Raw genomic sequence first — 144,179 nt, forward strand, 5'->3', positions numbered from 1 at the left:
CAGACTTTTGGTTTCGGCTCAGGTCATGATTTTGCAGCTTTGTGGGTTCAAGCCCCTCGTCAGGCTCTGCATTGGCAGCTCAGAGCCTGCTTGGGATTCTCTCTCTCCCCTCTCTCTCTGCTCCTGCCCCACTCAAGCTGTCTCTGTCTTTCTCAAAGTAAATAAATAAACTTAAAAAAAAAGATCATTCTAGGGGTGCCTGGGTGGCTCAGTCGGTTAAGTTCCCGACTTTGGCTCAGGTCAGGATCTCATGGTTCATGGGTTTGAGCCCCTTGTCGGGCTCTGTGCTGACCGCTCAGAGCCTGGGGCCTGCTTTGAATTCTGTGTCTCCCACTCTCTCTCTGCCCCTCTCCTGCTCACATTCTGTCTCTCTGTTTCTCAAAAATGAATAAACGTTAAAAAAAAAAAAAACAAGATCATTCTGGCCACAGTATTGATTGCAAGGAGTCAAAAGTGGAAGTGGGGAGACCAAAACAAGACTTGATGGATTGAATGCTGGGTGTTGGGGAGAGGAGAGGGTGGCAAGGGTAACATCCCAGGGTCTGGTGTTAAACAGCTGAGTGATGCCATTTACTGAAATGGGGAGGAGTAGAAACCAAGAGTTCTCCTTCAGTTACATTCAGTTACGAAGCATCCACATGGAGATGTAAAATAGCCAGGTGGCTAAGCAAGTCTGGACTCAAGAGAGAGGTATGAGCTAGAGAGATAAAATGGGGATTGTACTGAAAACCATGGGATTAGGGGAGGTCACCAAGGGGGTGAGTGCAGAGTAAGAATAGGACCAAGGACGGAGCCTTGGGGCAAACCAACCTTTGGAGACAGAAGACCAGGAGGAGGAGGAAACGACAGAGCCTGAGGAACAGGCAGCAAGATGGGGGAAAAACCAGGAGACTGTGGTGTCAGAAGTCAGACTCTAAGTGACCTGGTGTGGTGGTTAGGAAGGCATGGCCAGTGAGAACGTTTGGGCTAGGGCATGAAGACCCAGGAAAGACTCCAGGAAAATATTTGGTGATGTAATGTGTATATCAAAGATGTGCGTTTCTTGTAACAAACATCAATTTGGAGGAATTACAAAATTAAGAAAAAACAATACCAAATTATAGATCAAAGGAGTAAGAAGTATCAGGAACATGTCATTTCTGCATGCTGGAAACCTAGTTATTTTTAATCACTGTTTCTTAAGCCATGAAATGCCCGGTTCACAACTAGTTTTAGAACAATGTCCTATTGATGGGCCTTTGCCAAAGTACCTTTCTTCTCACCATCCTGTTAAGAGCTCCCTAGTTAGAAAAGCCTTTGGTAAACCTCTGGATTTCAGACAACTAGCTGCCTCTTTTGAGAGCAGTATGAAGGTTCCCTTCTGCAGAAGCAACAATTCTCTGGTGCAACAAAATCTCCGTTCTCTGTTTTTTTCCTTCTGAAACAGACCGGGCTCTGTGCTCTCTGTAGAAAGTATCTGGAGCCATTCTGCCTCTCCCCCTCGCCAATTCTTAGCTGAAAAAAAAAAAAAAAAAGAGCCCATGAACTGTCCCTTTCATACTCTAGGACTGTGGTGTGGTGAGTCAGCTTCAGATTGATTCAATTAAACACCTCAAGCTGAATCTGTCAAATGTCTTTCCCCCCCCCCATGGGCCTGATTTATTTTGGTAATAGGATAAATGCATGTTATATACAAAGGTAACCATTAAATAATTATAAACAAATAATTTCATCACATACTCACAGCCCATTTTGCATCTCCTGCCAGATACAAAACATGTACTTTAATACATTTACAGTGATAATTTGCATAAAACCACTGAACGTGGGGATATTTCCAAAGCAGCTGCTTATGTGATGTGATTAGCAAAATCTCCCCCACCCCCTCATACCCACCCACACACACTATTAGTCATTCCTTTGAGTTAATACATTGAAGGCCTTTGTTAAAATTAAAACATTATCTAGTCATAGAGAGACAAACGAAGCTATTAACATTTAGCTCAAATTAGTCGATTGAAATCCTTAATCAGTAAGGTCTTTGGTGAAAGGGACCCAGAAGCTGTTTTCAGTTTTGACTAGGGAAAGGAAAGGTTCCAAATATGGGCCGCTGTCTGGGGAGGGGAGATAGGGTTCCAGCACTCTGTATAGAGCTCTGGTCAGTCAGAGGGACTAGCTTGAAAGCACTGGATACTCAGGTGGAGGGGAGACTGCTAAAAAGTGAAGGAGACAGCAGCCTCTGAAGAATGGTAAAGGTCTTTATTGAAAGCAATTGTTCTCTTGGGGTGTCTGGGTGGCTCAGTCGGTTGAATGTCTGACTTTGGCTCAGGTCATGATCCTGTGGTTCATGTGCTCGAGTCCTGAGTCAGGCTCTGTGCTGATAGCTCAGAGTCTAGAACCTAGAGCCTGCTTCAGATTCTGTGTGTCTCTCTCTCTCCTCTCTCTGCCCCTCCCCAACTCACCCTCTCTCTCAAAAATAAATTAAAGATTAAAAAAATTAAAAAAAAATAAAAGCAAATGTCCTCTTTAAAGCTATTTATTTATTTTGATAGAGACAGAACGAATGGGGGAGGAGCAGAGAGAGAGGGAGAGAGAGAATCCCAAGCAGGCTCCGTGCTGTCAGCACAGAGCCTAATGCAGGGCTTGAACTCATGAACCCTGAGATCATGACCTGAGCTAAAACCAAGAGTCAGATGCTTAACCGACTGAGCCACCCAGGCGCCCCAAAAGCAAATGTCCTCTTAATGACAGTCCTGGCAAGAGCTAGCTGGTTTGGTTCTGGGGTCTGTGACAAAGTAGTCACTTCGTGTTTTAGAAAATTCTCTAGCTCTCTGCAGAGATCATCCAGTGAGGTTAAAGAATTCTAAGGGATCGATTGACTTCTGACTCAACCTGGGGTTTTTTGTGAGACATAACCTAAAAAACATTTTCACTACACGGGCGCCTGGGTGGCTCAGTTGGTTAAACGTCCAGCTTTGGCTCAGGTCATGATCTCACAGTTTGTGAGTTCAAGCCCTGCCCCAGGCTCTGTGCTGATAGCTCAGAGCCTGGAGCATGCTTTGTATTCTGTGTCTCCCTCTCTCTCTGTCCCTCCCCCACTTGTGCTCTCTCTCTCTCTCTCAAAAATAAACATTAAAAAAATTAAAAAATTCTTTCACTATAAAAGAAATGCTCATTGTAGGATATTTAAGCAATTAAAACATACATAGAATCAAACCTGAAAAATCCTCTCAATACCCCCTATAATTCCAGGCTCATGCTATTTGTAGCATGCTTTCAAGTTCTCTTCTACGCATTTACCCAGCATGTACATAGGTTGACCCTTGGACAACATAGAAGTTAGAAGCACAGGGTCCCGTGCAGTTGTAGATCCGTGTATAACTTTTGACTCCCCCGAAATTTAACTAAGAGTCTACTGTCAACTGGAAGCCTTACTGATAACATAAACCACCGATTAATGTATATTTTGTATGTTATTAGCGTTATATACTGTATTCTTTTTTTGTTCAACATTTTTTATTAAGTTTTTCTTTTAATTCCAGTATAGTTAACATACAGTGTTATATGAGTTTTGGGTGTACAATATAGCTGTATTCTTTTTTTTTTTTTTTTGAGAGAGAGAGACAGAGAGACAGTGTGCATGTGTGGGGGAGGGGCAGAGGGAAAGAGAGAATCCTAAGCAGACTCCATGCCCAGTGCCAAGCCCAAGTCAGGGCTCCATCTCATGAACAGTGAGATCATGACCTGAATGGAAATCAAGAGTCAGACACTTAACCAACGGAGCCAACCAGGTGCCCCAGCTGTATTCTTAAAATAAAGTAAACTAAAGAAAAGAAAATATAATTAAGAAAATAGTAAGGAAAATACATTAAAGTACTATACTGTAAAGATATCTGTGTATAAGTGGACCCATGCAGTTCAAGGTCAACTGTATATTTTCTTACACAAATACAACCATCTCTACCTGTTCTATATACCTCCTTGTTCTTCTAATTCAAAAAATTGTTTACTGTGGTAACATATGTATAACATAAAAGTTGCCATTTTAGCCATTTTTGGGTGTACAGTTCAGTGGCAGTTAGTACATTCACAATGCTGTATAAGCCCTGCCACTATCTAGTTCCAGCACTTTCTCCTTATTCCAAATAGAAACTGTGTAACCATTAAACAGTAACTCCCTATTCTCCCTTTCCTTCAGTCCCTGGTAACCTCTATTCTCTATTCTGTCTCTATGCAACTTGTTCCTTTAAAGTTGTTTCTAGGGGCGCCTGGGTGGCGCAGTCGGTTGAGCGTCCGACTTCAGCCAGGTCACGATCTCGCGGTCCGTGAGTTCGAGCCCCGCGTCGGGCTCTGGGCTGATGGCTCGGAGCCTGGAGCCTGTTTCCGATTCTGTGTCTCCCTCTCTCTCTGCCCCTCCCCCGTTCATGCTCTGTCTCTCTCTGTCCCAAAAATAAATAAAAAACGTTGAAAAAAAAAAATTAAAAAAAAAAAATAAATAAAAAAAAATAAAGTTGTTTCTAAAAAGGTAATACATGGACATTATTAAAAAAAAAATTCAAACACTACAAAAGGGCATATACAATGTTAAGTACTTCCTCCTATGCTTGACCCCCAGGAAATCAGTGTAATCAATTTTTTAGGTATCTTTCTGCAGAGTCTATGCATATATAAGCATGCTTGGACATATACCCTCCCACTTTTTTTACACAGGAATAGCAAACCATACATCACTTGCTTTTTTCATTTAACAATATTTGAGAGAGATAAATATATGAGATATACATTCTTGGGCACCTGGATGGTTCAATTGGTTGAGTGTCTGTTGATTTCGGCTCAGGTCATGATCTCATGGTTCATGGGTTTGAGCCCCAGGTTGGGCTCTGCGCTGGCACCGCAGAGCCTGCTAGGGATTCTCTCTCTTCTCTCTCTGCCTCTCCACTGCTCACTTGTGCATGCTCTCTCTCTCAAAATAAATAAGCTGTAAGAATAAAAAAAAATTCTTATTTATTCACTCTTCCATTAGGCTAGGATCAGTTTACTTCTGACTCAGCTTTTGAAAAAATAAATGTTTCATTGTGGCAAAAAACACAGAACATAGAATTCACCCTCTCAACAATTTCTTAGGGTACAGTACAATATTGTCAACCACGTGCACATTGTTGTGCAACAGATTCCCCAGAACCCTCCAGAACCCCGAATCCTGCATGATTGAAACTCTACATCCATAGAACAACAACCTCCTCACCGCACCTACTGTGCTACTTTCAGTTTCTATGAGTTTATTTTAGATACCTCCTATAAGAGGAATCATGCAGTTTTTGTCCTTCTGTGACTGACTTGTTTCACTTAGCACATTATCCTCAAGATTCATCCATCTCCCAGCATGTGACGGGATTTCCTTCTTTTTTCAGGCTGACTTGTATATGCCATATTCTTTTTTTTATTTAAAAAATGTTTAAAATTTATTTATTTATTTTTGAGGGATAGAAAGACAGATAAAGAGAGAGTGTGTGTGTGTATGCATGTGGGGGAGGGGCAGAGAGAGAGAGAGGATCCCAAGCAGGCTCCACATGATCAGTGCAGAGCCAGATGCAGGGCTCAAACTCAGGAACTGTGAGATCATGACCTGAGCCGAAATCAAAGTCAGATGCTTAACCGACTAAGCCACCCAGGAGCCCTTACATACCACATTCTACTGTACATATATGCCACATTTTCTTTATCCTTTAATCTGTCCATGGACATTTAGGTTGCTTCTATCTCTTGTTTACTGTTAATAGTGCTGCAATGAATGTGAGGGTGCAAATACCTCTTTGAGATTTTGCTTTCAAGTCTTTTGGATATATTTCCAGAGGTGGGATTGCTAATGCATATGGTAGCTCTTTTTAATTTTTTGAGGAACTCCCATACTGTTTTCCATAGTGGCTGCACCATTTTACATTCCCACCAACAGTGTACAAATGTTCCAATTTCTCCAGATCCTCAGCAACACTTATTATTTTCTGTTCAGTTGCTTATTTTTAAATAACAACCATACTATCCAGTGTGAGGTGATACCTCATTACATTTGCATTTTTTCTGATGATTACTGATATTAAGTATCTTTTCATATGCTTGGTCATTTGTCTATCTTCTTTGAAGAAATGCCTATTCAAGTGCTTTGCCCATTTTAAAAATTTTTTGTGTTTATTATTTATTTTTTGAGAGAGAGACAGAGTGTGAGTGGGGGAGGAGCAGAGAGAGAGGGAGACACAGAGACCAAAGCAAGTTCCAGGCTCTGAGCTGTCAGCACAGAGCCCGACCTGGGGCTCGGGCTCACGAACTGCGAGATCAAGACCAGAGCCTGTCAGCCACTCAACTGACTGAGCTACCCAGGCACTCCTGCCCATTTTTTAGTTGGGTTATTTGTTTTGTTATTGGGTTGTGGGAGTTCTTCGTGTATTTTGGATACTAACCCCTTATCAGATGTATGGTTTGCCAAATTTGCTCTCCATTTGTGTTCTTTTGCTGTGCAGAACTTTTTAAGTCTGATGTAGTCCCACCTGTCTCTTTTTGCTTTCGTTGCTTGTGCTTTCCGTGTGACTCATTAACTTTTATTTCTCTTAGGGTCAGACTTTCATCAGGATAGCCTGGTTGTGATTTTTGCCTTTGTTTCCACCTCAGTGCTCTCTAGCACATTGTTTAACAGGGGTGTTGGCTAATTGCTATTGGTTCCCTGATGGGATACACCCAGAACTACCTTAATTTTTCTGGACTCCTTCCCGTGCGCCTTAATGGGAGGCCTATGTGAGAGGGGGGTGTTTCCTCCCATTTTCTGTCTTCTTGCCCCTTAATCTCCTCTTTTACCCCATGCTAGGTACAGAATCTTCTCTAGGGCCTCCTCCTTCTTCACTCTCCCATCCTCCTTTTGCGTGGGGTGGTGGTCTCCCAGCCAATGACAGGTCAGCCAACAGGCTGGCTCCAGACTAATGAGGCTTCCGGTTCCAGATGAACCCATTAGCTTATTAGGGACATTGTACCTGGGTAGCTGGCATCTGTCCCATTGTCCTCTTTAATGACTCTCTGGTTTTGCCTATCAAAGATTTGAATGTGCAAATGAAACTGTACTTTCTTTTGTTTTGCTTTGTTTTGTTTTTAAATTTTTGTGGCTTTAATCCATCCCCACAACTTCTGCCCAGGGCCAATAAAACCTAGCCATTCTCCCTTTGTAAAAACAAAGAGAGGTTGGGTTTCCTTCAATTGTCTGCCTTTTTCTGTCTCCTCCACTATTTTTGTTTTACTCTGTAGTTAACTTTGCATCCAGCAGCTTCATCTGAGGACCTGTGCGGTGGACCTAGGCACTCTTCTTCTTGCGGTTGCAGCAGCCTTTTCGGTGCTCTAACCCGGTGGTTTGTGGGACCAGGGGTTTGGCGGGTGGGAGAAGAGTTTGGCCATAGTCTTCCTTCTGCATTTCACACACATTCTGCGCTCGCTCGCTCTCGCCCTCTCTCTCTCTCTCTCTCTCTCTTTCTCTCTCACGCACACACACACGCCCGCCCGGGCCCGTCTCCGTGTGTCTTCCTTCAAGATGACAGGGCGCTGGAGAAAAGGCTGCTGGAATCAGCTGGTAGGTACAGTAGTAACCCGAACCCCACCCACTCGCTGTCTTTGCTTGCTCAGGTTTCTCCGGTCACTCCTGCCAGCGGAGAAAACATGTAGATGCGCCTCCACAGGAGGGGCTGGGGGAGCTGGGAGCGGCGGGGGCGGCGGAAGGTGAGCCGAGCCGGAGAAGGTGGCCGAGCATCCCTGCTGCCGGGGCCCTTCCCAGTGCTCCCTCAGGGCGTCAGCCCCAGCCCTGTAGCCCTGTTTGCCCCCCACCCCCCTTTTCGTAGGGATTGCCTTTTTTTTTTTTTTTTCCTCTGCGGCGGCGGAAATGACAGTGTGGTGCCGCCGTGGTATCATGGTGCTGCCCCTGGACTGAGGGGCGAAAACTCTTAAGTTTGGCTCGGGAGAGCCAGCCACGGTAGCGTCGCGGCCGCCGCGCTGTCCCTGGCGGGCCGCGCGGGCGGGCGGATCCAGGCTGCTGCGCGGCGGCGGCGGCGACGGCAGCGAAGGCGGGCGGCGGCCTAGAGCGGCGGCGGCGGCGGCGGCGGCGGCGGTCGGGGAGCTCGCGCCGGAGCCCGAGCCAGCTCCCAGCGGAGGCAGGCGAGCGCCCGGCGCCCTTGGGCGCGCCAAGGAGATGGCTGGCACCCGGGAACGCTATGGGTAAAACGCGCCCACTCACCGCGGCCCCGGGAGCCGAGCGCCACCGCCCGCGTAGGGCTCGGCCCGGGCTCCGGCTCCCGCTCCGGCCGCCTCTCAGGTGCCGCTGGGGCCCGACGCGGGCCGAGGACTCTGGGGCTCGGCGGGGCGGGGTGACGGGGCCCTCGGGGCTGGAGGTGGCGGCGGCCGCGACGGCGGCGGCCCCCGGCCTGGCCGGAGCGCCCGTTGCTGCCCTCTTGGGAAGGAGTTTGCACTCCGGGGTGCGGGGCCGGGGCTGCCCGAGGCCTCCAGCGCACCGGCCGGCCCGGCGCGGGCGGTCGAACGGCTGGCTCCCCGGCGCCTGGGCGCGAGTCTGGGAAAGGGCACCGCCGCCTTCCCACGCTCCCGCGGCCCGCAGCCTCCTCGGCCCGGGCGGCGCCGCTCGGCCGGCCATCCGCCCGGCGGTGGCTGCCGCAGCAGCCCGAGATGCTGCGGACACCCTGCCGGCGGGGAAGGCCCCGAGAAACTTAATCCCTTTTCTGCCAGGGCAGCGATCCTCCAGTCTCCGTCTGGGTGGTTCCTTATTTCTGGCCTAGCTGCGAAACCGGCTCAGTGGGAGAGGGAAAACTTAACATTTGTCCAGAGGACAGACTGCGACCGAACCGGGGAGAGGTGGGGTTTTTCCATTCCTGGCTCGTAAGAATTAAGTAAATAACGGGGGAGTCGATTTTCAGAAACATTTTTGGTGATGATAAGGTTTAGGTTACTTATTACTGTGTGTATAGCACATTATTTCTTGGAGGGCTCGCCCCCCCAACCCCGCAGAGAAGGACATTGGGATCCTGGGGTCTTTGGTTTCTCCACTTTCTCTCTTCCACACTCCCCTACCCGCCTTCACGTTCAATTGCCTTCTTCCTGCCTCCTCACACATCTACCTGCCCACCCAAATCTCCCACCAGAACCCACCCATTCGCCAGAGTGCCCCCCATCAACCCCGGGCGCTCTGCCTCCCAGCTCTGCATCCTCTTGCTTCTCAACCAGTTTGCCTTTTTGAGGATTTCTGAGTGTGGGGTGAGTGGATAGTGATGATTGTGTGTTTGTGAGCAGGAGCCCTTATGCAGGAATATAGTGGAGACTGTGTAAATAGACATGTAATGTGTGTGGGTTGATTCTTTGGATTCTCAAGTTGGGCCATAAGGGCTGCCTTTAACCCTATTCTGTTCCCTCCCAGTATTCTCTCTCATCACTTCTCTGGCAATGTTCCAATAGAAGGGGAATGCTGAATGGGGAGATTCCCTCCCCTCTGTCTGGCTTAACCCCAGCTGATTACCCCAACCCTCACATCCCGCTTTTCACCCCTCTCCACTCATCACTGCCCCCAGGGGGAAACAGTCTTTGCTATTTATATATATTCCTGCCCAATTAACATAATACAGATACATGATGTGAATTATATTTTTCCTGATTGTTCCTCATGACTTGATTTGTGTGGTGGAAGTACAGGTCTAGGAGTCAGGAAGATCAGAGAGTTTACCCCAAATCTGATGTTACTTTGGCTTTTTGGCCTTAGGACATTCCAATGACCTTTCTTTCATAGTTGATGCACTTGTGTAAAAGGCATAATATTGTGTGCTGGGTATTGTGAGTCTCGGCTTGGTCCTTTGAAGATGAAAGGGTTCTATAAACACTCAGCATTATACTTTTCAAATAAAGTACTTCATTTACCTTTTATTGGGATAATGGATTTGACTGGGTGTAAGTAGGAACCCCAGTTTACTGGAAACCTTCATTTGCCATTATTAGCCCCCCTGGGAGCCAAATCTATCAGCATACTTAGGTCCCACGTCTCTTTTGTTTTGTTTTGTTTTTGTTCCTAATGCATCTACGACTGAATGAAAACATGCATAACACTAGGCATACAGAGTAAGAGTGATTATTTTAAGTCAAGGCTTGAATCATATCTAATGTACTCCAACCCAACAATCTGAGTCAGACTCCCTTTGAAAACATAACCTCACCCATTTTTAGCCTGTATGGGGGCAGTTAATTTCTACTGAAAAGTGGCAGAAATCATTTCAGGCATGGCAATATAAGCATGATTAGCATCTACCAGCGGTGAGTCAACTGTATTTATTAAGCACCTACAATGTGCAGAGTCCTCTGCTGGCTGGGCTGAGGCCCCAGTCTTGGCCTGGTATTTTGTCCTGCTTATTTGAGGCCTGCCTCCATACTTGCAGCTCCAGGAGTAGGACAGGGAGCAGTGAGGCAGAGGTAGAGGCTTAGGGACATGAAGGGGGTAATTTTTCCCCTCCCTCTCTCATGACTGCTAGACTTCTCCTCGAGCATGTTGTACCTTGCAGGGCCACCCCTGGGAAGCCCTGCCACAAATCAGAGTGACTTGGTTGCTTCATGAACAGTATCATCTGAACAGTGCAAATTGATTTAGCTGAAATTGGTTTAGTTAATCCCTCCTCTAAGAGCAGGGCAACTTGCTCCAACTTGCAGATCCTAAAGCAGTGCCAGTGGAGTCTCATAATTGCATCCAAAAATTGCTCTGGGTAGTGAGCCTGTCCATTCCCTCATCCCTCCTCCCATAAAATATGCTGGCACCATGACAGTTGAGAAGGAAACAGCAGAAGGAGTATGTCTTTGCTACTCAGCAAACCCCACTGGCGTGGTGAAGAGGGGGAGAATGCCCTCTTTTCTGTCTGTCTCTTAGCACTCAGGTTCTCTCTTTCCCACCAGGGACACAGAGCCCCCCAAAAGAGGCAAAGGCAGGGCTAAGGCATGAGTGTGTCTCGAATGGGTGTTCCCAGAGGTACCTGATTGGCCTCTTGTGTGTCTGTCATTCAATCTTTAGGGATCTTGGTAACTCCCTAGCTGTGGGGCCATGTGATTTAGCTGCTAGTGGAGGCCAGGGGGTGCTCCATTTCCGTTTCGCATTTTTCATCTTCTTTTGCGTGCAAAGGGGAAGACAGGGCACTGTGTTTGAGAAACGCCTCCTCACTTGAGCTGGGGGTCTTGACTTAGGGCATGGCATTGTCAGATTATGACGTGTAACATGTTGTTGCTGGATACACAGCAGTTCAAAAGGGTCTCCCGTGGTTCACTTTTTGAGGAATGTAGTGTTGGTACCCAGATGGTATTGCGGGAATCTCTGTATTTCGGGTCTCTTGAAAAATGTTGTGTTCATCACTGAGCAGTGTAGGGAAGAGACTAGAGAAGTGTTTCTCAACCAGCATATTGGACCATGCTAATGAATGGGAAGACCAGATCAGTGGTGTTGGGACCAGAAACTCCAACTCCCAATTAGCCCCCTGTGCAGACTACTAGCCCCCTCTTTATTTCCCCTCTCTTCCAAGGATCAGTCTGTTTTCCTATTTTCCATCAATGAAAGCTCTCCTAAAAGTCTTCTACAGGCACTAGAGGTCTGTGGCTCCTCCTACTATTTCTTCTTTTCCATCTTCCCCTTCTCCATTGACCATAGATGGACATAATCTTTTCAGTAATCGATCGCCCAGTTCCTGCATTTCCCTTAGAAATCCTATGAGCTCCTAACACTGCTAGATGGTTAAAGTATGAGTGGTGGAGGGGTTTGGAGCAATGTACCAACATCCCACCACTCCCTGCTCCATGTAGGGCTCACCTGAGTGCACACAAGGGTGTGGGTTCGGTCTAAGTGGGTTAGCAAAATATCCTTCGTAAGACTTAGCCTACTTGGGTTCTTGTCTCCCTGCAGAGCTATGACTGCTTGACCGTGGGCTTTGTCTCAGACTCTTTCCTGCAGGTCAGCCTCCACTGGTTGATGAACAGCATTCCCAGGCTTTGGATCTTTTCTCTTACAGAGACCAAATGATCTGATAACAAACCCATTATACAAACGAAAATCCTCCTGAAAAGGAAAATTTTAGCATTTACAGTTTGCCCAGTTAGGAACATAATGTCCAGGCATGGTAGACAACACTAATGTAAGACAGTGACATGTCTGAATGTATACGGCCCAGAGATACCAAAATGGTTTACGGTTCGAATCCTCAATTGCTTTGTCTATAGCCCTTTGTTCAGTGTTGCTAGGATCCATGTGATTCCCCAGGGAGTAGAAGCTTGATTTCAAATAGGCTTCTGTTCTCTGTCCCTTGTTTCTGACCTGAACTTGGGGTGCTCTCAGCCTAACATTCAACAGTATGCCCTACATACATATATTGCCAATTTTATCCTGTAGAAGTAGAGAGGACTTCCCATCCAGGTGTGTCGCTGAGCATTTAAAAATTTGCAAATATTTCACTGGGTTAGATAGATTGGGAAAAGCAGTCCTAGATGGAAACCTGTACTGGTAGCAGAAGGTAGATTAAGTTTGTTCTCCAACCTTGCAACTGCCAGTGTATTTCGCATTAAGATAAAGGTGTTATGAACTATACTTAGGATTCCTGTCAATTATCATGTGTCACCTTGGCAAATCCTTTCCTTGGTTCCCTACATTAATCTCCCGCATTTGTAGTAAATTTAGGACTTTTTTGTTCTGCTATTGTGATATTCATTTTTTTATTAAAAAATTTTTTAATGTCTATTTATTTTTGAGAGAGAGAGAGAGAGACAAGGAGGTACAGAAAGCCAGGGAGAAACACAAACCAAAGCAGGCTCCAGGCTCTGAGCTGTCAGCACAGAGCCCAATGCAGGGCTCGAACCCATGAACCACGAATTCATGACCTGAGCCGAAGTCAGATGCTTAACTGACAGAGCCACCCAGGCGCCCCTTGTGATATTCATTTTAATGTTTATGATGACCATATTATATGAAATGGCCAATGGTTGGATTTAGGAGCTAATCATTGTAAAGAAAACATCATTAAATCCACATGCTATAAAATATTAATTAGGCTTTAATAATCTTTTAGACAGGAACTGACTCTGGTGCTGTCAGTCGGTAATCAGCCTCTAGTCCTGAGCATGATAAAAGCTGAAAGGAAGGAGAGAAACAGTTCTTCCCTTGGGGGGGGGGCTCCAGTCTAACAGGGGAGACATATGAACATAAGAAATATCATAATCAGACACATGGTCCTCCAGAAAACTCGCGGGGGAGTGTGACTGTTCTCCATCATGCCAACCATGTGTTTGGACGATTTTCCAAACATTTGCTGCTTTCCTCAATAACTTGTTTTGTATCTGTCATCTGTGAATGTATGATGAGAATATCTGTATTTGTAAAGCCAGTTAATAATTTTATTTTATCCACATGTGATCTTCATAAGAGCCTGTGAGCTGGGTAGGGCAGGTAGTTTTCAATCCACAGATGAGGAGGCTGTGGCCCAGATAGTTTAAATGTCTCACCTAGGATCACTCAGCTAATTCAGTTTAGAGCCAGGACTCTAAGGAGGCTCTATTATGAGGATCAAATGAGATAATGGCTTTGGAACCATTTTGAAAGTATAAAATGGTATGCAAATGTGAGATGGCTGTTATTATTAGTTATGCTTACTGACCACCTAGCCTCTTTTTTTCTGGGTTTCTGTTTGCAGTATGTGTCCCTTTAGGGTGAGAATTCTATGCCTTGGTTGCCTTTTAGGTTCCCAAATGATCTTTTCAGCTTCAAGGGGTCCTTTCCTACTAATTGCATTCCGGGATAAGGTTGTCTTCCTTTTCAGTTTCAAAAGGTGTTCTCATTGGTTTGTCCTCCCATGGGACTCCTCTCCCCTTTCCTTGTCCTCTAGGAGCACCCATTATATCTTCCTTGAGGTGTATACACCAGGCAAAACTAGCCACTGTCATTCAGCATCTTGCCTTAGCCAAAGTAATGCATTTTGTTCCTTTCATGATGATGCCCTTCACTGGTCAGCCTTTCTAGTCACACTAATAAATAAGATTTGTGTTTTGAGGAGCTAGTTTTCAATAAGCCATGGTGTCTTTCCTATGTGGGAACAGACAGCAAGAGCTCTGTAATAATAGGATGTCAGAGCTGGAAAGCATCTTTTTTTTTTTAATTTTTTTTTTCACGTTTATTTATTTTTGAGACAGAGAGAGACAGAGCATGAACGGGGGAGGGTCAGAGAGAGGGAGACACAGAATCTGAAACAGGCTCCAGGCTCTGAGCTGTCAGCACAGAGCCCGACACGGGGCTCGAACTCACGAACTGTGAGATCATGACCTGAGCCGAAGTTGGCCGCTTAACCAACTGAGCCACCCAGGCGCCCCTGGAAAGCATCTTAAAGAGATCGTCCGGTGATTCTAGTCCAACTTGAATGACACTTTATAGTTAAGGAAACATCAGACTAAAGCCGGGACTCATTCTCTCCTCCCCTAAGGCAGGGAGATGGGTTTGTAGTGTTTTAAAGGAAAAGCTCATGGGACATTCACGCTAATATCCTGGAGAATGTTTATTTTACATTAATTTCTTTTTTAAACAAGTCCTACAGCTCAGCTCAATCCTCATTCTACAGCCCAGAGGTCAGGCTTGGTTTCACACTCACAGTTTCTCTGTGAAGAAGGGGGGACCATGGCTTCTCAGGGAGGTAATGAGAGCCCAGGGCCATGCTCTGCAGACCTAGAAGATGAAAACTGGATGGAATATAACTGCTGAAATAAAGGGACATTTAATTATGTTCAAATCACATTTGAAGTAATAGAATTCTGCCAAGTGCAGATCATGCTGAAATCAATCTTTCATTTCATAAGCATAGAATGCATTATTTTTATCTTAATCACCTGTACCAAAGCTCCTCTTTTTGTATTTCTACTTACACAGCCTTATGATACCTTCTTACTTTTTTTTTTCTCATAGACTTCTGTTTTTCAGGGCTCTCAGCCTGAAGGAGGTTCAGGGTGAAGAAAGAGCAGACAGAAACAGTTTTATAATAGAGCAAGGGCAAATACGTAAATGTACCTATTTGACTACATGGCAGTAACTAAATGAACAAATCAGTGTATGTACATGTGGGCATTTGTTTCTTAACATGGCACTTGGTAGACCAGCCTTCCCAGCCATTTCATCAGTGCATTTTTGTGACAAACTCTTGTGTTTCCTGGCTAAAGCTTCATGATTACCTGTTATCAGTTCACACTCTATCAGGTTCACATCCTGTCTTTATCTTTTAGTGCACTCTCTAATTCTGCATAGATTAGTGATTCACAGACTTTTTGAAGTTGTAATACTTTGCCGTTGTTTCATTTCTGCCATACTGTTTCCCCCTGTCCTTTCTGAAAGTATTTTGTGATGTAGGAGTCAAGTATTTTTGTTAGGAGTCTTGTATTATGTAAACGAATAAAAGTTGGGAGCTGAGAGCTTTCTGACATCCACTGATCATTAGAGGTGTTCCAGGGGATTGCCAAACCCTGACCTAGAAAAACAATTGGCAGGAGTAAGCAATCCAGTAGGGTTTAGAATGACTACATAGTTACATAGATGGCAGTGTAGTACAGTGGTGAACTGTTCATACTCCAGGGTCAGACCTGGGTTTGAATCTTTTTTGTTTGTTTGTTTTAAATTCAGATGTAATTCATGTGTCATAATATCTTCACTGTTTGACAGCATACAATTTGGTGGATTTAACTATATTCACAAAGTCATGCAACCATCACCACTAATTCCTGAACGTTATCATCATCCCCCAAAGAGACTCTGTACCCATTAGCAGTCACACACACCCCCATCCTTTTCTCTCCCCAGCCCTTGGCATCCACTAATCTACCTTTGTTCTTATGGATTTGCCTATTCTGGCATCGCATATAAAAAGAATCATATGATTTTTAGCATAATGCTTTCAAAGCTCATCTATGTTGTAGTATGTGTCAGTACTTTATTACTTGTTCTTGATGAATAATATTCCATTGTATGGACATACCACATTTGTTTATCCGTTCATCAGTTGATGGACATTTGGACTATTTCTACCACTTGGCTATTATGAATGATGCTGCTATGAACATTTGTGTGCAAGTTTTTGAGTGATCACATCTTCAGTTCTTCTAGCTCATATGCTAACTCTACATTTAACCATTGGAAGAATTGCCAGACTATTTCCTAAAGCAGCTGCACCATCTTACATTTCCACCAGCAATGTATGAAGGTTGCAATATTTCCAAATCCTGGCTGACAGCTGCTATTTTTTAAAATTATAGTCATCCTGGTGGGTATGAAGTAGTAATATAGGCATCCCAATGAGTATGAAGTGGTGTTTCAGTGTGGTTTTTATTTGCATATCCCTGATGGCTTATGATGTTGAGTATCTTTTCATATGCTTACTAATCATTTATTTGTAAATCATCTTTGGAGAAATATCAATTCAGATCCTTTGCCCACTTTCTTGGTCTTTTTATTGTTGCATTTTAAGAGTTCTGTATATTTCTAGATACTAGACCTGTGTCACATCTATGACCTGCAAGTATTTTTTCCCATTCTGTGAGCTGTCTTTTCACCTTCTTGATGGTTTGCAACACAGAAGTTTTAAATTTTGATGAAGTCAGATTTATCTATTTTTTTCTTTGGTTGCTTGTACATTTGGTATCATGTAAGAAACCCTTGCTTAATTTAATTTCACAAAGATTTACACCTATGTTTCCTTCCAAGAGTTTTATAGCTTCTACACTTTAATTTAGGTTGTTGATTTGTTTTTAATTAATTTTTTTATATGGTGTGAGGTAGGGCTCTAACTTCATCATCTTGCATGTGGATATGGAGTTGCCCCAATACCATTTGTTGAAAAGATTATTATTTCCTCACTGAGTGGACTTGGAATCCTCATCAAAAGTCACTTGCCTGTAAATATAGGAATATATCAGGTTATTTCTGGATTCTCAGTTTTATTCTAGGTTTGAATCTTAGTTCTGCTACTTGCAAATAAGTGTGGTCTGGGAGAAGTTACTTTTTTTGATAATAATACTACCTACCTTTTAGAGGATTGTTGTGAAAATTAAATGAGATAAGGCATATAAAGGGTATTATTTAGTGTCCGGCACATAGTAAATGCCAGATAAATTTTATGGGGAAATGTGGTTAGATAATCAGGAAGGTAGTGAAAATGGGCATAGTTGAAAGGATGCTGAAATATTAGGAGTGACCAGAACAAGGTGGCCTCATGAATGAGAGATGAGATGAACAGATGTTTGAAGAAGTTGAGAAAAAAATTCAGTTCCACAGTCTCAGCTAAAGCAATTGTGACTTGAAGATAAAACAGAATAGAAGCAGTATAGAAAAATTACTTACCATAAGCAACAAATTGTAACCATCCTCTATTATTCTTTGTAGAGCTGAAAATCATTAAAGTGGGTTATTTTAGAGCACTAGTGTTTGACTTTCTCTGTCAATTACTCTTTTTTCTTGCTTTTTAAAAATGTTTTTTCCATTTTTTATTTGAGAGAGAGCATGAGTGGGGGAGAGGGGAAGAGGGAGAGGGAGGGAGAGAGAGAATCCCAAGCAGGCTCCACACTCAGCATGGAGCCCAATGTAGGACTTCATCCAACGACCCTGGGATCATGACCTGAGCTGAAATAAGAGTCAGATGCTCAACTGACGCCCCTTTTCTTGCTTTTTAAAAATGCTTATTTATTTATTTAGAGAGAGAGGGAGAGAGTGAGTGCAAGTGGGAGAAAGGCAGAGAGAGAGGGAGAAAGAGAATCCCAAGTAGGCTCCCCACTGTCAGCACAGAGCCTGATGCTGCTCGAACCCATGAACTGTGAGATCATGACCAGAGCCCAAATCAAGAGTTGGTCACGAAACCAACTGAACCACCCAAGCGCCCCTGTCAAGGAATCTTTTGAGAACATTTTGAATGCTGTGGACAACACTCTCCCCATGAGAATGCAGATATGACAAACACACAACATTCTTTAAACTGTTCTAGGAAGTTCAGAAATCCCTGGTTAAAAATCCTATTTTGACCTTATTCAAGGCAATGCTGACCCATAGCATACTTTCCCAAGCTTAATTTCATAGTGAGGTTCAAGTGTCACACTTACTCAGGAGCAGTATTTACGGTTTCAGGGAAATTCGAAGAGTTTTTTTGGCTTGTAGAGAAGGGTTTGTATGGCACCCTCCTAAGTAAGACTTAGAGGAGTACCACAAGTACTCTAATTGTTTTTGTATAGGTTTGAATGCATAGACATCTTTAGCAATGCTTCTGACCAACTGTCAATTTTTTAAAAAAAAATTTAATGTTTATTTATTTTTGAGAGAGAGAGAGAGAGAGAACGAGAGAGAGAGAGAGAGAGAGAGAGAGAGCATGCGCTTGAGTGGGAAAGGGACAGAGAGAGAGGGAGATACAGAATCCGAACCATGGTCCAGGCTCTGAGCTGTCAGCACAGAGCTTGACGCGGGGCTCGAACTCATGAACCGTGAGATCATGACCTAAGCCAAAGTCGGACTTAACCGACTGAGCCACCCAGATGCCCCTGACCAACTGTCATTTTGGAGGGAGGCTTACTCAATTCTCCCAGGTAGCTTTCAATGCAGATGTTAAAGAATGCAGACATCCAGTTCTGGAAGAGGTAGTAATAGAAATGCAGTGTGAAGTGGCGTTGGGCCTAGAATAAAAAGATATGATTCTGGAGGGGACTTGGAATGAGAGGAAGAATCAGAGAAACTGGGGGGGACACAGAGAGACAAAAATAGAAGTGGAAACATGCTGTTTAGAAACACTCTTGTAAATAGTCAAGATAAACTTCAGTGAGGGAGGTGGGATGATTGAAATAAAGGTGTAGGGGAAAGAGCACAGGTGCTGGCATTAGACTGACCCAATGCTGTGGGTATGTATAATTCCTGGTTGATTTACTTAACAATGCTGAGCCCCAATTTCCTAACTATAATAGGGGCATGGTAGCACCTTCCTTACAGGATTCTCTCCCTCTCTCTTTTTTTAAAGTTTTATTTATTTATTTTGAGAGAGAGAGAGCGAGCGAGCAGGGGAGGAGCAAAGGGAGGGAGGGAGAGAGAGAGAACCCCAAGCATGCACTGCATTCAGTGGGGAGCCAGATGTGGGGCTCGATCTCACAAACCATGAGATCATGACCTGAGCTGAAATACAGAGTCAGATGCTTAACCAACTGAGCCACCTAAATGCCCCTCCTCACAGGCTTCTTGATTGAATTTAATGAAATAATGTGTGTAAAGTGCTTAACAGTACTCAGAATACAAGAGGTGCTCAATAAATGCTAGGTCCTTTCTTCCAACTTGTAGTTTAAGGGATCTTTCATTTAACAATTATTGAATACCTAGCATGTATGAGGCACCATGCTATGAATAAAAATATGAAATAGTCGATGCCCTCAAGGAGCAGAGAGAGTTAGCTGGAGACAGATATGTAAATGAAATAAAACAGAATGTTCTGGAAGCCACCAGTGGTTGTGGTGATAACCATGTCATTATCATTTACATGATAACCATGTAAATGAAAAGACCCCTAGGTTTCCAGGCTTGGATAGTGATATTCATCCCATAGGGAAAATTGGAAGAAGAGCAGGTGTTTTGGGTTTTTTTTTGGGGGGGGGGGTTGGGGGAGAATAAAAAATTCACTTATGGACATGTGGAATTTGATCAGTGGGGCTATCAAAGGCAGTATTCCTGCCTGGAACAAAAGTTGGAATCCATCATCTCTAACTAAAGTCTCTTCCAATTTTAAGGTTCTGTGATATATGCACATTGTAATTGGTTTACTTTTTCATCTCTATAGGTGAAAGCTGATAGATAATATAAGCTACATATTGCCAGCCAACAATTTTGAAGCACCTGTGAATTATAAAATAAGAATATCACATGTCTCACGTTTTAAGAAAGCAGTTATCCAAACATCTGAACATTCCAGACCAACTGAGAATGGCTATTTTACAAAAAGACTCTCTACTTCTACAGCCCAGTTTCCTTTAGATTTCCCTTAAATAGTTAGTTATCTTTGTGCACTTAAAAGGTTTGATTTAGAAACAGCTTTTAGGGATGCATCTACTGTACTTATTCACAAGGTATAATTGTACTCAGTGTTTAAGTATCCTGTGAGAAGGCTAGGCAGAGGTCACTGATTGACAAAATCTGAACAAATATCAGTGGCAGAATCAAAATTTTCAAGCCCTGGTGAGGGTCTCCAGTGCTAGTAAGATGATGAACAAAAGTTATTCAAAAGCAAATGATGTTTTTCTTTTTCTATAAATAGGATTAACATTTTTTGTTAGATAGTTTTGTCCTTAGTTAAGGCTAGGTTAGAACATTTCTCTGTGTTGGTTTTATTTTTTTTTTATTTTTTTTTTATTTTTATTTTTTTTTATTTATTTTTGGACAGAGAGAGACAGAGCATGAACGGGGGAGGGGCAGAGAGAGAGGGAGACACAGAATCGGAAACAGGCTCCAGGCTCCGAGCCATCAGCCCAGAGCCTGACGCGGGGCTCGAACTCACGGACCGCGAGATCGTGACCTGGCTGAAGTCGGACGCTTAACCGACTGCGCCACCCAGGCGCCCCTGTGTTGGTTTTATTTAACAGAAGACCCGTGGCAGTATCTGTATGTTCAGCTCAGAAATATCTGTGGCAGAAGAGATAGGTTGGCCAAGAGATTAGTTTCATGTTAATTGGATGACTTCTTTTACTCTCCAAAACATGTACCAGAATGAAGACTACCAGGTCTGAAAATTTCTGGCTCCTCACCTTGCTAATTTATATCTGGATGTTGATTTGCATCTTGTTACATTTTAAGACACATGGGGAGGTGAGTTCCATAGTAGGTTTGTGCTAATTCAGTGGGTGTCTTATAATAAACTCCAGCTGAAACCACAAGGTGATATGTTGTCAGTATTGATCAGCAACTATTGCTGAGTAAGTTGAACGGTTGAAATCATTTCTCATGGAGCTTGATGAGATGAGGGGTTTTCTGGAGGTGAGGGAAGGAAGTGGATACTAGCATCATTTGTTTCTAGTAACTCAGTTTACTAGAAATGGGATAGAACAGGAATTTCCATGAGTGGTAACAGGAAGTAATTAAAGTTCACACTCTGAAGAACTTACTATTCTGCACCGAGAAGTTACATTCTTCTGCAGCTCACTCTTGTTTTTTACACAGGCTCTCAGAATAGAATCACTTCAAAAGCCAGAGAGTTAGCTTGAAATATGGCCTGATTTTCCTTCCACTAGAGGTGAAATAGGTGCAGCCCCTATATTTTACCTTGAAGTAAAATACAGACCAATATTGGAGAATGGAGATTGAGAATTTTGCACAGCCTCAGGCTCATCATAGTCCAGGACAAGAGATTTCAGTGGATAATATGTGACTGGCATGGGCCAGTATTATGAGCTGGAATAGTAATGTCGACCAGTAAACCAGGACTCCGAGGTGGTCACTTGGTTCTCCTTATTAGTGCAGGAAAATAAACTCAAGCATTTGTCAACCACAAGGTGTGAAGGGGAGAAAGGCTTTTTGATTAACGCCCAGATCGTATTGCTATTGCTCCAGCATCGCTGAGGAATCTAGCATGTAAAGCCTCCATTGGTTAGTGTATAATTATGCTGCAACCACTTTTCCTTTGGAAATGCTTAGTGACTCTTGCTTTGTGTTCCTTGCAGGTGAAAGCCCAGCCTCTGCGGTTCTTAATGCCTCAGCAGGATTATTTTCACTAAAGATGGAAACACTGGAGTCTGAATTGACCTGTCCAATCTGCCTAGAGTTGTTCGAAGACCCCCTTCTTCTCCCTTGTGCTCATAGCCTCTGCTTCAGCTGTGCACATCGAATCTTGGTCTCGAGCTGTGGCTCTGGTGAATCCATTGAACCCATTACCGCTTTTCAGTGTCCAACGTGCAGGTATGTTATCTCACTGAACCACCGGGGCCTGGACGGCCTCAAGAGGAATGTGACTCTGCAGAACATTATCGATCGCTTTCAGAAGGCTTCCGTCAGTGGGCCCAATTCCCCAAGTGAGAGCCGCCGGGAGAGGACTTACAGGCCCAGCACTGCCATGTCTAGTGAACGAATTGCTTGCCAATTCTGTGAGCAGGACCCGCCAAGGGATGCAGTGAAAACATGCATTACCTGTGAGGTCTCCTACTGTGACCGTTGCCTGCGGGCCACACACCCTAACAAGAAACCTTTCACCAGCCACCGCCTGGTGGAACCAGTGCCAGACACACATCTTCGAGGGATCACCTGCCTGGACCATGAAAATGAGAAAGTGAACATGTATTGTGTATCTGATGACCAATTGATCTGTGCCTTATGCAAACTGGTGGGACGTCACCGAGACCATCAGGTCGCGTCCCTGAATGACCGATTTGAGAAACTCAAGGTAAGGGATCTGGGACATATCCCTTACCCAACTTGGTCTCTTTACACACAGTTGTACAGTTAGCAAGCTCCCTAATAAAGCTAGGTCCACTTTTCCTATATGACAAATAAGTTCACTCCAAGTTGTTCTCATGAGGTATAGCCTCTGCTCACTTGCAAGCTCTCACTGGAACTTGTTTCGTCTGTTGCGTAAACCTCCTTGCATTTATTCACCTCTGGCCAGTTCTGGAAGGGTTAGCCCCTGGCCTGCCACGCCAGTAGTCTGTCCAGAGACACAATGCCCTCTCTCCTCTGTCAGTGACATATTGCACACTACATATCTTTGTCATGATCTTTCCACCTCTTCTTTTAAGTATGTGAGTACCTATGTAGGTGTGCTGTAATTAGCATATGTGCCGATATGCATGTGTATGGGTCTAGCAGCAGGAAGGTTGGGTGTGTGTCTGTGGAGGTGTGGGTGGAGGTGTCTGAGTGTATTTATATGAAGGCGAGAGATTTTTGTGGATTACAGCTGTGTATGTGTTTGCACGCTCAGTACAGTAAAGCAACAAATGTTTGGCATCAGCCGCTTGCAACAAATTGCGATCAAGCCCTTAACAGGGGGCTAATTCTAAGTCTGCCTTAAAAAAATCCAAAACAAAACACACAAACGGACAAAAAGGAACCTCAGTTTACCACAAAATCAGGAGGGATAATCAAGTATCGGACCTAAAAATTTAAGCCAAAGGCAATAAATATTTAATCCAGTACCAGATTTTGTGCCAATGTTCATTTTTGTGGGTTGCACACTGAAGCACTTGGTTGCATTCCCCGCCTTGGAAGTTCCTAGTCTTTCACTTGCATTCAGTGGACAGAGTTTTCCGAAGTGGTTGTGCCACATGATATTTATGTGCAGGTCTCAGTGCCTATTTTGTAAAACCTTACTACTTCACATTGATGTTAACAAATGTCAGCTCTGGCCAATTGTCTTTTTTAAAAAATTTTTAATGTTTATTTATTTTTGAGAGAGAGCAAGTGGGAGAGGGGCAGAGAGAGAGGGAGATACAGAATCTGAAGCAGGCTCCAGGCTCTGAACTGTCAGCACAGAGTCCCACATAGGGCTCAAACTCATGAACCATGAGGTCATTACCTGAGCTGAAGTCGGACACTTAACCAACTGAGCGACCCAGGTGCACCACCCCCCCAACCCCGGCCAATTGTCTTATTCCCATTACCTGCCTGCTGTGTGGTTTAACTTCTCTTAAGAAGGGAGCTATTTAGCAGAAATTCCAGAAAAGCAAAATGTTTAAATGACTGATAAAATTACTACCCCAAAATAGAGACTGGATATATAAGCCGGTTTGGAAGGAAGACCCAGATAGGATGGAAGGAGGGCAAGAAGGAAACAGACATTTTCCTCTTGTGATGCTCTGAAAAAGTCAGGGTAACTTGACTTCATAAAAACTTCATAAAAAGTTTATGAAGGGGGGCACCTGAGTGGCTCAGTTGGTTAAGAGTCCGACTCTTGATTTCACCTCAGGTCATGGTCTCTGGTTCATGAGTTCGAGCCCTGCTGTCAGCACAGAGCCCGCTTGGGATTCTCTCTCTGCCCCACCCTCTCACTCTCTTTCTCTTTCTCAAAATAAATAAATAAACTTAAAAAAATTGGTACAAATTTTATGAAGTTGGTGAAAGTAGCAATACTCAGAACAGGATATCTTTTCCCTTCTGTAATTTGTTGCAGGTAATATCGAGAGTAGTCACTTTGACAATGGTTTGTGCCTTTTTTGATTTTTATTTATATCTAATATTTATAAATTTGTACAAAGTTCAGTGTTTGTCTGTTGATTTCACTCAATGAGAATGATATTCTCATTCCTATCAAAGCTGCAGAGAGGAATAATCTCATTGACTTCAGTTCTAAGATGCTAGGCCTTGCTCTTGGTCTAGCTGAAGCCTTCCACTTTAATGTGGTGTAAACTAAGACTTTGATAGACTAAGTGATTTGGTCAAAGTCACAGAATTGGAACTGGAACTCAGCTTCTAGACTCTGACCTAAGTATCCTTTCTACTGTGGCATGCTGCCTTTGTTTTGGACCTAAGTTTTGCCCATGAAATGTGATTTGAAACTTACCTTTATGTTCTGGCAATTGCACACTTCATGGGTCACAGATAAATGATTAACAGCATTGGGGGACGGGGAAGGACATACTGTATAAACTTACAGCCTCATAATGGTAAGAGATGGGGGTGGGGTTGCAGGAAGAGTGGAGGATATGGATGGAACAGTCTCTGCCAAATATTTGCAGGTGTTGGAACTATAATAAGGCATTGGCCTTGAGAAATACTCCAAACAGAAAAATCTGTATCCATATGTACGGTTGAGATAACAAAAGACTGGAGAGAATAAGCCTGTATCTGCAGGACCCCAGCTTTTTGAAAACATCCGAAAACATGAAAACATTGGCTGACTGATTAGATACTTGGCACCATGCAGCTACGGCGCTAAGTCTCTAGGCTGGGATGGAGCACAAAAGTATTTTACCAAAAAGATACTTTAGTCTGTAACTAATCGGAAAGTTTTGGAGAAAGAATGGCCAGATTTTGAATTGTTCCCCTTTAATTTTTTTAGGAAATGTGCAGAAAATTCTGATTATAAATTAAGTGGAAACTTCTTTTGCTCATGTTTGGACCGAGAGTGGAAACATATGAATCATTCCCAACCGTGTGGTTTGTTATGTTGTCTGGAACATCTTGGACTTTGGGGAGGGAGAGGTGGTATGTGCGTGTGTGCGTGTGTGTGTGCATGCGCGCGTGCGCGCGCGCGTGTGTGTGTGTGTGTTGGATGTGTGGGGATCACTCTGGTTTGGTGTCCAAGTATAAAAGGCTATTAGTTCTCCACATTAAGCAGAGAGGAAGCCTGACTTTTAGTGTCACATATACTCACTTCATTAGGTTCATTTTAAGTTAGAAAAGCATTTAGGATTATCCCCTTAATCTGCTGGATTCTTCCCCAAGGAGAAAGGAGAAAGCTGGTTGTCAGAAGCTATGGGGGAGATGGGCTTGGGCATACTCTGCTGACCCTGAGGGGAGCACGAGAGTCCTACAGGAGAAGTGGAAGGATGATAGTATATATATCTAGGGGATTTATGTTCTGTCCAGTAAGTGAATTGCTATTTATTTGTTTTTTTCTTTAACATTTATTCATTTTTGAGAGACAAAGAAAGACAGAGCACAAGTGGGGGATGGGCAGAGAGAGAGGGAGACACAGATTCCGAAGCAGGTTCCAGGCTCTGAGATGTCAGCACAGAGCCTGACGCAGGGCTTGAGCTCAAGAACTGCCAGATCATGACCTGAGCCAAAGTCAGATGCTTAACTGACTGAGCCACCCAGGAACCCATAATTGCTCTTTATTTGTACTTTTTGGTTCTGGAGCTTCATTTTTGGCCTTTATAACCACCCTTTTTTGTACTAACCTCCCCGAGTTGGATTAGTGGTCTCTAGTATTTATTTGTTTGATAAAGAATAAACAAACTGTTATGTTATAAGATGAAAGGTCAGAATAGCCAGAGGCCAGCCTGTCTTCTTAACATGTACTCAAAATGAATTAGAGGGTTTGGGATACTTACTCTGGTTTATTATCCATATTTAGTTGTCCATTCTAACTATGTGTCCTTCAGAAGGCTACTTACTAGTGGTTCAATTAAATTCTTCAATTTCAAAGAATAATTTTGTTTGTGGCAGTTATTACAATAGTAAGGGCTATCAGAGTAATTATTTTCTCCATTACTTCTTTTCATTTACTATAAAAATGCTTCACGTATTAGAGTTTTCATTGTCACGAGTTTCTCCCCTTAGAAAAGATCAATGTTATTGCATTAGTAAGTGTTGGCTTTCTAAAAAGAGGTCAGGTTTTAGTGGCTCTGTATTGATGACAGATCTCAATTGCTTATTCGAAGTCTTATACCACTCGGTTCCCGTGCTGCCCATCTATCTTTCCCCGCTACCACTCTCAGACATGCTACCTTTTTATGCCCAGACTAGCCTCCTAACAGTCTGTTAGACATACCACTCATTCTCTTTTCTAACTCTTAACTTTGACTCACGCTCTTCTCTTGATCTGCTGAGGAATCCTATCTACTCTGTAGTTCTCAACTGAACCCCTACAAGGCCACTCCAACACACCCCAATGGTACCATACGTTCTTTGAGGCCAGACATAATGTCTTTTATTTCTTCAGTATTCTTGCTGTCTTGCACACATAGTAAGTATATGCTCAAGAAATCCAAATGAATTAAATCTTTCAAATGGATCCACAGGAAGTACACCAGCGACTCTAGCTTGCTTTAGATCTCATCTTGTAAGATGGAAATCTGTCTTGCCATTATGACTACTTTCGAAGTCTGAAAAGAATCGCCTGTGCACTACTGATAATGTTCAAAGCCAGAGTGTTAGTAAAAGTATGGCATGTCCTTAATTTTAAGTTCCTATTCATTTGAATTGCTGGATTTTCCAACTGCCTAACCCTATGGTGACATCTGTATAAATCAGATGTGATTATTCTAATTCTCTTTGAGAGTGATGTCTTCACATTTCCATGCCCACAGCCTGCCAAAAATATAGCTGATGAAAACCAGGGGGGAATAGAGGAATTTCCTGAAAGGAATAAACAAGCACATTTTCTTTTTCTCATTACATTTCCACAAATTCATTACTACAAATAATTCTTAAATGCAGTTACATTTACATATCAGGGATCTTGTTATAAAATATGACCTGGCACTAGAGTAAGCTTTTTGTTATGGGAAAGTAAAACACATACACACACACACACACACACACACACACACACACACAAACACACACACACACGAAAAGAGAGGCTGAGACAGAGAGAACTAAAGATTGCTAGACAAAGAGAAGGGAGATATGAGACTTGGAGAGTGTTCAAAGGAAACCCACAACGAGAGTTAAAAAGTTGGTAAATATGATATTCTAGAATCTTATCAGAGTTGATTACTTGCTCTTCTTCCTACTCCATCGTTCTGTCATCCACCCACCCATTCTCACTCAGCCACCGCCTTTTCCCAGTCATTTTTCTGCTCACCCACTTGACACCCACTTCTGTCTGCCAAGACAGATGCCCTCTCAACTTATCTACCAATGGACATTTGACAGTTTCAGAACCAGCATGCTGATTCATATAAGAGAAAGAAAGAAATATCTTTATGAAAGCCTGGGTTGAGAGAGGGTGTATTTGCATACATATGTATGTGTCACCATACAGGAATGTATGTATTTCTGCATGGTTGAGTGGCTGAGAATGACTGTGTTTGTATTTCTGTGTATATCTATAAATGTGTTGTCTCTGTGTGTGAGGCGGAGAGAGCGTCTGTGTTAATCTTCTGTGGGCATATCTGTGGATAAGTTGGGTATGAGGGAGCCATAAGTGTAAGGTCATGAGTATGTTCCCCCTAAGAAGGGGTATGGCCTCAATAGAACCTATCCTGAGACTAAGGATCTCCCTGATAAATAAGCCATATCATAAGTCCTCATGATTAGAAAAATCTTCAGTGAGGCCAGATTGGGTTACCATAGGTGAAGGAAAAAGTTTTTCCTCAATTTCACTCACTTAGGTACTGAGCCACTGTAGTGAAATATAATATGAGCAGAGCATTTGAGTCCAGATTCACACTCTCTTAACATATGGTGGTGGACATGTATGTATGGGGGTAAGGGTAATATCTGTCATGGGGTTTCTAAACTAGCTAAACTAGCTTTCAACTGACAATCATAAAATCATTCTTGCTTATAGATCTGGCTTCTCTGTGGTCTCTTAATTGTCCAAGACTTGCTCCCCATTACTATACTATATACAAATCTCTCTCTGTGTGTTTTGTGTGTGGCAGGGGGATAAAAATGCATTTATTCCATCTCTACTCAAACTGTGTGTTAACACACTCATCTGAATTCCTGTTCTTTTCCCTCCAATAGTTATATTGATTACCTGGCTCTGTTCTCATAGAACATTTCTGTGTTGGAAGATGTTTTCTGTTGTTTTTCTATAGGTTTGAGAGCAAGCTTAGCAAGTGGATACTCCTATTATCTGTGCTGTTATCTCTCTGTTTTTGTTGTTTCTTTTGTCCCAAGTCTTCTCCTACCCAACATCTGCAAGGAGCTAACAACAATCATTAGTCTGAGCACAATTTACAAGATGTTGACTCAGAGACCAATTCCTGGGCAGATGAAAATCCTGTCTATTCTTATTGGGCAAAGGAACATATTACAGAAATATAAAATAGGTGAGGAAAGAATTATTAAACCCAAAGAAGTGAATTTGAAAGGGGAAAATGTGATACTGACATATAAGTTCTTAAAGGTTGATATAATGAGGTAATGTCTTGTTCTTTATCTCCCCTGAAGACAGACCAGATAATAACTTAAACTGTAGCACCAGTGATCGAGGCCAGGGATTCATTCATTCATTTAACAAACAATCCATGAACACTCATTTTGTTTACTGAACACTTACACTGTTCAAGTCATTGTGGTCAGAGCTGGGGACACAGGAAATGAGGCACAGTCCCTGCCCTGGGGAGCTTTGAACTTAGTAAGAGAGACAGAGAAGTACATCAGAAATTCCAAGGCAGCCTGATAAGTGCCATGACAGAGGTTTGCACGGGATGCTCTGAAGCAAAGAGGAAGAATCAGGGAAAGGAAGTCACTGAGCTCAAAACGGGGAACCAGGAATGAGTTTGTCAGAAAAGAGGGTCAGAATGGAGAGAGACTGAAGAACGAATTGACGGGACTTGGCCAATGACTGTGTGGTTACAGACGATGGAGAGAAAGAAGTAAAAAATGATTTTGGAGTAGGAGATGTCTTGAAGAACAGTGGGTCAGGGATAGAAATGGGGAAATTAGGGAGGGGCTGGCAGTTTGGGTGGGATGATTTGGCTTCAGATTTGAGTTTGATACGATCGTGGGTCATCCAACATGCATTCACTCATCCAACATTTCCTGAACACCTATTACATGCCAAGTACCAGAAGGGATGTTGGGTTATAGTGTTAAAGAAAGAACATTCCCAGCCCTGGTGGAGCTTTCAGCTTACTGTGGTGAGACAGATAGTTAAGGACACAGTTATAAGACAGTGTGGTGAGTTCTGTGACAGTGGAAGCGCAAGGGATTGAGAGAGAGCACAGGAGGGACATCAAAAGAGACTTTGGGTAGGTTTTTGGATGCCCAGTTGGGGGACAGGGATGGAGTAAGGAGCCTCTGCTCCAGCAGAGAGAAAATAATTTGCTCAATATCTGGAGGAGAGAAAGCACGGGGTACTCTCAGAACCAAAAGGGCAAGTGTTGTAGAAGGAGTTGAAATTCAGGCCTTTGTGGTGGCGGAACAATCAGGGCTAGAGACATTAGATTGAATGCTTTTAGCATGGAGGTAGAGGCATGCAGTCGTGAGCTGAGTGAAGGCCCAGGACTGCGCCTTGCAGCACACTCAAGGTCTAGAAGGTAGACCTGAAAGAAGAGCAGGTGAAGGAGAAAGAGGAAGATGTACATGACAGGCAGGAACTGAAGAGGAACAGCTCAAGTGGAATGCAATATTGAGGATTCCAGGAAAGCAGAGTTGGCTTTGGCTCACTATTTTGTTGCCAAAGTAAACACTGGATTTAGTGTTTTCTTTTAGAAGGACCAAATAACAATATACGCTTTAACGCTAAAGATTTAACCATGCTGTGCACCTGAAAAAAGGGGGAAGAAACAAAATGCAGGATGGTCCATGTAACATTCCTGATAAGGGCCCTATGGGAGACATGGGTCTTTAATGAATGACTTCAGAACATTCTGGAAAAAAGAGGGATGGCTACCTGGTTCACCTGGCTTGAGGACCAGTCTGGTCATTCTCTAACAAACCTCAAGTAGAGTAGACCTTGTATATCCAGTATATCACCTGGATCCCATTCTGGGACATAGCACCATGCCTGTATAACAGCAAATACACGTTTGGGAATGGAAGACACTCCAGCATAAGGGTGTGGGCTTCAGTTGGTGGACCAGATGGTGTGTTCTGCTGTTGAAAGGCCATATGTAATTGATACATAAAGTGACAGACTGAAGCGAAAGCAAAGTAAGTATTTTAAGACAAGCAGTTAAAAAAAGAAAGCAGAATGTGACCCCAAAAATGTGCTAAGATTTTTGGCTACTGGCTTTTGGAATATCTGGGAACATCAGTGAGCAGACAGGATGTCAGAAAAAGAGCATGTCGATAAATAGTAATGGGGTCACTGGCTCAGATCATCTTTTTTTTTTAAATCACAGCAGGATTCTTTTATTTTTTTTAACGTTTATTTATTATTGAAAGACAGAGAGAGTCAGAGCGTGAGCAGAGGAGGGGCAGAGGGAGAGGGAGACACAGAACCTGAAGCAGGCTCCCGGCTCTGAGCTGTCAGCACAGAGCCCGACGCGGGGCTCGAACTCACTGACCGCGAGATCATGACCTGAGCCAAAGTCGGCCGCCCAACCTACTGAGCCACCCAGGCGCCCCATCAGATCATTTTTAAAGATGAAGTTGTCTTTTGCGGATTGGGGAAGGCTCCAGTTTGGGGTACATTGGCCTTTATTCCCTTCCCTCCTCCCCCTGCCTCTCCCAAAGTTCAATTCCCACATCAAAACAGTTGGGATCTTACATAGACTTAAATAATGTTCCCCTGGTACCTTTTAGAAAGCCAAAGACTCTACAGGCATTTGGTGGCAATACTATATGTTTAAATAGAACACACAGAAAGCTTCACCCCCTTTTTAAGCTTTGAGACTTGCTGTGGCAGGTAGGTGTGTGTAAGTGTGCTCATGTATGTGTGAGCATGTATGCCTTCACAGAGCATGACAGGTGGTGATCGTGGTCGAGAGTGTGTGCCACCAGGGGAATTTCTGGCTTTCATGAAGAGGCAGTGTTTTGCCTCTTGGTTTCTTGAGGGAGCCAATGGGAAAGTTAATCTGAAACAACCTGTGTCTAAAGAAATGAAAAAAAAATCCCAGCAATTATCCCATTTCTTTTTATGGGATGCTGTCTGCATGAATAGCCTGAGTCTGGTTTCTCAGAATCGGGAAACATTTTCCTCTTTGTAAAGGGTATAACAGAACACAAAGAGGTCAAGTGTATATGATACAAATGAAGTGGAAACTGGATAAAAATGGAATCGGTGTTGACCGCCAGTTTAGCTAACTCGGGCCTTTTAAAACCTCAATTATGCAAATCAGCCAAATATTCCCCTCACGTTGCGCCATTGAGATGCGTGTACAGTTTTGTGAAAGCTGTAATGATGGAGTCATCCGGAGGTGAAGAGGATCTCAGTTTCATAGTGCAAATGGCTTCTCTAACTCTCACACAGGGGAAGCATGGAAGGACCCAGAGGTAACCTCCTGCAGCAGGAAATGGGAGCTTCATCCTGCTCCCCTGCCAACCTCCCATCCCCATTTCCTCCCAGCAGATATCTCCATTCCAACCTCCCCTGCCACTTTGGCTCTCTCTTTTGTCATGGTTCAACTGTTCTAGAAAGCCACACTAAACTAGGCCTGGACACAGGGAGCCCAGCCCAGTGATTAACTGGACGACACAAGAGAAGAGCAAAACAAACCAATTTTTAAAAGCCAAACACAACACAACCACAAAGAGTCATGTTTAGTTTTACATATAGAGACTATATAATCTCACACACACACACACACACACAAACACACACACACGCACACACACGCACACACACACACAGAGGCACATGCATGCCCACACAAACACATACATACGTGTACTCCTTGGTCTGCCCCACCAGAGGATAGGCAAGATAATTACTTGGCTAAATCAATGAAATGACTCAAGCCTAAAGTGGCCCAGAATTTCTAGTTCTAAGTGATTTGTCAGTGCTAGGCATGATAAGGAAGGGTGAGGAAATAGACTGCATAATTGTATCAATTCTCTGCTTCCCTTTGCATATGTTCATTATTGAGAATCAATTTCAGTTTGAGAGGAGGCTTTAATTCCTTGTAAATGAATAGGAAGTGAGTAAATAAATGTTCAGGGTTTTCCTCAAATTATGTCTCGTAATGTAAGAAAACAGTGGCAAAAAGCCATCAACAGATGGTGTTTTCATTAGCCAGAGATTTATTTTTTCAAAGCATTTTCATATTAATGAAGTAAGGTTGAAATTAGAGTCATCTTGTCAGTTCTAGTTCTGTGTTGTTAAAATGTGCTGGTGTTCTACAAATTGCTAGGAGGCCAGAACAAAATAACCATTTCCCACAATTTTGTGACAGTAACCCAAGGTTCATAGTCTAACCAGACCCCAAATTATGCTTTCAGCCCTAATTTTTATTTTCAGTGGCTTCACAGAAACTGTGAGTCTCCACTCTGGGCCATAAATGAGGAACACACGGATCTTAGTCCTGCTCTGTACTATGAATTATTTATAGGATGTTTGTTTCATGACAAGCGTTGCAACAGGTTGCATGTACTTGTTAGAAAACATTTTCCCCATGGAATCCTAAGTTTGAATGGAAACACAATACAGTTTGAAACATGACTTTCTAATACTGTGTCTGCTCTGACTTCATCAATCTACATTACATTTACCTAATATGTCAATCTAGTCGATGGTGATACATGGGTTTTCCATTGATCTAGGAATCGGGACCACTGTGCTAGTGGAAGTCACAAACTGATCAAGCCCATTACCAATGCCCACTCTCTAACCTAAGCTGGACCCTTTCATCAGACCGTAGCTCTATCTTATTCACACTCAGCCAAATTTTTGAAGAGGAGTCCAGACTGGTAGCCTCCACATCGTCACTGCTGATGTACTCCCTAACTCTGCGTTTTGGCATTTGCTTCCAACACTCTACTGAAACTCCTTTTTCAGAGGTCACCTGTGGCTTCTAATTACCATATCCAACTGCCTTTTACTAGTCCTCATATTTCTTGCACCCTCTGCATGTTTGACAGTGACAGATCCCTTCTCGAAACATGTTTCTCTCGATTATCCTCTCAGCTTGGCCCAGACTTGCATTACCAACTGCCTTGAATATTGCAGCATCCTCTTAACCAGTGTCCCTGGCCTTAGTTTCAGTCTGCCCCACATATTGCTGATATGTTGATCTCATAAACACGGCCCAGATTATGTCATTGTCTTACTCAAAAGCCTTTGGGAAGTCCCCACTGCTAAAAAATAAAAGGAGGTACAAATTCCTTACCTAGGCATTCAAGACCTTCAAAACAGGACCTCCACCTCCATTTCCGACCTTGTCCCCCACTACTCTCTTGTACCCTCTCTTCTAGCCCAAATCAACTTCTCTTCCCTGAACATGTCCTTATACTTTATTCTCTTTTACTCATGTTATTCCTTGTGCCTGGAACACCCTGTTCCCCTCCATCTCTGTTTGTTAGAATCCTGCTTATACTTCAAGACCCGCCTTAATGTCACCTTCTCTTTCTCTTTGAATTCACTGCACCTTCAACAGAGTAGGTACTCATTACTTTTTGTTGTATTAAATCTCTGAACTACTGCCATTTCTTTTTTTTCTTGTGATATCTACTTATCTTAGAGATCATGCCCAAACCAACAATTGCTGCCCTTCTTTTTCCCTTCTCCATTCTCTTTGCCATTGCTAAGGAGAAGGCCACGGATTGAGATGGTTGTGGAGTTAAAGAGGGCCAGGGGAGAAACCATGCCCAAGCCAAGAACAATGGAATAAATGGGGAAAAATCACTTCCATGGGAATAAAGCCAAAGAAACTAATAGAAATCTGGCAAGAGGGAAGCGAAGATTAAGCTGGTTCTCATAATCTGGTTTGAGAACAACTGAGATCAGACTGCCCATCGTAGAAATACATATATCCATGGGAATACATTCTCTGGGATGGACTCCTGGGACAGTGCCAAGAATACTAAGGAGCCACAGCTACTTAGACAAGAAAGGGGCCAACTACATGAGTCCTCTTTCCCTTCTCCCACTTCCCTTTGCTTCTCCCTCCATTCCCTTGTATCGAAAACATGAACTTTGAACAATTACAAACCAAAGGAGCCATGGAGACCATGATGAAGCAATGTACACAACCAAGGGAAGGAATGTTAGCAGAGGAAGGGCCAAGAAGTTGGGGTATTTGGAACAGACTTTCTGGGGGTGTTGGGATGGTGAGTGAGAGAGGAGTGGATTTTGGGACTAGTCCTAGAGGAGAAGCAGCCACCAAAGCTGAAGACTTGGGAATGGGAAGGAATATAAAAGCCCATTATCAACCAAGAGTAAAGAACATTCTGTTTTTTTCACATAAGGAATGGGAGGGAGCAGCCTGCTCAACTGAAAATGCGCTAAGAGTTCTGAGTGCTGTTGTAATTTTGTTATATTCAACAGATTTGCACAGTGGTTCTAATGCACACCTAAGAAGATCTATATACCAGTAAGCAATGATAAGCAATGGATGTCCTATCTTGATATGGCCAGGAGTTGTCACTTTGAAGTCTACTGTCTCCATGGGCTAGTCCTTAGGGCCAAAGAAGAGGAGCTATGAGATACAATGCTTGATTTTTTTTTAATTAAAAAAATATTTAAAATGTTTATTTTTGAGAGAGTGAGAGAGAGAGAGAGAACGTGGGCAAGCGACGGGGCAGAGAGAGAGGGAGACACAGAATCCCAAGCAGGCTCCAGGCTTTGAACTGTCAGCACAGAGCCCGGCGTGGGACTCAAACTCACAAACCGTGAGATCATGACCTGAGCTGAAGTCAGATGCTTAACTGACTGAGTCACCCAGGCGCCCCTAAATTTTTTTAATGTTTATTTATTTTTGAGAGAGAGAGAGAGAATGGGGGAGTGACAGAGAGAGAGGGAGACACAAAATCTGAAGCAGGCTCCAGGCTCTGAGCTATAAGCACAGAGCCCAGTGTGAGGCTCGAACTGAGCCTAAGTCGGAAGCTTAACCGACTGAGCCACCAAGGTGCCCCATACAATGCTTGATCTTGATGAATCTCACACTTAAAGTACAGTCTTTTTTTCCCCTGAAGGAACCTACTGATAAATCTAAAATGGTTTCAATAAAAAGACAAAAAAATCACAAATACTTGGAAAAAGCTGTGGCTGAGGCAAGAGACCTGGGTTCTAGTCCCAGTTTTGTCACATACTAATTATAGAACTATGAAAAATGTAAAATGCTGACATCTGTAAAATGCTGACATATCCTACCTCATGGATTGTTATGGTTATTAAATGGTATATATGAAATTGCCTAGCATAATGTCTGGCAAGTACTGATTGTTCAATAAATTATAGTTCCCTTTGTCTACTCATCTGTAAAAGAGAGAATAATACCTATTCTTATTGCACACTGTTACTATGAAGGCAAAATACTATGAATACTTTAAAAAGTTAAAAATATTATAGAAAACATAAAGTTGCCTTAATATCATGAAATTCTACATCCATGAAGTCATGAATGTCATCTTTTTTCCAATAATGAGAGCCTGGAGCAAAAAAGGTACAGTGTGGTTAATTAGCACCTAGAACAATGCTTGGCCCATAGCAAGTGCTCAGTGAATCTTTGAATGTTTGTCAATTGACCAAATGACCTCCACATAATGTTGGTTCTCCAGCTCATTGAACATTTCTTATTTTTTCCCCTCTTCCCTGTTTCCCTCTGGCTTCATACTCTCTGTGATGACAGCAAACTCTGGAGATGAACCTCACCAACCTGGTTAAGCGCAACAGTGAACTAGAAAATCAAATGGCCAAACTAATACAGATCTGCCAGCAAGTTGAGGTACGTAGCAGAAACATTTGCATTTCCTTCAGAGGACCTGGATCAGGTGGTCAGTTGGGGGGCACTTGAGTTCTGTCAGAGTGTAGCTCAGCCATTTGGAGTGAAAGACTGAATGGCAGTTCTGGGGAAGTCTCATTCTTTTAGGATGCTTGTTCCAAGAAAAGGGGCAGATAGATATTATTTACACAAAAATAGATACATGGTGGTGATGGACTGGGGAGACAGAACTTCTTTCCAAGCGGCAGGCAATAGGAGAATCCAACATGAGGTGTGTTTCTTCTTTCATCAATTCTGGACATCTTAGCCCCCTAAAGAGATCTCTGGGGTGTCACAGGGGATCTGGGAATCCTGGGTCCTCAGTGTAGGGTGAGGTTTGTTCTGTGCAAAATCGTGTCCGCGACAGTATTATCAAGACTGCTCCTCCTCTTCCTAGCCTCTCCTCCCTTTGTCCCCACACACCTCATTTGGTCCTCACTCCATCGCCTTGCCACTTACTCTTGTCATCAACAAATAAGATCTATGTTCAAGTTTTCTGTGAATTATAAAGTGTCATACAAGTATAAGGTTTTCAAAACTTGTTACCTATGTGATACCTACATCAATAGAGCAGAGCTTACAAGAGGAGTCTTTTCATAAGTGGATGTAATAAAAGAAAGATGTTATTTCTCCCTCTTTCTCAAGAGCATGGAACTTCAGCTGTAGCATTTGGTTTTGTGTTGATTTTGTTAAAGAGGCAATGGTAGGGCTTAAAGTCTAAACAGGGTTGGGTAAAATGTTGGGTAAAATAGGACCCCTTCTGGGCAGTGACAAGATAAAAATATTTCTAATTCTATTTACAACCTGATAGTCTAGTTCTAATCTTACTCATGTGACAGATAAATGTAATGGTTCAAGTTAAATCCCACCTAGGGATTTATATTTAAGAGAGTATGAGACTCTTGTTGCAAGAAGAATCTTATATGAGTAACCACTCTTGATTGTTTGGATTTCTTAAAGTATTGCATTTCTTAAAAAAACTTTTTTTAATATTGGGGCGCCTGGGTGGCTCAGTCGGTTGAGCCTCTGACTCTTGACTTTGGCTCAGGTCATGATCTCACAGTTCATGGGTTCCAGCCCCATGTCAGGCTCTGCACTGACAGTGTGGAGCCTGCTTGGGTTTCTGTCTCCCTCTCTCTTTTCCTCTTCCCTGCTTGCTCTCTATCTCTCTCTCAAAAAAATAAATAAAAATACAAAAAAAATTAAAAACAGTTTTTTAACGTTTATTTTTGAGAGACAGAGCATGAGCAGGGGAGGGGCAGAGAGAGAGGGAGACACAGAATCCGAAGCAGATTGCAGGCTCTGAGCTGTCAGCACAGAGCCTGATGTGGGACTCAAACTCACAAACTGTGAGATCATGACCCAAGCTGAAGTCGGACACTTAACCAACTGAGCCACCCAGGCACCCCTAAAGGACTGCATTTCTTAAAGTGGGGTGTACTTGGATGATGAGCATACCATGGCAATTTAATCCCTGCTGGGCACTCCCATTTGTGGAAGAGAGTGGTGCTATGTGGAGGGTACATAGGATACCAGGTGCGAGATTGTGGAATATCGTGGGAAATTTAGGGAGAAGCCCAAGGAATGGAAAGAAAGAATCGAACGTAAATTGCAAAGCTGGCTTCTAGACTTGACTCTGCCATTAACTGATAGTATGAATTTGAGTAAATCATTTAGCTTCTCAGATTCAGTGTTCTTACCTGCAAAATAAGAGCTTGAACTGACTACATGACCTTTGATGTGTCTTCCAGACTTCACAGGTCATGATTCTGTGAATGGTTACTTTCTTTATACTCTTCTTTTGCTCTTTGATTTCATCTTTTACAAGTGGGGAGAAACAAAACAGAAGGCATTTCAGAGTGCTTTTCAGCTAGTCAGAATCCCTCTGTGTTCCACTCAATCAAAGCTCCTGATTATGCTGCTAGATTACAGTATGAGAAACCCACACTGGTGGAGAGACAAGGAATCATTGTAAGCAGGAGACAAGATAAGGAATCCCTTGGCTTAGAATTTTCAATGATTGAGGGCAGGGTAATGGCTAATAGTGAATAAAATGTGGTTAGAAATTATAATTATCACCTTCCTCATTCTCATCAAAAAGACTATTAAGTATAGTGTCTGAGTTGTAGTCAAATTAGCCAGGTAATCAGTTTATTCTCATTGCTTATTCATCCTAAGACCTCTCTAACATCTTATCATCCCGCCCCTGGGAAGTGTATCACTCTGACCAGCCTCACCCAAACATAGTCCTGTTGTGGCCTTTCCCAGCCCACTGCATCCATCAAACCTCTGTATGCAGGGCCCCACTCTTTTCAAGTAGCAAGGAGCTAGTCTCATAAAACAATGCATCATTGTGTTAATAGAGAACTACTCATTCTGGCCCCTCTAGGTAAAAGTGATGTTTTAACAGTGCCTTGTTTGAGCCTTCAGGAGATGACACGAGAGCTGCCAAATGGGAGGGAAGAGCAGCCCCATGATGAAACAGCAGAGGAGGTGATTAAGAAGCTCCCTTAGGGATGCTTGTTAAATCCATTGTATAGGCCTCTGTCTGTTCTGGCACACGAAAGGTCACCTTTTACTAATATGTATTTACGCACAGCATTGTGCTGGGTACAAAGAAAAGAGCACAGGCACAGTGTCTGCCCTCGGAAGGCTTACACGCTGCACACATCTACCCTGATACAGATATACATGTGCAGGAAATATAGATAATGGAATAAAAGGTCAACTGAGAGTTGGCAAAGAACCATGACATACTGCATTGTATGTCGAGGGTGAGAGTATATGTCGGGATTTGACTCCATTGGCTCTCCAGTTTTAGGATTCTGTCTTTGACAGGAACCGTTCAGGATGGTTTATGGAAGAGCGTGGCTGGGCTCTGACATCATCCCTTCTGAAAGGTTAAGGATGTGCCCTAAACTTGCTCCTAATAATAGGGTGAATCCAGGGTACTCATTATACTCATTCAGCACAGAGCCTGTGTGTCCAGGAGGCTTTGGAACAAGGCCTGGGATTAGAAATGCAGTTAAAGAAGGGACTTGAGACTCCATAAATGCTTGTAAATAGTTTCCAAAATGAAATAAATAGTAGGATACTGTCTGCCATGAGAACTGGACACTAAAGGGTGATTTGAGTTTTTTGTGTCTTATCTAATACAGATTTATCTATAGGGAATGACTATATTCACAGAGCAAAGCAGACCTTTCACTTAGGGTGGGGATGGATGATACCAGCTAAAGCACTTCTGAGAAAACTGGAAGAGGCTATTTTCCTGCCAAACCTGTTCCTCTTCCTTATTGTCTGCAAATATTTTTGTCACAGACTGACTTTTCATAAAGGGGCCATAAATACTGCCTCTCTCTCTCAGTTCTCTCTCCTTGTTCTCTATTCTCCTCAAAAGTAAACAAAGCTGCACTCTTCTTATTATTACAGAAACAGAGATTAGGATCACCGCAGATTTGTTCGCTGAATTCTTCAGCAATTCAGCTTGTTCCCGTCACAGCCCAGCCTTCAGAATTCAGGGGATAGGCAGTTGGAAAATATTTTTTATTTTGGTTGGGACTGGAGAGCCCCGGAAGGAGTAGAAGCAGAAAGAAGACTCCTTTAATCTGGTTAAGGGAGGGCATGCTTCGACTTTGTTCCTCTGGCCACTTGATCTCTATATATAGTTCTTTGTCCTGTCTCATCAGGCATCCTTTGTTGACATTGCCAAAGGAAATCTCTGTTTAATGCATAGCCAAGGGAAAATGTATACCAACAGATGAATATTTCCTCTTCGCTTCCAAGACTGCACTGTTTTGTGAATAACAAGCATTCCTGAAAACATCGAGGGGAAGAAAAATAGTTAAATACTTAGTAATCAATCAGTCAACAACAAAGTGTTTCTGCAGCAGATACTGTGTACTCAGTGTGGTGGGCAATTTGGGAACTATAAAAGAAACATATGCTGTTGATGGCCTTCAGGAACTTTTGAGTCCAGCTAGGGAAAACACTGTGTCTCTCAAGCAAGCGACATGTGTATGGGGAGTACAAATGAATGCAATGTAGGCTTTCCACTTTTACTTATTTAGTCTTGTCGGTAACTTCTGGGCACTGAGCATATGAAAGCACTTTCCTGGAGATTTTGTGTGCGCCCTGTTTTCCTCCCCTCTGGAACTGCTGCAGCACAACGGGTTAGTCCATCCCAGGAGCTCCATGGGCAGATTGATTTCTTTCTGGCCCTTCCCAAGCCTTTTCAAGGAGCTGGGGGGCTTTCCTTAGTTGAGGGGAATTTCAGCTTTCTGTCTTGCCCCCAGCTCTTAGCTTCAGTACCTTTCAGAAGACTTACTGTGGGTGGCTTGGGTGGCTTGGTTACTTGGGTGGCTTACTGTTTGTACTGTGCACTGGAAGGGCATTTGGTTTGGGAAGGGCAAGAATAAATGCCTGACTGCTTTTCCAAGCATAAAAACAGGTGTTTTTTTCCCCCAGGAATTGATTTTTAAGAACCCCACTTCTATGGATTTCAGTAGATGGTCCTTTAGTGTTTTAGAGTGGTCGAGCTAGAAGAGAGAATCAAATCTAAATCATTAAAGCACAAATCTGTTGTTGGAAGACTCTTCTCCAAGCCCCAAGGCCATGACAAAATTAAGCAGTGAGTAGAGTGAACTAAGTGTAATCAGGGGAAATTTCATAGAGAAAATACATTTTAGCCGAAGATTTAAGGAGGGAAAATAAAGTACTCCCTCTGCTGAGACAGTGTTTAATATGGGCAAAATGGTCTGCTACGCTCTGAGTGTATGCTGGGTAGATAGAGATAAATAGGAAATGGTCCCTGCCCTCAACTCAGGGAACTGACCTGGCAGGTCAATTGTCAAATATAGTGTCAAGTGATAATTATTGTAATGAAAGCAAAGTGCAAGATGACAAGCTAGCCTAGAGAAAGAAACACCTAAGTCTGCCTGAGGGACTTAGGAAAGAAAATAGGGTGAAATAAAAATGGAGTTCTCTTGAAATAGGAGGAGAATTTTCCCAACAAAAATGAGGTGAGGTAGTGAAGGGGACCACGGGCAAGAACACAGAAGGGTAAAGAGCACAGAGATGTGCAGGGCAACGTTACAAGTTTGCTTCAGCCAGAATGTGCGATGTGAGAACCATCACAAGAGATGAGTGTGGAGAAGTAGCTAGGGCCTAGATAATGAAGGACCTTGTAGGCCATGCATAGGTATTTGGACTTTATCCTGAAGACTCTGGGGAGCCATGGAAGGATTTAAAGCAGATGAATAACTGGATAAGGCCAGCACTTCAGGATTGCTCTGGCTGTAGTATGGTGGATAGAGCAAGGGTCAAGGGTCAAAAGTGAAGGCAAAGAGACCAACCAGTTAGGTGGCTTTTACTGATACAGGGAGAGACAAAGACCCAACCTAAGGCAGTGGTAGTAGGGTTAGGGAGGAGGGGATACATTCAAAACATTTGTGGGAGGTAGAATCAATATTACTTGGTGATCAGTTAGATGCAATGGGTGAAGGGGTGAGAAAATAGTAGGATGATCCCCACGTTTCTGGCTTGGGTCACTGAATGGGTGTGTTGCCTTTTAACTAAGTTATGGAGTACAGATGGAGTTAATTTTCTTTTTCTTTAAAAATTTTTTTTAACATTTATTTATTTTTGAGAGACACAGAGAGACAGAGCATGAGTAGGGGAGGGGCAGAGAAGAGAGGAACACATAGAATCCAAAGCAGGTTCCAGGCTCTGAGCTGTCAGCACAGAGCCCAACGTGGGGCTCGAACTCACAGACCTTGATATCATGACCTGAGCTGAAGTTGGACGCTTAACCTGAGCCACCCAGGTGCCCCTCTTTTAATTTTTTTTAAGGTTTTATTTTAAAGTAATCTCCATACCGAACGTGGGGCTCAAACTCACAACGCCAAAATCAAGAGTCTCACACTCTACCAACTGAGCCAGGCAGGCACCCCGAGATGGAGTTCTTTTTAGACATGAGAGGTTTATTGCGCTGTGGGTCAGACAGGCAGGTAAGTAAGTGGGCAGCTGGCTTGCTGGATCTGGAGGTCAGGAGAGAGGTCTGGGAAAGTGATAAAGACCTAGGACTCATGAGCACCGAAGTGGCACATAAAGCCATGCAGAATGTGTAGAACGAGAAGACCCAGGACAGATCAGCCCGATTGTCACTCAGAATACAACAACAGACTCATTTTCCCAAAATAAATGGAAAGAGCACAGACCTTTTTATGAGATTACAGAGGGATGGTATGCCTTTAAAAATTTAAATATCAGCAGTAAACAATTCATTTGTGGAAATGATCAACATTTTACAATATGTCTTCATAAAGACTATAATAAGTGAACACTTAATGAAGATTTCCTAAATTCTGAGTATTTTATATATGTTAACTCATTTCATACTTTAAAAACATTTTTTAATGTTTGTTTATTTTTGAGAGAGAGAGAGAGAGAGAGAGAGAGAGAGAGAGAGAGAGAACAGTGGAGGGGCAGAGAGAGAGGGACACAAAATCCCAGGCAGGCTCCAGGCGCTGAGCTGTCAGCACAGAGCCTGACTTGGGGCTTGAACTCAGGAGCCGTGAGATCATGACCTGAACTGCAGTCAGATGCCTAACCAACTGAGCCACCCAGGTGCCCCTGTTAACTCATTTCATCCTTACAACTCAATGAGGTAAACACTATTATTCCTCCTGCTTTACGGATAAAACATTGAGGTGTGGGGGGATTGAAGTGATTTACCAAAGTTGTGCTGCTAGTCGGTAACAGAGGCCAGGTACTTCAGCCCCAGAGCCTGTGCTCCTAACCACCCCATCATGCTTCCTATGTCAAAGCCAAGGTACACACCCTTTGGATGTCTCTTGTCCATCACCAGTGGTTCCTGTCCCATTGTGAGGATGATTTGGAGTGAGTAAGGGGTATGAGAGAGGGACATGAGTGCTGGGGGAGAGGAAAAGAGAAACAAAAAACGGGAGGGAGGAGAAACACTGGCAAAGCAGAGGATCAAAATCACAAAGGACCAGAGGCCTTCAAGGTGTGGAAGGTTTGATAGAGTCCACTAGAGTAGCCCCATCATACAGGAAGATCTCATTAGTGACCTTTGAGAGCGAAGGTTCAGTGGAAAGGTGAAGATGGAAGACAGATTCAGAGAGGTCAAGGAGAAAGTTAAGATGTAAGGAAATGCAGACTGCTAAGACATTTGATGGTGAAGGTGAATGGAGAAATAGAGTGGTAGTTATTCACCTTTTGAAGTGCAGAACGATCAGACTCACAAACACACACAAAGAAACTCTAGCTGTTTTTATTCTGTTACTGGGTGGCTAGTAATAGGAGTCAGTAGGTACATTCGTTCCCTTCCTCACATGGCTTCCAGCCACCTTTCCAACCCAGGGCCTGCTTGCCAGCTCCAAAGCCTCCGTGTCTACAATTTCATCCTCCTAGAAATGGTACGCAGGCTCTGGGATGCAGTGTGCTCTGGTAGGTTTGGAGCTGGGAAGACAGGAGTCATGCTAGCTTTTGTAACCTTGGACACAGAATAGCTCTAAGCCTCGGTTTCATCATCTGTAAAGCTCAGACTAATCATACCTTGAAAGGAAAGGTAGTATACACAAAGCACTTGCTACTGTTCCTGGGATAGTCAAGGCCCAATGAGTGGCCCAATGAGTCAAGGCCCAATGGTTGTTGTTGTAGTGATAGGAGTAGGAGTAATAGTGGAAGCAATTGTTAGTAGTAGTAGTACTTAGTAATATTTCTGGGCACCACACCTTTGTCAGAGATGCCTATCCCTGACCTCAGGACTTCTAGAGGTATTTATCTTTATTTCCCAGGGCGAGGAGGAAAGTGGTTCCCAAACGTTTACAATCAATTTCAAATGTAACATATGTGAACTAGAACGTTTGTTACAGCACTGAAAATGTTGGGAATCTCAGCCATATGACCCCATTCAATAACCCGTCAACAACTCTGCGAAGGTGGTACACTAAAAAGGGTTCTTGTGCTCAGTAAGCTGCTGGTTTTCAGTTCCTGAATTAAATTTTCTCTCGTGGGGAAAAAGTTCACTGCCCTTCTGCAAGAATATCTAAGGGAGTCTTTAAGTTGATACCTCCATAAACTTGCCTGTTATCCTGCCCAAATTCCTCTTGATTACTGCCTCTAAGCAAAGGCAAAAAAAAAAAAAAAAAAGTTTTAGGGAGGGACACATACTTTCATTTCTAGTGGTTTTAAAAAGAGAAAGTTCTTTGGGATTGTTTGAATGTGTATTAGTCAAAATGTTCTGTATTTTTGTGAGAGACGAAAGAACAAGGGGAGTAGACTTAATAGCTCCTGAGGAAGATTTGGGCTGCTAGCACCTGGTGAGAATAAAATAGCTATTTTGAAACCAATGTGGAATTATAGGTGGAGAAAATGGTTTTCATGAACAATGGGAAAGAGGTGCATAGTGATGTAATTGGTCTTTTCATTTACACCATTGAAATGATTAATTCAAAGTATTACATTCAATCCTATTAAGTATATAGCAATTGACATTTAATATAGATGAAAAACATAAATTAACTGTGGAATCTGAAGCGTGGGCAGAGCCCATTTTGATACTAGGAAAGCAAATGCTTTATCATTTTTCAGTCATCTAACATGCTCGGTTCTTTCTCAAACACACTTTTTGGCAATTCTTGCTATATTCCAGTGAAATAAGAAATTGGAAGGCATGAACTACTGCATTTGAAACATTCGAAGGGTATGGACACATGGCAGGGTTGTAAAGGATGAAATGAGTTAGGGTTAATATTGGTTTTCCTCTCCTCCCCCACATCTGTAGCACATACAAGTTTTCTGGTAGTCATGTTTTCATAGTCAAAACAGTTTGGATTGGCACCCGGCACTCCCTCTCGTTCTATGTCTGCACTTTCTTTGGCACAATGAAGCTCATATTATAGCCCTCTTTTCCCATCTGCTGCCTTCCTCCTCCAGTTCCCATTCCTCAGTGTCCAAATTCCAGGTTACTCACCAAATGACCAGAACACCTGCCTAATTTTGGACCCCCTCCTTGCTCTGCAATTTGCACAACCCACCCAGGTTCCCCATTTCCAACTTGGAAAGTTGGTGGAATCTAGTAATTCAAGCTAAAGTCCTATTAAGCCTACTCCAATGTCTCTTGCTTCAATCGAACCTAAAAACCCAAACCAAACCAAAGACCGAAAGAAAGCCCCCGGAAAACTAAAACAACTACCAGCACTCTAACAGACACACACACAGCCATTGTAATGCCCTTTCTGCCCCTGCCTGTCTAGAGAAGTCCAGCAGTGTGATATGGTGAGCAGGGATGGGGAGTGTGAAAGAATCCTATTCGAATCCCATGGTGCTGGGCACTGTGCTAGAGGCATTCTTGTTCCTAATCCCACTTAGTGTTTGTGACAACCCCATGAGACCCTTGGTGGTATTCACATTTTACAAATGACAAGCCCGAGAATGAGAGAAGTTAGATGTTTTCTTTTCCCTTCATTAAACAGCCCTGGAGGAACAGGTAGTCTGTTTGCAGGCTTGGCGCTCTCAGCTCCATGGCAAGCCTCGTGATTACCTATCTTTGAGAGCCCAGAGCAGCTCCGTCCTAACAGCCCTTCATGGGGTAGGGAGCAGAAGGAGGATTATCGCCAGGGTTGGCATAGGGAAGCCGTAGTGCCCACTATGAAGGCATTTGTACTTGCTCGATTATTTTTGTGCCATGAGACCCAAGTGAGGGGTGAAAAGAGAGTATGCAGCTCAGGTTACCGAACCCCAGTCACACAGTCGATTTACCGTGGGACCTGCACTTCCTTCCTGAGACTGCTTTGTGGGGTGCTCCTTCTAGGGCTGTTGTCAGGGAAAAGTAGTATCCATGCCACATGCATTTCTCTTGATTGTTACAAAAGAGACAGTAAAGATTTACTCTCAAAAGTGTACTTAATGTTATCACATTTAAACAGATTATCAGGGGTGCCTGTGTGGCTCAGTCCATTAAGCATCCAACTCTGGGTTTCAGCTCAGGTCATGATCTCATGGTTTGTGAGTTCGAGCCCTGTGTTGGGCTCTGAGCTGACAGCTCGGAGCTGCTTAGGATTCTGTGTCTCCCTCTCTCTCGGCCCCTCCCCTGCTCTCTCTCTCTCTCTCTCTCTCTCTCAAAATAAATAAATAAACTTAAAAAGTAACAGACTGTGAATAAATACCATGTACCAATGACTGCAAATACCTAGATTTCCTCAGGGAGAGTGGGTACATTGTTAATATTAATGGTGGACCCGTGTCCTTTGGTGGGGATTACTGAGAAGTGCGTGTACGCCCAGGGAATCAGCTCTTTACTCCATCAGGACAGAAAGAGAATTTCACACCTCAGCCCATGACCACTACTTCTCTCACCTATATTGTATCCTCAGTCCAAGCTTACCCCTTCTCAGGCAGTTCTAGAAACTCTCATTACTGCCAAGAGCTTTGTGTGCGTTAGCTCATTTAATCCTCACAACTTTAGGGGGTAAGTACTATTATTATTCTCATTTTATAGATGGGGAAATGGGGGCACAGAGCAGGTAACTAATTTGTACAAAGTCACAAATAAGTGGCAGAGTGAGACTTTGCTCTTAACCACATGCTGTATTAAAAGTGAAGGGCAGGGACACCTGGGTGGCTCAGTCGGTTAAGCGTCCGACTTTGTCTTGGGTCATGTTCTCACGGTAAGTGAGTTCGAACCCTGCGTTGGGCTCTGTGCTGACAGCTCAGAGCCTGGAGCCTGCTTGGGATTCTGTGTCTCCCTTTCTCTCTGCCCCTCCCCCGCTTGCACTCTGTTTCTCTCTTGCAAAAATAAGTAAACATAAAAAAAAGTGAAGGGCAAAGCTGACAAGATTCATCAATCAATGGCTTTATGTACTGTGTTTTGCAAGTTGCATATTATTGTTGCCTGTGGTCTGGGTGAGGACAGATGTCCATCTATGTTGTGCAAATGTGTGTCCATGTGGGAATGGCATGGTGTGTATCTAGAATGGTATTTGCACATGCCTTTCTTTGTGGTGATAAGCTTTCCATAGAGCACACACGTGCTCTTACGTGCCTTTGCACATGCTATGTATTGGTCTGTTTCATAGGTGGCTGCCTGGGTGTTCATCTCGTGTGTGTGTGTGTGTGTGTGTGTGTGTGTGTAGAGGAGATATTGTAAAGAGGGTATATGTGGAAAGAAGAATGTATGTCTAGAGAGAGAACTGGTGTTTAAAGTGGGTCGTGAGGACATCTTTGACCTCTGTATTTGCCCTCAGAGGGTTCTTTTCGAGCCTGTGGTATTTTTTCCATACAGGAGAAACTGGGACGTAACTGGAGGAGATTGCCCTGTTTCCAATCAGAAGTGTTGTCTCTTGTGTTTAGAGCAGGTTTCCCCTGTCTTCTCCTCTATTTCCCAGGCCTGTTCTGGCTTCTCCTTAGCAACATCAAAGGCACAAGCCAATCACTGGCTTTGGAATTTCTAAACTAATCAAACATTAGCTACAAAAAAATTGCATTTTATCAATGGGAGTCCATGTCGTATAAGAGCACAAAATTGCACCTTTAGCTCCTCCACTCCCCCACTGCATCCGAGTAATTGTGCTCCTGCACAAATCAGCAGGCGCCTGGAGTGCACGAAGATGTCTTCTTAGAAACATGTCAGATGGAGGGGCAATCACAGGGCATGAGGAGGATTGGAGAAGGTGAGAGGACAAGGCAGGAAAGGAGTCCAATGGTAGATGATGAGAGAGTATGTGAAAAAGAAAGGGAAAACAATCCCAATGTGCCAGTTTACTCTTGAGTGCACACACAACAGAGTTCTTGCCAAATTTGTGGGGGTGTTCTAGCATCTGAAGAGCTCTGAATTTTCTGGCCTCCTGGGGCTATTCTGGGGTTCTGATTGCCACCCAGTCATCAGCCCAGAAACCTGAACTATTTCAGGATGCCATTGGCTTTCGAATGAAATGGAATTTATGTTCTATTGGTAGTGCAGAAAGAACATTTACATTGAAGAAGTAAAACACAAAAATCTGATCTCACACATGAGTAGGCAAATTATATATTGTCTGCATGCCAGTGAGTAGAATTAAACATATTCATGCTTTCACACTCCATTTCTGTCAAAAACAGGTTATTGGCAGCAAACCATCTGAAGAAAACCACTGACCTACAGTGAGCACTGCCAAGTCCCATGCTTAATGCTAACCTACTGTACAGCTGCAAATGCAGTGACACACCATTAGTCCAGTAGGCAAAAGCAAATGGTATTCCCAGGGTTTTGCTGTTCATTATTTATGTTTTTTTTAAATGTTTATTTATATTTGAGAGAGAGACAGAGCATGAGTGGGGGAGGGGCAGAGAGATGGAGACAGAATCTGAAGCAGGCTCCAGGCTCCAAGCTGTCAGCATAAAGCCCAACTCAGGGCTTGAACCCACAGGCAGTGAAATCATGACCTGAGCCGAATTTGGATGCTTAACCCACTGAGCCACCCAGGCGCCCCCTTTTTAAATTTTTTTAATGTTTACTAATTTTTGAGAGACAGAGCATGAGCAGGGGAGGGGCAGAGAGAGAAGGAGACACAGAATCCAAAGCAGGCTCCAGGCTCCGAACTGTCAGCACGGAGCCCGACACGGGGCTCAAACTCACGAGTCATGAGATCATGACCTGAGCCAAAGTCAGATGCTTAACTGACTGAACCACTTAGGCACCCCATCCCCTTTTATTTATGGTCATTTGAACAATAGAGAGTCAGTAAAACCTATGTCCCTTTTTCCTTTGTGAACCTTTATCAGAAAGTATTTATTAAACTCCACTGCGTGCTTAGCATTGTTTGAAGTGCTCCAGAACTAGAGGAGGTATGTATGTCACTATCTTTGTCTTCAAGGACATTGTAGTCTAGGTGGAAAGCATAACTAACAGTGTGAAGCAGCAGTAAGCAATACAAAAGAAAATGGTTGAGTGCTAAATTGTGTGAGACCAACTTGAAGTGCTGTAAGAGTTCAGAGGAGCAGGAGGTTGAAGAAAGCTAACGTTGTCATCACTGTCCTCGATAGCTGACATTTACTGACACTTCATATGTGCTAGCCATTGTGCTATGCACTTCACATGCATTATCTCATTTAATCCTCTCAGCTACCTCTGAGATAGGCACTGTTGTTATCCATGTTTTTTTTCAGATGAGGAAATTCAGATAACTAAGTGACTTATCCAAGGGATGTGATAAGACCCGAGATTTAGAGAGGCAAGGAGGGACCTGATCCCTAAAGACCTTAAGAGTCACGTTAAGAAGTTTGGAATTCATCCCCAGGTCAGAGGGTAGCCAATTAAAAGCATGAAGCCATTTTTAAGTACGGGAATAGTGTGTTTTTAAAGAGATTTTGCTGTCTGGCTGCTGAATTAAGAACACACTCAGAAGATTTAAGACCAAAGAGACAGGGACCAGTTAGGTGACTATTGTAGCACAGTGGCTGGTATACAGTAGGCACTCAATGCACATTTGTTGGGTGGATGGATAGTTAGATGGGTGGATGGGTGGATTAATTTTAAGGAACAAATTCTGGTGGACAGAACTAGTGAAGTAATAATAAAGGATAGAAAGGGATAGATTTGAGTTATAGTTAGGAAGTTATAGTTATAGTTAGGAAGTAAAATGTATGGGATTTGATGATTAATTGGATATAGGGGATGAGAAAGAGAAGTTAGAATGATGCCCAGGATTTCTGAGGGGCCAGTGGTGCCATTCATTCATTCAGGGAACACCAGAGAAGAATCAGGTCTAAAGGAAAAGGATATGGGAAGGAGATGTGTTCGGTTTTGGAAACACTGAGTTCATGGTGCCTGTGGTTATGCAAATGAAGATGTCACTGAGCAGTTAGATATGTGGGTCTAAATTTCAGGATAGGGGTTTGGGATGGAAGTAAGGATAAGCAAGGCAAATGAAGATCTTTTTGGGGTGATGGAATTATTCTAAAATTGGATTGTGGTAATGATTACACAGTTTCATAATTTACCAATAATCATTGAATCATCCCCTTAAAACAGATGCACTTTATGGTATGTTAATTATATCTCAACAAGCATTTTAAAAATTAAAAAAAAAGATAAGCAAGGCACTGCCATATAGGTGGTATTGGGACCTTAGAAATGGATGAGATCACCTGAGAGAGTTCATGTGTTAGAACTCTCTGAATATACTGGCATTTAAGGCAGAAATGTTGGAGTGATCAGAAGGATAACCAGAATTTGTGTCATGGAACCCGAGGGAAGAGAGTGTAGTATTTACAGAAGATTTAAATGGATGATCTCTTTCATTTTAATGATAGGAGAGACATAAATATCTTTACTTGCCAACAGGAAGGAGCCATTTGACAGGGAGAAGTTGAATGAAGGAAAGAGAGGGGAAGATGAATCAAGTGAGGACCCCAAGAGAATGGGACACAGTGCACAGGTAGAGGGATGAACTTTCTAGAGGAAGAGAGATATTCATTTCCTTGTAACAGGAGGGAAAGATGGCTGGTTGAGGATACAGGTATGTTTGTTTACTGGTTTGTTGTGAGAATTTGAGGGAATTCTGTAGGGTGAATTCTATTTTCTTTGTGAAGAAGGAAGTAAAATCACTTGCCATGTTTTTCCTATGAGTGAGAAAGGAGGTGTTGAGGTTGGAACTTGGAGGACTGTAAGATTTGAATTCACTGCGAAGATGTGGAGAGAGTTAAGAGAAATATAGGATCGGTAGGAAACATTGGGAACCCACTTGAAGCTGGACACTACGAATTTAAAGGGGAGTCAGTCTATGCTTATGTGATCAGCATATAGGTCACACCTAAAACCATGAGAATGAAAACACACAGGGAGAGTATGTTGGCTAGGTAAGAGGAGGGATGGAGATTGTCTATCTATCTATCATCCATCTAATGTATTGTTATATTAGTGATCTAAACATTTTATCTGTCACATGTGTTGTATTTTTTTTTGTTTCAATTTGCCATTTATCTTTATTTTCTTATGGCTTTTGGTTTTTTCTGGATTGTGGAGGAAGGTCTCCACTCCTTAAACTTTCTTTTCATATTTTTAGTGACTTTCTTTTTTTGTATCTTAAGTCTTTAATAGACCTGCAATTTATTTTAGGATATGAGGCTTTACAGCTTATTTTAGGATATGAAGTTTTGTTTTCTTCCAGATGAATAGCTACAATGCCAAGACCATTTATTCTCACAAGAGTCCTTTTCCCATTGAATGGATCTGTCACCATTGACATATATTGGGTTTCCATATGCACTTGGACCTATTCCAGACTACTCTGTTCCACTGATTTAATTTTCTGTTCATATGCCAATACCTGACTATTTTTGTTCTAGTGGATTTATGGTAACTTTTAATATCTGGCAATATCTATTATTTCTTTGTCATAATTTTCTTGCTATTCTTGGATATTTTATTGTCACTCTCTACATGAACCTTAAAATAATTTTATCCCATTACAAAATATACTCAGTTTGGATTGTGATTATCATTGCATTAGAGTTATATATTAATTTTAGGGAGAAATGATGATAAATTTTCCTAGAGTTATAGTATTATCTCTGTATTTTTTAAGTTTTATTTTTGGGACCTCCTCTTTAATATTTTATTGTTTTCTTCAAATAGGTATAGTAGCTTTCTTGCTAAATTGATCCTTAGGTATTTTATGGTCTTGTCCCTGTTGTGAATGGGTTGCTTTTCTATTTCGATTTAAAACAGCATATGTAGAAAAGCTCTTGGTTTTATATATTTTCTTGTATATAATAGTCTTACCAAATTAAGTCTCTTAACTAAAAAAAAAGCTAGAGTCTCTTAGGCTTATCTGAAGTACCTCTGTTTCTTTTAAACCAATATTTATACCATTTATTTTATTTTCTCATTTTCTTTTGCCTCAGCTAAAACATTAAAAATACTGCTGAATGGGGCGCCTGGGTGGCTCAGTCAGTTAAGCATCTGACTTTGGCTCAGGTCATGATCTCACGGTTTGTGGGTTCGAGCCCCGCATTGGGCTCTGGGCTAACAGCTCAGAGCCTGGAGCCTGTTTCAGATTCTGTGTTTCCCTCTCTCTCTCTCTGCCCCTCACCAGCTTATGCTCTCTCTCTCAAAAATAAACATTAAAAAAAATTAAAAACACTGCTCAATAATGGTGGTAATACCAGACATCCTTGCCTTGTTCATGATCTGGGAAACACTTCAGCATTTTCACCACTTTGTGTGATGTTTGTTATTTGTTTTTTAGTGTATTTAAAAATTATCATTTACTTAGAGTTTATATCTGGATTGACTGCTGAGTTTTTTTTTTTAAAACCTTTTAGAGGGGCACCTGGGTGGCTCAATCTATTAAGTGTCCAACTTCGGCTCAGGTCATGATCTCACGGTTTGTGGGTTCGGGCCCCACATTGGGCTTGGTGCTGATGGCTCTGAGCCTGGAGCCTGCTTCAGATCCTGTGTCCCCCTCTCTCTCTTCCCCTTCCTCCCCCTCTCAAAAATAAACATTAAAAAATAAATAAAATAAATAAAAAATAAAAACCTTTTGGAATGTATTAATATAACCCTATATGTTGATATATTTTCTAATGTTGAATCATTCTTTTATTTCTGGAATAAACCCTGTTTGCTTATAGTATTTTATTCTTTCATTGCCCTTTTGGATTTCATTTTCTATTTTATTGAGAATTTTTCTGTATATATTCAGAAGTGAAATCAATGTGTAGTCTTACTATTTCCAGTATCTTTTTTAGGTTTCTTGTATTGTGGTTATACTAGATTGACCAAATGGATTTGGGAACTTTTTATTTTCCTCTGTGGTCTTCAGTAGCTTAAACAGCATGGGAACAATCTGTTCTCTGAAACATTTATGGAACTTAGCCTCAAAACCATTGGAACATGGGGTCTTTAAAAAAACTACACATCTTTTTTTTTTTTTTTTACAAAGCAAAACAAAACAACACAATACTAACAATGGAAAGGGGATATACTCATAGACAATGGTGTGCTGGTAAACATTTAATAATTGGCCCTCAAAAAAAGCCATTTTTAAAAATGAAATCCTCTGTTATGATTTATCTCTTTCTTTTAGTTAGTTAGTTTATTTATTTATTTAGAGGGAGGTGGCAGAAAGAGAGAGAGAATCTTAAGCAGGCTCCATGCTCTCAGCTTGGAACCTGATGTGGGGAGCAGTCACGGGAGCCTAGGATCATGGCCCTAGCCAAAAATCAAGGGTCGATGTTCAACTGAGTCACCCAGGCATCCCCCTTTTATTTTATTTTATTGTCCTTTTCAAGTTTCTCTTAAGTTGAAAAGTTAATTCATTTATTTTCAATGTTTATACATTTTCCCGAGTAGATCTTTTTTTTTTTTTTTCAACATTTTTTATTTATTTTTGGGACAGAGAGAGACAGAGCATGAACGGGGGAGGGGCAGAGAGAGAGGGAGACACAGAATCGGAAACAGGCTCCAGGCTCCGAGCCATCAGCCCAGAGCCTGACGCGGGGCTCGAACTCACGGACCGCGAGATCGTGACCTGGCTGAAGTCGGACGCTTAACCGACTGCGCCACCCAGGCGCCCCTCCCGAGTAGATCTTTAACTGTATCCTATAGTTTTTAAATTGTGTTTTTCCATTTTTTTTCTGTAAAATGAAGAATTTTAGTTTTGATTTCCTCTTTGATTCTAAAATTAGGGGTGTGTGTCTTAATTTCAGTGATTGAGGATTTAGGGGTTTATATTTTTGTTATTCTTATTTTACAGGTTTATGATAAGGGAAGGTAGACTATAAAATCTCTACTTTTTCAAATGTATCTGTATTATATTGTTCTTTGTGGCTAAGTACATGATCAATAGTCAATGTTCCATGAATAGAAGAGAATAAGGTGCATTTTCTATAGAGTACAAAGTTCTATACATAGTTCTAAAACATATTACATTGTTTTACTGATAGATTAAAGTAAATCCTCTATATCCTTGCTTATTTTTTTAGAGTGAAATCTTACTTCAGCTGTCAGTTTCACATATATCTTTTTGTCTTATCAATTTATCTATTTTTAAATGTTTATTTCTTTAGAGAGAGAGAGCGCGTGCTTGTGGGTGTGTGAGTGGGGGAGGGACAAAGACAGAGGGAGAGAGAGAATCTTAAGCAGGCTCTGAGCTGTCAGCACAGAGCCCAACTCTGGGCTTGATTCCACAAACTGTGAGATCATTACCTGAGCTGAAATCAAGAGATGGAGGCTTAATGGACTGAGCCACCCAGGCGCCCTTCTCCATCTATTTTTAAGAGTATTTGTTTCCTAGAAGTACAACTGATAGTTTAAAGCAAAGGCACATTTTTAAAGTTATTAATACATATTGTCATCAATCTCTGTTCACCAAGGCAATTTATACTCCCACCAGAAATGTACAAGAAAGCAGATGGGGCTTTCCTAAGTTTTCCTCTACCATGCTGTTTTGGAATGCTATTGAGTTCAGTCACTTACATTTGCCTTTTTTTGGTCTTTAAAAGAAAAATTCTTGGATGCCAGGCAGTAGTCAAAAACAGGAGCTCCCACTGGTTTGGGCTTAGGGTCATCAAAACGGACAGATGTCCTCTAGTAGGACTAGTATTCCCACTGCAGATAAAACCATTGAGTCTTTAGGGTTTGGGTTGCCTCAGTACAGAGAGAGGTCAGAGAGATCAAGTGATTTTGATTAAGCAATTAAATATCCCCAGGTTGGCTCTTAAATAGCTCTCTCTACAATTCCTGCTGCCCCCATGCCTGAATCCCCAAGACTCTCACTGTCTTTGTTCTGTCCAATAGTTGACTTTTTCTTCTCTCTAATATGTCTGTCAGTTTCTTGAAATTCATGAATGAAGGAAAACTGCTATACAGAGATCTGAATTTTCATAAAGGACATCCATTTCTGAAGATATAATTTTAAGGGTCAATAATTAGAGTGGAGGCAGTGCATAGTACTGATAGCATCTTCTTTTTTTTCCCCTACCATATAACAGTAGTATTTAAGGATTCATTAGAAATACACATGCCCTTTGAAAACCCAGTATTAAATTCCTCTTCACAAAGTAATCTGAGTCAAAAAAGTCAACTATAAAAGTACATTTTTAAATAGAATTCAGAAAATGAATATGAAGCGATCATTAGATGAATGTTATTAAGGAATTATTTGTTCACTGTGATTATGCAACAAAATATCCTTTTATTTCTGAGATGTGATCTGAAATATTTAGGGTGAAATGGTGCAGTCTTTTGGATTTGTTTTAAAACACTCCAGGGGCGCCTGGGTGGCTCAGTTGGTTAAGCAGCCAATTTCGGCTCACATCATGATCTCTCAGTTCATGAGTTCGAGCCCCACATCGGGCTCCGTGCTGACAGCTCGGAGCCTGGAGCCTGCTTCGGATTCTGTGTTTCCGACTCTCTCTGCCCCTCCCCTGCTCACGCATTCTCTCTCTCTCTGTCAAAAATATAAAAAAAAATTTAAAAAATTTAAAAACACCATTCCAGCAAAAGGGAGGGAAATAGATCAAACAAGTATAGCAAACTGTTGATAGCTATTAAAGCGGGGGTGGGGGGGTACAAGGCATTTCATCATATTGTCAAGTTTTAAATATGCTTAGAACATTTCGTAATAAAAATGTTTAAAATGATAACAATTACAATTGCAACCAGTAAAACCATGCTAAAATGTATAAAGAAAACATTTTAAACTTTTTCCTACCCCTCTCTCCATCGAAATCTTCTACAGCCTGGCTTATTTTTTGCCTACCAACTCCTTTTCCCTTAAAGTCACATTGTTTGAAGCTCCTCCATGAGGAAAATGTGATGACAGGGAAAGATCCAGGTGTGAGAACTAAACCACACTACTGTCCAAAGACAGTGCACAGGAAATTGGCTGCTAGTCAATGCATCCTTCCTTAGAAAATGCATTTGGAAGCTGGTGCTTGCAATGTGAGATCTGAACTCCAAGAGATCATAAACCTGAGTTCCTGCAGTATGATCATATTCAGAACAAGGTCAATGAAATCAGCCCACTATTCAAATGAGGCCAACACAGCCCTTTCTTTAGGTTCCAGATGAGATTAACAAGAATGATTTATAGAATATAAATACCTTTTGAGCAATAACTTAAGCCTTTCCATGATTTATTTAAAAAAATTTTTTAATGTTTATTTATTTTTGAGAGAGAGGCACAGACTGTGAGTGGGGGAGGGGCAGAGAGAGAGGGAGACACAGAATCCGAAGCAGGCTCCAGGCTCCGTGCTGTCAGCACAGAGTTTGACATGGGGCTCAAACTCACAAACTGTAAGATCATGACCCGAGCCAAAGTCACACACTCAATTGACTGAGACACCCAGGCACCCCAAGCCTTTACATGATTTAGAAACACATTTGTGTGTGCACACATACACACTTACAAGTCGTAAGTACCCAGACTATCTCAATTAACCAATGAAAAATTATGGAAATTTCAGCTGATAAATCATCAAGAGTTGAAATGTCAGCCAACTGATTTTATGCTAAGACAAGTAAGTGTCCACATAAATCAAAGCCTGACTTTCAGTTTTCTGGGAAAGAGGTACTGCATATTTCCAGACTAGCCTAGCAACTGGAGGTGGTGGAGGAGTGGGTAAGGGCATTTGTATTATTTAACTACTACTATGTTCCAGGTTCTGTGCTAAGACCTTTATTTCTATTTTCTCGTTTGATTCTTCCAGCAACCTGTGAGATAGGGTGATGTTGTTTCTGTTTTACTCATCAGAAAGATGGGCTCAGAGGTGTTGATTGACTTGTTTGAGGTCACTCAGCCTGTAAGTGTCAAAGCTGGAATTCAGACTCAGGCCTGCTTGACTTCAAATCCAGAGCTCTTTCCACTCTACTTTGTTGCCTCCTGGGAGGAAAAGGTGCTGAGAAGAAATGAAAACTTAGCACACAAAAGTCCTCAAAAAGAAAAAAAAAAGGAATGTGGGGTTTTTTTGCTCAAAAAGAAAAAAAGTTATAGCTACAAAGAGAGTGATCAAAGGGCAGGATAACTTTTATGGTTAAAGTGAAACAGGGAATCTGAAGGAGCCCTGGCCTTGGGATTAAAAAGCTTAGTTTGGGTTGTAACTTCATCACTTGCTAGCTTATATGACTTTGATAATTCACTTTTACCTCTCTAGAGATTGGTTTCCTCATTCATAAAATTCAATAATGCCTGTCCTATCTATTTCATGAGGTTGTTATAGAGATCAAATATAGAGACCAAATCTATCTGAAAGCTCTCTCTAGTCTACACCACAACAACTATAGAGCTATAACAGCTACACGACTGTAGTTAATGATTTCTTTGATTAACAGTAGCAGTGTGTTAAGATGATCACCCCTTTGGAATTTCCCAGAAAATTGAGATTCCTTGTCCTTTATTTTATATTTTCTCTAGAAGCTACTGTATCTCCCAAAGTGAGGAATGGAGCCCTGAGCCCTAGGCAGAAAGCAAAGACCCAAAGTAAATTGCACTCTGTGCCCCCTCATATCCTCACTGATTGTATATAGGTGAATCGTATTAAGAGGGACATCAAAGGGAGACCTGTAAGGGAAAAGAAGCTCCAAAAAGGTAGCCTTTTGTCTGAGCAAGTGTGATGATGGACACACAGGACCTACCTGCTTTGTCCTGGAGGCGGTGAAGAGAGATTATGGCTTACAGGCATTATGTACCTGGAAACATACACGAACACACACTCACATGTATGTGAACCTCGGGACTTCTCACCTTAAGGCAGCATCCATCAGGATAGGGTCCCTGGATGAACCAGTGTAACCTAGAGCAATCTCTGGTTCCAGTAATACTTTCATAATATCACACTCTCTGTTCATATTTTTGACAGCTGCCTCTCATCCTTCCTCATCAATACCACAGGCAGACTGACTGGTAGATTCCCAGCTCTGTAGCACAGGGATCGAATGTGGGAGGGTGCAGACTCATCAATGCATTAACAAGTATTTTAATGAGCCTCCAAAGTATAGAGCTCTACTCTGCTTGGAGCTGAGAGTGCAGGACAGATGGGTTCCTCTCCCTCAGGGAGCACTGTAGAGGAAGCTAAAATGGAATGTAATTACGGTACTATATTCTAATACATGAGGGAATGTGCTAGGTAGCTTTCTTGATCACATACCTGTTTCTTCAAGACTCAACCTAATATTTTGGGGGCTCTGAGTCTGGGGGATTGTGTGGATTATGGGGGAACCCAGAGCAGAAAAACAGAGAGTAACAAGCTGGGGCCAGCCGAATTTCTTCCCAGCCAAGGATGTGAAATGTAATTGGCGTTTTTAGCAGAAATCAGCAGCTGACTTCCCTCTTGGCATCAGCTTCCTGCTCTGAATGGAGGGAGTAGGTGATAGTTGGCTCCAGGTAGGAAGAGAGGCCATCTTACCTGCAGAGACAGGGCAAACCCTGTTCAGTAGTATGGAGGTAACTGCATTTGGGAATGAGGTCTAGGTACTTAAGGTGTGAGGAGAAGAAGAGTAAGAAAAAGAGACATGGCAATCTCTGAGACAAGCAAATAGTGACCCAGTATTTCCAGAAAGGGAAAGCAGATAGAGGAATGGAATAAAAATAAAGCAGATGGTGGAACAGTGCTCACTTGTTTGTTCTGCAGAAAAACCCAGAAGATATAGGGGTTACAATAGTAGTAATCATGGTCACTGTCATCACGATAGTAGTTGTAGTAAAGACAAAACAAAACAGAAACGACTATTCGACTACCTATCATGATTCAGAAAATGTATTAGGTGCTTTATTTCTGTTATTTAATTTAGTAAGCATGTGCAAAACCCTTTGAGGCCAGATGCCAGTATTATCCTCATTTACAGAAAAGGAAACTTACTTAGTCCAGTCACCCAAGACTAAACAGGTGGTTGGGAAGCAGCAGAACCAAGAAGCTAATGTGAGGCTGTCTGACTTCAAAGCCCATTATTTTAATGAGTTCCATTTTTAATTTTGGTTTTTGGTTCAGTAATGGGGAACCCCTACCCCAGGATTCCCAGGGACCCTTCCCAGAGAGCCCCTGCACACCTCCTCTCTCCTTCTCATTGTCTTTCTCTCTCTCCCCATCCCCACCAAGATAACCTGACTAAGGGCTCTCCTTGGAACCCACTAGCCCCCTTAGGCTTTTCACTGCACAAAACCCTTAGCTCTAGTCTCTGTCCTCACTCATGAGGTACTTGGGGCTGCTGGAAATATGTTCTCAAAACATCTTTGTTACTTAGTCATGGAGTTGAGTATTGTTCAGAAGCCTCCCTGCTCACTGATGTGCTCATATAGAATTCTTCAAGCCCTTGTCCTGGGGCTCTTTCCTGGAATTCTCCATCTTCTTTCCCTATCCCCCATTCTTCTACCCCACTCCACCCTTTCAGCTTGGAAGCAATATAGGCCTTTCTTAAGCTATTTTTTTTTAACATTTATTTATTTTTGAGAGAGAGAGAGAGAGAGCATGAGGGAGGGAGGAGCAGAATCCAAAAGCAGAATCCAAAGCAGGTTCCAGACTCTGAGCTGTCAGCACAGAGCCTGACATGGGGCTTGAACTCACACACCGTGAAATCATGACCTGAGCCAAAGTCGGATGCTTAATCCACTGAGCCACCCAGGCGCCCCTTCTTCAGCTATTTTTACTCTTCCACTGGGCCCTTGCTTTTTCTAGCGACCATCTGCCTTTTCTGAACATGGAACCAGGTTTCTTTTTTCTCTGTTGTCATCCAAAGTCCCCTGTTTCAGAAAGAATGACTTCTTTCTCAGAATATGCCCTCCTTGACCTTAGCTAGAATGTCCCTGGCCCTCCCAGTAGTGATTCTTGGCTCTGTGTATATATAGGGAATATCAGGGTACTGAAGCCATCTCTCAGAAACAAAGGTCTTGGGAAGGAATGCTTATGTCAGACTTGAGTACAAAGAGGGGCTAAATGCTCCCCCACAGTCTAGTCGGTGACTAGAGAAGGCATAATCTTTCAGTGGCCTGCCCTGCTCTCCTTCCCTTCCATAATTCTGTGGTCGTGAAAGGCAGTGAAAAGGATGGCTTGAGGAAAAGCCCTGGACTAGAAATCAGGAAACCTGGGTTCTGATACTGACTCTGCCATCCAGTAGCTGCATGAACTTGGGCCAAAGAGCTTGTGCATACCTCTGTCACACTGCCTGCTCTGCTGGATTAGAACTACCTGATTACATCTTGTTTCCTTTGTTGGGCTATCCGCTTCTTAAAGGCAATGGCCATGACCATGCCACATTCATCTCAGAAACTGCAGTCCTAACTAGTCTCTCTGACTCATTCTCTACCCCTCAAATCCATTTTCCACATTGCTGTGGGAGTGAGCCTTTTAAACTGCAAAGCCCGCATGTCACTCCCCTAGCACAAACCCTTGCATTGTTCCTCATCACCATTAAGGTAAAGGTTTATAAGACCCACAATTATCTAGATCCTGCCTGTATCTCTAGCATACCCTTTTACTACTTGCACTTTATACTGTGCTCATTCCACAAATATGTAAGCATGTTTCTGCCTTGGTCCAGGCATTGGGAATGCAATGTGAACATGGCATCTGCCTTCACAGGACTTAGATTCCTCTTTTCTGCTGACTGACTGCTGCTTGTCCTTTAAGACTCAACTCGGGCACCATCTCTTTCAGGGACATCACCCATGCTCTATACCTTTCTCCCCATCTTCCTAGTCTGGTTCCCCATGTGTATATGGAGTGCCCTATGCATACTTCCATCATAGCACTTCTGTGTACCAATTTGTCTCCCCACCAGGCTGTAATCTCTGAGAGTGGGAACTGTGTCCTATCCACTTTTTTATACCCAGCACATGACTTGGTACGCAATAGATATTGAGGAAGGATAATTGAATAAACAGTACCCTCTGGTGGCTAGCTCTTATAAGTACAATCTTTTATGCATTGTAGAAGGGAGGAAAGCGTAGGCAATTACCCAGGAGAGGTAAAATTTTCTTTCTTTTAATATGGGTAAGGAACCATTTCAGAATGTGTGGTCTCCTAGAAGCTATGTTGTTGTCCCAACAAGTCTTTCATAATGCAGCAAATAATATGTAAATGACAGAACAGAATTACCATTTTGAGTAATTGTGTAAAAAGAAAACCTAAGGGAAATTCATCCCATGCAACAAGGAAATGTAACCTACTATACAATTTTTTATTATACCTTTATTTCAGGGCCAACACACTCATATTCACTCATTCATTCAACAAATATTTGTTGAATACCTGTAGTGTGCCAGGCAATACTCTAGGTGTTGGGGATAAAGTAGTGAATGAAATAAAGTCTTTAACATTAAGTTTACATTCTAGTTGGGGGAGATATACAGTAAACAAATGTATTTTTATTAAGGGTTTAAGTGCTATGGATAAAAAAAAAATTAGGGGAGAGTGACGTCACCAAGATGGCAACCTAGGTTGCTCCTGACTTTGTTTCCCCTCACAAGAAGAACAACTAACATCAAATCAAGAACAAGACACAGCTGAGAGGATCCTAGTATATGGGGGTGAGGCTGAAGTACCCTTCTGCTCCACAGAGACCCAGACAGACTGCATTAGAAGGGTGAGAAGTGGCTATGCATTGCTCCTCCTTCAGTCTAGTGCAGCACTATGCAGAGAGGTCTCCTGTGAGCCTTCAGTTCCTCCCATGGGGAAAGAGAACCCACTGGGGACAATTATCACCCCCCCTACATTGGGGCTCACTTTGTGAGAATCCCTACTCTGATCTCACACCACGGGGATTTCAGGGGAATCTGTGGGGCTCAACCACTGGGAATCTGATTATGGTGGAGGAGGGGGAATGGATTGAAACATCTAGTGTAGGGATCTTGGCCCAAAGGGTAATCCCAATGGCAGCTTTGCTTACCCACAGAATCAAGTTGGGGGAACACTCTAACTAAAGTACTTTGTGGAGTACAGACCTAGATGTGTATCCTCAAACAAGGAGGTTTGCCAGCCCTTGAGCCCAGTTTGCCCAGGCCCAAGCAAGGAGCTGCATCACAGTCCCACCCACTTTGGGAAGTGTCTTCCAGCCCTATCTGACCAGAAGGGCTGGTGACAACTTCCAGAAGCAGTGCAGCCCAGTGGCACTTGAGCAGAGAGACCAGCAGGCAGAGCTGATCACCCCTAGGGCAAAGCCAGTTGTGGTGAAGCCTTCTGTATATAAAGGCAGGGAGATTGATTTCTAGCTAAGGCTGAGGGTAGCTCCTGTCTCATCCAAACCAGAGAGACCAGGAAATTGACAGTGGCCTAGAGCAGTCTCTCCCCATCCCACCCAGGCAAGGGAGCTAAGACATAGACCCACCCACTGTGAAGACTGTCTTCTGGCCCCATCTAACTGGAAGGTCTGGAAACAACTCCCGAAAGCTGTGCAGTCCAGCGGCACTCAAGCCGAAAGGCAAGTGGGCAGAACTGAGAGTTTTCAGAATAAAGCCAGCAGCCCTGTTTGGTCAGGGAACTTGGGGTGTGGGTTGGCTTGAGTTAAGACAACAAAGAGCTTTACTGGCTTTAGAGCTGCTTCTCCTGCTGTGCCCAGTCAGGAAATCTGATTCATAGCCCTGCTCATCACTGAATAAAATCTTCAGATTGTCTAACCAGGGAACCTAACCAGAGGACATGGGAAGCTGCATAGTCCATTCAACAGCCCTGTGTATAGTGGCACTTAAATAGAGAGCACAGCCTGTGGGTCCCCCCTTCTGAAGAGCAAAACTGGTGGCCTCACCTGACAAGTGAATTAAGTGCACACTCAGGCCTGATTCTGGCCCCCAAACAACAAGCTGTATGGACTCTAGGCCCTGGCTGGCTTCCTTGCCAGGGCAGGGAAACCAATTCATAGCCCCATCCACTAGTGAATAATGTAGTATCCAGTCCCAACCATCTACTAGTTATGATCAGAGAATCCAGGCAACAGTGGAGCCCATCCTGCAGCCTCACTTGGGTAGGGAACCAAGCCAGCAGTCCTAGCCAACTGTTCTCAGCCAGTAGCACACCCCCCCATTCCTGTCTTCAGAGTTCAAACTATTGCCTCATCCAAAAATAGATCATAATACCAGTCATCTCTGCCCAAGGACATTACCAGCAGATGCCCAGAAAACCCAAACTGAGCTGACTGGTGAAGAATTGTTTCTGCCAAAGCAAATCTGTAAAGTTTGGAAGAGGTGCTCAATTACTTAAATGCATGGATACAAATGTAAGAAATCAAGGATCCTGAAAAAGCAGGTAAATATGACACCATCAAAGGAAATTGATAAAACCATGATTACTGACCCTAAAAAAATGGGGATCTATAATTGTCAGTGCATTTGGAATAATCCTATTAAGGAAGTTTAGTGAACTACAAGAAAACACAGATAGCTAAATGAAATTAGGAAAACAATGCATGACCAAAATGAGAATTTTGATGAGGAAATAGCAACCATCAATAAAACACAAACAGATGGGATGCCTGGGTGGTTCAGTCGGTTAAGTGTCCGACTTCAGCTCAGGTCATGATCTCACAGCTCATGAGTTCGAGCACTGCATCAGACTCTGTGCTGACAGCTCAGAGCCTGAAGCCCACTTCAGATTCTGTGTCTCCCTATCTCTCTCTCCCTCCTCTGCTCATGCTCTATCTCCTTCTCTCTCTCTTAAAAATAAATAAACATTAAAAAAAATTTAAAAAAAACACAAACAGGGGCAACTGGGTGGCTCAGTTGGTTAAGCATCTGACTTCAGCTCAGATCACGATCTCATGGTTCGTGAGTTCAAGCCCTGCATCGGACTCTCTGCTGTTAGTGTGGAGCCTGCTTCAGATCCTCTGTCTCCCCCTCTCTCTGCTCCTCCCTTACTTGGGCTCACATTCTCTCTCTCTCTCTCTCTCTCTCACTCTCTCTCTCAACAATAAGCATTAAAAAACACAAACAAACAGAAATTTTAAAATTGAAAAATACCATAACTGAACTGAAGAATACAATAGAGAGTTTCAAAAGTAGGCTTGACCATGTAGAAGAAAGAATCAGGTGACCTGGAGGATAGGAAATTGCAAATTACCCAGTCAGAGGAGAAAAGAAAGAAGAATGAAAAAGTGAGGAAAGCCTGTTGGAATTATGGGACAAAATGAAAAGAAAATATTCACATTATGGGAATTCCAGAAGGAGAAAAGAAAGAGAAAAGTATATTTAAAGCAATAATGAAAATGTCCCAAACCTGGGGAGATAAATGGACATCCCCTATGAGGCCCAAAGGATCCCAAACAGGTTGAATCCAAGACATATAACTAAATTGTCAAAAGTCGAAAGAAAGAATTTTAAAAGCAGCAAGAGAAAAGAGAGATGCTACATACAAGGGAACCCCCAAAAGATTGGTGGATTTATCAACAGAAATTTTCAGGCTAGGAGAGAATGGGATGACATATTTAAAATATTGGAAAAAATAACTCAACCACAAATTCTATACCCAGCAAAGCTGTTCTTCAGAAACAAAGAAGGGATAAAGACTTTCTCAAACAAACAAAAGCTGAGGGAGTTCATTACCACCAGACCTGCCTTACATGAAATGCTAACAGGAATTCTTTGACTGGAAGTAAAACTATGATAATTAATATCATAAAAACATAAAAAGGTAGTACAAATCTCACTGGTAATGGTAGATATATAGTCATAGATTCTGCAATACGGTACTAGTAGTGTATAATGTACTTACAACTCTAGTTTAGAAGTTAGAAGAAAGAACATAGGAAAAATAACCATAAATACATTAATCTGTTATTAGTTACATGATCTCAAAAACATGTAAATTGTGGGGCACCTGGGTGGCTCAGTCGGTTGAGTGTCTGACTCTTTATTTTGGCTCGGGTGATGATCTCACAGTTTTGTGAGTTTGAGTCCCCTGTCGGGCTCTGCACTGACAGAGTGGAGCCTGCTTGAGATTCTCCCTCTCTCTGCCCCTCCCCTGCTAACCTTCTCTCTGTCTCTCTCAAAAAAAGTAAATAAACTTAAAAAAATACACGTAAATGCTAACAGCAGTAACCTAAAACGTGAGTGGGAGGAGAAGGAAAAGTGTAAAGTTTATGAATTTTATTGAAGTTAAATTTTTATCATTTTAATATAAGGAATTACAAATTTAAGATATTTTATGTAAACCTCATGTTAACCACAAGGGAAAATCTCATAGTAATTACACAAGAGAACACTGTAAAGAGGCCAGAGAATGCTGATATTAAAATACACCAAATACAACAACAAAAAAGTGCAGGATAAGAAACAAAGAAAAAGAGATCTGTGAAACAACCAGAAAACAATTTTTAAAATGGCAATAATAAGTCCTTATCTATCTATACTTATTTGAAATGTAAATGGATTAAATTATTCAGTTAAAAGACAAAAAATGGCTGAATGGATTTAAAAAAAAACATTGAAAACTATGCTGACTACAAGAGACTCACTTTAGCCTTAAAGACACACATAGACTGAGAGTGAAGGGATGGAAAAAGACATTTCAAAAAAAAAAAGCAAGAGTAGCTATAATTATATCAGACAAAATAGACTTTAAACTAAAAATGGTAAAAAGAGACAAAGAAGGTCATTATGTAATGATAAAGGGATCCATACATCAAGAAGACATAACACTTATAAATATTTGTCCAACCCTAGAGCCCATAAATATATAAACCAAAGACTAACAGCTAAAAGAAGAAATTAACAGAAATACAATAATAGTTGGGGACTCTAATACCCCACTTTCAACAATGGATACATCATTCAGAGAATCAATAAGGAAACTGCAGATTTGAACAACACTATAGACCAAATGAACCTAATAGACATATACAGAACATTCTATTCAACAACAGCAGAATACATATTCTTCTCAAGTGCACATAGAACATTTTTTGGATAGACCATATATATGTTAGGCCACAAAACAATTCTTAGAAAATTCAAGAAGATTGAAATACCGGATATCTTCCCTAACCATGATGGCATGAAACTAAAAATCAATAAAAAGAAGAAAACTGGAAAATTCATGAACACATGGAAATTAAACAACACTCTCCTGAACAACCAATGGGTCAAAGAAGAAATTAAAGGGGAAATAAAAAATTTCTTGAGACAAACAAAAATGGAAATAAAACATACCAAAACTTATAGGATGCAGTAAAAAACAGTTCTAAGAGTGATGTTCATAGCAATAAATGCCTACATTTAAAAAGCAAGAACAATCCCAAATAAGGAACCTGACTCTACACCTTGAAGAACTAGAAAATGAAGAACAAACTGAGCCCAAAGTTAGCAGAAGAAAGGAAATAATAAAGATAAAAGCATAAGTCAATGAAATAGAGAACAGAACAACAATAGAAAAGGTTAACTAAACTAAGAGTTTGTTCTTGGAAAAGAGATACAAAATCAACAAATCTTTAGCTAGACTAACCAAGGAAAAAAGAGAAAGGACCCAAATCATCAAGATTATAAATGAAAAAAGAGACATTACCTAACTGACACTACAGAAATTCAAAGGATCCTAAGAGCCTAGTATGAACAATTATATGCCAACAAATTGGATAATTTAGAAGAGATGAAGAAAATTTTAGAAACAATTTACCAAGACTCAATCAGGAAGAAATGGAAAATCTGATAGACCAATTACTAGTAATGAGATTGAAACAATAATTTAAAATCTAACAAAGGACCAGATGACTTCACTGGTGAATTTTACCAAATACTTAAAGAAGGATTAATACCTATTCTCAAATTCTTCCAAAAGTTTCAAGAGGAGAGAACACTCCCAAACTCTTTTTATGAGGCCAGCATTATACCAAAACCAGAAAAGGGCACTACCAGAAAAGAAAACTACAAGCAAATATCCCTGATTAATATAGATGCAAAATTCTTTTTTTTAAATTTTTTTTAGCATTTATTTATTTTTTGAGAGAGAGTGAGTGGGGAAGGGGCAGAGAGAGGGAGTCACAGAATCCAAAGCAGGCTCCAGGCTCTGAGCTGTCAGCACAGAGCCCAATGCAGGGCTTGAACTCACAAACCGCAAGATCATGTCCTGAGCTGAAGTCAGATGCTTAACTGACTGAGCCACCCAGGTGCCCCTAGATGCAAAATTCTTGATAAAATACTATCAAACCAAATTCAGCAGCACATGAAAGGGGTCATACACCATGATCAAGTGGTATTTACCCGTGAGATGTAAGGATAGTTCAACATTTGCAAAGTAATCAATGTGATGCATCACATTAATAGAATGAAAGAAAGGAATTGCATGATCATCTCAATAGATGCAGAAAAAGCATTTGACAGAATTGAACTTCCATTCATTATAAAAACTCTTAACAAATTAGGCATAGAAGGAACATATCTCAGCCTAATAAAGGCTATATATAACAAGACCACAGCTAACATCATACCCAGTGGTGAAAGTTTGAAAGCTTTTCCTTTAAGATCAGGACCAAGACAAGGGTGCCCACTCTCAGCACTCTTACGCAACATAGTACTAGAACTCCTAGCTGGAGCAATCAGGCAAGAAAAAGAAAAGATATAAGAATTGGAAAAGAAGTAAAATTGAAATAACATGAGTTTATATATAGAAAATCCTAAAGTCTTAACCAAAAAACTGTTAGATCTAATCAATGAATTCAGTAAAGTTGCAGGATACAAAATTAACATAAATATCAGTGGCATTTCTATACATTAACAATGAATTTTCTAAAAAAGAAATAAATTGATGCCTTTTACAATAGCATCAAGAACAAGAAAATGCTTAGGAACAAATTTAAGGAAGAAGATCTCTACTCTGAAAACTACAAGACAGTAATGAAAGAAATGGAAGAAAACAAATGAATTAAAAAGTATCCCATGTTTGTGGATTAGAAGAATTAATATTGTTAAATTGTCAATACTACCAAAAGCCATGTATATATTCAATGCAATTTCTATCAAGATTCCAATGGCATTTTTTTTACCAAAGTAGGAAAAACACAAGAGACCCTGAATAGCCAAAGAAATTCCGAGAAAGAAAAAGAAAATAGGAGGCATCACACATTCTGATTTGAAGCTATACTATAAAGTCATACTCATCAAAACAGTATGGTACTAGCATAAAAACACGCAATGGAACAGAATTGAGAGCCCAGATATAAATCCAAGTATATACAGTTAACTAATATGTGACAAGAGAACCAAGAATACTCAATGGAAAAAAAGACTGTGTTTTCAACAAACGGTGCTGAGATAATTGGCTATTCACATGTAAAAGAATGGAACTGGACCCTATCTTATACCACTCACAAAAATTAACTCCAAATAGATTAAAGACTTAAATGTAAGTCCTGAAAGCATGAAACTCCTAGAAGAAAACATAGGAATAAAGTTCCTTGATAGGTGTATTTATGACTTGTTTTGGGATATGACACCTAAAGCACAAGCAACAAAATCAAAAATAAACAAGTGGGACTGCATAAAACTAAAAAGGTCTACATAGCAAAACAAACCATCAACAAAGTGAAAAAACAGCCTACAGAATGGAAAAAAAATATTTGCAAACCATGTATCTTATGAGGCGTTAACATCCAAAATACATAAAGAACTCCTATAACCCCATAGCAGAACTCCTATAACCCCAAATAGCCCAATTAGAAAATGGGCAAAGGACCTGAATAGACATTCCTCCAAAGAAGATATACAAAAGGTCAACAGGTACGTGAAAAGATGCTCAGCATCATTAGTAATTAGGGAAATATACATTAAGACCACAGTGAGATATCACCTCATGACTATTAGAAAAACCACTATCAAAAAGGTAACAAATGCTGGCATGGATGTGGAGTAGAGGGGAGCCCTTGTGTATAGCCCTTGTGTATAATCCCAATAGGTGGGATTATAAATTGGTGCAGCCACTATGCAAAACAGTATGGAGGATCCTCAAAAAATTAAAAGTAGAACTACCATATGATCCAGATGTGTTCGGGAAATAGGGGAATGAAAACCCTAACTCAAAAAGATAATCTGCACCCCCATGTTCATAGCAGCATTATTTCCAATAGCCAAGACATGGAAACAACCTAAGTGCCCATCAATGTATGAATGGATAAAGAAGTTGTGGTATATAATACAATAGAATATTATTCAGCCATAAAAACCAAGGAAATCCTGCCATTTGTGACAACACGGATGGACCTTGAAGGCATTATGCTAGTGAAATAAGTCAGAGAAAAACAAACACTATATACTCTCACAAATGGAATCTAAAAAAAAACCCAAAATGGAGCATCTGGGTGGCTCAGTCAATTAAGCCTCCTACTTCAGCTCAGGTCATGATCTCACGGTTTGTGGGTTCGAGCCCTGTGTTGGGCTCTGTGCTGACAGCTTGGAGACTGCTTGGGATTCTCTCCCTCTCCCTTAGCCCCTCCCCCATTAGTGTTTTGTCTGTCTCTAAAAATAAATAAACTTAAAATAAAACCCCAAACTTACAGAAAAAGAGATCAGAATTGTGGTTACCAGAGACAGGGGGTGAGGGCAGTGGAAATTGGAGGAAGGTGGTCAAAATGTACACGCTTCCAGTTATAAATAAGTACTAAGAATGTGATGTACAACATGATGACTAGAGCTAACACTGCTGTATGATGTATAGGAAAGTAAAGAGAGTAAATCCTATGAGTTTTCATTACAAGAAGACAATTTTTTTCCTTTTCTTGTTATTCTATCTAAATGAAAACATGGATGTTAGCTGAACCTATTGGGATAATTACATATATTTTACAATATATGTAAATCAAAACATCGTGCTGGTATGCCTTAAACTTCTACAGTGATGTATGTCAATTATTTATTAATAAAATTGGAAAAAGTAGACTAGGGTATAGAGTGGGGTGTGAGATGAGATGCCACTTGAGCATCTGGATACATATTAGTTATAACTCCGAAAAATACATAGATGTTGGTTCATCAGGCCTGCTTAAAACATAGTTATAACTTCAGAAAACCATATAAATGTTGGTTCATCAGATCTGTCTAAAACATTATGAGACTTCTAGAGTTTTCTTTCTTTCTTTTATTCTTTTAAATTTTGAAATAAGTTTTAACTTCACATAGAAGTTGCTAAAATAATATGGAGAGTTCCCACAAAGGATTCACCTACTCTTTCCCATTGTTAACATTTACATAATCGCATAACTACCATAACCAGGAAAGGGTCACTGGTGTAATATTCTACCAAGCAAACTACAGACCTCATTCAAATTTCACCTGGGTTTACATGCCCTCAACCTTGTGGCGGCAGGGGAGGGCTCATAATGCTGTGAACTTTATCACATGTATAGATTTGTGTAATCACCATCATACTTAGACCAACAGTTTCATCACCCCCAAGAAACTAATTTGTGCTACCTTTTTATAGTCACATTTGCCCCCGTGGAAACCCCTGATCTGTTCTTCTTCACTATAATTTCTGGAATGTTATGTACATGGAAACATGAAGTGTATAACATACTATGATCTGCTTATGTCCCTAATCAAAATGCCCCTGAGATCCATTCAAGTTGTTGTGTGTATCAATAGTTTTTCAATTTTTTTTATTGCCAGTGTTCTACAATTTGTTTATACATGCCCCCACTGAAGAGCATTTCAGCTTTTTCCAGTTTTTGGCTCATACTTATAAAGGTGTTATTGGGATACCTGGGTGGCTCATTTGGTTAAGCATCTGACTCTATCTCAGCCCAGGTCTTGATCTCAGGGTCGTGAGTTCAAGCCCGCACTGGGTTCCATGCTGGGTGTGAAGCTTACTTAAAAACTAAAAACAAATAATAATAAAATAAGGTGTTAATGAACTTTCATGTACTTTTTTCTGTAGGCATAAATGTTCATATTTCTATGGTGGAATCTACAGTTTTAGGTCTTCAGAGTAGTTTAGAAGCAAGTGCTGTGCTTCACAGAGTGAAAAGAACATGAAAGATATGGCTTCAGCCTTGCTCTGTCATTGATCGGTAGAATGATATTAGGTAAGACCTTCTCTCTAGGACTCAAATTCCTATCTGTAGAGTGAGGGGCTAGGAACCTATGATTTCTTCAGTCTTTTCCATATCTAACAATTCTGTGGTTCTGAAGAGATAAAAAGGAGGTTTCTACCTTATTTCATGGAAGACTTCTAGCTTCTAGCTGTACAAGTAGCATACCAGCTACAAGCCTAGATTATTCCTCTCTCACTTGTTTCCTTGCATGTTCTAAACAGTTCCCTTGTGTGGAAAGAGAATATGGGTTTGAAAGTAACTAATCTTAGAAGTTATTTTAATATTTATTTTTGATAGAGAGTGTGTGTGAGTGGGGTAGAGGCAGAGCAAGAGAGAGCAAGAGAGAGTGAGAGTGAGTGAGAGAGAGAGAAACAGAATCTGAAGCAGTCTCCAGGTTCCAAGCTGTCAGCACAGAGCCTGATGTGGCGCTCTAACTCAAGAACCGTGAGATCATGACCTGAGCTGAAGTCAGATGCTTAACCCACTGAGCCACCCAGGTGCTGCAGAAAGTAACTAACCTTAATGCTACAAAGGCTTGGAGGTCTGATACCTGAGGAGAAAGGCCTTTAAAACTAACACAGAATTGCCACATGGCACAGGGTCATTCCTATGTCATGTATATGGAACAAACTCCTTCTGTTGCTAGTATTGTTGTTAGTTACACTCAGAGTAAAATAAACACGGAATTTGTGTGTGTGTGTCCATATGTATGTGTGTGCATGATGCATATTTTCTAAATGTTTCATTGTATACATTTTTATCCTATATATTTTTTCAAAAGTCAGGAAGTAATTCTACAAAATATTTGCAATGCTTACATCTAAGGAATGTGATTATCTTGGGAGCCAATTCTGAGATGAAAAGAACTATGTGAGCATAGTCTCTCTGTCTCTGCCTCTCTCTCTCTCTCTCTCTCATACACATATGGACACACACACACACACACACACACACACTGGTTAGATCGTGGACAAGAGCCAGACTGCCTGGGTGTAAATCCTGGCTCTGCCATGTGCTAGTTATATGATCTTGGGCAAGTCACATAACCTCTACGTCTTGCACTTTCTTCTGTAGAATGGCAATGATAATAATGCCAACTTCAGAGGGTTAATAGGATACATAAATGAGTTAAAATATACGAAGCAATTTGAACAGTGCTTGTTGCATTGCCGGAAATGTGTCTGCCAGTCACTGTCTGTCTGTCAAGAGGCCTCCCACAGCATGGATCCCTGAGTGCAACATATTAGGATTCTTACACTTCTGGAAATGGCCTGGCTGCCACCTCCCCACAATGTACACTCCGTTTCTAACTTCAATAGTCCCACCCCCCACCCACCTTTACCACTATAAACCCCTCACCCACTCCTCTGCCAAAAAAATTAACTTGGGCGCTGAGGCAGAAGGTTGCTTAACTCTGCCTCAGTAATTTTTTTTCTTCCTAAGCTGTAGCTACTCCAGCACGGGGGACTAAAAATCCTATTAATAATTTTGCATATCCACCAGAACTTTAAGTGATCACCCTCCCCCCAAACCTAAAGAAACAGATAAAATCCATTTGAAAAACAGACCTATTTCATTTACCTATTTTTATGTAAAGCTGTCAGGACCATCTTTGAAATATTGTGTTGTTTTGCTTTAGAAAACAAGAAAAGATGGTCTTGTCTTCTTCTTCCTTTTATACTTTTGAACCTTCCTGATACAAGGGCTCTGGGGTGGTGGTGGTGGTGGTTGTGTGTGTGTGTGTGTGTGTGTGTGTGTGCATGCGCATGTGTGAGTGTGTGTGATATTGACCTAGTGTGATCTGGATTAATAGCTTAGGGTGCCTGGGTAGCTCAGTCTGTTAAGCGTCCAACTCTTGGTTTTGGTGAAGGTCATGATCTCAGTTTCATGAGTTAAAGCCCTATGTCTGACTCTGAGCTGGCAGTGTGGAGCCTGCTTGGGATTCTCTCTCTCTCTCTCTCTCTCTCTCTCTCTCTCTCTCTCTCTCTCCCTCTCTCTCTGCCCCATTCCCACTTATGCTGTCTCTGTCTCTCTCAAAAGTAAATAAATCAATTTTAAAAGGCACCTTAGCTTAGATGGTGCCATCGTAGGTGCCATATCTGCTTCATAAACATTGTGGCCTCTTATTTTTTCCCATGTTTATTGAGATGAACTTGACATATAATATTGCGAAAATTTAAGGTGTATGATGTGATGATTTGATATACATGTAGATTACAAAATGATTACCACATTAAAGTTAGTTAACACATTCACCACCTCTCACAGTTGTCTTTTAGTCTGTGTGGTGAGAGCATTAAGGATCTATTCTCTTAACAGTTTTCAAGCATGCAATACAGTCTTGTTAACTATAATCAGGGAATCTAATAAACCTGAACTCCTAGAAACAGAGAACATTGCATTTTCTTGAATGCATCATTTTAAGAGAGTAATGAATTCTTTGCAGCACAGTAAGGTGACAAAGCTGTTCATAACAACTCCTTGATAATCCATCAGACGGCCAATGTACCTCTCACTCTTCCTTCTCATTTCCTTTGCACAGAACGTGACTTTGCAGACTGAAGGCAGCCCACCTCAGCCACTTTTCTCTGATGTTGTGGAGTCTGAGAAGGTGGGGTCGGTGGTCACCTGAGCTGCCCTGGGCGATAATGAGGAGTGAGAAATTTGCTGTGCCTTCCCACTTCCTTGAGTACTGTGCCTGCCTTTCCTCTCCACCTTGTTCTCAATTAGTGTGTTAGCTAACGGTGGTTAAGATGTTGCTACAGTCTTAAGATCCTGAAATTTTATCCAGGTACACCTGAAGGCTCAGAATGACAGCGCAGCTCTCCATAATATATCTGCAACCTCCGTTTCTAGCCTTATTTCCCTCCCTTGCACCTGTCAGGCTGATCTGCTTTATCCAAACATCCTCTACGTTCCCGCCTGTGCTTTTGTTCATGCTATTCATATCCTTCTCTTGGCCTAGAATTCTCTCTTTATTTTTTCAACATTTTTTTTTTTTTTTTTTTTTATTTTGGGACAGAGAGAGACAGAGCATGAACGGGGGAGGGGCAGAGAGAGAGGGAGACACAGAATCGGAAACAGGCTCCAGGCTCCGAGCCATCAGCCCAGAGCCTGACGCGGGGCTCGAACTCACGGACCGCGAGATCGTGACCTGGCTGAAGTCGGACGCTTAACCGACTGCGCCACCCAGGCGCCCCTAGAATTCTCTCTTTAAACCTCATTTCTGTGCGCCCAAGTCTTGCTCATCCTTCAGGACCAGCTCAGCTACATAAAACCTCTAATCCCCTGATTGTCCTTTGCCACAGGCAAACTTTGTTTTCTCTTTTCTGTGCCCTTGAAGAGCTTTGTTTGTATTCTGCTATATTGCTTGTTCTGCTCTTCCTTGAATTGTAATTAGTTTGATTCGCACTCATCTTCTCCACTAGACTGTAAGTACCTTGAAGGCAGAAGCTGAAGTCTTTTGCATCATTCTGTCCCACATGGGAACCCACATAGTGCCTTGTACACAGTGTGGGCCCTCAATAAATATTTGCTGATAAAAACTTCCCCCAACGATCTTATTGCTGGCATTTCAAAATCTTCTTGTGGGGAGATCTATTTGGGCAGAAGATTTCAGGGAATGAACTAGGATGGCATTGACTGTAGAGTGGAGGACCCTGAGATGAAGATGCCAACCCGGTGTGCTATTACCACATAAATGAATTTCACCTGAGTCTGGGTATAGGGCTCATCCACTACTTCATACATGCTGTTCCACCTGAACAGGAAATCCCAGCTCCTTCTGAACTCTTGTGCAGTCGTCCGCATGACTGATGGATGTGACTGAGCTGAGGAGAGTGTGTGAGTGAGGAAGTTTCTCATGGGGATGGGTGGAGGGAGGGCTGATGCACTTTGAACCCAAGAATAAAAGACCTATAGAACAAGCGTGTGGGAGTTGGCCCAAGAAAACTATCAAATAAGCTCGCTGAAAGAAGCTCAGGGTAAAAAGGTCTAGTCCATTTACATTTCAATACAGAATAGAAACAATTGCCAAAATAACTTTTTGTGCCCTCTTTTAAGCCTTTGCAACGTGTGGCTTTTGTGAACTCCCACATATTTATTTCCTTGTAGTGACCAGCATTAGAGTCCTTCTAATGGGACGTGTGTGTTTGTGTCAGGGAAGGGTGGGGATTGGGGAAGACTAGGTCTGACTGTGGGTTTAATCTGTGGGCTGGGAGGTAGGAAGGAACTTTGGGAAACAGTAGATGGGCAGTTGGATAAAAACGTGCAAGTCAAATTCTTGCTGCCTTTTGGAAGAAAGAAAAGAGCACAGAGCAGGAAGCAGACCTGGTGACCTAATAGGGAGGCCTGTGTTCCCTAGGGCTTGGGCCTTAGAAGACTCCTGCTGAGAGTCGGTCTTAAACATCAAAAATTCCTCCATGCCCCCGCAAAAATTGCCCTTTTTGGGGGGTGGAGAGATTTATACAAGCAGGTTACCAAGATTACTCTAATGGTGTTTTCAGGGAGGATAGATTTTTCCACAGATGAAAAGCCTGTCAAACCCACTAACCCAAACCAAAGAGCAAAGGCCAAATAAAGATGTGGAATCTCCCACCAGCACACCAGCCTGCCTGTCCACCAACCAACCAAAAGTGCTTATTAAGATAAGCCTGGTTGTTTTCAACTAAGGGTTAATAAACAAGTGAAATATGTCAGTGCATTTTCAAGGAAAACTGCAGACAGGGAAAATACCAGGGCTTTCAAGTACCTTCCAAGCAATTTGAGATGTTTTATTCACATAATGAAGACAGTTTTACCCTGGAGTATTTCCTGTTCGGAAAACATTTAAGGAACCTGCTCTTTTGGGCTGCTTCTTGACGTGGAAAAATTTTAATGTCACTGCTTTACCTTTCATTTGGGATTTTGCCTCTTCAGCCAAATTTCTGCTACCTGTGCCTGGCTGTTTTATTTTGCCCACTGCAACTGTCCAAACCACACCCTAGCTCCCTCACTTCAATCTACATTTTCTGTACAAAATGTGTTTACCATAGTACATTTTGTAATGTTTGTCATTCTTATTCTGATTTTTCATTTTACTAAGTCAATCAGTAAATGTTGTGTGTAAGGCATTGTGCCTGTTACAGCAGGAGAAACAAAGTGACATAAAAACTTTCCTCAAGGAACTTGCTGTCTAATTGAAGTTTTGCAAGCGAGGGAGTGCTTCTCATATTTGACCTTTCCTTTTGATTCCTGTTACCCTCTTTGGCTAGACCCTGTTCACATCAAAATCATTTCCTAAATTGCTTCCCCAGCTTACCATTACCCCCAATCAAATCAATCCCAGGTCATCTTTTTTAAGAAAAAGTTAACTTGATGGTTGCCAGAGGAGGGGATGGGGGGTATAGACAAAATGGGTGAAAGGGAGTGCCAGGGGGGTACAGGCTTCCAGTTATGGAATGGATAAGTCACAGAGGATGAAAGGTACAGCATAGGGAATATAGTCAATGATATCGTAATAGTGTTGAATGGTGATGGACAGTAGCAACACAGTGAGCACAGCATGATGTATAGAGTTGTTGAATCACTGTGTTGTACACCTGAAACTAATGTAACATTGTGTGCCCACTATACTTCAATTTAAAAATGTGTATTTTTTTTTATTTGTATTTTTTTAAGTTTATTTTGAGAGGGAGAGAGGGAGAGAGTTTGTGTACATGCATGCGGGAGAGGGGCAAAGAGAGAGGGAGAGAGAATCCCAAGCAGGCTCTGCACTGTCAACACAGTGCCTGATGCAGGGCTCAATCCCATGAACCAGGAGATCATGACCTGAGCTGAAATCAAGAGTCAGACACTTAACCCACTGAGCCACCCAGGCACTCCCCCCAAAATATACGTATTTTAAAAAGTCATTCTCTCACCATCCTACCCTCCTCCCCCAAAAAATATTTTTCAAAGATACCATGTTGTCTAATGAATAAGGTTCAATTTTGTTATCTTGGCTCAAGATTTCTCTCCTTTTTACCTTTAAAATCTAAGTCCTATCCATCTTTAAGTCTCAAGTCCCACTGCATTCAGGCATCTTTTCTACACTTCCGCCCCGAGAGCAATCTCTCCCTTCAATTTCTGTAGATTATATTCTACATCACTCATTGGTACGCTACCTTGACTTGTTTGTTTTATATGCATGCGGCTCTTCCCTGTTCAGATTGCAAATTTATTGGGCCACCTGGGTGGCTCAATCAGTTGAATGTCCAATTTCAGCTCATGGCCTTAATCTCACAGTTTGTGAGTTCAAGCCCTGCATCGGGCTTGCTGCTGTCACCCTGTCAGTGCACAGCCCGCTTCATATCCTCTGTCTCCCTCTCTCTCTGCCCCTTCCCCACTTGCACTCTCTCTCTCAGAAAAAAAACAACATTAAATATTACAAGTTTATTGAATGCAGGGCCTGAATGTAATGTATTACACACAAAAGATGCTTCATACATGTTTGATGATGAAGATGGTGATGATTTTTCCTGATTTCAGAGTATGTATAGGATGGGTTATGAGGGTGGGTGGCAAAGAAAAGATCCTGAAGGTGGGGAATGAATGAATAAAGCTTTTACAGTAACAGTCCAAAAGGGTGATAAGGGCTTCAGCTTATTGATTCCTTGGCTCAGAGCCTCATTGTATTGCCAGAATAAATTCAGTGAGTTTGAAAAGAAAAGAAAGAGTAGGACTTTGGTACTGTTGTGAATTTATGTGGGGGCTGAGAGAGAAGTAGAAGTCAGAAGTAAGCCAACCTGAGTAACTCCAGTAATGATAATAGCATTAGCAAAAATGAAAGAAAGAAAAAGAAAGAAAGAAAGAAAGAAAGAAAGAAAGAAAGAAAGAAAGAAAGAAAGAAAGAAAGAAAGAAAGAAAGAATAAATCAGAGGTGGAAGCCAGATGTAGAGGGAAGATGATGAGTTTGTTTTTAGACATACTGAATTTAAGGTGACTTAAGTAACCAAGTAGACATGTCTAGCAAGCAGTGAGCTACTCCCTACCCCCATTTGATTTAATACAACAAATATTTACTGGACATCTACTGTATGCCGTCACTATGTTAGAGATGCAGTCAAATAAGACACTATCCCTGGCCTCCAGGACTTATGTTTGAGTGGGGACGACAGACTAACAAATTCCTACAGTATAAGGTAGTAAATGGTATAATTGAATTATATATACAGTGCTATGGTAGCATAAATAGGGGATGCATTTGGTCCAAGCAGATGAGAAAAAGTTACAGAAGTGATGATTTTGGAGCAAGGCCTGGAAATATCAGTGGATGTTTGTTCAATAAACCAATAGGGAAATGAATTTCCAAGTGAATGAAGTCTCAAGGAAAGGCACAGGGTGTGTGGCACCCCAGGGGAACAACAAGTGACCTGGAGTGACTAAAGAGAATGGGATAACAGAATAAAGATGGGGGCACCTGTGTGGCTCAGTTGGTTAAGTGTCCGGCTTCAGCACAGGTCATGATCTCGTAGCTTGTGGGTTCGAGCCCCTCATCAGGCTCTGTGCGGACAGCTCAGAGCCTGGAGCCTGCTTCAGATTCTGTGTCTCCCTCTCTCTCTGCCCTTCCCCTGCTCTCTCTCTCTCTCTCTCTCTCTCTCTCTCTGTCTCTCTGTCTCTCTCTGTCTCTCAAAAACAAGTAAACTTTAAAATATATATATTTTTAAAGATGGATGGAGCAAAAGAGGTGATGGTTGTCAGAAACTAGACAGGAATTTTGTTACATTAGCCTGGGGAGGCAGTCTAGTGTGATGGTTTGAAAGGTATGGACTATAGTGTCAGACTGCCTGGGTCCAAATCCCATCTCCACCACTTACTAGGTGTGTGGCCTGGAGTGAGTCACTGAGTATCTCTGTTCTCAGTTTTCCCATCTATGAAATGTGGCTGCTGGTACCTGCCTCAGAGGATTGTTTTGATGATTGAGAGAGCAAGTGTATGTAAACTGATTGAGGTAGTGCCTAGCATATATTGAGTGTTATGTTGGCCCAAGGGCTAAATTATAAAGAAACAAGGCACTACACCATTGTGTCCTACATCATCAGCAGGTTCAAAAGGAAATTATAAATGGGAACTAAAGTTGACAGATACTCTAAGCATGGATCCAGGGCGCACTAGATGAATCTCCTGTTCTCACATGAGTGGGAGTTTCTTGCAAGGGTGACATATCTGCCTTGGAAATGTAGATCCAATTTAGGGAAGGGGTGAGGAGTCTGAGAAAAAAAAAAATTACATTGGCCGGAGTGGGACTGTTTATTCCCAATACATGGAAGCTCTCATTATGGCATTCTCTCTGGAAAGTGGAAATAAAATGAAATAAGGTTGAAATACCACCAGCGTATTTTATTTCAGTTAAGTAAGCAACCAAAAATTGGCCAGCGGGGACCTTCGAGGGCAAGAGAGGAGGCAGCAGGGTCCAGCGACAGGCATTTTGCCAGGTTTGGAGCAGGTAAAGGATCCTTGAGTAGACTCTTGGAATGATTGTGTTTCCCTGTGTGACTGCTCTGTGTGCTGCTCACATGGAACTGAGCCTCGTCCACCCACCCAGCCAGGCCAGGGGTTTCACTTGACAGAACTCGGTCTGAATTCTGGTGTTACCAATGACTAGCAAGTTACTCACGTTGTCCAAGCTTCAGTTTCTCCATCTGTGGAATGGGAATAAAGGTGGCTCCTATATTATAAAGTGCTTATGATAATTACACGAAATAATGCATCTATAAAGCATCGGAACATTAAGTGCTTAAATGACATAAGTCCGTTCCCCTTCCTTTGCTTTTCCACTTGGGCAACCCAGAGATGCCCACTCTCAGTTCAGCCCTGCTGGGCACTTCCTATCATCTAATGTCAATAGTAGTAGAGATGGGAGAAAGGAGAAATCAGGATACAGAAAGACAATGAAAAACGGTGGCTTTTCTTTTTTACAACCCCACTCTGACTTTGCAGTGGAGATATTTTGATGTAGCCAGTATTCCAAAATAGAAGAGGTATTCAGATACTGGACAGCCTAAGGTGAGAGGTATCTACTAACCCATGATGGCAACAATGTGAAAATATAGCTACACATACATTTCTCTAATGTGAAGTTATAGCTGCACATTCATATGTTTTAAATTTTTTTCTTTTTAATGTTTATTTATTTTTTAAGGAGAGACAGAGCGAGAGCAGAGGAGGGGCAGAGAGAGAGGGAGACACAGAACCTGAAGCATGCTCCTGGCTCTGAGTTGTCAGCATAGAGCTTGATGCAGGGCTCGAACCCATGAACTGTGAGATCGTGACCTGAACCAAAGCTGGACACTTAACCGACTGAGCCACCCAGGCACCCCTCGTTCATACATTTTAGAATTAGAAGGGAACAAGGAAAATCGAAACCATTGTTTTAGGATGGTAGAAATCAATTGTTGGCGATGTTATCTCAATATTATTGTGCCTGTGGGGAGGGATCCTCTTTTCCTAACATACTTAAATCTCCCTACCGTCTTTTCAAAAGAACAGCAGGAGAACAGGGTGCTGGGGTAAAGGGAGTTGCACAGTGGGAATAACATGCCCCCATCTCATCTGTCCTTCTGCCCAGCCTTCCATTAACCATCATGATCTACCAGAGGCCGGAGAGTTTCCTATCTGTGGTGCTTCAGTGCCCTTGCATCATTAATATCATCATCTCTACCCTTCTTCTAGGACTGGATCTTATGAGGGAGGTATGGAAGAAGTTGTGCATGCTTAGCTGTCAATCCGAACCTTTGAGAGGCAGCAGGGGACAAAGGCAGCAATCACTGTGTAATATTCTGGACTTTCTTGGCAGGTGAATACTGCTATGCATGAGGCAAAACTTATGGAAGAATGTGACGAGTTGGTAGAGATCATCCAGCAGAGGAAGCAAATGATTGCTGTCAAAATCAAAGAGACCAAGGTAATGCACAGCCACTTCAGTGAGGCCAAGGCAGAGTTGACTTTACAAATGTCAGAGTTTCCTCCTGATGATTCCAGGGTGAACATGGATCGCGAAAATAAGAAGAAAGGAGGTGGTAGGGAGGGAGGCAAAGAAGAAGCAATGTTTGACCTCGTGCGATGAATCCAGCAAAAATGATGGCAGTTCTGGGGTGTTGGAAATGTTCTATATCTTGGCCAGGTTGGTGGTTACATGGGTGTTTGTATATACAAAAAAAAATCATTGAGTTTTACACTTCAGAGGTGGGTGCTTTACTGAATGTGTTATAAGTCAACCTAAAAAGAAAAAAGAAAAAAAGTAATGGTGGAAATGAGGGTCAGAATTATGGAAGGACCAGGTATGCTAATATTAAGGACTTTGGGCTTAATCTAAAAGGCATTGGGAAACCATTTTAGTTTCTTAGGAAGGGAGAAGACGGATCAATATGGCAGAGGTATGCAGGATAGATCAGAATAGGATGATACTGAAGTCAGAGAAGCAAGTTAAGAGGCTTATGGAGTGTTTCTTTTTTAACTTCTTAATGTTTATTTATTTTTGAGACAGAGTGTGAGTGGGGGAGGGGCAGAGAGAGAGGAAGACACAGAATCCGAAGCAGGCTCCTGGCTCTGAGCTGTCAGTGCAGAGCCTGACATGGGGCTTGAACTCATAGACCGTGAGATCATGACCTGAGCTGCAGTCAGATGCTTAACCAACTGAGCCACCCAGGCACCCCATGGAATGGTTTTTGGTATGAGTTGATGAAGACCTAAACCAGGGAAGCACCAGCACAAATGGAAAGGAAGAACATAACAGGCACTACTAGAAAGGAAATGATGAGAATCATTAACTGATTAGCTACAAAGATGAAGGGGAAAGAGAAGACGTTCAGGTTTTTAGCTTGGGAATTGAAGAAGCACAGTCAAGGTCAGGTGTGAGCCTCCGTGCGTCTCTATGGTTTTAGGCTTATTGGTCTGCCAGTCAGTGTAGTGATTATAATAAGTTCATGTTGTGTATACAATGTGAGGAGTTATGAGAGTCTGGAGTGATAATCAATACTTTGTGCCATGCTGGATGGTTGGGTCCAGCTAACACAGGAGTTGAAATTTCTGTGACCCCAGGCCTGTGAACACACAGGTATGCATACAGATACATAGAGAAATATATACACAGAAATGTAGCTACTCATAAAGAACAAAGAGTTACTTTTTATTAAACTCGTATGTGAAAAGCTATTGACAATAAAATGTAAACAGTGGTGATCTCTGGGTGCTGGGGTTTCTTTTTATACTTTTATTATTTTCAAAATATTCTATGGTGAGCATGCATTGCTTTTATAATCAGAAAAATTAATGTTACCAATAAAAAGGAGGAGGCCAATGATCTACAGTATATGACTGGGTGTATATGCAATGTGGGTAAGTGGGCTGGAGGTGGGAGGAGGGGCTGGCAAGACAGATGTAGAGGGTAGGGTGAGGAGGTGAGTGGTAAGTACGGGGACCTTGGGACATCAATAGGCCTTATTTTTAGAATAACTGCAGCAAATCTCCTTCGTGTTGTTTTATAGTTTTTAATTAAGCCTTGGATATTTAATCTCATTTTTCTTTGGCTCATTCCTTGAAGGTAATGAAGCTGAGAAAGTTGGCACAGCAGGTTGCTAATTGCCGCCAGTGTCTTGAACGGTCAACAGTCCTCATCAACCAAGCTGAACATATCCTGAAAGAAAATGACCAGGCACGGTTTCTCCAGTCTGCAAAAAATATCGCTGAGAGGTGAGTTCCGTCTCTTTTTATGCGCCTGCTCTTATGAACAGGGGGCAGCTTGAAGTCCCTTAATTCCGTTCAGGCATGTATGTATGTAGCAGCCACCACCAGATAGGTACGAAGCCTCAGTGGTTCATGCCCTGTGGATTTCTGGCACCCTTTTCTCTGTGTAGCTCATCTGTTCCTCTAGTGTCCAGCCAGTCATGGCCCCTAGCTGTGCCCTAGCTCTTCGTGGCCCACTCCGTGCTAGAGGTTTCTATGTTGATGTTAGCGTAGGGCCAGAGAAATATTTGGCCACAGAGATAGGTGTGTACTCTTCCTAAATCTTTGTGCGGTTCTCATTGCTTTCATTTAGTTATCCATCACACAGATCCTTTAGAGCAGTAATTCTTAGGCTTTTATTTTAATCAATGGCTCTTTCGACAGAGTGATGAATGTCATGAGCCCTCTACCTGAGGAAAAAAATGCATAGTAGATATATACACACAGAATCTCGCATACAATTTCAGAAAACTCATGAATCCTTAGCAGGCCATCTATACACCATTTGCAAAGAATCTGAAGATGAAAGTGAAACATTGCTCAGTACAATCACCAAGGCTTCGAGGGGCTGCAGGGTCTCATTAGGCAAATCTGACTTCCTTCTATCTCTCTCTCTCTCATTTACTGGAGACTTTGGCTCTGGGTTCACAGTATTCCTTTCTGTTGCTTCTGCCATCGTTCTGGGTGCCATTGGCGGCATCCACATCTAATGCCGGCTGACATTGGCAGCTGACCACATCTAATACTCTAGCCATCTAATCTCCTGGCTCCTTGCCATCCCATCCTCCAGTGACCCTCACCTCTGCTCCCCTTCATCCACCTACTTCCATGGCTCACATGTTGAACCTCACCATCACTCAGAATAAACTAAAAGATCCCACCTTCTAACTACAACCTCTGTACTTATGGTTGTTTGTTTTTCTTCCAGTACATCCATTCTTCAACTTCATTGGGACCTCTAAGGCCTGACTCCTATCTACCAGCTACCTATTGTCTTCACTTCTTTCTTTGGCCTATTTAGGGTCTATGATTTCTCATTTCAGCTATTTACTCTCTTTTCTGTGTACCCAGTTCCCTTGCCCCACTGTCTTTTTATCCCACCAACCTGGTAAGACACCCAACCATGAAGCAGCCCAGCTCTTCTCACCTTTTCCATGCCTATGTTTGAGTTGCGGAACCCTGGGGGAGAAAACTCAATAATCAAAGAGGTTGGTACTGCTGCATCTCAAATTTATGGCTTCTAATCTCCCCTGGGCCCTCGGTACTGACCTGAAATCCTTCCGTGTTGCTTTGGTCAGCTTTCTTTCTGCTTTGTCTCCATAATGGCCATTTCAAATTTTCTGTGTTCAACTCAAAGTTCTGACCCTGCCACCTTCCTGCTCATGCTCAGCAGATGACTTTACATCCTATTTTTATAGAGAGAGTGGTAGGTAAGAAATGACAAATTCCTCAGCTTCTCAAGCCAAGCTGGGGGGCATATCTACATCCACATCCATGAGTTCCCCATCCCTTTTGATTATAATAGAAGACATGTGCTTTGTGCCACATGCTTCCTTTTTACCATAGTTTCAATTTCTACCTTTCTGTAGTTGACTTCACATGGACTTTTAAAAATCCATTCATGTCTCTCCTATCTAAAACATTCCTCTACCTCCTACCTACTCTAGCCGTTGCCTTATCTCTCTCTTTCCCTCATGGCAAACTCCTTTTTTAATGTTTATTTTTGAGAGAGAGCGGGAGAGAGAGAGAGACAGACAGAGAGAGAGAGAGAGAGAGAGAGAGAGAGAGAGAGGGACATCAGGTACACAAGACAGGGAGGGGCAGAGAGAGGGAAGGACAGAGGATATGAAGTGGGCTCTGCACTGATATCAATGAGCCTGATGTGGGGCTCAAACTCACAAACTGTGAGATCATGACCCGAGCCAAGGCTGGACACTCAACCGACTGAGCCACCCAGGTGCCCCCTTTATGGCAAAATTCTTGAAGGTCTTTCCATTTCCTCACCTCTGATTTATGCTTCTTAAACATTTATTTATGTACTTATTTACTTTTTAATGTTTATTTATTTTTAGGAGAGAGAGAGAGTGTGATCAGGGAAGGGGAAGATAGACAGGGAGACACAGAATCCGAAGCAGGCTCCAGGCTCCAATCTGTCAGCACAGAGCCCAACGCGGGGCTCAAACCCATGAGCCGCGAGATCATGACCTGAGCCAAAGTCGGACACTTAACCAACTGAGCCATCCAGGCATCCCTCTTCTTAAACATTTAAAAGTTATTTATATTCAAGTAATACTTGCACATAGTTAAAAAGTCAAATATTATTAACATTCATATTGCAAAAAAATAACAATCTTCTCCTCACTCCCAATTTCTGCTCTCCAATAATAACAATATTGAACATTTACTTGTGTTGGGCATTATTCTAAGGCCTTATAAGTATTAACTCATCTAATCCTTATAAAAACCTCATGAGATAAACACTATTATTATACACATTTTAGGAGTGAGAGAATGAGGCTCAGAGAGGTTATGTGACTTGCCTAAAATCACCCAGCTAGTAAGGGATAGAGGCAGGATTAAAACCCAGGAAGTCTACACTTTTCCAACAAAGCCAAGCAATTTCAACTCTATTAGGTATTTCTTTTTTTTAAAGTTTATTTATTTTGAGAGAAAGAGAGAGAGAGCAAGCAGGGGAGGAGCAGAGAGTGAGGGAGAAAGAGAATCCCAAGCAGCCTTGGTGCTGCTAGGTCAGAGCTTGATGTGGGGCTCGATCTCATGAACAATGAGATCATGACGTGAGCCAAAATCAAGAGTCAGATGCTTAACCAACTGAGCCACCTAGGCGCCCTTCCATTAGGTATTTCTGTTGGCATTACCTTTACATTTCTAAATAGCATCGTTATATTGCTATTTTCTTCAAATTTAGACATTAACAATTGAGTTTTACAAATCTGGAAATTTTTCAGCCATCATTTCTTCAAGTATTTTTTTATGCTGCCTTCTTCTCTTATGCAGATTCCAATTACATGTATATTAGGCTGCTTGAAGTAGTTATCAGCTCACTGATGTGTTGTTCATATTTTAGCCATTTTTTTCTCTGTGTATTTCATTTATTTCTAATGATATGTCTTGGAATTCACTAACCTTTTCTTCTGTAATGCCTAATCTGCAATTTATCTCTCTAGTGTATTTTTCATCTCAGATATTATTGTTTTCATCTGCAGAAGTTCGGTTTGGGTCTTTATCATCCATATCTCTACTTAACATATTCAGCCTTTCCTCTAGCTTTTGAACATATGGAACAACACTAATTCAAAAAGATATATGCACCCCTATGTTTATTGCATTATTTACAATAGCCAAGCTATAGAAGCAACCTGACTGTCCATTGATAGATGAACGGATGAAGATGTGGTACACACACACACACACACACACACACACGATAGAATATTACACAGCCATAGAAAGGATGAGATCTTGCCATTTGTGACAACATGGATGGACCTCGAGGGTTTAATGCTAAGTGAAATAATTCAGACTGAGAAAGACAAATACCATGTGATTTCACTCATATATGGAATCTAAAAAAAACAAAGCAAATGAATAAACAAACAAAAAGCAGAATGAAACCTATAAATATGGAGAACAAACTGATGGTTGCCAAGGGAAAGTGGGTGGGAGATGGACAAAATGAGTGAGGGGAAATGGGAGATACAGGCTTCCAGTTATGGAATAAATGAGTCATGAGAATAAAAGGCACAGTATAGGGCATATAAGTCAAAGATATTGTAATAGGGTTGAATGGTGACAGATGGTAGCGACACTTGTGGTGAGCACAGCATAACGTATAGACTTGTCAAATCACTATGTTGTATACCTCAGACTAATGTAATGTTTTGTATCAGCTGTACTCAAAATCATTAAATCAAAATCATTAAAATCAAAACATGGACAAAACATGGAATACAGTTATCATAACTGTTACAATATCTAGTTCTAACATCTGTGTCAGGTCTAGGTCAGTTTCAATTGATTGCTTTGTCTCCTTATTATGGGTTGTATTTTCTTCCTTCTTTTCCTATCTGATAATTTTTGACTGGATGTCAGACATTATGAATTTTATTAGGTGCCATATATTATACTTCTATAAATATTCTTTTTTAATTTTTAAAAATCTTTTAATGTTTATTTATTTTTGAGAGAGACAGAGACAGAGAGTGAGCAGGGGAGGGGCAGAGACAGGGAGACACAGAATCCGAAAGAGGCTCCAGGCTCTGAACTGTCAGCACAGAGCCCAATGCGGGGCTCAAACCTACGAACTGTGAGATCATGACCTGAGCCAAAGTCGGATGCTTTACCGACCGAGCCACCCAGGCGCCCCTCTATAAATGTTCTTAAGATTTGTTCTAGGACACAGTTAAGTCACTTGAAAATAGCTTGATCCCTTGGGTCTTGCTTTAAAGATTTGTTCATTGGAATCAGAGCAGTGTTTAGTCTAAGGGGAATTTTTCCACACTAGTGAGGCAAGATGTTTCTGAGTACTCTGACGAGTGCACCATGCATCATGAGATTTTCCAGCCTGGCTGTTGGGAACAGACACCATTCCTGGCCTGTTGTAAGCACCAGGGATTGTTCCCTTTCATCTTTTTTTTTTTTTTTTTTTTTTTTTTTTGGTGCTGTTTCCTTGGCCTTGGGCAGTTTCCTCATGTGCATGTGTCAATTAGTATTTTGTCGAATACTTAAAGGGGAACCTTCAGAAGGTCTCCAGAATTCTCTCTGTGCAGTATTCTCCTCTCTGGTACTCTGCCCTGTAAACTCCAGCTAACTTAGTCTCCCGAACTCTCTGTGTTCTTTTTTTTTTTTAATTTTTTTAACATTTATTTTCAAGAGAGAGAGACAGAGAAAGAGAGAGACAGGCACACACACAATCCAAAGCAGGCTGTAGGCTCTGAGCTGTCAGCAGAGAGCCCAACACGGGGCTTGAACCAGTGAACCATGAGATCATGACCTAAGCCAAAGTTGGACACTTAACCGGCAGAGCCACACAGGCACCCCTCAGTGTTCTTAACTAGGGATTCCATTAAGCTCTTCTGGATTTCCCCTTCATGTACCATTTTACCCTCTTGATATTGTTGGAACAATTTTTTTCCCATAGTTTTCTAAGAAAGAGTACATGGGATGTAAATTTTTGAGAACTTCTTGTTTCAAAAATATTTAAAATTTATTATCACACTTTATAGGCTGGAAATAAGTTTCCCTTATAATTTTGAAGCCATAGCTCTGTTGTATCCTAATTTCCAGTGTTGGGTTGAGAAGTTCACTGCTATTTTGATTCCTGACCTTTAAATATGATTTATATTTTAAAATCTGAAGCTTTTAAGGTCTTATCTTTAACCCAGTTTTTCTGAAATTTCTCCAGGATATGCCTTGGTGTTGGTCTTTTATCCATCACTTTTGTTGGACATGAAGTACTCTTTCCAATCTGAAGACTAGTGACTTTTCATTCTGGGAGATTTTCTTACATTACTAATAATTTCCTCCCATTTATTTTCTCTCTTCTCTGTTTCTGGGACTCTAATTAGTCAGGTGTTGGACACTCTAGATTTTCTGTTTTAAAATCTTTTCTATTTTTAAAAAAATGTTTATTTATTTGAGAGAGAGAGCGAGAGAGAGAGCGAGAGAGAGAGTGAGAGAGAGCGCACATGCATAAGTTGGGGAGGGGCAGAGAGAGTGGGAGACACAGAATTTGAAGCAGGCTCCAGGCTCCAAGCTATCAGCGCAGAGCCTGATGTGGGGCTTGAATGCATAAACTGTGAGACCTTGACCTGAGCCAAAGTCAGACACTTAACCGACTGTGCCACCCAGGTGCCCCTTTTCTTTACTATTTTTTACAACATTGTCTTCTTGTTCTATTATCTAAGATGTTTCCTTAATTTTTCATCCAATTCTTCTATTAAAATTTTAATTTCAGGGGTGCCTGGGTGGCTCAGTCAGTTAAGCATCCGACTTTGGCTCAGGTCATGATCTTGAGGTTGCTGTTTGAGCCCCATGTCGGGCTCTGTGTAGACAGCTCAGAGCCTGGAGCTTGGTTTGGATTCTGTGTCTCTGTCTCTGCCCCTCCCCTGCTCATGCTTTGTCTCTCTCTCTCTGTCTCTCTCTCTCCCAAAAATAAACATAAAAAAAATAAAATTTTAATTTCAGCCTTCCTATTTTCATTTATAAGTGCTCTTTCTTCATCTTGTTTCCTTTTCTTTCTTTTTTTTTTTTTTTTTGCATTCTGTCCTTGCTTTGTGTTGCAAGTTTCTTGTTTATCTTCCTGGAGATATGAGTGAACATTTAAAAAGCTTCTTCTAAATTCTGCATTGTTTTGGGTCCTCCAAGTGCCTTTTCTCTATTAGTTTGTTTCACTTTCTGACTTTCCCTAAATGTCTGATAATCTTTTGCCTTCCTGGTTGAATTTAAGCACTAGAAGATGATTAGAAGATCCGAGGGGATGGGAACAGTCTGTTGCTTGGTGAATTTCACTCTAGAATAATAAGGTGGCATGCCAGATTTTGACTGAGGGGACCCAAGTGTTAGGTCTGTAGGTGTTTTGTCTTCAGTGGGTCAGTTTTCCCTGGAAGTAATCCACCAATCTCCTGCTTCTGGTGGGAGATGAGGGAGGGGCCTAACTAAGCCTGGCTGCTACCATTCTAGGAGCCAAGCAGGGAAAGGTTGCTAGGGGTTTTAAGACTGCTTTTAGTACAGCGGAAAGTAAACCTCACATTTCCTGCCAGGATGAGGGAGGAGTAGTCTCTGATTCAGTGGATCCAGGGTCTAGCTGATCTTCATACAAACTTCCAACTGTCTGTGGCACAACATCAGCTTGCTGTTGTTGGCTTCCTGACCCAGCTTTCTCTGGTCTGTTGTTGGGTACCACTCATCCATCCTTTTCTAGCTTCCCAACATTTGTTGACAGTCTTTTACTTGCTGGCATGTCTTTTTCCATTCTTGTTGTTTTTGTGGGTTTATGACATTTTATTCTTTGACTGTCATCTCAGTGGTATTTCATGAGAGCCGAGATGAACATAAATTTAAACCACTGTATTTAATCATCCTCGCTCACCCTTCAATTCTCCGAAATATCTTCGGCCATTACCACACTATTGTAAGTGTTCTTTTCCAGGTCACCAAATGAATACCTTGCTGCTAAATATAATAGACATTCCTTTGTCTTCCCATACTGTTTCATCTTACTTAATCACGCAGTAGCACTTGTCCCTACTGATGATTTTTACTTAAATTTCTCTGCCCTTAGCTTCCATAAATACTCCTGGTTTCCTCCCTACCTATGTGGTTTCTTTTGCCTTTGTGAGCAGATCTCCTTTGACCTATTCCTTTAATGCTAGTGTTCTTTATGATTCTTGTTTTAGGCCATTCTCTTCTCTCTTGAGAATTATCTGCCCAGCCTAAATATCTTCATCGATGGTTTCTCATAGGGTCTGAAATTCTTCCTCACCAATAATAATTGTAATATATTAAGGACCAAGATTTCAGTTAAAGTCAAATTTTAGCTGGGAGAGTATTCCTTCTCCCTTACAAATGACACTTATTATATTGTCCTTAATGGAGGTCAGAGCCTTGAGAGACAGGTAATGTTGTTTTGCTTAAAGTATTAAACATAGAAACACAAACAGACACACACTTACATATACCCCAATGCCATTTTTACTCACCCTTCCAGCCACTGTTAATATTTGGGAGTATAGTATCCCAATATTTATATTTAATATCTATTTCACAAACATAAGGTCATGTTGTATATACTTCATTATACCCTACATTTGAAACTTAACAATATATCATGAACTTGTCCCTGTCATTGGATTGATTTATTTTCTTATTTATTTATTTATTCATTTATTTTGAGAGAGAGCATGCAAGTGAGGGAAAGGGCAGAGAGAGAGGGAGAGAGAGAATCCCAAGCAGGCTCTGCACCATCAGCGTGAAGCCCGATGCCAGGCTCAAACTCACAAACTGTGAGATCGTGACCTGAGCCGAAGTCAGACGCTCAACTGAGGCAGCCAGGTGTCCCCTTGTCATTGGATAGTATCATATAACCTGATTTTCAGTGACCTCATAGTATTTCATCTTTTGATGTGTAACACATTACTTAGTTCAGTCCCCATGGTTAGACAATTAGGTTACATATAGTGTATTGCGTGCCCTTAAACAGTTGTATCTTTGCATACACCTCAATTATTTCCTTAGTAAAAACTTTATGAAGTAAAACTGTGGTGTCAGAGAATATTTGCATTTTAAACTATTTGGGTATTTAATGCTAAATTGATCTTCAAAATTTGTTGTCAATTTCAGTCCTGGTAAAATATGGAGGCATTACCTAATATAGGCATAAAAAGCTCCTATATTGTCATTAGTTATAATCTTAAATGCTATCTCATTTTATCTTACATTTATTTGATTCCTCAAGTAGTTGGGCTCTTAAATATATTTGTTGGCTACTTATTTTCATGTTGTATGAATTGATTTTCTGTTTTATTTGTCTATACTCTTGTCACTACTTTCCTTTCTGATCACCTTAAAATCTGCTCTGCCTCCAATTTTGACCCCTTCCAGTCCATTACTGCAGCCAGAGTACTCTACCTGAAACATACATTTGAGCATCACTCTGCCTAAAAAGGCTTCAGTGGCCCACATTGCTCTCCGGGTAAAGTGTAAAGTTTGTAACATGACCTACAAGGCTCTGCGTGACTTTGCTAATTCTCCAGCCTTCGGGCAAGAGAGAACACACACACATCCATGTAGTCTTGCTTACCTAACTCCTACTCATCGTAGGTCATTGCTTACCATAAACTTCCTCTGGGGACAGTTCCCTTAGTGCCCAAGTCCTTGTCAGGTGGATCTTGTGTATGTTACACTCCCTTTGTAGCAGCACTTCTATTGCCTATTTAATGTCTTTCTCCTCCATGAACTTTGAACTTTGTGAAGGCAAGGACCACAGCTTTGTATCTCCAGTGCCTAGCACAGTGCCTGGAACATTAGTTGTGCTCAGTAAGTATTGCATGGATGGATGGATGGATGGATGGATGGATGGATGGAAGAAAGAAGATTGGGGAGGTCAGGAATAAATTTCATGAGCCAATTTTCTACCTTAACTCTTGCCTTAAAGAGGTTGTTTTCTTCTTACTCATCAAATTCTGGAAGAATAGCCTAAAGAGTGAGACTTTAAGATTATACTGGGTTAGCCTTTCATTTGTTTATGCTGGCCTGCAGTTTATTCCTAAAACATCTATTTCGCAAACAACCAAGAGCTATTGTTGGCAGAAGTATAGCAAGGTACACATGCATGAGGATATATATTTGTTTAACTCCTCAACCCCTTACAACTAATTCATCATAAAAGTTTCCTCTCTGGTCTTTTTACATCCAGTGCCTCTTCCCTTCATTCTACCTGCGTATTGTTGCCAAGTTCATGTTTCTTTCCATTGTGTCATTTGCATGCTCAAGAATCTTCATTGGCTCCAATTCAGAAGGTCTGTCACAGAGCCTCAACATGTATGTTTTGGTCAAAACTCCCCCAAGATAATTCTGATGTGTAATCATGGTTAAGAATTGCTGAAGCACATAAAAATTTACCTTAATTTAAAAAAAAAATGGTCTAAATTGGTTCAGGGTATAGAGTTTAGAATCTGATGAACATGGATTAAGTTATATTTCATTTTTCCTGACTTTTCCTGGTTGTGTGACCTTGGGCAAGTTACTTAACCTTTCTATGTGTCATTTCTTACTTAAACTACATGTCCTTTTCATGTACAAAATGGAAATAACATTTACTACACAGGATTATAGTAAGAAGTAAATTAACCAATGTATGTAAAGTACATGCATGGTCTCTTCTACCTACTAAATGCTCAATAAATGTTAGAAGCTGTGTTGCTGTTAGTCATTCCACTATTCGCTCAACAATTATTTATTTGCTATGTGTCCAATACTCTGTTATGAACTGTGGAAGATATAAGAGGTACAAAATACCTGCTCTTGAGATGCATCAAACTAGCTGGGGAGTTAAAGCTAGCATAGCATTATATAATAATAATAAATAATAATAAAATTAAACATAGATGTTATAAAAGATCAAATAATGTACAGTATTTAAGTGAAGGCTGTAATTCAGCCCCAGCATGCTGGCTTGTTGATTAGCATAAAAAAATAAAAAAATAGAGGGGGAGGAAAAAAAAAATCTCTCAAACTACTCTTACCAAGCCTTCAGAGGTCTAGTTTTGATGCTGCCTGCCAGATAGAAAATGATGCAGAGGGGGAAAAATCCTGTATTTACTTCTCAAAATTAAGACAGGATGGGGGAGTGTGTTTGAGGGGTGAACATATGTGAATAAATATGGTATAACCCTTAATTGGTTCCTGATGATTAAAATGTAAATGGTTCCCACTGGAAAAGCATAGATACGATATTTTTCACTTAATGAATCAAGCCCTACTAGTCCTTTATTTTCTTCTTGTTCAACCAGAAATCAAACATTGGATAAAGGTTGCACACCTATTTTGATGTATATTGATGTACTTTTCTCTTTTCCAGGGTCGCTATGGCAACAGCATCTTCTCAAGTTCTGATTCCAGACATCAATTTTAACGATGCCTTTGAAAACTTTGCTTTAGATTTTTCCAGAGAAAAGAAACTGCTGGAGGGGCTAGATTATTTAACAGGTGTGAAAATACTGTGGTTTCGTTCCTGTTTAAATGCCTTTCTTTTGGTGTTCTCTTACTTTAAGATAATCAGAAAAGAGCAATATTTATAATGACAATGCTTTTATAAACTTTAGGACAATTCATGTATCTTTTTAGATAGAATAAACTTTAGTTCACGTAACAGAAAAGGAGATGATGTGTGAAATATTTCTGGGGGCAGATGGGTATACCATTATACTTAGAGGTAAAGAAAAAACAAGACGTTGCTGATGGATTTCTCCTTACGAGCCTATCAGTAATATATTGTTGCTTGTTATTGAGGGAGTTAGAACTCAAGTGGCAATTATGGAATATTAAAGAATCTCCTGCATAGCGATAGGTACCATTCAAATGGTTTTAAGGAAATTTAGAAACTAGCAGATTAGGAAGAAAAATGTAAGAAATATCTGGCTTGCACACAATTCTAGGAAATGAGGGGTGCATCCAGCCTATGAAAAATGTTGGATACCTTCAGGATTAACGAATGACCATTTCATGAAAAAAATATACACATAAAATAGCCTTGCATTTGTCATTATTTTGGCTAATATATTAAAGTAACTGTCATTTACTGAACATCTCCTTTATGCCAGACACTGTATATTAATTTTATATTATAAATATGTACAACCAATCTATGAGGTAATTATCATCCCTTATTTTACAGATGAAGCAACTCATATTAATTTGCACTTGGCTATACTGCCAACAGTCTATAATAAAACTTATTTGAAAATAAAAAGCAATAGGCCAAAGGTCATGCAGTAAGAAAACCATTTGACCACTTTGCTCTAATATCTACATATGTGTTGGTACAGGCAGAGTAGACATCCGGGCAATCAGTTCAATACCTTAGGCTTATATCTTTGCCTAAAATGTCTCTGTCACTGAAGCAAAAGTGGTTTGGGGAAATTTGAAGTCTTACCACTTGGCTTCAGGTTGTTCAGGATATGCTATCTAAAGCTTCTTATTAAGACAGTCTCCTCTCTATGAGGTGTAGAGTTGGGCAGTGAGGGTAACAATTGTTAAACTTGCAGAACGGAGAGTGTGCTTTCCTTTACCTTCTTTTCCACCTTTCCTTACAGCCCCAAACCCACCATCTATCCGAGAGGAACTCTGTACTGCCTCCCATGACACCATTACAGTCCACTGGATCTCGGATGATGAGTTCAGCATCAGCTCCTATGAGCTTCAGTACACCATATTCACTGGCCAGGCTAACTTCATCAGTAAGTCATGGTGTAGTTGGGGCCTGTGGCCAGAGATAAGGAAATGTAAGGAAGCAGTAAGCTGCTCAAGATTGGCCGGGGCGCCACGAGGCAAGTGTTTGTAAGACATGTTAGGTTGTTTAGCACAGTGTTTCGTAGACAGTGCAAACTCCCCCAGTGCATTGCAAAGACCTTATTGATGGGTGACAAGCAAGTTGTGTATTTCCTTGCTGGGCAGTCACTGGGGCCACTCCCATTTGTTTATGTAATCCTTAAGCCTTTCCTCAGTTACTCCATGTCACTCCACTCTCCCCGAGTCAGAACACAGCTCAGAATTCATTCCTGGGTAGCTAAGCCACCATCATTGCTGATCCTCTGTGTGTGAACATCTCTTTCCTTGACTCTTCTTCCACTTCATTATCATGGTAAAATATGCTATGTTCAAAGACTACTACTTCCTTTAACGCACCTATTTGTATGCGACTATAGCAACAAGCCTCCTGCCTCTGTCACTGTACCCCTTGTCCCTTTCCTCCAAGAATTACACCAAATACAAAAATGTGTCAGCAGGCCACAAGATGAAAGATGGTCAAAAAGCAGTCATTGGGCTCCCATTCTATGGTTTCTCCTCCTGATGAATTGGAGCAAGACACGGCAGAGTAGAAACCTGACGCATGGATTGCCAGACTGGAGGGGGCCAGCTGCAAGTTCCCCTCCATGTGCTGGGGAGAACTGGAAAGCAGAATTAAAACTGGATTCCAGGCTGGAGCGGATTCCCACCCTAAGGTTGCATCCACACAGCTGCAAATTAGTATTTCCTTTGACCTCTGTGCTTGTGCTTCTGTGTCTGACTTCACAGGGAGAGGAGTTTTTCCAATGAAACCCTCCCAATAGGCTTCCCTTTTTGGTTGTGTGACAATTCTGGGGCACATGCTGGGGTGGGGAGATGAGAACACATTGGGGGTCAAATTTCTAAAAACACTTGCCTCGTGCAGCTCCAACCTCAGCCACTTGGCCTGGGTAGCTGTATTCCTAGGTATTTTTTCCAGGTGGTGGAGTCACAAACTCTAAGGCCTCCCTGACATGCTTTTCTGCACTTGTCTCTACTGCTCTGGAATGGCTTACAGACAGCAACTGTGCTCCTCCTTCCTGAGATGGGGAGAGTGGTGGTCTCCTGGGAGTTGAGAAATAAGTCCAAGAAGTGACAAAGATCCAAAGGCTGTCCTCCCTATTTTCAAAGATATATCGTCCTCCATGAAGAAGAGCTTAACGGATAATTCTTAATAACAATAGGATCATAGCACCTTAGAATTGGAAGGAAACTTAGATGTCATTTAATCTAATCTTCCATTTTACCAGTCACCCAGTAGATGATTATCCTGTCTCTACTCGAACATTTCCGGTGATGAGTAGCTCACTTCTAACAAAATAACTCATTCAGTTGTTGTGCAGCTATGAATAATTGTCAGTGCGTCCCTAGAAAAGGCCCAACTCTCCCACTTAGTAACTAATAATGACAATGATAATGTGTAGGTGCATTATGCTTTGTCATTTACAAACACTCCCACTTAGTCCTCATGAGTTCTTCCTTAGCCATATGAAAGAGTTGATATTAATTCTGTTTTGTAGATGAAGAAGCTGAGGTTCAAGATAAATGAGTTGCCCAAGGTCACAGAGCTACAAACTGATGGAGTCAAGATTTGAACCCAAGCCTGTCAGACTTTAATCTTAATGTTTTCTTGAATTAAACCCACAGCTACCAATTTGTCCTAGTCTTGCCCTTTTATGCCTCACTAGTAAACCTAATCCATCTCTCACATGACAGTTCTTCAGACCATTTTACATAGCTCTCATATATGTCCCTTCTAAATTTTCTCTTTTCCAGGCTTAAATATCCTCAGGTCTTTGAATCGCTCCTCATGTGACCTGGTTTCAGACCCTTTACCATCATGGTATCCTTTTTAGGAATACATCCATGTTTGTCAGAGTGTTTTATACAACATACTGTCAAAAAAGTGAAAACAGTACTCCAGAAGTGGTCTGACCACCACGGAGGATAGCTGGATTATTTGTCTTATACATTAGCTGATGACCCCCACCCCAAACCTTTTTATTCCAGTAGTCACATTGCCTGTGTTGACTCCTGAGCATGTAGTCAGCTGAAATCTCTAGGTATTTCAAAATCTTGTTCCTATACAGTTGATTGTCTAAACTGAAATACAACACCTTGAGTACATCCCTATTACGTTTTGTCTGGTTAGCTGTGACTCCACATTCGAACCTGCCAAAATCCTTTTAAATCCAGTTTCTGCCTTCCCAGCCTGCCTTCTATGTCTTCTTCCAATCATAAATAGAAAAATGGGATAGGGCAGGGACAAGTGCAGAGCCCTGAGCAAAATTTTGTCTGGCAATGGGCAGATAAGATGAAACAATTTTACTGGGAATACATACTCAGGAAGATTCAAGGTCTCGGTCCTATCTGTTGGTCTGGCCTGCCCCTGTTCTGCTGCTGTTGATTGAACTTGGACTCTGAGAGATGCTTTCCCCTTGAGGTTTTTCCACATTTTCTCTTTTCTTAGACCACTTTATTTACATGTAGTCAACATACAAAAAAGTTGTCCATCAACAGATCAATGGATAAAGAAAATGTGATATATCCATACAATAAAATGTAATTCAGCCTTAAAAAAGAAGGAGATTCTGCCATGTGTGACAACATGCATGAACCCGGAGGGCATTGTGCTAAGTGAAATAAGCCAGACACAGAAGGACAAATACTACATGATACCATTTATATGAGGAATCTTAAAATAGTCCAACTCCACATTTTCTTTAACCAGAAATGTCTTCCTTGTTGGTTAGTATTTTGTCTGGAGAAATAGTCCCCTTATTTTTTTTTCAGCTTTCTCCCTTCATTTCTAACTATCTCCCCACCTCACCTAAGATTTGGGATGGTCACAAGCCAATGATGTTTCAGATGATGCTGTTAGCTGAATTCAAACAGATGTTTAGCTGACTGTATTCCCCATTACTGTATATCTTTTCTCCTTTTCAGTTTCATGATTTGCATTATGAAAGCACTGGCTATACTCTGTCTGGCCAGGCAGTCTGTAACAAACTGCCACAAAGATAAAACTTCTATTTCCTCTCCTTTTCATTTCCATGCAAATGTTCTCCACTACACATTTACACTTGGCTTCATGGATTTCCATATTGTGGTCTTTCCATTTGGAACAAGGTGTATATTTCCATTACCATAATTCAGTCATAAACCCCATCTCACCAAGTCTCGGTAATACCCAGAGAATCCTATATTTACCTTTTTAAAATGTAGAACTGGTTTTGAAATTGCAGAAAAGTTGTAAGAGTAGCACAAAGAATGCCTGTAAACTCTTTACCCAGATTCATCCACTTGTCAACATCCACTTGTCAACATGTTATTTCATTTCCTTTATCATTTGCTAGCATTCCCTATCTCTCTCTATTTATTTCTGAACCATTTGAGAGTAAATTGCATACATCATGACCTTTTACCCCTAAATTCTTCAGTGTAGGTTTTGTAAGAATAGGGAAACTCTTACCTAACCACAGTACAGTTATCAACTTTAAGAGATTTGATACAGTACTTTTCCTGATCCACTATTCATATTCCAATTTTGATAGTTGACCCAATAATATCCTTTATAATGTGAAGGACCCAATATTGTCCTTTAGAGTCAAGGATCAGGTATTGCATTTAATGTCATATCTGTAGCCTCCTTTATTTTTTTTAATTTTATTAAAATTTTTTTAAAGTTTATTTTTGAGACAGAGAGACAGAGCATGATTTGGGGAGGGGCAGAGAGAGAGGGAGACACAGGATCCGAAGCAGGCTCCAGGCTCTGAGCTGTCAGCACGGAGCCTGATGCAGGATTCTAACTCACAAACCATGAGACCATGACCTGAGCCGAAGTCAGACATTTAACTGACTGAGCCACCCAGGCTCCCCTAAATTTTATTTTTAAGTAATCTGTACACCCAACGTGGGGCTCAAACTCACAACCCTGAGACTTAGTCACACACTCCACCATTTGAGCCAGCCAGGCACCCCTCTGTAGCCTCCTTTAATCTGGAACACTTAGTTTGTCAGTCTTTCTCTGTCTTTAACGACATTGACAGATTTTTTTTAATGTCCTTTTATTTCTTTATTATACTATCCCTTATTTTGGGTTTCTCTGAAGTTTCCTCATGATTTATATTCAGACTATGAATTCATTGCTGGAATACCACATGGGACGGGTGTCCTCCTTAGGACATCACATCTCAAGGCACATCATGTCCACTCGCCCTTCGTTGGTGATGCTAATTTTGTTCAGCAAGTCAAAGGTGTTGCCTGATTTCTTCATCCTGTAGTTACTGCTTTTCCTTTTGCAACTAATGAGCAATCTGTGTGGTGATAACTTTGAAATAAGGAAACTGTCTTGCTTCCTCATCAAACCTATCTCACCCCCACTCCTGTTTTAGCACCAATCAAAACTCCTTGCCTGGTCCAGTCTTTGCTCTGATGATTACAAAATTATAATTTTCCAAAGGAGGATCCCCTCCCAGTTTTACAAGTTGGCCTTCTACATTCTACTGTAAGACAAAGCCCCACCCTCTATTTATCTACTTATCAGTATGGCCTCATGAATTCTCTTTTCAATGGTTTATAATTCTTCACTGCCCTTGCTTATTTGGATGCTCAGGTTGTCCAGGTTTAGCCAGTAAGACTTTGAAGCTTATTCCTGGGTTATTATATTCTGCCATAATTTTCTTGAATACTTCTTTACTTTTTAGCATAACAAAAGATTCTAAGGTCGTATTCACCTTATCCTGCCCCAGCCTTGAAATCAGCCACTTCTCTAAGGAACCTTGGTTCCTTTTAATTGGAGAATGTTATTATAGAATAAGATCTGGATAATAGAAATACACACATATGCCCATGCACATATGCATGTGCACACACATAATGTACATACGCATGTACTTAACATATGTGCACATATGGATGCCCTTATACACGCACATATATAGAAATCATGATTTCATACCAATGCCTCCAATTCCACACATTCTTTGTTGCCTTCCCCCATTTGATATTTGTATATTCCTACTTCCACAATGAGAACCTTGGCTCCCAACAACATCAACACGTGTACTCATTTGCTTAATCCCATAATAGATCTAACAGTTCCAGAAGTGCTTTGTCCACGCCACTACAAAAACAAACAATAGTTCAGGATTTGTTTTCAGTTCTCCTCCTGCCCCCATCCTTTTGGTGTGGTTATTTTTCATTTGAAATGCATTTGGGTTCATTTGCTTCAGTTTGCCTTCAGTTTTGGTCCCTGCTCTTCCCATTCATATTGATTTAATTTTAATTTTCTGAATTTGTGAAACAGCAGTGTGTTTCCAAAAGGGAAACCGATACAAGAAAAAAGTGAATTCAAAGGAGTGTCATTCTCGGGTCACCTGGGTGGCTCAGTCGGTTGAGCATCTGACTTTGGCTCAGGGCATGATCTCACAGTCTCATGTTTTGTGAGTTCAAACCCTGTGTCAGGCTCTGTGCTGACAGCTCGGAGCCTGAAGCCTGCTTTGAGTTCTGTGTCTCCCTCTCTTTCTGCCCCTCCCCTGCTTGCACTCTGTCTGTCTCTCTCTCTCTCACAAAAGTAAACATTAAAAAAAAAAGTGTCATTTTCACCCCTATCTTTTTAATCCCCTGCCCTCCCCCCATCCCTTGTAGCTAACCAACTACAATATTTTCTGGGTTTTCCTTCCTATTGTTATTGGTGTTTTGTAAACAAGCAGATATATGTATGCTCCCTTATTTGCCCTTCTTCCTTGGAAAAAAAGTGTTGTACTATACATGCATGCTCTTTTGCAATTTGCTTTTTTCAGTTAACAGTAAACCCTGGAAATCACTCCATATCAGTTAAAAGAGTTCTTCTTCACTCTTTTTTTAAGCTTATTTAATTAATTTATTTATTTATTCATTTAGATCAGGGGAGGGGCAGAGAGAGAGAGGGAGAGAAAGAATCCCAAGCAGGCTCCATGCTGTCATCATGGAGCCCGTTGTGAGGCTCGTTCTTACAAACCGTGAGATCATGACATGAGCTGAAATTGAGTTGGAAGCTTAACTGACTGAGCCACCCAGGCACCCCACTCTTCAGTCTTTTTTCATAGCTACATAGTACTTAATTGTGGCATTTGTTTTTTGTTTTGTATTGTTAGAAGTATATCTGGAAGACCATTTATTTCCCTTTTTGTATTAAAGTCTAGTGTGCAGTTTATGATTCATATTGTGAATTGGTACATAGCTAACCAGGCCCTCAAACATGATTCCTGGCCCTTATCCTTATTGTCTTTTCCTGAGCATAACTGAGCGTCTTCACCAGTTATTCTTTTTCTAACATATGTGTTTTCCCTCCTTCATGCTTCTTTTTCTAGTTTTATTTTAGACTTTTTCAACCATCCACCAAATTAATTATAAAACCCTCATGATCATATCTCAAACCACTCATGATTACTTTTCATTTTCAACCTCACTAAATCCTTCACTAGGGCTGCATAGAAGTGACTACATTCGCTGTTCATTTTCCTTGCCCATTCCTGTCCATGCTTTGTTAGAATTGTGGTTAAAAAGCAATAAACTGATTGAAAGACAGGTAACAGAAGAGAGAAGCCTAGATAATTCACAAACCAGAATGTCAACCCCTCTTCTACCAACAGCCAAATACATGTTTTTAATTATGTGCATTTTTCTTGGTTTAAGTCAATGTTTATGGTCTAAAGAGTTTCGAAAGCAGAAACCTAGATCTCTGAGCTTGGGAGGGAAGAAGGTTCCAGGCAACAATGTGTTCCTGGACCACCCAACTTCGAATGAATATTGGAAGCAGGAAGGAGCAAAAGATGGGTAGTGCCAAGTGGGGAGATGGCAATTTTGCTTTGGTTATCATGCCATCTCCTTGGCTTCCCTATGATACCTCAGAGTCCGGTTAGATTGGGAAGTGAGGGTGAGGATGGGGAGGGTGAGATGAGCCATAAGCCCTGAAAGCTTCACTACCTTGCAGAGACCAAGGAACATTGCTGTCTACCCCATGAGTTGTGATGTAGCGGAGAGAACACTGGCCTAGGGTTAAAGAAACCAGCGTTACACTCTCAGCACCATCACCATCTTTCTGTGGCCTTGGACAAGTCACCTTCTCTCAATCTTAGCTTCTCATTTGTAAAAGGACAGAAACATGGCATGTAGGTGTCCTTTCGGCTCTGAGATTCCATGTTCCTGTGCTGTGCACAGGACTGCTCCACCATATGAGGCTAGACTCAGCTCTCAGGGGATTGGACCTTTGGCGTAAAGATCCAGAGACTCCATAAAAGTGGTGATTCAGTGATTTTTTTTTGTATAGTGGCCTTTCCTATATTATTGGGCAGAAAATTGAAGCAACCTAAACTTCACTAGTGGTGACATTCAATTGCCTGGCATAAGCCTAGCTCCATGGGAGAAACGAAACAGAAGATATTTATCTCACTCTGTATCCTGGGACTCAAAAGAAAACAAAGTGAAATTGACCTTTCTTTGGTGGTGGGGGGAGGCTTTTGATGAATTTGCAGTGTGCTTCTCATCCTATCTCTACTACCTGCCGGTTAATGTCCTTGTCTTTCCCCACCTTACAGGCCTGTATAATTCAGTGGATAGCTGGATGATTGTGCCCAACATTAAACAGAACCACTACACAGTGCATGGACTTCAGAGCGGGACACGCTACATCTTCATCGTTAAAGCCATAAACCAAGCAGGCAGCCGGAACAGTGAACCTACCCGACTAAAAACAAATAGTATGTTATGGTGTTCCCAAAAGGAGAGATCCATTTCCCCCTCCGTGCCAGGGAGTACATTTAGCCTGAGTAGGCACCCACAGCAGTGCGAGAGAGCAGAGGCACTGGGTAGAGGAGTTTACCATTTTAGTTGATGCTTTGGGCACGGGCTCCGTTGGTGCCCCTGGGGGATACGTGAGTACAAAGATATACACAAAGTATATGTAGTAGTAGCTGGTGTTTGAGGAGGATGTTAGTCAAGACTTTTTCTCTGCACCCCTTCCCATGCGTGGGGAACAGTTGTGTCAAACGGTACTAATTTGCAATGATCTGGTAGAACCCTTCTGCAGAGAAGCCATACCTCTTAGGAATGCTTCTGGATGCAGGTGACTGAAAATCCAACTAACTTAGCTTAACACATAGTATTTTTTTTTCTCTTTCTCACATAGCAAGAAGTTGGAATGTAGGCAGTTCAGGACTAGTGTGGCAGCTCGTTCTGTGATGTCGTGAAAGATCCAAACTCCTTCTCCCTTTGTGTACTGGCTTATTGTCACATGATCACAGTATGGCCATTTCAGCCTCCAGATGTCTTATTTCCTTTTAAGAGAGGAAGAGGGGGAAGGGGTTGGTACACATGATGGCTATCCCTTTTACTGGGAAAACGGGCATATTGCAGAAGTGTCTCCAAGCTTGTCTGACTTCTGTTTCCCTCTGCTTCCACCTTGTTAGCCACCCCTAGCAGCAAGAGAGGCTAGGAGCTTGAATATTTAGCTTTTTTGGCCTCTATAGTGAAAGTGGGTCACAGAGAAAAAGTAGGGAATGGGTGTTGTGTTCGCCAGCAGTGTCAGCCGCAGACCCATGTTGTATAATACAGCTCTTGCCATATCCAGCAATTGGCTCCTAGCAACTTGTTTTGTCATATGGTTATAAGGAATCCTCTGTTGCGAGTGATCCTACATGACAAATGTTTTCTCTGATTGTTGATGATGATGCAACAGTCACTCTGACAAAGTTACCTAATCATATGTTATTTACATCCCAATTATAAGAGGGTAAAAAGATTGTCATTACTGAGTTGTTTTTGTTTTTTTGTTCTGCCAGCAGCCACCTCATCAGTTCCCCTCACTTTGCCTCACCTCAAATGCTCCTTCCCCTAAAACCCACTCAAATCCCAAATCACCCACTGAAATAAAGCAGAGTAAAAAACACATTTGAGAACATGAGACCCTTTTAATTTGATAACATACGAAGTGGGGGCAGCTTATTCTTATTTTATTGAAAAGGGTGGCTTCAGGCCTACTTCCTTAATATAATCCAAATAGCACCAACTTGCACTGGCCCACGAATGGGCATGATATCAAGAATCTCCTGGTAGTGATAGCCCTGAAGGACGGAGATGGAATTCTTAAGTATTTTCTTATGCATTTTTTTTCTACTTTTTTTAGGCCAACCCTTTAAACTAGATCCCAAAATGACTCACAAGAAGTTGAAGATCTCCAATGATGGATTGCAGATGGAGAAGGATGAAAGCTCTCTGAAGAAGAGCCATACCCCAGAGAGGTTTAGTGGCACAGGGTGCTATGGGGCAGCAGGAAATATATTCATTGACAGTGGCTGCCACTACTGGGAGGTGGTCATGGGTTCCTCAACATGGTGAGTGGATCCCACTTGTAGTTGTTTTCTTCTCCTTTCTCCTGCTGTCAGGTTCCTAGGAGATTCAGTTCCATAGCACAAACGTAGTACCAGTATGTCAAGGTTAAAAAGCATGTGATGAAAACCACTCCTAGAAAAATTGGCCAGCTTTAAACAAAAAAATCATGGGAAATATACTGGGATCACAGTTGGAAATTACTACAGCATTCTAATTGCTGACTTTGTAAAGCTCTAGTGCTATCAACATTATGGATCTAAATGTAAACTATTTAGTAAAAGAAGAAGTTAAGGATACCTGCTTCTATGGGATATTCTTATATATCCCATATGGTGTCTAGCATAACTCAGATCATTTAAAAAATTTTTTTAGTGTTTATTTATTTTTGAGAGAGAGAGAGACAGAGCGTGAGCAGGGGAGGAGCAGAGAGAGAGGGAGACACAGAATCCAAAGCAGGGTCCAGGCTCTGAGCTGCCAGCACAGAGCCCGATGCGGGGCTCGAACCTACAAACTGTGAGATCATGACCTGAGCCAAAGTCAGACACTTAACCGACTGAGCCACCCAGGCGCCCCTAACTCAGATCAAATAATGAATGTTTATTTCTTTCTCCTTTCCACTGTCTCACAGGTATGCAATTGGCATTGCCTACAAATCTGCTCCCAAGAATGAATGGATTGGCAAGAATGCCTCCTCATGGGTCTTCTCTCGATGCAATAGTAACTTCATAGTGAGACATAACAACAAAGAAATGCTGGTGGATGTGCCCCCACAGTTGAAGCGTCTGGGTGTCCTTCTGGATTATGACAACAACATGCTGTCTTTCTATGACCCAGCTAACTCTCTCCATCTTCATACTTTTGATGTGACCTTCATTCTTCCAGTTTGTCCAACATTTACAATCTGGAACAAATCCCTAATGATCTTGTCTGGCTTGCCTGCCCCAGATTTTATTGATTACCCTGAGCGGCAGGAATGCAACTGTAGGCCTCAAGAATCCCCTTATGTTTCTGGGATGAAAGCTTGCCATTAAGTTTCAAGAGAGCATAGAATTCACTGGGTCTACAGTTCAGCAGTTCTTCCCCTCCTAAACCTCAGTTAGTGTCCAATATACAAGATAAAAAATAAAGTTCATCTGAAGCATCCAAAATAACTAGGTATTATAGATTTAATTTTTCTGCACTAAAGCTTGTATCTGAATTAATGTATTGAGTTTCTCTGAGCAAATTTTCCAAGTAGTCTGGGGTCAAGCCATTGGAGGAGAAATCTAGAGAATACTTCTCATCACTGGAGAATTCAAAATTCCTGGTGATTTAGGAGTGTAAATGATACTGGAAGGAATTAGGATAATTCTAAGTAAATAATGTAGAAAGATGCTCTGAATGAGGGGCTAGCCAACAGGAAAGGCATGTGTGGGGTGTCAGCCTCTCTAGTACTGGTCAATTTGGCCAAGTAGAATTTTGAAGTATCGGCTGATCACATATTATATGTAGTTTTTGATAAAAACCTACCATCAAGGATTTATTGTAAAGTAAAAACACAAATGTGTATATATAATATACATAAAATGAATAAATATGTATTATATATTCATTTTATAATTATATATACATAATAATTTTTTATTTGCTCATTTGAGTGAGAAATATACTGGAAGGGAAAAGAAATTATATCGTCCATTTTTGTCCCCTAAAGGGAACATCGAAATCAGGCAACAATTCCCCCCTCCCTCTGTTCATCCCTCCCATTCTCCTTCGTGTCACACACACATGCAATAATGACATAGATGGTGGGAAGAGCTCTAAACTGGTGTAGGAAAGATTTGGGGACAAGATTGCACAATAGCCACTAGCGCTGGGTAGAAAATTGATCCAATACAAGCACTATGTGTAGTGCAGTTTCACTGAGGCTGCCTAATGGAAGAGGGTCATCTGAATTGTTAAAAGTTCTTCACAGAATATCTCAAAGAAATATAGCTTTATTACTCTCAAGTACATATAGTTACTAGAATTAGGCTAAAAAAAGAGTTGCATAATAATGGATGTTCTTTAGGAACTTTATTTACTTAATCTGTGAGAATGGAGTGTTCTAGCTGCAACAACTATTTGCATATAAAGGCACTTGTATTTTCGGATAAAACACTTCTGAAGTGCTTCAGAATGCCTGCAAACAGTCTGTTTTCTTAAACAGGTTAAATAATCATTCCTCTTGCAATCTTGTTTACACTATCCATCTGCTTAGCCAACCCTTCATGGCAAATGCAGTTTGTCATCACTGTTGTTGAGGGGCATCAAGTTTATGGTCTGTGCTTTTGTCACTTCCACTGCGGGGATTGGGGATGTCAGAACCAGAGCTTTCTCCTTCCCAGGAGAAGAGTCTCCAGGCTTCAAGGAGTCTACTTCTTCGGAGCTGTGAAAAGACTACTTTTGTACAAAATGGTAGCTGTAACAAGCCACCAGATTGGAGCTCTGAAACAATGCCAAAACTTCTCCCTTCTTCCTTTCCACTATCTTGGTGGATGTTCATTCATTAATTCATTCAACAAACTACCACATGCTGGGTACCGCTCTGCTGCCGATATATTGATAAAACACAGTCCCTTGCTGTCAAATGCCTTACTATTCTGTAGGAGAGACAAATAATCTATATAACCCCCCTAAATAACAGCTTTGTATTGTTTTTTTCACCTAACATGGAAAGCAACACTGATGCAGGTACAGATGGCAGGCTCAAACATGGGCATCTGGTAGCAAAGTCCGCTTTTTTTGTTTTAAAAAACCGTATGTAATTTCTGCTGATTAGGAAATGAGCAACCTCAGTAAGATCCAGCAGTGCTGGGAAATAGCACTTTGGACTAAAATAATCCTAGTTCTTTGCCATTTACTAGCGGTGGGACTAGGGTAAATTACTTCGCTTCTCTGAGCCTCTGTTTCCTCTTCCGTAAAATAATACCTACCTCACAAGGCTGTTGCAAAGATTTAAAAAGATAGCACATGTAAACTGCCTAGCACAGCACCTGGCATTTAGTGAAGTGCACAAGGAATATTAACCTCCTCTTCCCAGCCCCAGCCCCATTACACTGTAGTGGTGCTTTACAATGTATGCCTTTCATCTCTAAGTTACTCTGGTCTCTCCTCTAGGGCTTATCCCCCAGTTTTTAAATGCAAGTTATTCCCCACACCCCTTCCTAAAACCTCTCACTGGCTCCCATAGCATTCAGTAGAAGGTCCCATTTACATGGGGTTTGGCTTTTCGGGTCCCTGTTGGCTTTCCTAGCTTCACCTTTTGCCATTTCCCTCCTTACAATCGTTACTCTGGACAAGGTCAATTACTCACATGGGTTGTTCTCTGGGCCTGGAATGGAGACATTATTGACAGTTTTGACAGTTTTGATGCCCAGAGTAAACAGGAATTGTTCTTAAATTAAGGGAATAGTGTGAAGATGCTATAAATGCAGAGCACTCCACCTCCGCCTGGACCAATTTCCTCTACCTGATCCTCAGTTCTCCCAAGCTATTCATTTGGTTTTTTTGTGCCCTTTAGGTTTTGGTGGCCTGGGACAAAGCTTCAACTTCCCCCACCTTATTTTTGACCTTAGCCTAGACTACTTTTCCCCACCCTGACCCCTCTCAACCAAATTAACTCGACACCCTTGCCTGGGGCATGTTCTCTTCTGAGCTTCCGTGGCACCTTTGAGTGTTCCTCCCTTCTCAGCAATAATCACACTGTATAGCAGTGTTTTTCAGTGTGGTCCTCAGACCACCTGTTAGAGCCACCTTTGGTGTTTGTTAAAACAGTTGATTCCTAGACCCCACTCCTGATCTACTTAATTAGACTATCTGGGCACATAAGTGGAATTTGACATTTTTAACAAGTTCCCAGGTGATTCTGATGCACACAAAAGTCTAATGTATAATGATCATCTTCCCTACTAGACTGTGAATACCTTGAGGGCAGGGACTGTGTCTTTTGTTGTTGTATTTTTAATACTTGGCATGGTGTGTGGAACAGAGTAGCTGCCTAATGTTTATTGAATGAATGTATGAATGAACGAATGAATTATCAAAAGTTTCCCTGTTGTAGTCTGATATCCATACTGGTGTTTGTTATTTCCTGGGCAGAAAAGCTTGGTTACTTTTCCATTTGGGCTATATTGATATTATTTTGCAAAAGCCCCGGGACTTATGCATATAAATGAGTGTTGTCTGCCTCAAAAGCCCTTTGGAAGTTAACTTGGGGAAATGTCTAGAGCATGTGGCACCATTCTTTGCAAAAACTTTTTAGTCTTTTTGAACTTCATTCTTTGAAGATGGATTTAAGTTTTGGTTATAGCCTCAAATCACTCAGAGGTTAGCCTACTGAATAATGTAGGAAATTAAACTGGGCTTGAGGTAAGCAATGAAGTTTCTGAGACAAATAATGGAAAGTGCTTTTCAAGAAACAACATGGTGGCAAAGTATTCAGTGGGGGTGTGGTGAGTCCCAGATACTTCAAGGCTTTCCTAGATAATGGCAATGCTAGGGACCATAAGAGAAGTCATTGACTACCTCTAGCTGAACCCAGTCAGACAAAGGGAATAGGACCTGTATTTAACATCTTCAAGGAAGGTGACTTCTTCAGTTTTCATTGTTGTTGCCCTACTCAACCTATTCTCCTACAATCCTTTCTGCTAGCAAATTATTCTTTCTGTCGGCAACTTATGCTTATTTCCACTTTTTATATTGTCTTACTGAAGAAAGCACAAAAATAATCAAAATAAAGTTAAACCTGTTTTGAGAATATGAAAGAAATTTTAATGCCACATTGGAGTTGTGACTACTTGTAAGTAAGGATTCCTGCATCTGTATGTGTTTTTATCATGTAATCACATTGTGTAACTTTGGATGCAGTGAAATTCAGATTTCAACAAAACCACTTATATGTTCTTTTCAGCTAAAAATACACTAGGTGAATTTTCTAAGCTTCCATGGTTTACATATTTATATATGACTGCCTGGATGGAGCAATCCATGGATGGACTTTTTGATAAGCTCAAATATTTGATACCCTTTCCTCTACAGAATGGAGAATGTGAGGCTGACAGATAAGAACCACTCCCATGCTTATTTCAATTCCTGAAGCCAATTGCAGCCTCAGAGCCATTGGCTGTATTTGGCCGTGTTATTACAGGTTGGCCAGTTGACTGCCATCAGGTCAGGTAAAACTGCCTTTTATGGTCTGGTCGGCCATCTTCAGACATATTCTCTGTTGTTGTTGTTGGCTAGAATATTTATTAGACTAATGTCGGACTATTTTTTATCAAATATTTTAACCCAGGCTTGTTTGTACTGGGAGCTCTGGACCAATAGCGTCTCTTCTAGTGACAGAAATCTGAGCATCTGCAGATTATTACACAGCCTCATCCCTCTAAAATATCCCAGCCCATCCAAAATGCTATATTATGAATTAAATAAATATATATGTATTCATGTGTTCTTGATTGTCTCTCACTGGAGTTTAAATTGGGGGGAACATTGAAATGAAGATGGCCATGGGCTACTGGAATTATCTAAATGACTTGGGGGAAATCAATTATCATATACTAGGTAGAGATTTGGGCAGAGAAGACCCAGGGTGGGGGGGTCTAGAAATTGAGATCCAGTCATGCAGACTGGTTTGAAGAGCAGGCAACAGTCAGGAAGACTAAATAAATGAAGGTCTAAGGCCCAAGGAGACATGCACATTAAGTTTCAGGGATTGAAGCAGAAGGTGGGAATTTAGGGAGAATAAAGAAAATCCCAGTGCTGGAACCTATTGGTTAAGGTCAGAGTAGGGTCAGAAGTGACTTGAAACAGTTTGTCAGACCATGGACCTATAGAAACTATGGCCCCAAAGCAAGAAGATTAAAATATAAAAGAGGCAAGAATTTGGAGTACCAGGGGCTTAGTGGTCTTACTGGAGAGCAGTCTAGGCGAAGGGCAAATATGGGGCTATTACCCACAGCTAGGATTGCATATGTTTTTGGGGGATGTAAAGTTTGGAAGTCTGTTTTATACGTTAGGCCCGAGAAGATATGGAGCCCTTTATGTTCGCCTACCTAGGAATAGGGTTGGTCCTGGAGTCCCAGTGAAACTAAGCCTGCAGTTGGAGGTGAGGTGGTATATTATAAAGATTAGGAGTAACAGAGGCCAAGTAGGTTGTTACATGGACGTTGGAAATGTATATAGCATAACAGTTGATGAGAATGACTCTCCTCCACTGTGAATTTCCAGGGGTGGAGGATCAAGGTGGCCTTCCTATAACTGTTGGGCACGATATACAAATTCCAATTGTGACTGGCCTGGACTGGTCATTCAAGAGGCATTCACTCTGTTCCCAGTATTCCTCTCATTTCTATGGGGGCATACTAAGATGAAAGAGTATTCCTAACATTTATAATCTAGTGGGGTACCGAATTCAATCGGTCTTCCCAAATAGTTTTTAACCTATAAATGCAAATTGCTCATGGTATCTGAGAAAGGAAGGCATTGGAAGACACGGGTGAGAGTGGCAGTTCTTACCAGACTTGTACATGGGACATACATAGTAAATGCTGACTGAATAGAAGTAGAACCTGATGAGCAGAACGACAAGCAGGCCACCTTGTACACTGTGAAGTTTGTCTTAAGTGAACTTTACACCACCCTCTCAGGCACATAGCTCTGGTCCAGCATTCCCACAACTGCCTCTTTGTAACAGGCAATTTGTTCTATAAGGCCAGTCTTCAAAGAGAACAATTAGGAGAATTAATAAATTAGCCATCAGTAATGGGCTAGTGGAGGAGTATGGGGAAAATTCATATCCCTTCCAGCTTCTCACTCTACCTCTTCCTTCCTTCTCAGAAAACAAGAAAATGTTAACAAGAACCTTCTAGAGACAATGCTCTTGTTGTCCAACCTGGGGGTGACAAGGTGGGGAGGGTTTGAAAGGGTCAGCCAGCGATGTTCTGGTAGCCTTGCAGGGGACATATTTGGGGCCAAGAGGCATCTTTCAAATAATGGAATATAGATGCCAACTCTACTTCCTGTCAGCTTAGCCTCGTACACAGAACACAGGGGATCTGCTACTCCTCCAGCCAGACTGAAGTCCCAGAACATGGTATTTGGGCTGCTGTTCTCTTTGATGCACAGTGGCAGGAAAAATGCATTATGATCTACATATCTTTTTGTCCAGCTTAACTCCCCTGGTGATAATGGAGGGTATTGTGATATGCCAGAAATGGGAAATTCACAGCAAGCAGCTGTCAAGCACACAAGTCCAAGGCCTGCCTGATTCAGCAGGTAAAGTACAACGAATCATTTTTAGATTCAGTTTATTATTTATACAATGAAAGAAACAGCAGTCAAAGGTTCCTGCTCCTAGTGGAAGGAAGACACTGTAAAAGGGGCCAGAGGACTGCAACGGTAGTCATTGGACATCCCCTTGCTAAGAAGCCAATTTTAGACTTCAGCTAAGTGGCTTTATAGTATGTAGCTCTATTCTGAGAGGGATGAGTCAGGAAGACTCTTATCTCATCAGATCCCAGGAGGTGGGAAGGGATGAAAAATTCTCTTGACAGCCCTCCAGGGGAGTGGGGGGGATAAGGAGGCAGTGGGAGGTAAGTAGCAGTGGCCTTGAAGCACTTCCTTGCAGACCTCCCATCCTCTAGCGTTCTGGGAATATAACAGGTGTTCTGCCAAGACTCAGATTAGCTATGGTTTAAGCCTTTGCCTGCGGGACCTATGTGGAGAGTGTGAGGCTGCCATGGTGGAGCTGTTCCTCTCTAGCAGCTAGCTGAACACCCAGGTACCTTCCTTGGGGGGAAGCAAAAGGAATCAAAGTCAGAGTCTGTTGAGGAACTCTCTCCCTCCCTTCTCCTGACCTTCCATTCATGTCCTTTCATTCTCCTCTCTGTCTTTGGGGTTGGGATGGAGTATGGGTAAAAAATTAAAGGAATAACGGGACACACAACGAATTCAGACCCTGCAACATTCAGTACCAAGGCCAGAGAATCCCCAAACCCAAGTCCTTTGCTATCTCTGGCTCTTTGTTTTTCAACCACAAATTGAAATGTATGAGTAATTTCTACAGTCGCTTTTAGTTCTAACACTATGCATTTCCACAAACGCAAATTTACTGAATGTAGTGGTAGGAACCTAATCTGCATACCTACCCCAAGAATGTTGGGACATCAGGGCAGATCATCAGGAACCCTATGACTAGAACAGAAAGGTGGATAACATTACAGTTACTTTGGGACCACCAACAGACTCTTTTGAGAGGACTATACTCCTCTTTACACACTTCTGTTCACTCAGAGCTCCCATGCCAATCTCCCCCACTTACATTTGCCACCATTATTTTTTAGTTTTCCACTTCAGCCCTCTTCTCTTGATTTGTTCACTAACTGTACAAAATACAGATACTGCTCTAGCTAGTCAGGTCTCAGTTTCAAATTTCAGGTCAGCTGCCTGATAGATTTCCATATGTCCAGGTAGGAAGTTGCCAAAGACATTACATTTTCCAAGGGCAGAATAGTTCATTTGATACATAAACCAACAGGGGTCCTATGTGTCACCAATCACAGCCTTTCTTCCTCAAACTTCCACAAATACACTCCTTACATGGAAGAGAGAGGGTCTTGGCATTTATCATGCAATTACTCATTTATTCATTCATTCGACAAATAATTTACTGATAGACTCTTTGTCAGGTGTTGGAGTTCAGTGATGACTGTAACACATAGTCTGTGCCCTCATAAAACTCATTATCTAGAGGGGTGACAGACCATCGATGAATGAATCTTGTAATAGGAGCTATCACTGACTGCTTACAGTGTCCTTGACACTATTCTAAGCACTTGAAATGTAGTAACTAATTTAATCCTTCCAGCAATCCTAAGAGGTAAAGACTATTATTGGCTCCATAGAACATAAAGAGTTAATCCCTGTGCCCTTGCCCAGACCCATAGATTCGGTGGTGCCTCGTGAGCTGCTAGGACGGGTCTTGGCCTTAGCTACCTTGGGCACGGGGTAAAATGAGTTTAATGCCCAGCACCTCAGAAATGATCCCGCCCAGTGGCTCCAGGATTTGGGGTTGACCAGGAAGTAGTCCCAGGACTATGCCACGGTTTTCCCTTTCTTTTTTCATCCCCTTTCCCTCCCGCCCCCTGGTGCCCCCCCATCCCCATTTCCAGGACAGCCCCTCCCTCTGAGCCGCCTCTTCTCTGACTCATTTCCCCTTCCCCGCCCCAAAGACCTTGGCTTTCTCTCCGTGTCCCTTCCCTCTGGCAGGAAATAGAGGAAGGGCTAACTGGCTTTGGGAACCAGGTGAGCGCTTTTCCCAGGGGATGAGAAACGCTCCCTCCCCTCCCCCTACTTTCAGAGGGACAGGAAATCTAGGAGGTTCCTGCAGCCTGAGCGGCCGGCTTTCCAGTCATCTGAAGGCCCCGGTGGCCCAGCGTGGGAGGTGCCACACACCGCACAGTGTCTCCTGGGATGTGAGGAGGGAAGTGGCGGCCCAGACAAGGTGGCAGGGCTATCGCGGGCTGAGTGGGGCTCCCGGGTGGGGAACTCGCCGCGTGCTGCCCTAGATGCTGGGCGGGGGTGGCCGGCCCCACAGCCTCCTAGGAGCCCAAGCTGGAAGAGGGCGATGTGCACGTGTGGCGGTGTGTGCGGGGGTGCCTCTGTGGGGAGGCGCCTGCGTGCGGCCGTGAGTGGGTGGGGAGGGGCGTGGGAGACGCGCGCGTTTGGCTACCTGCAAGGGTGTGTGTGGAGGTGTGCCTGGAGAAGGGCAGCGCGTACGCGGGGCGCGTGCGTATGGGGGTACGTGCGTGTGAGGAGATTGCGTGTAGGCGTGCGTCAGGGGGCGGGGTGAACGGAAAGGACAGCTGACTGACGACGGGGGTGGGATGGACACTGCGTGCGTGCGGGACCGAGGTAAAGATGTCGGAGAAGCTCGGGCTCACAGAGCCGAAAGTCCTGACTCTTAACTTTTATTTTTTTGAGGCGGGGAGGGAGGGAGACATGACCTCTTTGAAAATCCGGGAAAACTATTGACCATCTCTTTTAAAAAGAAAGAAAGAAAGAAAAGAAAGAAAGAAAGAAAGAAAGAAAGAAAGAAAGAAAGAAAGAAAGAAAGAAAGAAAGAAAGAAAGAAAGAAAGAAAGAGAAAGAACACGGTTTGCATGTAGGCATAGAGGGCTCCTGGGCCCACGGATGACCAGCCGTGGCCCCCAGATTATGGCTTCAAGCGGGGAGAAACCCCAGAATGGCCACTTAGGGATTGGCCATCGGGTCTTCGGATTGTGTGAGAGGAGGAAGGGAACAGGTGACGGAGCTGTTGCCTGCTCTCCCTTCGGGACCGCCCCGGGCTCCGTGTAGCTTAGAGGCCGGGTTTGCTGTGCCTCTGGGACCCGGTGGCCCTCAGAGACAGGCGACGGGGCGGGGTCACCCCTCCCTTCATGAACGACTGCAGGAGGGGATCTCATGTCTGTCCCCTGAAGCCCGGGCGCGCGGGGCGATCTCAGTAGCCTCACACCTGCTGGCCTGTGCCTTGCTAAAGTTGCCACGCAGGGATTAGGATCGCACCCTTGCTTGATTCCCACCCAAGGGTCTCTCCACAGCCAGTGTGGAGTGTGGGAGGGTGACCCCCAAGTTGGCGCTTTTGGGGGCAAATGACTAGAAGGAGAGCAGTGGGCTTGGGTTCTGATGCCATTTTTGTCATGAACTAACCTTGGGACCTGAAGCAATTGTCCTCATCTTCCTGGGTGTCACTTTCCTCACTTACAAAACGGGATAGTAGCTCATGGGGTTGTTGCAAGTGTAATTAAGATTACAGTAAATTCCCAGCACACGGAAGCATTTAGTAAACGGCAGCATAAGTAGAAATATATATATATATATATATATATATATATATATATATATATATATATGTTAAAGTAAACATTAAAGTAAACATTTTATTCTAGAAGAGTGTATTAAACTGATGATTTCTTTTTGGTCTCTTCTAGGCACACCTAGTTGTGCCATCTTCATACAAAGCCCACCAAGCACCATCCTATAAAGTCACACGCCTGAAGTAAGTGGGACTTTAATTTGAATTCTTTGCAACATTGAAGTAGATCATGATTACCCACCATCAACTCTCACCTGGATTGCTGCATTGGTCTTCAACCCTTCACACTTGCCCTCTTCCCTCATATGGTTCATTCTCCATGTCTTTCCCTTTGAGTGACAAAATAACCTACTGGTTCAGAGCATTGGCCTCGAGGTTTGACAGATCTTGTTCACATTCCAGCTCCACCCTACTCCACCACTTTCTGGTCGTGTGACCTTGGACAAGTTCTTTCCCCTCTTTAAGAATCCTTCCACCACGCCAAAAAAAAAAAAATCCTTTTCCTTATCTGTAAGAGGGGAAAATGATAGTCTTTACCTCATACATAGGAGTTGCGACAAGTTACAGAGATAATGCATGCGGAGTGGGCCATAGTAACTTTTCAGTAAATGGTAGCTTAAAAATGGTAAGGACAGTGAGGCTGCTAACAAGAGAGTGGTTGCAGTGGTGTACCATGGCGTCTAGACTGGCTACAGAGTAAAGCAATGAGGTGGTAATGAGCTGGAGAATGGAAGAAGTCAAAGAATGGGAGATCTTGATGAAAATGAGGAGTAGGTACTCTTCTGAGAACCAAGAAGTAATAAGGGTGGGAGGTTGTAGCCAGAGACTGACAGAGTGGAGTCCAGGAATTCTCAAGTGGAACAGTCGCATGTTTAGCAGGTAGTCTGGAACTCTAATGGCTAGAAATTGCATGTGAAATGATGTGATCAGAGATTGTAGAAATAGAGATCAAGGGGAAGTGAGGCTGAAGCTTTGGGTGAGTCATCCATAGTCATGATGAATGGCATGGGTTGGAATGAAGAGGAAAATGGAGCTAGTGCCAAAGCCAAGGTCTACCCTGATTAACAGGGGACTATCATCTATTTTACAGATATTTACTGAACCCTTGTTAGATGCCAGGATATAACAAGACAGACAAAAATCCTGCTGTCATGGAGCTTCCAGTCTAGTAGGAGTGGTAATTGGCATTAATAATTCCACCCTATAAATAGACAAAGGCAAACTGTGAGAAAAGCTATGAAGGAAAAAGAAGGGTTCTCTAAGGGCTTATAGCAGGAGGACCTGACCAAAAGATTGGGGAAGGCTTCTCTGAAGAGGTGATGAGAACTGAAGGATCAATTGGGGTAGATGGAGGTGGATGAGGGGTGCATGGAGGAACTGTCCCAGGTAAAGGAAATAAATAGTATGTACGGAGATCTGAAGCTAGAACATGTATAAGGGACTTGAAGAACTGGAAAGCATCTCCTATGACTAGAGCATATTAAGGAAGGGAGAGAGTATTGTGAGCTGAGGCTGAATGGCAGTCCTACTTAATTATTTTAGGCTTTATTCTAGGAGCAAAGTGAATACTTTATTAAAGGGTGTTGATTAGGTGAATGACATAATCAGATTTCTCTGTATTTGTATGTTAATTCTCCCTGCCCCAGTTTTATTGAGATATGATTGATATATAACATTGGGGAAATTTAAGGTGTATAACATAATAATTTGATATATGTTTATATTGCAAAATTATTATAGTATTTCTTAAGTAATGCATAACTATATGCTCGTTGATTATAAAAAATAAACACGGAAGTATGTAAATTGTGAAAGTCTAGTTTGTATTTTTGTGTGTGTACATTAGAATTTATGTATGTATATACACACATATGTATACATTATTGTAGTACATATAGTATAATACTACAGTATATATAGTACATATAATATATAGTATACTATATATAATATATAATATATAACTATATTATATATATAAATACACACACATATATATATTATATATCTTTCTTTCTTTCTTTCTTTCTTTCATCTTTAATGATTTTTTAAGTTTATTTATTTATTTTGAAAGAGACAGACAGCAAGAGTGGGGGAGGGACAGAGAGGGAGGGAGACACAGAATCTAAAGCAGGCTCCAGGCTGTCAGCCCTCAGCACAGAACCTGATGCAGGGCTCGAACTAATGAGCTGTGAGATCATGACCTGAGCTGAAGTCAGATGCCTAACTGACCAAGCCACCCAGATGCCCCTCCATGTGTTTATTTTTTAATTCCTCAATAATATATATTTTCATGGTAAAAGATCAGAACAATATACAGGTATATAGAAAGTAAATCTTGAAACTTGCCTTTCCTGTTCCCTCTCTACTTGCCACCCCATTAAAAAACAAAACCAAACCAAACCATCAACAGTTTGGTAAGTATCCTTACAGTATCCTTTCCATGCATTTATATTAAAAAATAAGTACTTATACACATACAGAATTTTTCACATAACTGGACTCATTCATATTGTTATGCAGCTTTTAAATTTATTTATTGACTTAACTTATTGACTTAATTCACATATGACACATGAATTCATATATTTTTCTTTTTTAAGTTTATTTATTTATTTTGAGAGAGACAGAGCATGAACAGGAGAGGGGCAGAGAGAGAGGGAGAGAGAGATTCCCAAACAGGCTCCATTTGGAGCCCGATGTGGGGCTTGATCCCACGAACCATGAAATCATGACCTGAGCCAAAATTAAGAGTCAACTGACTAAGCCATCCAGGTGCCCCTATTGTTTTTCTTTCAAAGGATTAGAATGTTACAGGGAAGGCTAAAAAACCTTCTGTCATAATTGATTTCCTCCCTGCCTCTCCCCTTCCCTACTCACTATTTGACTTAATTTCTCATAGACCTTTTTCTATTCATTTCTATTCATTCTCTCTCCCTCTCCCCCACACCCCCACACAGAATATATAGTATTATTTAGTGTTATTAAAAAATATAAATTATATCATGCTTACATGTATTGCTCTGCTATTTGCTACTTTCACCCAACATATGTCTGAGAATTTTTCATATTAGTACATATAAATCCAACTTGCTCTTTTTCACTATTGAATAGTGTTCTACAGAATAGATAGGCTGTGAGTTGTGTAGCAATTTCCCTATTGATACGGTTATTTCCAACTTATTACTCATACAAAGTGTGCTGCCATGTATCCTTATGCATGCCTCTCTCCTTTCTCTGCTGACTTCTTTTTTTTAAATTTTTTTTAATGTTTATTTCTGAGACACAGAGAGACAGAGCATGAGTGGGGGAGGGGCAGAGAGAGAGGGAGACACAGAATCAGAAGCAGGCTCCAGGCTCTGAACTGTCAGTACAGAGCCTGATGTGGGGCTTGAACCCACAATCCGTGAGGTCATGACCTGAGCTGAAGTCAGTCGCTCAACTGACTGAGCCACCCAGGTGCCCCTCTTTGCTGACTTCTAAATGTTGTCTTTAATCAATACCAGATTTTTATGCATATTTAGGTTTACTTCAGGATTCTCTATTGGGTTCTACAGATCCATTTATTTATGCCTGCATTCACACCACATTTTTAATTTCTATAGTTTTATAATGTTTGATATCTGGCTTTTTTCTTCACATTTTTTTATTCTTGCATATTTACTGTTATATGGATATTAGAATGAGATCATCATAAGCATATAGAATCTTATTGGCATTTTTGTTGATATTGCATTGAGTTTACAGATTTTACAGGGAGAAGTTACATCTTTACCTTGAGTCTTCCTTTATATGAATAAACATAGTGTGGCTCTCCATTTATTCAAATTTTTATATTCTTTAGTAATGTTTTATAATTTTCTCCATAAATATCTTGAACATATCTCAAGGGTCATTTCTTTTTTTTTCTTTTTATCTTTCACAAAAGGAATTTATTATGCAATTTCCAAAAGCATAAAACTTGAACTCGTTTGGGTCATTTCTAGATACTTTATCGTTTTTGTTGCTGCTGTTAACAGGATTTTTTTTCTTTAATTTTATAATTATTATGGGTGTATAAGAAAACTATTTGCTTTTGTATTAAATCACGTTTGTGTCCAACAACTTTACTGAATTTTATTTTATTTCTAAAAAAATTTTTTTAATATGAAATTTATTGTTAAACTGGTTTCCATACAACACCCAGTGCTCATCCCAACAGGTGTCCTCCTCAACACCCATCACCCACCCACTCCACCTCCCGCCCCTCTATAAACCCTCAGTTTGTTCTCAGTTTTTAAGAGTCTCTTATGTTTTGGCTCTCTCCCTCTCTAACCATTTTTTTTTCCTTCCCCTCCCCCATGGTCTTCTGTTAAATTTCTCAGGATCCACATAGGAGTGAAAACATGGAATCTGTCCTTCTCTGTATGGCTTATTTCACTTAGCATAACACTCTCCAGTTCCATCCACGTTGCTACAAAAGGCCATATTTCATTCTTTCTCATTGCCATGTAGTACTCCATTGTGTATATAAACCAAAATTTCTTTATCCATTTGTCAGTTGATGGAAATTTAAGCTCTTTGCATAATTTGGCTGTTGTTGAGAGTGCTGCTATAAACATTGGGGTACAAGTGCCCCTATGCATCAGTAATCCTGTATCCCTTGGGTAAATTCCTAGCAGTGCTATTGTTGGGTCATAGGGTAGGTCTATTTTTAATTTTTTGAGGAACCTCCACACTGTTTTCCAGATGGGCTGCACCAGTTTGCATTCTCACCAACAGTGCAAGAGGGTTCCAGTTTCTCCACATCCTCTCCAGCATCTATAGTCTCCTGATTTGTTCATTTTAGCCACTCTGACTGGTGAGAGGTGATATCTGAGTGTGGTTTTGATTTGTATTTCCCTGATGAGGAGCGACGTTGAGCATCTTTTCATGTGCCTGTTGGCCATCCGGATGTCTTCTTTAGAGAAGTGCCTATTCATGTTTTCTGCTTATTTCTTCACTGGATTATCTGTTTTCCGGGTGTGAAGTTTGGTGAGCTCTTTATAGATTTTGGATACTAGCCCTTTGTCTGATATGTCATTTGCAAATATCTTTTCCCATTCTGTTGGCTGCCTTTTAGTTTTGTTGGTTGTTTTCTTTGCTGTGCAGAAGCTTTTAATCTTCATGAGGTCCCAATAGTTCATTTTTGCTTTTAATTCCCTTGCCTTTGGAGATGTGTCAAGTAAGAAATTGCTGTGGCTGAGGTCAGAGAGGTCTTTTTCTGCTTTCTCCTCTAGGGTTTTGATGGTTTCCTGTCTCACATTCAGGTCCTTTATCCATTTTGAGTTTGTTTTTGTGAATGGTGTGAGAAAGTGGTCTAGTTTCAGTCTTCTGCATGTTGCTGTCCAGTTCTCCCAGCACCATTTGTTAAAGAGACTGTTTTTTTTTTCCATTGGATATTCTTTCCTGCTTTGTCAAAGATTAGTTGGCCATACTTTTGTGGGTGTAGTTCTGGGGTTTCTATTCTACTCCATTGGTCTATGTGTCTGTTTTTGTGCCAATACCATGCTGTCTTGATGATTACAGCTTTGTAGTAGAGGCTAAAGTCTGGGATTGTGATGCCTCCTACTTTGGTCTTCTTCAAAATTACTTTGGCTATTCGGGGCCTTTTGTGGTTCCATACAAATTTTAGGGTTGCTTGTTCTAGCTTCAAGAAGAATGCTGGTGCAATTTTGATTGGGATTGCATTGAATGTGTAGATAGCTTTGGGTAGTATTGACATTTTAACAATATTTATTCTTCCAGTCCATGAGCACAGAATGTTTTTCCATTTCTTTATATCTTCTTCAGTTTCCTTCATAAGCTTTCTATAGTTTTCAGCATACAGATCTTTTACATCGTTGGTTAGATTTATTCCTAGGTATTCTATGCTTCTTGGTGCAGTTGTGAATGGGATCAGTTTCTTTATTTGTCTTTCTGTTGCTTCATTATTAGTGTATAAGAATGCAACTGCTTTCTGTACATTGATTTTGTATCGTGCAACTTTGCTGAATGCATGTATCAGTTCTAGCAGACTTTTGGTGGAGTCTATCAGATTTTCCGTGTATAACATCATGTCATCTGCAAAAAGTGAAAGCTTGACTTCATCTTTGCCAATTTTGATGCCTTAGATTTCCTTTTGTTGTCTGATTGCTGATGCTAGAACTTCCAACACTATGTTAAACAACAGCGGTGAGAGTGAACATCCCTGTCTTTTTCCTGATCTCAGGGAGAAAGCTCTGTTTTTCCCCATTAAGGATGATATTAGCTGTGGGCTTTTCATAAATGGCTTTTATGATGTTTAAGTATGTTCCTTCTATCCTGACGTTCTCGAGGGTTTTTATTACAAAACGATGCTGAATTTTGTCAAATGCTTTTTCTGCATCGATTGACAGGATCATATGGTTCTTATCTTTTCTTTTATTAATGTGATGTATCACATTGTTTGCTTTGCGAGTGTTGAACCAGCCCTGTATCCCAGGAATGAATCCCACTTGATCATGGTGAACAATTCTTTTTATATGCTGTTGAATTTGATTTGGCAGTATCTTATTGAGATTTTTGCATCCATATTCATCAAGGATATTGGCCTGTAGTTCTCTTTTTTTACTGGGTCTCTGTCTGGTTTAGGAATCAAAGAAATTCTGGCTTCATAGAATGAGTCTGGAAGTTTTCCTTCCCTTTCTATTTTTTGGAATAGCTTGAGAAGGATAGGTATTATCTCTGCTTTAAATGTCTGGTAGAACTCCCCTGGGAAGCCATCTGGTCCTGGTCTCTTATTTGTTGGGAGATTTTTGATGACTGATTCAATTTCTTCGCTGGTTATGGGTCTGTTCACGCTTTCTATTTCTTCCTGTTTGAGTTTTGGAAGCATGTGGGTGTTTAGGAATTTGTCCATTTCTTCCAGGTTGTCCAGTTTGTTGGCGTATAATTTTTCATAGTATTCCCTGATAATTGTTTGTATCTTTGAGTGATTGGTTGTAATAATTCCATTTTCATTCATGATTTTATCTATTTGGGTCATCTCCCTTTTCTTTTTGAGAAGCCTGGCTAGAGGTTTGTCAATTTTGTTTATTTTTTCAAAAAACCAACTCTTGGTTTCATTGATCTGCTCTACAGTTTTTTTAGATTCTATATTGTTTATTTATGGTCTGATCTTTATTATTTCTCTTCTTCTGTTGGGTTTGGGGTGGCTTTGCTGTTCTGCTTCTATTTCCTTTATGTGTGCTGTTAGATTTTGTTTTTGGGATTTTTCTTGTTCCTCGAGATAGGCCTGGATTGCAATGTATTTTCCTCTCAGAACTGCCTTCTCTGCATCCAAAAGCGTTTGGATTGTTGTATTTTCATTTTCGTTTGTTTCCATATATTTTTTAATTTCTTCTCTAATTGCCTCATTGGCCCATTCATTCTTTAGTAGGGTTTTCTTTAACCTCCATGCTTTTGGAGGTTTTCCAGACTTTTTCTTGTGGTTGATTTCAAGCTTCATCGCATTGTGGTCTGAAAGTATACGTGGTATGATCTCAATTCTTACATACTTATGAAGGGCTGTTTTGTGACCCAGTATGTGATCTATCTTGGAGAAGGTTCCATGTGCACTCGAGATGAAAGTATATTCTGTTGCTTTGGGATGCAGAGTTCTAAATATGCAGAGTTCTAAATATATCTGTCAAGTCCATCTGATCCAGTGTATCATTCAGGGCCCTTGTTTCTTTATTGACCATGTGTCTAGATGATCTATCCATTGTTTTAAGTGGAGTATTAAAGTCCCCTGCAGTTACCACATTCTTATCAATAAGGTTTCTTATGTTTGTGAGTAATTGTTTTATATATTTGGGGGCTCCCGTATTTGGCGCATAGACATTTATAATTGTTAGCTCTTCCTGATGGATAGACCCTGTAATTATTATATAATGCCCTTCTTCATCTCTTGTTCCAGCCTTTAATAAAGTCTAGTTTGTCTGATATAAGTATGGCTACTCCAGCTTTCTTTTGACTTCCAGTAGCATGATAAATAGTTCTCCATCCCCTCACTTCAATCTGATGGTGTCCTCAGGTCTAAAATGAGTCTCTTGTAGACAGCAAATAGATGGGTCTTGTTTTTTTATCCATTCTGATACCCTATGTCTTTTGGTTGGAGCATTTAGACCATTTACATTCAGTGTTATTATTGAAAGATACGGGTTTAGAGTTATTGTGATGTCTGTAGGTTTCATGCTTCTCGTGATGTCTCTGGTACTTTGTCTCACAGGATCCCCCTTAGGATCTCTTGTAGGGCTGGTTTAGTGGTGACGAATTCCTTCAGTTTTTGTTTGTTTGGGAAGACCTTTATTTCTCCTTCTATTCTAAATGACAGACTTGCTGGATAAAGGATTCTCGGCTGCATTTTTTTTCTGTTCATCACACTGAAGATTTCCTGCCATTCCTTTCTGGCCTGCCAAGTTTCAGTAGACACATCCGTCATGAGTCTTATTGGTCTCCCTCTGTATGTTAGAGCATGTTTATCCCTAGCTGCTTTCAGAATTCTCTCTTTATCCTTGTATTTTGCCAGTTTGACTATGATATGTCGTCCAGAAGATCGATTCAAGTTAGTTGAGTTCCGAAGGGAGTTCTCTGTGCCTCTTGGATTTCAATGCATTTTTCCTTCCCCAGTTCAGGGAAGTCGTCATCTATTATTTCTTCAAGTATACCTTCAGCACCTTTCCCTCTCTCTTCCTCCTCTGGAATACCAATTATGCGTATATTATTTTGTTTAATTATGTTACTTAGTTCTCTAAGTCTCCCCTAATACTCCTGGATTTTTTTATCTCTCTTTTTCTCAGCTTCCTCTTTTTCCATAATTTTATCTTCTAATTCACCTATTCTCTCCTTGGCCTCTTCAATCTGAGCTGTGGTCACCTCCATTTTATTTTGCAGCTCATTTATAGCATTTTTAAGCTCCTCCTGACTGTTTCTTAGTCCCTTGATCTCTGTAGTAATAGATTCTCTGCTGTCCTTTATACTTTTTTCAAACCCAGCAATTAATTTTATGACTATTATTTTAAATTCATTTTCTGCTATATTGCTTAAATCGTTTTTGATCAGTTCGTTAGCTGTCACTACTTCCTGGAGTTTCTGTTGAGGAAAATTCTTCCATTTCATCATTTTGGATAGTCCCTGGAGTCCCACTCCAGGGCTCTTCCCCTGTGCTGTCTGGAGTAACTTGTGTTGGTGGATGGGGCCGCAGTTCGACCTGATGTCTGCCCCCAGCCCACCGCTGGGGCCACAGTCAGACTGGTGTGTACCTTCTCTTCCCCTCTCCCAGGGGCAGGACTCACTCTGGAGTGGTGTGGCCCCTGTCTGGGCTACTTGCACACTGCAAGGCTTGTGGTGCTGATTCAATGAGATCTGGTGCAGTAGCCAGGGTGGATCCGTAAGGTGCATAGGGTCGGGAGGGGTAGGCTCAGCCCCCTTTGCCTTAGGTGGTCTGCTTTGGGAGGGGCCTTGCAACACCAGGAGGGAGGCAGACCCATCAGAGGGATGGATCCACAGAAGCCCAGCGTTGGATGTTTGCGCAGTGCAAGCAAGTTCGTGATGGGAACTGGTTCCCTTTGGGATTTTGGCTGGGGGATGAGCGAGGGAGATGGTGCTTCCTAGCGCCTTTGTTCCCCACCAAGCTGAGCTCTGTCCTCCGGGGCTCAACAACTCTCCCTCCCATTGTGCTTTAGCCCTCCCATTCTCTGAGCAGAGCTGTTGACTTATAACATTCCAGATGTTAAGTCCTGCTGGCTGTGAGAACACATTCCATCTGGCCCCTTGGCTTTTGCAAGCCAGACTCGGGGGCTCTGCCTTGCGGGGTGGGCTGGCTGCCCTTGCACTGCCCTGGCTTCCTCCCGCCAGTCCGTGTAGTGCACACCGCCTCTCCGCCCTTCCTACCCTCTTCCGTGGGCCTCTTGTGTGTGCTTGGCTCCGGAGAGTCCGTTCTGCTAGTCTTCTGGCGGTTTTCTGGGTAAATTAGGCAGATATTGGTGGAATCTAAGCGATCAGCAGGATGCAGTGAGCCCAGCGTCCTCCTACACCGCCATCTTCCTCAGGACCTCCTTACCAAAAAAAATTTTTTTTTAACATTTATTTATTTTTGAGAGACAGAGTGTGAGTGGGGGAGGGGCAGAGAAAGGAGATACAGAATCCAAAGCAGGCTCCAGGCTCTGAGCTATCAGCACAGAGCCCGAAGCAGGGCTCAAAGCCACCAGTTGTGGGATCATGACTGGAACCAAAGTCAGATGCTCAACCGACTGAGCCACGCAGGCACCCCTATTTTATTTGTAATAGTTTGTTCATTGATTCTATTGGATTTTCTAGGTAGGCAAACAGATTATGTGCAAATATTGATAGTTTTATTTCTTTGTCTTCAACCTGTATTCTGTGTGCATTTTTTGTACCCCCATGCATTGGCTAGGACCCCCATTTAAGATTGAATAGTGTCAATGATATCAGACATCCTTATTTTATCACTCCCTTTAGTAGGATTGCTTCTAAAATTTCATCAAGTATGATGCTCACTATGGGTCTCTGGCAGTTGCTTTTTATTAAATTAAGTAGGCTTTCATTAATGTTTACTTTTTTGAGGCTTACCTTTTAAAGCAAGAATAGGTATGAAATTTTATCATTTGCTTTTTTACCTATAAGTTGGACATATAGGTCTGTCTCCTTTAAATGGTTAATGCATTGAACTGCATTGGTAGTGTTTTAAAAACTTCCTCTTTTGGAATTTTCCAAACAAAATGACAGTATAGTCATATAGAGTAAATAAACCCCATGTACCCATTATTCAATTTCAGTAGCCATAAACATTTGCCATACTTGGATCAGCTATCCCCCTCCCCTCTCTTGTTATAGGATGTTTTAGGTTAATCATGAATGTCATATGACTTCACTCCTAAATATTTCAGTATGCATCACAAAAAATTATGGCACGAAGGACATCTTCTCATATAATCATAATGCCGTTATCACACTAATACCCAACACATATGCAGATTTTTCCAGTTGTCTAAAAATATTTTTAACCATTAGGTTTTTTCCAGTCAAGATTGAACCAAAGTTAACTTGTTGTATTAGATTATATCTCTTAAGTTTCTTTCACGTTTTGAAAAGCCAAAATAGGGCAATACCTCCTCTTTTTTATTTGCGTGCCATTGGTTTGTTGAAGACACCTGACATTTGTCCTGTAGACTCTACCACAATATGGATTTGGCTGATTACTTCCTTGAGGTACTATTTTACTTATTTTTGTATTGCCTACCTGTATTTCCTATGGACTGGAAGTTAGATCTAAACATTTTATTAGATTCAGGTTCTTTATTTTTGGTGAGACTATTTCATGGTTGACACTATACGCTTCCATTTGCATAGTCTGCTAATCTTACTTTTAATAGTACTGAAAGAGAATTGAGATGGTGATAGTTTTATCCCTTTGCTGTAATGTTCTCCATCTTTTCATCTAATGGCTTTACCATCCATTTGATAACTGTTATCTGAATCAATAATTTCATTAAGGGTTTCACAGTAATGATTCTAATTCCATAATTCTTTCATCATTTATTAGCTAGCATACCACTCTTTAAGAACTATCCCTCCTCGATTCTTGAGGAAGATGGCGGCGTAGGAGGACGCTGGGCTCACCGCGTCCTGCTGGTCACTTAGATTTCACCTACACCTGCCTAAATAACCCAGAAAACTGCCAGAAGACTAGCAGAATGGACTCTCCGGAGCCAAGCGCAGATGAGAGGCCCATGGAAGAGGGTAGGAAGGGCGGAGAGGCGGTGTGCGCTCCACGGACTGGCGGGAGGGAGCGAGGGCAGAGGGGCAGCCTGCCGGCCAAGCAGAGACCCCGAGTCTGGCTTGCAAAAGCGGAGGGGCCGGATGGAGTGTGTTCCAACAGCAAGCGCGACTTAGCATCTGGGAGGTCATAAGTTAACAGCTCTGCTCAGAAAGCGGGAAGGCTGGAGGACAACGGGAGGGAGAGTTGCTGAGCCCCGGGAAGACAGAGCTCAGTTTGGTGGGGAACAAAGGCACTCACCAGCGCCATCTCCCTCGCCAATCCCCCAGCCAAAATCCCAAAGGGAACCAGTTCCTGCCAGGGAACTTGCTTGCTCCGCGCAAACACCCAACGTTGTGCTTCTGTGGAGCCACCCCTCCGGCAGCGGGTCTGACTCCCTCCCGCTGCCACAGGGCCCCTCCTGAAGTGGATCACCGAAGGAGAAGCGAGCTAAGCCTGCCCCTCCTGCCCCCGTGCACCTTGCCTACCCACCCCAGCTAATATGCCAGATCCCCAGCACCACAAGCCTGACAGTGTGCAAGTAGCCCAGATGGGCCACGCCACCCCACAGTGAATCCCGCCCCTAGGAGAGGGGAAGAGAAGGTACACACCAGTCTGACTGTGGCCCCAGTGGTGGGCTGGGGGCAGACATCAGGTCTGACTGTGGCCCCGCCCACCAACTCCAGTTATTCAAGACAGCACAAGAGAAGTGCCCTGCAGGTCTGCACCACTCTAGGGACTATCCAAAATGACCAAACGGAAGAATTCCCCTCAAAAGAATCTCCAGGAAATAACAACAGCTAACGAACTGATCAAAAATGATTTAAAGAATATAACAGAAAGTGAATTTAGAATAATAGTGATAAAATTAATTGCTGGGCTTGAAAACAGTATAGAGGACAGCAGAGAATCTATTGCTACAGAGATCAAGGGACTAAGGCATAGTCAGGAGGAGCTAAAAAATTCTATAAACGAGCTGCAAAATAAAATGGAAACGACCATGGCTCGGATTGAAGAGGCAGAGGAGAGAATAGGTGAATTAGAAGATAAAATTATGGAAAAAGAGGAAGCTGAGAAAAAGAGAGATAAAAAAATGCAGGAGTATGAGGGGAAAATTAAGAACTAAGTGATGCACTAAAGAGAAATAATATATGCATAATTGGTATTCCAGAGGAGGAAGAGAGAGGGAAAGGTGCTGAAGGTGTACTTGAAGAAATAATAGCTGAGAACTTCCCCTGAACTGGGGAAGGAAAAAGCATTGAAATCCAAGAGGCACAGAGAACTCCCTTCAGACATAACTTGAATCGATCTTCTGCATGACATATCATAGTGAAACTGGCAAAATACAAGGATAAAGAGAAAATTTTGAAAGCAGCGAGGGATAAACGTGCCCTAACATATAAAGGGAGACCTATAAGTCTCGTGACTGATCTCTCTTCTGAAACTTGGCAGGCCAGAAAGGAATGGCAGGAGATCTTCAATGTGATGAACAGAAAAAAATATGCAGCCGAGAATCCTTTATCCAGCAAGTCTGTCATTTAGAATAGAAGGAGAGATAAAGGTCTTCCCAAACAAACAAAAACTGAAGGAATTCGTCACCACTAAACCAGCCCTACAAGAGATCCTAAGGGGGATCCTGTGAGACAAAGTACCAGAGACATCGCTACAAGCATAAAACATACAGACATCACAATGACGCTAAACCCATATCTTTCTATAATAACACTGAATGTAAGTGGTCTAAATGCTCCAACCAAAAGACATAGGGTATCAGAATGGATAAAAAAACAAGACCCATCTATTTGCTGTCTACAAGAGACTCATTTTAGACCTGAGGACACCTTCAGATTGAGAGTGAGGGGATGGAGAACTATTTATCATGCTACTGGAAGTCAAAAGAAAGCTGGAGTAGCCATACTTATATCAGACAAACTAGACTCTATTTTTTTATTATTATTTTTTTTAATATATGAAATTTACTGTCAAATTGGTTTCCATACAATACCCAGTGATCATCCCAAAAGGTGCCCTCCTCAATACCCATCACCCACCCTGCCCTCCCTCCCACCCCCCATCAGCCCTCAGTTTGTTCTCAGTTTTTAACAGTCTCTTATGCTTTGGCTCTCTCCCACTCTAACCTCTTTTTTTTTTTCCTTCCCCTCCCCCATGGGTTTCTGTTACGTTTCTCAGGATCCACATAAGAGTGAAACCATATGGTATCTGTCTTTCTCTGTATGGCTTATTTCACTTAGCATCACACTCTCCAGTTGCATCCACGTTGCTACAAAAGGCCATATTTCATTTTTTCTCATTGCCACGTAGTATTCCATTGTGTATATAAACCACAATTTCTTTATCCATTCATCAGTTGATGGACATTTAGGCTCTTTCCACAATTTGGCTATTGTTGAGAGTGCTGCTATAAACATTGGGGTACAAGTGCCCCTATGCATCAGTACTCCTGTATCCCTTGGATAAATTCCTAGCAGTGCTATTGCTGGGTCATAGGGTAGGTCTATTTTTAATTTTTTGAGGAACCTCCACACTGCTTTCCAGAGCGGCTGCACCAATTTGCATTCTCACCAACAGTGCAAGAGGGTTCCTGTTTCTCCACATCCTCTCCAGCATCTATAGTCTCCTGATTTCTTCATTTTGGCCACTCTGACTGGCGTGAGGTGGTATCTGAGTGTGGTTTTGATTTGTATTTCCCTGATAAGGAGCGACGTTGAACATCTTTTCATGTGCCTGTTGGCCATCCGGATGTCTTCTTTAGAGAAGTGTCTATTCATGCAGACAAACTAGACTTTAAATTAAAGGCTGGAACAAGAGATGAAGAAGGGCATTATATAATAATTACAGGGACTATCCATCAGGAAGAGCTAACAATTATAAATGTCTATGCGCCAAATACGGGAGCCCCCAAATATATAAAACAATTACTCACAAACATAAGAAACCTTATTGATAAGAATGTGGTAATTGCAGGGGACTTTAACACTCCACTTACAGAAATGGATAGATCATCTAGACACATGGTCAATAAAGAAACAAGGGCCCTGAATGATACATTGGATCAGATGGACTTGACAGACATATTTAGAACTCTGGATCCCAGGCAACAGAATATACTTTCATCTCGAGTGCACATGGAACCTTCTCCAAGATAGATCACATACTGGGTCACAAAACAGCCCTTCATAAGTATACAAGAATTGAAATCATACCATGCATACTTTCAGACCACAATTCGATGAAGCTTGAAATCAACCACAGGAAAAAGTCTGGAAAACCTACAAAAGCATGGAGGTTAAAGAACACCCTACTAAAGAATGAATGGGTCACCCAGGCAATTAGAGAAGAAATTTAAAAATATGTGGAAACAAGCGAAAATGAAAATACAACAATCCAAATGCTTTTGGATGCAGCGAAGGCAGTCCTGAGAGGAAAAGACATTGCAATCCAGTCCTATCTCGAGGAACAAGAAAAATCCCAAATACAAAATCTAACAGCACACATAAAGGAAATAGAAGCAGAACAGCAAAGGCAGCCTAAACCCAGCAGAAGAAGAGAAATAATAAAGATCAGACCATAAATAAACAATATAGAATCTAAAAAAAACTGTAGAGCAGATCAATGAAACCAAGAGTTGGTTTTTTGAAAAAATAAACAAAATTGACAAACCTCTTGCCAGGGTTCTCAAAAAGAAAAGGGAGATGACCCAAATAGATAAAATCATGAATGAAAATGGAATTATTACAACCAATCACTCAGAGATACAAGCAAATATCAGGGAATAGTATGAAAAATTATATGCCAACAAACTGGACAACCTGGAAGAAATGGACAAATTCCTAAACACCCACATGCTTCCAAAACTCAAACAGGAAGAAATAGAAAGCTTGAACAGACCCATAACCAGCGAAGAAATTGAATCAGTCATCAAAAATCTCCCAACAAATAAGAGACCAGGACCAGATGGCTTCCCAGGGGAGTTCTACCAGACATTTAAAGCAGAGATAATACCTATGCTTCTCAAGCTATTCCAAGAAATAGAAAGGGAAGGAAAACTTCCAGACTCATTCTAGGAAGCCAGTATTACTTTGATTCCTAAACCAGACAGAGACCCAGTAAAAAAAGAGAACTTCAGGCCAATATCTTTGATGAATATGGATGCAGAAATTCTCAGTAAGATACAAGCAAATCGAATTCAACAGCATATAAAAAGAATTGTTCACCATGATCAAGTGGGATTCATTCCTGGGATACAGGGCTGGTTCAACATTTGCAAATCAATCAATGTGATACATCACATTAATAAAAGAAAAGAACCATATGATCCTATCAATCGATGCTGAAAAGGCCTTTGACAAAATTCAGCACCGTTTTGTAATAGAAACCCTTCAGAAAGTCGGGATAGAAGGAACATACTTAAAGATCATAAAAGCCATTTATGAAAAGCCCACAGCTAACATCATCCTCAATGGGGAAAAACTGAGAGATTTTCCCCTGAGATCAGGAACACGACAGGGATGTCCACTCTCACCGCTGTTGTTTAACATAGTGTTGGAAGTTCTAGCATCAGCAATCAGACAACAAAAGGAAATCTAAGGCATCAAAATTGGCAAAGATGAAGTCAAGCTTTCACTTTTTGCAGATGACATGATATTATACATGGAAAATCTGATAGACTCCACCAAAAGTCTTCTAGAACTGATACATGCATTCAGCAAAGTTGCAGGATACAAAATCAATGTACAGAAAGCAGTTGCATTCTTATACACTAATAATGAAGCAACAGAAAGACAAATAAAGAAACTGATCCCATTCACAACTGCACCAAGAAGCATAGAATACCTAGGAATAAATCTAACCAACGATGTAAAAGATCTGTATGCTGAAAACTATAGAAAGCTTATGAAGGAAATTGAAGAAGATATAAAGAAATGGAAAAACATTCCGTGCTCATGGATTAGAAGAATAAATATTGTCAAAATGTCAATACTACCCAAGCTATCTATACATTCAATGCAATCCCAATCAAAATTGCACGAGTATTCTTCTCGAAACTAGAACAAGCAATCCTAAAATTCATATGGAACCACAAAAGGCCCCGAATAGCCTAAGTAATTTTGAAGAAGAAGACCAAAGCAGGAGGCATCACAATCCCAGACTTTAGCCTCTACTACAAAGCTGTAGTCATCAAGACAGCATGGTATTGGAACAAAAACTGACACAGAGACCAATGAAATAGAATAGAAACCCCAGAACTAGACCCACAAACGTATGGCCAACTAATCTTTGACAAAGCAGGAAAGAACATCCAATGGAAAAAAGACAGTCTCTTTAACAAATGGTGCTGGGAGAACTGGACAGCAACATGCAGAAGATTGAAACTAGACCACTTTCTCACACCATTCACAAAAACAAACTCAAAATGGATAAAGGACCTGAATGTGAGACAGGAAAGCATCAAAACCCTAGAGGAGAAAGCAGGAAAAGACCTCTCTGACCTCAGCCGTAGCAATCTCTTACTTGACACATCCCCAAGGGCAAGGGAATTAAAGGCAAAAATGAACTACTGGCACCTTATGAAGATAAAAAGCTTCTGCACAGCAAAGGAAACAACCAACAAAACTAAAAGGCAACCAATGGAATGGGAAAAGACATTTGCAAATGGCATATCGGACAAAAGGCTAGTATCCAAAATCTATAAAGTGCTCACCAAACTCCACACCCGAAAAACAAATAACCCAGTGAAGAAATGGGCAGAAAACATGAATAGACACTTCTCTAAAGAAGACATCCGGACGGCCAACAGGCACATGAAAAGATGCTCAACGTCGCTCCTCATCAGGGAAATACAAATCAAAACCACACTCAGATATAGTGGCCAAAATGAACAAATCAGGAGACTATAGAAGCTGGCGAGGATGTGGAGAAACGGGATCACTCTTGCACTGTTGGTGGGAGTGCAAATTGGTGCAGCCCATCTGGAAAACAGTGTGGAGGTTCCTCAAAAAATTAAAAATAGACCTACCCTATGACCCAGCAATAGTACTGCTAGGAATTTACCCAAGGGATACAGGAGTACTGATGCATAGGGGCACTTGTACCCCATTGTTCATAGCAGCACTCTCAACAGTAGCCAAATTATGGAAAGAGCGTAAATGTCCATCAACTGATGAATGGATAAAGAAATTGTGGTTTATATACACAATGGAGTACTATGTGGCAATGAGAAAGAATGAAATATGGCCCTTTGTAGCAACATGGATGGAACTGGAGAGTGTTATGCTAAGTGGAATAAGCCATACAGAGAAAGACAGATACCATATGGTTTCACTCTTATGTGGATCCTGAGAAACGTAACAGAAACCCATGGGGGAGGGGAAGGAAAAAAAAAAGAGGTTAGAGTGGAAGAGAGCCAAAACATAAGAGACTCTTAAAAACTGAGAACAAACTGAGGGTTGATGGGGGGTGGGAGGGAGGGGAGGGTGGGTGATGGATATTGAGGAGAGCACCTTTTGGGATGAGCACTGGGTGTTGTATGGAAACCAATTTGACAATAAATTTCATATATTGAAAAAAAAACTATCCCTCCTCTACTAGGGCTATTTGATAAGTCTAAAATACAATTCCTATAGGAAAGAGAGGATAGATGCTTAACTCTTTCCTGTAATTGCCTATTTTCCAAGTGAGGAGTTGGTGCCCTGCTCCCCATTGACAGATCTGTAAATGTTTAAGCTTCCCTGTGTTTCTAGGATTAAACTGTGATTAATGATGTGTCTTTTAAAATTTATTATGGAATTTGAGGTACTAATATTCTATTTAGCAATTTTGTTTGTATCTGTACTCACAAGTGAGATTGCCTGTAGCATTGATCTTCAACCTGGGGCTGAATGACCCCTCTACGGGGCATTTGGAAATGCTGTAGACATTCTTGTATAATTATTTTGTGTGTATATTTGTGTGTGTGTGTGTGTGTGTGTGTGTGTGTGTATATATATATATATATATATATATATATATATATATATGGTGGTACATACCTAGGAATGGAATTGCTGGGTCATAGGATAGGTGTATGTTTTGTTTTATGTGAAACTGCCATATCTTTGTACCATTTTCCTCTCCCACCATCCTTATAAACATTTGGCAGGATCTGTCTTATTAATTTTAACCATTCAGGTGGGTGTGAAGTGGTACCTCATTGTAGTTTTTTTTTTGCATTTCCTTAATGCCTAATGGTGTTGAATATCTTTTCTTTTTTTATCTTTTTATGTTGAGCAACTTTTCATGTGCTATTAGCCATTCATATCTCTTTCTTTGTGAAAGATCTGTTCAAATGTTTTGCCCGTTTTCTTTTCTTTATTGTGGTAAAACATACATACCATAAAACTGATCACTTTAGTCATTTTTAAGTATACAGTTCAGTGGCATTAAGTACATTCACATTGTTATGCAACCATCATTACTATCCATCTGTACGACTTTTTCATCTTCCCAAACTGAAGCTGTATATTCATTAAGCAATTCCCTATTGCCCTTTCCTCTCAGCCCCTGGTAACCACAATTCTACTTTGTGACTCTATAAATTTGACTGTTGTCAAATTTAAGTGGAATCATACAAGATTTGTTCTTTTGTGTCAGGCTTATTTCACTTAGCATAGGATCTTCATGGTTCATCCATGTAGCATGTTTCAGACTTTTCCTTTTAAAGGCTAAATAATATTTCATAGTATGTGTATCACATTTTATTTATCCATTTATCCATTGATGGATATTTGGGTTGTTTCTACTTTCCTATTTTCTTTTATAGTTGCATTTTATATTAATTTTTTTCTACTTTTACAATTGATTATTTTTGTTAATTGAGATAAAATTGACATAACATTGTATTAGTTTTAGGTGTACAACATAATGATTTGATATATGTATATATTGCAAAATGATTGCCACAATAAGTTTGGTTTATTGATTTTATTTAATTGATATTGATTTTATTTAAAAACTATAAAATCCACCCTTTTAAAGTGTATAATTTAGTGATTTCTAGTATATTTACAATGCTGTGTAACCATCACCACTATCTAATTCAAGAATATTTCCAACACCCCAAATAGAAGTCCTGTAACCATTAGGGGTTACTACCAATTCCTCCTTTCTCCCAATTCCTAATGACCACTAAATGTACTTTCTGTGTCTATGAATTTGCCTTTCATTTCATATAAATGGAATCATGTAATATGTGTGCCTTTTGTGTCTGGCTTCTTTCACTTAGCATAATGTTTTCAAGGTTCATCCATGTTGTAGCATATATCAATATTTTGTTCCTTTTTATGGCTGAATACTATTTCATCGTAAGTATATATCATATTTTGTTTATTGGTTCATCAGTTGATGGATACTGGGGTTGTTTCAACCTTTCTGTTATTGTATATAGTGCTGCTATGAATATCCATGTGCAAATTTTTTTTAAATACCTGTTTTCAATTCTTCTGGATATATACCTGGGAGTGGAATTGCTGGATCATATGGTAGTTCTATGTGTAACATATTGAGGTACTGCCAAATTTTTCCACAGTGGCTGTACTATTTTATATTCCAATGAGCAATATATGAGGGTTACAATTTCTCCACATCTTTACCGTTTTCCATTTTAAAAACTATAGCCATCCTCGTGAATGTGGATTAATATATGGATGAACCTTGAAAACATTATGCTAAGTTGAAGAAGCCAGACACAAGAGACCATTGTTGTATGATTCTATTTATATGAAATATCCAGAATAGGCAAATCCTTAGAGACAGAAAGTAGAATTGTGGTTGCTAGGGGATGTGGGGTGGGGAGAATGGGGAGTATTTGTTTAATGGGCACAGCATTTCTTTTTGGGGTGATGAAAATGTTCCAGAATTAGATAGTGATAGTTGCAAAACTTTGTGAAGATACTACAAATCATTATATTGTGCATTTTAAAAGGGTGAGTTTTATGATATGTGAATTATATCTCAGAAAAAAAAAATCACAGAGTCTCATTTTAGGCCTGCAGGTAAGATTTGGTGTTTAAATCTGTAGCATTTCTCTCTTATTTTTGGCAGCATGCATACCATGTAGAGTCACCATGAAAAGTTGTGTAGTTTGTTGACTGAAAAGGCACACAGCAAAGGGTCTGAATGGGGGCTGAAATTAGCCCATATCCTGCTCTCTAACTTGTGTCCCCAAGCTTGGTGCTGCCCCAGCCCAGGGAAGGAATCACCATTTTACCATTTTGTAATTCAGGGGCCCAGAGGAGACATCTTACTTTGATTTGTCTTCTTGGAGAGGGCATAATTTACTACATTGCATAAAGATTGAATATGTTCTAGTGGAGATCCTAGTATGATGGATACTGCTTTCCTGTTCTGGAATCTGAACCATCTCACAGCCTTTTACTCAGTCTAATAACCAGTTATAAAATACCCCTATAATTTTTCTAAAGGTCTGTTGACTGTAACTTACTCTCTGGTATAATTTCTATGTCAGGGTTTTTTAGCTGCAGGCAACAGAACTTGGTTCTGAGTAACTTAAGCAAAAATAGGGATTTTTGGAAGACTACTGGAGTTGATCAAAATCAAAGGAAGTGCTGAAAAACAAGGCCTCAAGGAGGTCAGGAACTAAGGAAGCTTGGAGCGTTTGGGTAGCAGAACCTCAGTGCTTGTAGTCTCCACTCAGGCTTTTAAATTCAGTCACAGAAAATCTGATTATTCCACTAAGAGGGGTAGTGTTTCTTATCAGAACACAGATCAGGAAAGAATGCTGGACAAATCAAATCAAAGCTACCAACGGAGGTAAGAAAAAGATGGATGCCAACATCCAAGTGGAGATGTTGAGTAAGCCTTTAGATATATAAATGTAGGTCTCAGAGTAGAGGGCTAGACTGGGATAAACAATAAGAGGTTGTAAGGATGATCAAAATAATGGGCATGTTTGAAATTTCCCAGGAAGAGAGTAGGTGGCCATACATCTCTCCAGCATCATTACCTGAGGGCAGGAACTCTTACTGTAACTAGAGAATTGTTTCTATGTTTTGGAGGACATGATATCCCTACTAATTGGGAAAAGTGTCCAGGGCATGGGAATATAACACTGTGCTGGGAACATTCCATCTCCTAAGAATAAGGTTGTTATGTGGAGCTTTTAATGGAATGTAACTTCTTTCTGTCAGTTATAAGAAATGCCAGCTTATTTTTCCTCTCATAATTATTTATATTGCATTTTTTCCTGTGCTAAATGTTTTATGTATGTTGTCTTATTTAATCCTCACAACAAATTAGTGAAATCATTATTATCACCGTAATTTACAGATGGGTTACTGTAGTCTCAGAGTTTAAGCAATTTCCTCAAGGTCATATTGCTAGACAGCAGTGGAAATGGAATTTAAGTAAGGTCTATGTGAGTTCAAAGACATTTCTACCCCATATCAAATGATAAAGCAATGCCAATATTAGCTGTAGTTTAGGATTATTGAGCCTTTGCGGTGTACCATGTAGTGTACGGAATACTTTATATGCATTATTTCATTTAATCTTCATAATAACCTTATAAGGAAAGTACTGTTGTTATCCCTACTTAACAGTTGAGGAATCTGAGGCTTAGAGATGTTAATTCAATGGTTGTCACAGCATAAGTGGTAGAGTCAGGGCTTGAACCCTTCTGTTTGATTTTAAAGTCTGTGTGCTTCACCAATATACTCTCCCCTATCAAAAATAACTAAATGTTAGAATCATGGCACTCTTCTCTGGCTGCATATTAGAATCAATCACCTGGGGAACCTAAAAAAAATCGATGCCAAACCTATCATCAAAGATTCTGATTTAAAAAAAAAAGATTCTGATTTAATTTATCAGGAATGTAGACCAGGCCTGGGATTTTTTTTTCAAAAAGCTTTTATTCATTCATTCAATTTATTTAATAAACATTTAATGTCTTTTGTATGCCAAACACTTTCTAGGCATTTACTTCCTAAGCAAGATATATCAGTTAGCTGTCACCACAATGATGCATAACAATGACTATAAAATCTTGGTGGCATGAAAAACTAAGAACTGATTAAGTGCTTATTCTCACACTTCTGGAGGCCAGCTGGGATTCAGCTGATTAGTCAGGGCTTTTTCGGACAACTCTGATTTAGGTTAGAGTGACTACTTGCTTCAGGACTATGAGTAAACTCATGTGGCTCTGCTTCATGCATTTCTCCCCAAACCATTGGACTAGCTGGCACTTGTGTCTCTCATGGCTCATCTCACACCAGTGGTAGAATCACAAGAAGGGACGTGTCCAACTATGCAAGTATATTTCAAGCTCCTAATTGAGTAACATCTGTGTACACTTCATTAGCCAAAGCAAGTGTCAAGGCTGAGCTCAAAGACAAGAGGTGGAAAAATAAGCCCCATTTCTGTTGTGTGGACTTGCAAAGTTCATGGCATAGGCTGAGAATTGGGACCAGTAAATAAACTTAAGTGGGAAAGAATGAAACTGAACACTGAGCATTATACATAATAAAACTTTCAAATGTATTAGAAAGTGGTAAGTAATATTGCAAACAAAATTCTGGAGGGTGGTGTGAAGGTGATTTTAATGTGCAGCTAGGGCTGAGAACCACTGATCTTACAGTGTTCAACCTGGAAAGAAACCTGTGCTAACAGTCCCTCAACCATTTTGAAAATAATAAGACAGACCCAGAAAGTAGAAGAATCTTACTCAAGGTCCATAGGTCGATAGTTACAGAAATGGAACTAGGGCTTCCATGTTTCCTAACGCTGTGGACTGTTTCTCTCGTACCACAGTATTCCGATCTATGGTCTTAGAATTCTTCCTTTATTAGTGGCACCAAAAATATGTTGTGGAAAGACACACTCATTCTTTTTTTATCTTGACCCTAGACATTAGAGCTTGTACTCTCTAAATCCTGTGCTCCCTTAGTAACCCAATTCAGGGCCCAATTTCACATTTCTTATATTTGTACTGTCCAAAAGTTTACAGACATTCTATCCTCTTTTAGTTTTTTGCCTCTTCAAGTTGAAGACTGTTGGTTTTGATCTATCTTTGTGTGATCCCATAGTCCCACCCTAACAATCTACTTGGTTTATTGGGCCTTCTCTCTTCCCCAACTCTGTAATGCCTTAAGTAGTGTTCCTTGAGTTCCTTTTTACTCTGGGCTTCCACTAGGCCTTTCAGTCATCATTTCTGTTTTGGATTACAGTCTTCTTGATTTGCCAGGATGAACAGTCAAAAGAAAAGAAAAGATATGGAACCTGCTCGTACTTGGAGTTTATTGTCTGAACAGAAAGGTGAGTAACTGAATGAGGTTAGAAGAGGGTACAATCTAGGTAATCCTGTTCATTCTCTTTCTCCTACTTCTCCTCATGGACTTTGGGATTTTTTTTTTTTCGAATCTTTAACGTTGTGTTGCCCGTGTATAGGTGTGTGTATATTGAGATATTACATGGATACAGTATTTGCCTATTAATAATCTCTTTAATATGTCTCCATATTTTTTATGTTTTCCAAAATGAGGAAAAAGAAAGAAAAGAGAAGAGGCAACTGTGGTTTCTACTGTTTTCCATGATTCCAAAAGCATTTATAATCCTAAAAGACTCTTAAGTCTCTCCCTTTACTGTAACCACAGATTTTCACAGGAGACAGCACAAAAGAGCAAAGAGTGAAGATTGCTGGAGTCCTTCCCCTTGTGGCTGATTCCTGAGCTCCAAGGAATATTTAGTTATGGGGAATAGAAACTGATTATCTTCAACAGACTACTCACTTGCCTGCCCATTTCTGTGACATTCTAATATCTGCCTCTCCAGACTCTGCTTCCTCCCATCCATCTAGTCATACCTTCTCCCAAGTATAAGTCTCACTCTTGCTTTTAAAAGGTGTGCGAGTACTAAAAACCTATAGGAATGTGGAGGCTGTGTGTGTATGTGTATGTGCGTGTGCATGTGCACAAATTCACATGTGCCTTCATTTGTGTATTTCTACCTATAAACCTATATATTTAAGTGTTTGGAATGAATGTATGTGTATATGTATTCAAATTGTAGATCATTGTATGTATCTGTCACACTAACATCAGCAATCCCTTATTCTTTCTCATTAACAAGTTAAGTTCTTTTTTTTTTTAATTTTTTTAACGTTTATTTATTTTTGAGACAGAGAGAGACAGAGCATGAATGGGGGAGGGTCAGAGAGAGGGAGACACAGAATCTGAAACAGGCTCCAGGCTCTGGGCTGTCAGCACAGAGCCCGACGTGGGGCTCGAACTCACAGACCGCGAGATCATGACCTGAGCCGAAGTCCGCCGCTTAACCGACTGAGCCACCCAGGCACCCCACAAGTTAAGTTCAACAGAAGCTCCAACAGAGGCAATAGGCTAATGTTCAATGGAAAGCAAAATACCTAAAACAGTCACTTCAGATAATGTATGAGCCTTTAAGTTAATGCCTAAATTTTGCTTACAGAGCATATAAATGTAGTGTTTATACCCTCAATATATATCTGAGAAGGTCTTACATTTTACTTTACATTGGACATTAGTTATAACTTTGTGGGTGAGTTAGAATAGATGTGAGATGACTTTCTTCCTTGTATTTCTGTCTGGGGAACAGCATGAATAGCTGTAGCAGTGTGGGTAAATTTTTGTATATTTCGTGTTTTGATGTGAAGGTGTATTTGTGCTTCTGTTAATCTCAACTCTTTCCTCCCACAGCTGCTTCAAATTCTCAGGCTTCATTGTCATGGAAGGAGCTCATAGGTAGATGTCTTCTCTCTTTTACTCTTTTTGTTTTGTGAAAAGTGCCTCCTATGAACCGGGCTTCTTATCCCTATTCCACTCCTATTCTTGCCCTATATTCATTGGGCAGCAGGCATTTTTTTTTTTTTTGGTAGTATCTATGAAGCTCCAAACTGTTATAACAAATAGGAATTTTATATCAGATAGAATAGGTAATGGAATACCAGGAGGACCTCTGATGGTGGTCAGGCACCAGATGTACAGAATTTTAGATGTACAGGCTAGAATAGACCTATCCAATTCTGGAGTGATCTAAATTGAGGCCATTACGATAGTGGGCCAAATCAAGCCAGGGGCCTGATTTATAAATAAAGTTTTAGTAGAACCAGCCATGCCCATTCATTTACATATTATCTATGGCTACCTTCAAGCTAAGATGGCAGAATTGAGTAGCTGAAACAGAGACCCAAAAGCCTAAACTATTTACGGAATTTTACAGAAGAAATTTGCTAACAGTTATCTAGATCAGCATTCCCCAAAGCAGTTCTACAGAGCACTATTGTCCAGGAGATAATAATTTTGCTTTTGGGAAAGGGTTATATAGTCATTTGAGACCAGAAAATGCTAGATTAAACCAAGTTAAACAGCCTTTTTTTTTCTTTTTTTACTATAGGTCATTTCAGATCCTTTCACATGCTACATGCATTGAGAAACTCTAAAAGGAGATAGAGGGTGTATTCCCTTTAACTTATTTGACCACTGGACTTCTTTTCCACAGCTCTCTTACTAATACCTTGCAAAATCGTGTTCAAAGGAACACTTATTTGAGAAATGCTAACTTAGACATTCACTTGACAGAAGTTTGAACTTGATAACTGACTCCTTGGATTATTTTTTCTAGTTGCATAAAGTGAAAAACTATGTAATATAGTATTTAAGCATATGGACTATGACTTTAGACAAACCTTAATCTTAAGTAAGTCTCTATCACTTACTAGCTGTTGAACTTTGGACAGATTATCTAATGCGATAAGCAGGACTGACTACATAATTGATGGGCTATGCTACAAAATGAAAACACAGGACCCCTTGTTCAAAAAATATTAAATCCAAGATAGTGACAGCAGAGCATTATACCAATGGGCCCTTCTGAGCACAAGACCTGTGTGCAGATTGTATACCCATGAATTTATAACCCTGGTAACAAATTTCAGTTTCCTCAACTATAAAATGTGGATAATACCTACTTCATGGGATTATTGCAAGAATTCAATCAGAAATATATATAAAGAGCCTAGTAAAATATCTGGCACAGAATAGTCAGTAATAAATGACTTGTTTTTAATTCAAAAGTATTTATAGCCATATTCAATAACCTATTTATTGAGTGTCTACTATGTGCCAGGCACCACACTAGGTACTTAGGATATTATGGTGAAGAATACAAATAAGGTCCCTGTCTTCATGTAGATTATTGTTTAGTGGGAAAGACAGAAAAATAAACAACTGTTAATTATGATAAGAGCTATAAAGTGAAAACAAGGTGCTGGGAAAGGAAATAATAGAGAGGATCTGCTTTAAATTGGGTGGTCAAGCAAGTCCTCTTCTAGGAAGTAATGTTTAAGTTGAGATCTGAAGGATAAAAAAAAAAAAAAAAAGCTCTCCATGGAAAGAGCAGAAAGGGTGTTCCAGGCAGAGAGAAAAGCTGCTGGAAAGGCCCTGAGGTGGGAAAGAACATGGCATTTGTGAGAAACTAAAAGTAAGCTAGTGTGTCTTCAGGGACTGAGAAGGAGAGTGATTTGTGGCACACCTTGTAGGGTAAGGTTTTGGATTTTATATGAAGTGCAATGAAAAGCTTTTGAAAGGTTTCAGGTATGGTAGTCACATGATGTAATTGATATTTTTAGAAGATCATGTTGGCTGCTGTGTGGAGAGGAGCCATAGATAAGCTAGAGTAGATGAATAGTAGGAGTCTATTTCTTTCTTTCTCCAGGAAAGAGTTAGTAGTACCTTGTATTTGGTTGGTATTTGAGAATGTAGTGATAAATAAGTGGATTGAAAGCTTATGATAGGCCTTGTTAATTGATTGGATGTGGAGGATTCAAGGGGAAAAAAGAAATAAAGAATGGCTCCTAATATTTTTCTGGGCAACTGGGTGACATCATTTAATTGAGATGACATGCCTGCAGAGGGGTTTTTTTTTTGGGGGGGGGGGAGGGCACCCACACAGAAATCCAGAGCTCAGGTTTAGACATGTAAAATAAGATGTCCAAGTGGAGATGGTGATATTAGTTATAGCTGTTGTTTTGTATTGTTGTCTAGGATTCTGTGATTACTAACTCTTGGTGTCACCTCATTAGATTCCCGGGAAATATTTAGAAAACATCTGAAAGAAAAATACCTAAACATAGGAGTCCATAAATGTTATCATCATGGCAATCATATAGAGTCATGGCTGCTTCTTATAAAAGAACATGGTATATGGGGCACCTGGGTGGCTCAGTCGGTTGAGTGTCCAACTTCGGCTCAGGTCATGATCTCACAGCTCGTGAGTTCGAGCCCCGCGTCGGGCTCTGTGCTGACAGCTCAGAGCCTGGAGCCTGTTTCAGATTCTGTGTCTCCCTCTCTCTCTGCCCCTAACCCACTTGCATTCTGTCTCTGTCAAAAATAAATAAACATTGAAAAAATTAAAAAAAAAAAGAGAACATGGTATATCAGAAAAGACACCGTGTGGGATTCCTCAACAAGATAATTTTATTGATATGGGACATGTATTTGATCCTGCTGAAGAGGGCTGCAGCTCATCCCAAACTGTGGTGCTTCAGGGATGTGCTGGGATTGGGAAAACAGCTGTGGTGCACAAGTTCATGTTTGACTGAGCAGCAGGAATGGTTACTCCAGGAAGGTTTGACTATCTCATCTATGTAAACTGCAGAGAAATAAGCCATATTGCTAACCTTAGTGCTGCTGACCTGATCACTAACACTTTTCAAGATATAGATGGACCAATTCTGGATGTTATTCTTGTGTATCCAGAGAAGCTTCTTTTCATACTTGATGGATTTCCTGAGCTCCAGCATCCTGTAGGTAACCTGGAAGAGGATCTTAGTGCTAACCCCCAGGAGCAGAAACCAGTAGAGACCCTCTTACATAGTTTTGTGAGGAAAAAACTGTTCCCTGAATCCTCCCTGCTGATAACTGCCCGGCCTGCAACCATGAAGAAGCTCTACTCTCTGTTAAAACAAACTATCCAGGCCGAGATGATTTGGT

The 144,179-nt window shown here is 41.3% G+C and overlaps 2 protein-coding genes across 8 annotated transcripts in view; both read left to right on the forward strand.

Annotated features, from left to right (window-relative positions):
• Positions 1-7,290: 7,290 nt before the first annotated feature.
• MID2 (midline 2) lies at positions 7,291-109,914 on the forward strand. 5 transcript variants are annotated; one of them, XM_058714603.1, is made up of 10 exons: positions 7,291-7,585; positions 21,730-22,445; positions 36,130-36,225; positions 81,084-81,191; positions 82,830-82,978; positions 93,609-93,736; positions 94,843-95,076; positions 102,655-102,816; positions 104,241-104,448; positions 105,075-109,914. In XM_058714603.1, exons 2-10 carry the CDS (start codon positions 21,786-21,788, stop codon positions 105,475-105,477), a joined length of 2,148 nt encoding a protein of 715 aa, XP_058570586.1. In that variant the 5' UTR covers positions 7,291-7,585; positions 21,730-21,785; the 3' UTR covers positions 105,478-109,914. The 5 variants fall into 5 exon arrangements, with proteins under 5 accessions (XP_058570586.1, XP_058570588.1, XP_058570583.1 ...); XM_058714605.1 differs by lacking the exon at positions 7,291-7,585 and adding an exon at positions 8,101-8,320; XM_058714600.1 differs by lacking the exon at positions 7,291-7,585 and adding an exon at positions 8,116-8,223.
• Positions 109,915-143,613: 33,699 nt separating this feature from the next.
• The window catches only part of LOC131502253 (NACHT, LRR and PYD domains-containing protein 12-like), a 23,305-nt gene continuing 22,739 nt past the window's right edge, over positions 143,614-144,179 (forward strand). For all 3 annotated transcript variants that reach the window (XR_009256986.1, XM_058712931.1, XM_058712932.1), the window contains exon 1: positions 143,614-144,179. This exon is cut by the window's right edge and continues 982 nt beyond it. Coding sequence is in view for 2 of the 3 variants with exons in the window: in XM_058712931.1 (XP_058568914.1) it covers positions 143,798-144,179 (382 nt within the window). In the remaining variant the exon portion in view is untranslated.

Source organism: Neofelis nebulosa, chromosome X (genome assembly GCF_028018385.1).
Source record: "Neofelis nebulosa isolate mNeoNeb1 chromosome X, mNeoNeb1.pri, whole genome shotgun sequence".
In the NCBI taxonomy this organism is placed as follows: domain Eukaryota; kingdom Metazoa; phylum Chordata; class Mammalia; order Carnivora; family Felidae; genus Neofelis; species Neofelis nebulosa.

Bases quoted from the DNA above. Each gene is read 5' to 3' on its own strand.
- MID2 (XM_058714600.1), top strand. The intron at 95,077-102,654 runs GCAAGTGTTTGT...CCCACCTTACAG, and splicing joins ATTGGCCGGGGCGCCACGAG to GCCTGTATAATTCAGTGGAT. The intron at 104,449-105,074 runs GTGAGTGGATCC...ACTGTCTCACAG, and splicing joins GTCATGGGTTCCTCAACATG to GTATGCAATTGGCATTGCCT.